The sequence below is a fragment of the Cnephaeus nilssonii genome (assembly GCF_951640355.1).
Source record: "Cnephaeus nilssonii genome assembly, chromosome: 21".
Lineage (NCBI taxonomy): Eukaryota > Metazoa > Chordata > Mammalia > Chiroptera > Vespertilionidae > Cnephaeus > Cnephaeus nilssonii.
Window position 1 is genome coordinate 41,706,797 of NC_137092.1, and position 140,701 is coordinate 41,847,497.

The 140,701-nt window shown below is 57.8% G+C and overlaps 1 protein-coding gene across 1 annotated transcript; it reads left to right on the forward strand.

Annotated features, from left to right (window-relative positions):
• Nucleotides 1-504: 504 nt before the first annotated feature.
• LMX1A (LIM homeobox transcription factor 1 alpha) lies at nt 505-115,348 on the forward strand (the record flags this gene model as incomplete). The annotated part of the gene is made up of 8 exons (XM_079761658.1): nt 505-580; nt 2,546-2,732; nt 82,207-82,439; nt 107,817-107,989; nt 109,265-109,342; nt 110,884-110,950; nt 113,376-113,546; nt 115,188-115,348. 8 exons carry the CDS (start codon nt 505-507, stop codon nt 115,346-115,348), a joined length of 1,146 nt encoding a protein of 381 aa, XP_079617784.1.
• Nucleotides 115,349-140,701: the final 25,353 nt, after the last annotated feature.

A 140,701-nucleotide genomic window follows, 5' to 3' on the forward strand; every position in this document is an offset into this window, starting at 1 on the left:
GCCCCGTGCCAGAGTGGGGACCGCTGCTTCGCCATCTCGGCTGGGGCAGGTGAGGGCGCCCCGGGTCGTCCAGACGCGGGCTGTGGTGGAGGTCGTGGTCCCGCGTGCCCGGGCCTTTCACCCCATCCCACCCGAGAGCTGGGTTTCGGGGGGACGCCCCCGGGGCCCACGCAGTGGAGGTGGGGCAGACTCGGGCGGCGCGGGAACCCCGGGCTGGGCCGGGACCGGGTGGGGACGGGGGCAGGGAGGAGGAAGCGCAGTTGGGGGCGGAGGCCTGAGTACATAACGCGTTGACTTCGAGTGAAGTCAGATCAGTTGGAGCAGCTCGCGGTGACTCGCCTCTCCGCCCACCCCGCGCCCCTCCTGGCGGCCTCTGCCCTGCGGCTCCTGCCCGCCCCGGCCACTCCCCCGGCCGTTCCCAGGAGTGCGCGGCGGGTCCCGGGGGCACGGACGCCCAGAGCGGCGTTTCCAATCCTCCGCAGGTCTCCGCGGCCCGGCCCGAACATGCTGGACGGCCTGAAGATGGAGGAAAACTTCCAGGGCGCGATGGAGACCTCGGCCTCCTTCTCCTCGCTGCTGGGTGAGTGCTCGGGCCTCGCGCCCTCGGCGCCCCGCTCTCCGCCAGGCCCCGGGCTGGAGCCCGCTCGCTGGGACGCGCTGCGCAACCGGGGAGCCAGTGCCCCGCTTCCTACACTCCGCTGAGCGCCCGTCAGTCCGCCGGCCCCTCGGGTCCCTCCGGCTCCAAACCGACCGGGGACTTGGCCTCGCGCGCGGGCACCGCAGTCCCCAAAGCCGCTGCTCGCAGGCGTTTGAGTGACAAGTGATTCAAAACAACCAGGGCCGGGTTTTTAATCTCGGAGCTGATCGACGTCTCTCAAATGCCGCCCTCTCGGCGGCCTGGAGGCGCCGAGGCCGAGGCCGAGGCCGGGCGCCCGGGTTCCAGGAGGCTACTCGCGCCCACCGACTCCAGCCCAGGCTGGGCCTCCCCCGGACCAGAGGCTTTCCGGGCCGGTGGGCAGCGCAGCGGGATTAGCCTGCGCGGCGGGGCCCTCGCCTCGGCTTTAATTAACTGGGGCCGCAGCTCGTTCCCGCTTCCCGGCTCCTTCGGAGGGACCGCGGGGGATGGCGCGCCCAGGGCCGCCCCGGGACCTCCCCCGCCCAGTCCGCCCCTTGCACCTTTCAGGTTTGGGGAGCGGGCGCTTCGTTTGTCTGTAAGGGAGGCGTTTTCGTTTTGTCCTGTACTTGGCGTCACTGGGAACCGCTAGCGCGGGGCGAAGGCGGAGAGGAGCAGTTCCGGGGAGAAGCCCTATGGAGGGGAGCCCCGCAGCTCCCCAGAGAAAACAGTCTCCCGCACCGCGTCCTTCCCTCCCAGGGCCCGTCCCGAAACTTCCCGACTGCGGGCGGCCGGGAGGGGTGCAGGGCTCGGCTGGCAGGTCCCGGCGCGGGGCGCGCGCCTCCGCCTGAAGCGGGCAGCGGGGTGCGCCCTGGGCTCCACGGGCACGTCCCCGCCAGGAGTCGGGCAGAAAGAGTAGAGAACGTCCGCCCTGAGAAGCGTCTGGCCGCTCCGCCCAGCCTGCCCGCCGGGGCCCGGGCGACCGCGGCTCTCCAGCCCGGCGGCCCGAAGGGGAAGCGCCGGGTGTGTGACTGGGAACCGGGAAGGCCGGTCCTAAGGGACATCAAGCCCACGGCTAGTTCCCCGGCCAGGCCTCCTCTCAACAACCGTGAAACGTGCCAACAAAGGCGACCCAGCCCCCCGCCCCCACCCCCAAACTAAAGGACCCAAACCGGAGTCCGAGGCGAAGGACCCAGAGGGCCGGGCGCTGAGTGGGTCCGGGTCGGATCGCTCTCCCGCGGCTGCTGAGCCCGCAGGCTTCCCGGATGCACGGCCTGGTGCGGGCAGCACCTCCGCCGCTTCTTCCTCGGTTTCCCTTCTCTTTACGTTGATGCCTCGTTAGGAAAGGCCTGTCTGCCATTTGCACAGCGGCCCGGACGCAGCCGTTTGGGGCTCATTGGTTTGAACACTGAGTTTGCCTGGCGTGAGAGGGCACTTTTCAGTACGCGGGACTTTTTGGGACGAAAAGAAAATAAAAAAAAGTAAAGTCTTCTCTCTCAAAAAAAAAAAAATCTAGAACTTCGTTTTAGCAAAAGTAAAACAAAAAAATTGTTTTTATACACGCAGTTTTAATAAGTCAGTGGAGACTCAGAGGGCGCGATTTCATGACCGATAACCCCGGAGCCCAGGGGCATTGCTAGTCCGTAGTTTCGCAGGACGCGCACACCCGGGGAGGTTTGATAATTAAAGCCACTTACAGATGTCCTCTCCCTCCGAGAGCACACTGTAAACCTTCCGAGTTTATTAGAGGTGTCGCTTGGTTTGGCTTTTCTGTCTCCAAACCTGGCTGCGAGGATCACACGGGGCTTCCCGTCCGTGGTGGGGACTCGGGGACCTCCGCGGTGTGAGCGCTGCGGCCGGGCGCAGCCCCGGAGGGGGTGGGGGGCCGTGGTCCCGCAGGAGGCTCACCGAGAACCTCTGTCGCTGCTGCAGGCCGAGCGGCGAGCCCCAGGTCGGTGTGCGAGGGCTGCCAGCGGGTCATCTCGGACCGGTTTCTGCTGCGGCTCAACGACAGCTTCTGGCACGAGCAGTGCGTGCAGTGCGCCTCCTGCAAAGAGCCCCTGGAGACCACCTGCTTCTACCGGGACCGCAAGCTCTACTGCAAGTACGACTACGAGAAGTAAGTGCGCGGCGCCCTGGCCGCGACGGGAGCCCCGGAGCGCCGAGCAGCTGGGTGCCCGCCCCATCCTGCACACTCCCGGGCGGTGGAGAAATGCGCGGCGACACCCCGCCGCCCCCGGACTCGCCGGGGAGGCTCCCCTTTGTGGTCGGCGGGCCCACTTTTCAGTCCTCTCGGAGCCCCTGCCCCAACTTGGGACGCCCATCAAGCTCCTTCCCTCCAACCCCCTTCCCTGGGGTGCCCTGCGGGCAGCCAGCGTCTCCTGGCCAGTTCCCAGCCCACCTTACCACCCTCTGCACTCCTCACACGCCGATGCCAGCGGCGAGGCTGCTGGATCCCGAGGCCCCAGTCCCCTGCGCGGTCTCCCCTGGCTTTGCCCACTGGGGTCCCGACGGACTGCGCTCAGGCGTGGCGCTGCGGCCCTCGGAGCGTCGGTGCACACCCGTTTGTCTTTTCCCTCACTCTGCCTTCCCCCTCCCTCCGCCGGTTCCCCAAACCCCTCCGCCGCGGGGCTGCTGGGCCACCCTTGGGCCTGACGCAGTCCTGTGTTCCATCCCGCCTCCTCCTGATCCCCCCGGGCGTGCGTTTGGGCCACGAAGCAGGGGAACTTCCCTCCTGCGTACGGAGCGCCCCGTGAGCTTTGAGGTGAAGTAGGAGACGGTATTTGAGAAAGCGGATTGCTGGGAATCTGGACTCCTTGCTGCCTGAAGCCTGGGTGAGGCTGGGAGTGCCTTCGGGTTGGCTTTGAGGAGCTAAGCGGAGGGGGCCTGCGCTCCTTGTCAAAATGGCTAATTTACAGGGACGCTGACTTCACAGCGCCCCAGAGGCAAACTCTGGCTGTGTCTGTGCTTGGGACCGGTCTGTGTGGCGTGGACGCGGGAGCCTGCGGGGGAATTCCACATTGGTCGCTGGTGAAGGAACGGGGCAGCGCTCTGAGGGTGGTGGAAGGGGCTCCTGTGCTGGAAAGCTGTGGGGTCCTGCTGCTAAAGACACAGTGAGGGGGTGCGCAGCAGTCTCCGTGGAACGAAAGCACCGGGAAAACGAATGTGTTCCTCTCCGTGTCGCCGTGTTTGGGTTTCACTGTGACAAAGCTGTGAAACCTGTGAGCCCACACCAAATACTCTTTCTGCCACTCAGTGCTGATACACTCAAGTTCACCCCATGTGGATAGAGTGCAGGGCATGGGATGTGTTTTGAAAAGATACCTTTACATTTTCAGCACTAAAAACACGTGTTTGTTTGGGGTGAGCTGGACGATGCAGAACAGCATAGAATGAACGCGCGTGTGTGCGTCGGTGTGTCGGTCATGGTTGGCACTGAAGACAGACAGGCCTGTGTCTCCCCGGCCGTCTGCTCGCTGCTGCAGTGTCTCAGCGGAGGCGCGATGTTTAGGTGATGGAGCAGATTTTGCCCACAGGAGTCTCACCTCCGGAGAAAGCTCCTGTTGCCTGGAGGGGGTGGGATTGTGCAGACCCAATCTTTATCTTTCTGCTTATCGACGATTACCGAAATGTCCACATCCTTGGGCAGAACACTAGCAGATTCAACAGCATTGGAGCTTAGGGAAGGGATTTGGGTTGTGAATTCCTATTCTGTTTGTTAAAAAAAAAAAATCAGACAAGGCTTGAGGGTCAACACAGCTGTGTGGCTGGTGGTCTCCTTTAAGAAGCCAGGCTGTGTCGAGAGGAAGCTGTTGTAGGCCCTTCACACAACCATGTCCTCCACCTCAGCCCCCAGGCTTGGCGGTTGGCTGATTAGCCCACTTAGGGTCCCTTCTCCCCTCGAAAACCGTTTCTGTGGAGAGAAAATTGCAGGGATCAGTTAGCCAGCTGTTGGCCAGAGCCAGGAGGGTTTGGAGAGGAGGGCGAGCAGCCACGCTGTTCAGAGAGACGGCGATGGTGCTGGGAGGGCTTCCATTTTAATTCCAACCAACGTTTCGGAAACGCAGACGTCCGAGCCGGGTGCTAGGACGCTGAGGCTCCTGCCTGTGCCCCGCCTGTCAGTTGCTTTTCTGGATTAATTTTATTCCCCCTGTCCCCCTCCTCCTCTATCCCCCACCCCACTCCCATTCTTCTCCCAACAAAACGGGGTTTTAATATATTTGACCATCTCCATGGTGTTAGTCTGCATGGTGGGAGAGAAGGGAGAGGATTGTTTCTTTGTTTTAAAATTGGTCTCAAGACAAACTCCTTTATTATTGCCCGGAGCTGCTTCTATGTGCAGGGCAGGGCTGGGGGGGGGGGGGGCGGGCTGCTGGGGACTAGCCTCAGTCTGCCCTCAGGGGCCGTGTAGCCAGACCCTTGCCCATCCTGCCCTGGCCACCAAGTATTTCTGGAAAGCCCTCCTCCTGAGAGTGCAGGCGGGAGCCGGGCGCAGTGTCCGGATGGCCAGGCACTTACCCTTGAGAGGAATACAGTCCAATTTTAGATCCGAGTCACGAAACCGAAAGCTCGTCTCCTCTCTAACACGAGCATTTGTAAACATCATTTTGCTTTTCTTTCACTGGATCTTTTAAAAAATTGAGGCCCGGCCAGGGCAAATGGAGAGGAAAATATGACAGAAGTTGAAGTGGTTGGACATGATGGTGGTGGATTGTGGGGCGCGTCATAGAAAATGAGCATCCGGGAGGTGTCCATGTCTCCAAACCCATGAACTCCAAATGCTCTTTCTAGACACCACAGTGACGAAGCAGACAGCTGCTGTGCATCCCGGGCGCCGTGCGCACCACGCTCACGTTCACCAGGCAAGCTTGTCACGTGTGTTTCAGCCACTCGTGTGTGCATTGCTGGCTGTTGGGCAGTTTTGCACTTGAATTATTAGCTGCCTGTTCCTGGTGTCAGGCAGCCAGTTAAAGAGTGAAATTTCTCCTCTATCAACTAGTCATCACACCTTCTCGATGTCTGATTAAAAAAAGGAACTGATAGAGGTACCTTAGGCATACGGCCACTCATTTGAAAGCTCCAGGATGCGTTGTTAGACATTCTGTCCTGCGCGAGGATGCCCCGAGGAACAATTCATCTCCTAGTCATCCAAAACAAATAGGCATCGCGAGCCCGGGCGGAGGGCGCAGACTTACACATGTCCAGAAATGAAGAACTGGGTGTGACCTTTGTTGTTCTTGACGAGTCACCGAGAAAAAAGACTGGCCCGGTGGGGATAACTCCCAGGATTGGAGAGGTCAGGTGGGCGGCACGTTCACAGGACGCTGCGGGTGCGGGTGGTTAAGGACTGGACCCAGCCGTCTTCCGGGTTCCCGAAGTGAGCAGACGACCAAATACTGCCCAGCCTCGGGACTTCTATTTCTAGAACTGCTGGTCCCTATGGAACTGAGTCCTGCGATGTGGGTAGTTGGGAGTTTTCCCTAAGTTTGTCCCAAACAAATACTGCAGCTGGACTGAAGTGGAAGCAGGAGAGGCTGCGGAGCAGGGGCGTGGGTCACCGTGGATCCCAGGCCTCCGGATGGGCTCCCGGTGCACTCAAGTGGACGCTGTGTCCACCCTGCGCCTGGCGGCTCAGCCGCATGCAGGGCATGTTCCCCTCACCTGTGCGGTTTATCATCCTCCCGAGATTGCGCCGGGCCGTCTGGGATGGAAGTGCTGTGGTCCGGGCTGCTCTCCCAGCAGCATAACGCCTCACGTGTCAGCAGATCGCAGGCCTGGGAGCCTCTCGGCCGACCCCGGGCCTCCCCTGCTTGTGGAGCAGACCGGCTCTGCGAAGACTGAATCGGGGCTCCGCACACATCCCTCTGAGAACCTCTGTAGCATCCTGTTTTGGACTTGCTGATTGGCAGCCCCTCGGCGAGGATGGCTGAGGGACTGGCCTCTGTTGGGACCTGAATGAACTGATTGTGAGTTTATTAAGGTCAACGAGGATGTGCAGGGAGGGCGGTTAGTTTGGTTTTGTTACTGGGACACTCCGTGGAGATCAAAATTGGGCCCACAGTTCCTCCTCAAAGGAGCCACCCGTGAAACGACAGAGGCCACTGTTGCATTTTTGCTGCACTTTCTCTGTGGCTGGCCCCCGTCCTGGCATAATAAAATGCAAGGGACACAACAATCAAACACAGCTAGGTCATAAATTGCCGTCTGTGTTAAATTGCTGGGGGCTTAGCCTGGAATATGCAGGGCCATCCCCAGGCTGTGTCCGTGTGTGTGTGTGTGTGTGTGTGTGTGTGTGTGTGTGTATGTGTATGGTGTGTGTGTATGTATGTGTGTGTGTATGGTGTGTGTGTATGTATGTGTGTATGTGTATGGTGTGTGTATGTATGTGTGTGTATGTGTGTGTGTATGTGTGTGTATGGTGTGTGTATGTGTGTGTGTGTATGGTGTGTGTGTATGTATGTGTGTATGTGTATGGTGTGTGTATGTATGTGTGTGTGTATGGTGTGTGTGTATGTATGTGTGTGTGTGTATGGTGTGTGTGTGTGTATGGTGTGTGTGTATGTGTGTGTGTGTGTGTGTGTGTGTGTGTGTAAGACGTCCTTCGTCTTTTATTTAGTGGGTGATTGGAAACAGTCCTCGCTCAGAGGTGTTTTCTTTTTTGTACATATTGGTCCCCGGGCAGGACTTTCTTGGAATCCAAGACTTAAAATTCTGAAATAGGATCAGAGAGCAGGCGGAGATATTCGTGGAGTTCTGGGACCTCGAGAGGAACGTCGCCTGTGAGGGGGGCTCGTGGGTTCCTCTGATTCTCGCGTAAGTGGTGCGCACTAGGAAGGGTGATGGACCGGGCGTGCGGTCGGGGACCTTGTCGTCCCCCTGGCTACGCTGTGCCTATTGCTCTTCTCCGTTCAGTGGCAGGGACTTTTCTGACAGTTCGCTGTTTGTCGGGCTTTTTAGTTTCATTTTTCCTATTTACGTTTTTGTATTCACCAAAATCCTGTTGGTAATTCTAGAGACGTGCCCTCACTGTTCCTTCTTAATTCTGGGAGGTTTTTGCAAATAATGAAGACGTGGTGTGTCTCCAGCGAGAACAATTCCATTTATTAAATTATCAGCTAATTATTGTTTCATGGTCAAAGAAATGTTTTGGGTCCTAGTATTTAGAAGTGAGAAAATAAACAAGGATTTAGAATACTCATGATATTACCAGAAATTTAGTAAGGCTTCTTAGACTAAATGCATACATAAAATGTCGTTATTGAATTATATCGTTTAAAATACCCCCTATCGAGTCACGTTAACTTGATTATTAAGCTCAGAGTTACAACACATGGCAATGCATTATGGGGGAAGTGCAGTCACAACCACCATAGAAAGAGTTAAAAACCAGTCCTGCCTTCACTCTGAGCTCGTACATAGCTCTCCTTGAATGCTTTTCAACCTTTTTTAAACATCTTCCTACCGTGGATTTTTAAGTGCCTTTCCCGTCTTCAGAGGGGACTCCTGGTGAGCAGGTGAGCTAAGGAGGTAGGGCTGCATGGGGCACTGGGCCTGTCCGCTGTGGAGCCCTCGTGTCCAGCACACCTGTCTCCCCCCCAGGAATACCCGTATGTTTTTCTGAAAGTATCTTAGCGACACGTGGAGCAGGGTTCCTGCCAGCAGCCTTCCGGACCTGGTTGGGAGGTTGGTAATTTCAGGAGCGAAGAGTAGAAACGTTCTGGAGGCGTCGTTAGAGGACAGAGAGACAAGGCGTGTCTGCTTCTGTGCTGCTTTCTGGGACCACAGAGACCGTGGCTGGTACCTCTGAGGTCTCACACTCTCTCCTTCTCGTCTTTGCCTAGTGTGCACCGGGGCGTCCCTATCACAGGTAGGACTAGCTATGTCTTTGCTGACCCGTGTCGCGGCAGCTCCGTGTCCCTGTCACGTATGAAGGGGAACCTCCCCAACCGCTCTGCTGAAATGAAGCGAACACCTTCCAAATGTCAAATTGTTATTTTAGTCAAGCACGCTCATCTGTGTCTATATTTTTAACCGAGATGAAATTAATAAAAACAGCTATGGGCCTGGCATTCATTAGCAGGAGGATTAGAGCTCCCTTGGCTGAAAAGGGGGTGCAAACACTTTAATCTTGCTACATGTTTGCTTTCTCACTCCTGGAAATAAATAAAACCCGACTTAGAACAGGGATCACGTTCCCTCCGGCTTAGCCCACAGGCGAAATGCCGCAGGAACCTGGAGCCTCGGGAGGAGGCTATGGAAGGAATCACACCGCGGTCCCACACCAGTGCCCGCCTGCGGTACACCTGGCCCCGTCACAAATAGTCTGGGTGTTACAAAAGGTTTTTTTTCTTCTTTGTTTTGGTTAATCCTCACCTAGGATATTTTTTCCATTGCTTATCAGAGAGAGTGGAAGGGAGGGGAAAGGCGAGAGGGAGGGAGAGAAACATCAATGTGAGACACGGATTGGTTGCCTCCCGCACGCACCCCGACCAGGGGTGGGGAGTGAACCCACAACCCAGATACACTCTTAAATGGGAATCAAACCCAAGACCTTTCAGTGTGCAGTCTGATGCTCTAACCACTGGGAACACCAGCCAGGGCACAAAAAGATTTTAAAAAATATATTTTTATTGATTTCAGAGAGGAAGGGAGCGGGAGAGAGATAGAAACATCAATGATGAGAGAGAATCATGGGATCAGCTGCCTCCTACATGCCCCCCACTGGAGATCGAGCTCACAACCCAGGCATGTGTGGGAATGGAACCATGTCCTCCTGGTTCATAGGTTGACGCTCAACCACTGAGCCACACCTGCCAGGCACCAAAGGGGTTTTAAAACCTGTGTCTGTGCAGTGCGTTGCCATGGTGACCCTCGGCAGCTGAGCCGAGCTAGAATGAATGAAACTGTGCCAGACCCCCTCAGTGCCCCATCACGACACGACTACAAATACGCCCCGCACCGAGCTTTTCCTGGCCCGCTAGCTGGAGTCACGTGAGGGAGCCGGGTCTCTTCCAGTCCTCCGAGATGCCAGTGGGGACCCTATTTTTGGGTAATAACTGCCTTTTCTGTTTCTCCTGTCTCTGCAGCCTCTTAGATTGGGGTTTCACCCTCATTACTACATAATGGACGAGCCCTGACCGATGCCTAGCCACTGTGGACTGGACTACCTGGCACACAGGCCCAATGAGGCTCTATAAAAACAGCCTTAGCGTCTGGCATCGCTGGGAGTGGGCCCCGTGCTGCACAGGGTGGACAGGAGCAGGCTCACGGTTGTTGGTACGGACAGTAACACGATAATTAAATGAGAACACATGAATATGCTCTGTGTGTGTCAGGCACTCGCACTGTAACCTGCTTCCCCGCCCCGTCTATCTGGAGGGCGTCTCTGGCCCCTCCCGTCAGCCCCCTCCCGTCTATGGAATTCTATTTACTTGACTCAACGCAGCCTGGGGTAGTCCTCAGACGCCGCCTCCTGCGCTGCCTCGCTTTCCCCAGCCTGCCTGTGGATGGCTAGTCCTCGACGTCCTCGCTTGGATGGAACAAATGAGTCTTCAATGCGCGAAACGATGGCCCTCCCTGTCCAGGACTCAGCTCAATAGTTGCTGAGGTGTTACTCTCAGGTTTGCAGGATCCCATGGCCGTGACTCGGGGTGACCTTTAGGGGCCCTGGATGCCCTTCTGAGTGTGCCGGTGCCTTAGCAGGTACGGGGTGATGTGCTGCCCCGTAGGGGTGATTTTTGGCGGGTTCGAGAAGTGCCTGTGTGAGGCCGTCACCGGAAACCAGGAGGCGCCGTCCTTCGGTGTGAAGCCTGGCTGGGCTCTGAGCGGGGGAGGCATCCCTACTCTCCCGCCTCCCTGCTCCTCCGGCTGGAGGACCAGCCCTGATCTCTGGAGCCCCGGGTTCCACGGCTGCAGTGAGAAGGGCGCCATGGAGCGGCCCACCTCCTTCCCCACCTCCTCCGGGATAGCAGTGACAATTCCCAGCCTCCCCTTCAAGCCTCAGGGGCCTTTAAAAGGATTTTCCAAAACACAACACCCACCCTCCCAGCCCCCCCCCCCGCCCCCCCCCCCCCCCCCCCGACTCTAGATTAGCCTCCTAAGCACCTGGAAGTTCCTTTAATACCCAAAGCTGGGCCCCTGGGGACTGTCCCCAGCCACGCTTCATTCCTCACATTGTTGTCACTCCCTGGGAGCAAAGGAAGGCCGCTCCCTGGCCCAGAATCGCCGCTCTCTCTGCAGGAGGACCTGAGTGGGAGCTGGTGCCTTGGCCTGGGCCCCAGCTCCAGGGGAGAAGAGGTGGGTGTCCTCGGGGCGGAGGCGGCCCAGAAAGGGCAGCAGGCAGTGAGGGGGGAGGTGTGGCGTGTACAGTTGGGGAGTGTGGTTGTCCCGGACCCTCTGCCAGGCTCTGGGGAGAACCCAGAGTAGCGGGGGCTCCGTTGGGTTTAAAGGTCAGTCCTTGCTCTGGGGAGGCCTATGGCTTTGGGGGCCCTTTTGTCTGGGACCCACAGAGACGCGGGAGGCCGGTTTCTGCTCACGCCCAGGCATCGCTGGCCCGCACGGTCTGGAGATGGATCCCTGTGGCCACACCTGCCTTCTGCCTGGTGTGCTGTCTGTATCCTGTCCTCCTGCATACATCCCACCCTCCGTCCTTTCCGCTTCCTGCCCCAATGCCGGCTCGGCTCCGGGCAGCCTTCTGGTTTCCACCTCAGAACAAATCCTGTTAGCCTAACGACCGAGAGTTCCCCCGGCTGCCGCGCTCCTCTCCCTTCCCCTCCTCCCTCACACGCTTCCTGGGACAGGCTTTCCTACTGTGCGCGCATCCCACCACCGTCATGGGGACACACTGGCCGTGCCCGGAGGCGGGCTTTGGAAATCCAGAGGGAGGGAGGCCCAGGGGACCCTCCCTGCTGTCTCTGGCTGAGTGTCCCTGGTCCCTGCTCCCATCTTGTCTCTGGGGCTCTCAGCCCCTGCACCCCTGGATTCAGCCTCAGCTTTCCAACCCCATGCTCAGGATCTCAGCCTCGCCTTCTGGCTTGCCTTATGCACGGAGCCCATTCTGTGACCTTGTAAATTTCAGGTCGCCCTGTGTGCAGGCCGGAGCCGGCCTCAGCCAGCTGCCGCACTGCGGAGACGCTATGAACTAATCCACTGGGACACACGTGATCATTTGCTTTTCTTCCAAAGATACTTTTTAACTGAGGGCTCCCAGGCTGTTCACTCAAAGGAATGACTCGCTCATGACAGAATGTAGGGCCCAGGATGGGCCGGTGAAGGAGATGATTTTGGGCAGAATGCAAATGTCACTTTGCAGGGCGCTCCCCTGATTGCGTCCCCGTGAGGCCGGCGGTTCCGCACGCTCGCCTCTTCTGGGCTTTATTTCTTGTGTGCTCTGTTGCTGGTTGGGATCTTCATTTCAAGAGTCACAGGTGGGAGGGGTTAGACGGGGCTGTGAATAATTTGGGATTGCACAGCTCTGCGCATTATTAGAAAAGTAATGTGAAATGCACGTCCAGAGATGTCCACACCACACTGTCCTCACCTCTACAAAGGAGTAGAATAACAACGCCCCCGTAGGGCTGTTGTGACCGTTACATAAGATAAAGCCTCTGTGGAAGATGGAGAACTGAACAGGGCTGGTGCTGGTGCTGGTTTGTTAATGCGAGCAGAAGAAGACTCTTCTCAGGAGCCACGTGCAATGGCAGTGCCGTGGTGGAGCGCGTGGGCTCCGTGTCTGTGACCCAGGCCCTGCTCTGGTTTACCAGCTGTGTGATCGTGGGCAAGGGTCCTACCTTCTCTGTGCCCGTTCTCTCTCTCTAAAATGGGGACAGCAACAGTCCTCCCATTGGGTAATTTTGGAGTAATACTTGTAAAGTGTATAGATCATTGCTCAGCTTGTAGAAAATGCCATAAAAGGATTTGCTAGGAAAATTATTCTATCTAATAAAAGAGTAATATGCAAACTGACCGAACCTCTGCTACACACACAAGCCACGCCCACCAGCCACACCCACCACCCAATCAAGAGCGAATATGCAAATAAACCCAACAAAGATGGCTGCGGCAACAGAGTGCAGGAGGGAGGCTTGGATTTCCCAGCAATGGAGGAAGCTAAGCTTTCCGCCTGCCCTTGCCGGCCTAGGCCTCCACTCAAGGCTACAAAGTTTCAATTATAGAAGATACATAAATCCCAACAGAAATGGCTGCCGCCACAGAGCAAGCAGGAGGCTTGGCTCTACTCCAGGCTACAAAGTTTCAATTGTAGAAGATAAATAAATCCCAGATACCAGGGCCTCCGCTTGGGTCGCCGGGGTGTGTGGCCGGCCTGCAAACCACCACAAGCCCCTCGCCCAGGCTGCCCCACGCCCCAAGTGAACCCACACTCTGATCCGGGACACCCTTCAGGGCAAACCAGCTGGCCCCCACCCATGCACCAGGCCTCTATCCTATCTAATATAACAGTAATATGCAGATTGACCATCACCCCAACACACAAGATGGCTGCCCCCATGTGGTCAAAGATCCTGCCCCCATGTGGACACAAGATGGCCACCACAAGATGGCCAGCAGGGGAGGGAAATTGGGAGGGACCAGGCCTGCAAGGGAGGGCAGTTGGGGGCGATCAAGCCTGAAGGGGAGGGCAGTTAGGGGTGACCATGCTGGCAGAGGAGGGAAGTTGGGGGTGACTGGGTCTGCAGGGAAGGGCAGTTGGGGGGTACCCAGGCCTGCAGTGGAGAGCAGTTGGGGGGGACCAGGCCTGCAGGGGAGGGCAGTTAGGGGTGACTAGGCCTTCAGGGGACGGCAGTTAGGGGCAAACAGGCTGGCAGGGGAGCAGTTAGGTATCAATCAGGCTGGCAGGGGAGTGGTTAAGGGGTGATCAGGCTGGCAGCGGAATGGTTAGGGGGTGATCAGGCTGGCAGGCAGAAGCGATTAGGGGCAATCAGGAAGGCAGGCAGGCGATCAGTTGGGACCCAGCAGTCCTGGATTGTGAGAGGGATGCCCGACTGCCCGTTTAGGCCCGATCCTACCGGGTCCCAGATTGGAGAGGGTGCAGGCTGGGCTGAGGGACACCCCCTGCACCCCGTGCACGAATTTCGTGCACCGGGCTTTTAGTCCTATCAGAGGGAATATGCTAATTGAACATCATACCCTCACAAAGATGGCGGTGCCCACAGCCAATAAGGAGGGAATATGCTAATTGACTGCCACACCCTCCAAGATGGCAGTGCCCACAGCCACAAGATGGTGGCACCCTATCCCCTCAGCCCCACCAGGGCAGCAGGTGCACAGCACAGCCAGGCCTGCCCCATGTGCCTGCCTCCAGAGTCCCCCAGTCCCCTCAGCCCCCACCTGCCCAGGGCTGGCCTGAGGCACAGGCAAGCCTCAGATGGTGGCTGCCCAGCCGCCCAGGGCTGCCCGAGGCTCAGGTAACCTGGGCCGGCTGAGGCTTGCGCTGCCGGCAGTGGCAGCAGCAGAGGTGTGATGGAGGCATCACCTTCCCCTGATCGCTGGGTCACCTCCTGCCCCTGAGGGCTCCCAGACTGTGAGAGGGGGCAGGCCTGGCTGAGGGACGCCCCCTCCAGTGCATGAATTTTCATGCACTGGGCCTCTAGTTTCCTTTATAATTTTCCAAAAGCCTCATACATATCATGTCCATGGGACCTCACACACATTTAACAGTTAGGTAAGCGTGCCATTTCCCTGCATTTTGTGGTTGAGGAAAGTGATGCTCAGAGAGGTCCCAGGTGCTGCGGGCCATCCCAGCCACCAGCTCAGGTCCAGTGCCTTTCCGCTCCTCTCCCATCTGCTGCGTGAATTCTGGTGCGCACAGCCCGAGAGGCACCGTTGCCAGTCTGTCCTGTTGAACCATCTCTCAGACAACTAGTCCCACCCACCAGGTACCTGCGTGGCCAGCTGCTCAGGCCTGCGGTGTTGGAGGAGGGCCGTGGCTGTGGGGTGCCTGTGTGTGTGTGTGTGTGTGACCGCTGCCATGCCCCCCATCGCTCCTGCCTGTCCTGCCCATTCGCCCCGTCCCCGCCGTCCCTCATCGTGGCCGCTCTGCCTGCCGGGAGAGTGACAGCAAGGTGGCGGCGTCCTTGGTCCTCCTCTGGGTTCCCAGCATTTGCCGTTGGCGACTTGCCCTGGAGCCCCTCTGCACACTTGGGGGAAGGGCTGTGTTGTATCAGATCTGGAATCTTTCAGAATAACTTCCCCGGGGACCCGGATGAGGCCTGTCCAGGCTCCCTGGGGACTGGGCTGGGTTGCAGACAGGCCCGCCCAGTGAGAAGGTCCCCTGTGCCCGGGGGACTCGTTCCAGGCTGTGGATTCCGTCTTGCTTATTGCTTGGCCTGGCTGGATTGGCAAAGGGACAGTGGGGCCTTGGTAGGTAAGGAAATTACGGTAAGTATTCCTGAATTGTGTTATTTCTCTCACCAGTACTGACACTTGGTTCTCTTAGTTCTGGTCAATTTCAGAGAGATGAAATGTCTAGATGATGAATTTAATCTCTGTAAACTGGCATTTAATGAAACCAGCGGCTTTGGATCATACTTCTGAAAACTGGGATGCACTTGACTAGTTGTATGTGGATTTCTCAAACTGAGACTTCCCTGGATGCTTAAACAGTTGGTTCATTTTTTTTAAAAAGTATATTTTATTGATTTTTTTACAGAGAGGAAGAGAGAGGGATAGAGAGTTAGAAACATCGATGAGAGAGAAACATCGATCAGCTGCCTCCTGCACACCCCCCATTGGGGATGTGCCCGCAACCAAGGTACATGCCCTTGACCGGAATCGAACCTGGGACCCTTGAGTCCGCAGGCCGACGCTCTATCCACTGAGCCAAACCGGTTTCGGCTAAACAGTTGGTTCATTAATGAGATCACCAACATCCTCATCAGACAGACCTGGTGGCTCCCTGCCGGGCCTGGTCTGTAGGAAAGACTAAACAGAGCACAGGTGTGCTCTGAGCCAGGAGACTGCGGAGGGACAAGAAACAGGTGCTCAAAAAGAGTAAAATGGCTTAAAGGGGGCGTGGCCAGGGGACCGAGACCAGCCCTTGATTGCAAACCCCTGGGCTCTGTCTTACTACGGGCTGCTCCCTCTCTTCCCTGTGCTCGCCGGGGTCTGAAATACATAATTATTTGTTGTTTGTTGCCTGTCGGTGTCACTAGATCAAAAGCTCTGAGTTCAGGGACTTTTCCTGCTTCTGTACCGTTTAGTTTTGTTTGACGCTCGTATCTCCAGCGTCTTCACGGTGCGTGGTGCATGGTAGGTATTAGACAAATGCATGTTGGTCCCGTGGGTAAGCCAATCACAGAGAGTTTGTTGTTGAGAAAGCTTCACAGAAGCGGTGACAGACAATGAACAACAAACACAGATGCATTTCAAACTGGGGCGGCGCTTCAGGTGAGGCCGTCCTGTGGACGTACGGAGGGCGCCCCAGGGTACCGCGCCGGCTGAGAAGAGGGCCGAGGGCGGGCAGCAGCAGCGCTCAGGGCCCCGGGACGGGCGATGGTCTGGGAGGGGGTGACGCAGGCAGGGGTCTGAAAGACGGCAGCGGCGGGGACTCTCAAGAAGCATGGCCAGCTCTTTGCCCTTGGACTTGGCAGTTAGTCATTGGCAACCTGATCCAGAGTCCTTGTCAGAGGCACGGAGGGGGCAGGATGGCGTTTTACTGGGCTGGAAAGTCCAGAGAACCAGGGAGCAGAGAGAGGCTGCATCCAGCTCTTCTGAGAAGTCGGGTTGGAGGAGGATGAGGCCGGGTGGGGAGATGTTTTAGAATGGAGTAGTGTGAGCTTGCTCGGTGGCTAAGGCGAGTCTGGCCAGGAAAGGGGGAGGGTGAAGACCCAGGAGTGAGGGGATGTCCACTTGCTAGAGGAGGAGCCTGGGCGGGTCAGGGACAGCTGGCACGGGCTCTGCCCTGCCTGGCCTTTCCCCACCAGGCGTTCCTCTGTTCTCTGCTCTCTGTGGACCCGCCGGAGCTGGTCACTGACGGGGCTGGCGGGGGTGGTCGGCTCTCCATGGCTCTACGGGGCCTCCCTGCTGGGGCCTCCTACCGGGGCCTCTGCAGCTTCCCACGGGGCTTCTCCCCAGGGTCGCCCTGGCTCCCGGGCGGCAGAGCGAGGCTCTGGCCTGAGTCCTTCAGACGCTAGTCTCTGGGTGAAGCTCACTCTCCACCCTCTTCCGTCCCTGCTCCTCCTCCGTGCAGAGCTCCGTGTGGTCGGAGCATGGTCCCAGGGTCCCTGAGTGGCGACTCCAGAGGACAGAGGTGCCAGCCCCCGCAGGCCAGGAGCTTGGCCACCAGCTCACCTGCATGCCTGCAAGCTGACAGGCTTTTGCTGGCTGTGACGCTCAGGAATTCTGGGAGAAGGGACTCCCGCGTGGGGACACGGTCCTGCTGCTCACCAGACCACAGTGGCTGCTGCCACTCATTTTGCAGTCTTGTCCACGCAGGAGGCTGGTGACCTGGCGGATAACCCAGCGTCAGTCCTGCCTCTTCCTTGGCTTAGCCGGCAGACCCAGGCGAACACCTACCCTCTGAGGTTGTCCCTGGCCTTGAGCCCTCACCACCCCCCCCTGCCCCCGGTGTGAAGCATGAGGGGATGAGGGGAGCAGTGTGTGGTTGGTGGGAACAGTCCCCTAGGTCGAGGGCTGTCATTTCCATGTGGCCCTAGGAAAGAAAAGGTGACAGGTCACAAGCACCAAACCTCTGAACTTAGAAGGGAGTGAACTCAAGATTGGTGTTACCAAGGACGCTGTGACCGCACATTCAGAGGGAAATGGGTCGATGATGGGTTATTTGACACCATAGACACCAGCTGATTCATGAAATGAATTTTTCTGCTTGTGGACCGGCAACAAGAGTTTCGATCGAGCTCCATGGCACAAGGAGGGAGACTGTAGTAGAGGCTGCAACACTTAATGCTGTATTACTTCTCAGTTTCCCTGCCGACAGTTAAAAGAGTAAGGGCAAATGGACTGCCCCCTTTTAAATGGCAGCACAGACATGGAGGGGCTGTCGGAGAGGCATCAGGAACGAAGCCTAGTTAACCTCAGCTCAGCCACATGGTCTCCATCCCGGGCCTGTGCCCCAGCTCAGTTACTAAGTGGTTAAAGGACTTCCCGGGAGCTCACTTAAAGTGCAACGGAGACCAGCCTGGCAGGGCCCAGCACTCAGCCCTCCCAATGGGCGCAGCGTGGCAGGGCCCAGCCCTCCCGATGGATACAGCGTGGCAGGGCCCAGCTCTCCCGATAGACACAGCGTGGCAGGGCTCAGCCCTCCCGATGGACACAGCGTGGCAGGGCCCAGCTCTCCCGATGGACACAGCCTGGCAGGGCCCAACTCTCCCGATGGACAAGCGTGGCAGGGCCCAGCTCTCCTGGTCCAGCGAGTCCAGCTTCTCTCTCACACTGCTGGTGCATCAGGAGGAAGGAAGTTCGAAGCTCACCTCACCTGCTATGTGGTAAGGCCCACCATCAGTAAAGTCACGTGCCATGGAATGCAGGGAGTTCCTGACTTTTTACCAGGTTGAGCTCTTTCCTGGGACGAGATGTGAGGAGAACATGCCCGGCCTGGGGCCCTCAGTCAGTTGTGGCCTCTGTCCTGACGGTACTTATTCTTTGTTATGACTGGACAGTGCTTGTAGGAGGCGCTAAAGGAGAGCCGGTATCCAGGGCCTTGGCTTGGTGTCTCGGGCCAGTGGGTCCTCATCAGGCACGTGCAGCCTTGAGCAGGAAGCATGGCGGCGAGTTGCCGCTTTTGGGAGTAGAAACACACACACACACACACACACACACACACACACACACACACGCGGACACTCTCCCTCAGTAACTGAGGGTATGTAAATGTGACATCATTGAGCAAGGTCAGAGGTGTAACCTGTCCCCAGAGAGCCGAATCCATGCTCCTGGTTTCCATGGGGACCAGTGGTGCCCTCAGACTCACCAGCACCGAGGAGGGGTAGGTAACTGCCAATCAGCCACAGCCAGCCCGGAGTCCAAGGCCAAGTGCCTGGGTGTGCAGGTCTGCACGGGGGCGCAGCACAGTGTGGGGCGTGGGGGTCATCGGTTTCATCAGATCCTGGAAGCTTGCCTGTGACCCCAAAGCGGCTGAGTTAATGACCCGGAAGAAAGGGACGGGATTAAGCACACATCGCATGGAGAGTGTAGCATTGCCAGGACGGAGGCAGAAGACAGACGGACAAGGGTTCAAAGCCCAGCTCTGCTCCTTGGCAGGTTAGCCTCCGAGGAGTCTGCCTCCTGACTTCGAAAGGCAGACGCCATCCCTGCACGTGCCGCAGGGGTGGGAGGTGACGTGAGTCGCACAGTGTCTAGTGAAGAGCCCGCAGATGGCAGCTAATTATACTAATAATTTACTCACCAATGCTTGGCGATGCTGCCAGTTGTAGATTGTGCCCACAGGGGCACTTTCCTCCTCATACCAGTGGTTTGTTTCTCTCATTACTTTTAAACCTCAGCATGACTTTTCTAAGAATTCGCAACGGATACACCTAATACGTTAAAAGGATATGAAAGCAGACAGATTGCCGTGAGGAGTACAAACACACATCCGAGGCACGGAGGAAACCCGGAGTCAGAAGCACTCTCTCTGCGAACAGGAGCTTTTAAAAAACCAGAGAATCTGCTCGGCATTGTGGTCTTATGGGAACGGACGGGTGGACTTAGCTGCTGACGTCCGGAACTGCTGGCTGCATTGATCCTGAACTGAAAGGCAATTAGCAAACTTGTTAAGTTGCCTCGCGTTTCCCCGTCTTTGCCAACAACTACGATCATTTGTTGGCATGATCATACAATTACACAAGCGGCCCTCTGAGTCCCTGACAGTGAACTGCGGTGGAGGACGGAAGCAGCGGTGATGGCTACGCCAACTTGGCAAACGGTCTCTTTTACGTTTGGGCAATGCACATTTGACCATAATAGCATCCTGAGCATAAACAACATTTACATGTTATATATGTGTTTGTGTCTATGTGCATATCCACATAGACATGTGGAATCATTAGATTTTTAAAGAAGGAAGGTACTTCATTGGTGTGGATATCATAGTAATTAAAAATGGGATAGATTGCCTGATTTCTACTTATTTTGAAGTATAACCCTTGTAAACAGCGTATAGATGAGTCTTGCTTTAAAAAAATCTTTCTGACAACCTCTTTTAATTGAAGTGTTTGGTCTATTAGCACTTAATGTAATTATTGGTATAGATGAATTTCAGACTACCATTTTGCTATTTTTATGCTAGTTTTCCTTTTTTCTTCCTATTTTTGTTCTCATATTTTCTTTTGCTACATGGATTGTATTTTTAGAATTTAATTTAATATATTATTGGCCTTTTAACTGTCTCTTACGTTATTATTAGTTATTATTAATTTTTATTGGTTGTTCTCAGCATTACCATATGCATATTTAACTGCTTGCAATGTACTTAGAGCTAATATTGTGCCACTGCATGGAGCATGTAGGAACCTTGGAGTCTATACATCTGTTTACTTTCTGCCTTTGTGTTTTTTTGTGTTTTTTTTTGATGGTGTTGGTCTTTGTTTTCTGTTCTTCAGATTGGATCATTTCTATTGATCTATCTTTAAGTTCATCAACACTTTCTTTGTCATTTCCAATCTGCTGTTCAGCTGGTCTTAGATATTGTACTGTTTAGTGCTAGAGCTGCTCTGCCCAGTACAGTAGCCACTAACCACGTGTGGCTATTTACATTGAAATTAGTTAAAATGGAGTGCAATCAGAAACTCAGTTCTTCAGTTGCATTAACCATGCTGTGAGCACGCTGTGGCCACGTGTGGCTAGTGGAAGGGCATTGGGCAGCAAAGAAGTGACAGTTCCTTCACTGCGGAACGTGGTATCAGATGGTGCTGTTCCAACTGCTCCAACAGTTTCAATTGGATTCCTTTTTACAGTTTAAATTTCTCTCGTGGCATTTCCCATCTTTTCATTCGTTTTGAGCATGTCTGTCTTTCCATCTTTGAGCATGGTTATAAGAGATGGCTTTACATTTTTGGTTGGCTGATTCCAACATTTGGGTGATTTGGGGGGTTATCTCTGTTGATTCTCTTTTCTCCTGAGTTTGGCTCATGTTAATGACTTTGCATTGTATCCTGGTCGTGATACATGGTAGATAACCTGGATTCTTGTGTTCCTTTAAAAAAACATTTGTGTATTAAGACATTTCGAGTAGGCAAGTCCACTTGGCTGAGCTCAAACTGTAAACTCTGTCTTCCCTGCCGTGGCAGCAGGTAGCGTCTCAGTTCCGTTCCCTGACCCCCTCGGGGCAGGCGGGGCCCACCCGGCACAGGTGCGGTCCAGGGGCCAGCGGAGAGCCGGGCAGACTGATGGGCAGATGTGGGCTCCTCCTCGCTGCGTCTTCCAGGTCTCGGCTCTCCTTTTTGGCTGGTGTGGTTGCCTTACATTCTGTCCTCCGGTCTTCTCAGCCAGGAAGACTGGTTTTTCCATCCGAGTCTCCTAGTTACTCTGAGGAAAAGCTGTAAAAACAGGAAAATCACCCATCTCTAGTCCTTTCTTCCCCGTGCTGACTCCCTTTCAATGTCTGCCTGCGTTTGGTCATTGTCTGGTGTCCTCACGTTGTTGTTTTCTGTGTTTTGTCTAGAGTTCCTAGTTTTCTGTGAGAGGGCTGGTCTGAAAGGAGCGACTGAGTCATTGCTGGAGGGGGGACCTTACTGCCAATCTTGCTGCTGCCTTTTGAGCCTCAGTTCCTTCCTCTGTACTTGGGAGTAGACCGCCTGCGCTCAGGGTTGTTGGGCGGGTGGCGTAAGTGCACGTAGACTTTTTCCTGGCAGGGTCACTGCGAGGCAGTAGGTGTTGTTAGCACTGTCTGAGATCATCTTCTCATTTTGCCTACGTGAGAGTCACATGGCTGGTTGGTGGCAGGGCCCGCACCGGGTCCCTAATCCCCCGCTGAGCTGCACGCGCGCACACACACACACAAGAAATACGCCTGTCTTAGAGACAGCCGCTGGTTAGTCGTAACAACATTCTGGTTATTTGATGTGACTGTAGTTACTGTGTTTCCAGGGGACCTTCTCCGTCAGTCTCCACCAGAATTCGTGTGTCCTCCGTGTGCTGTCCTTTCTTCACCTGCATCCCCGTCAGGCTCTGGGGGGTAATTTTGACAAGAGGGCGCTGGCCGCCTTCCTCGACGTTGCTGTTCTCTTTCCCACTTCGTGGGCTGTGCGGCCTCGCTCCCTGTCCTCTGGGCACGGGTTAGCCTCCGGACCCTGCAGCGCCGGCTGCTGCCCTTGACCGAGCGGCCTCTGCGGTCGCAGGGCTTGGGGACAGCGAGGCCCAGCCCCGCTGAGAGACCCAGCCAGGCCTCAGCTCGCTGCACCTCTGCAGAGGCCTGGGTGGGCGGCCCTGCAGGCCCAGCTCAGGCCTCTGTCTGGACCAGGTGTGCCCGGCGGCGCCGTGAGGAGTGTGCCCTGCGCACTGCCGGTGTTCTGAGATCTCTGCGCCCGAGAGGCGGGCTCTCTTCTCTCCTGACCCTGCATCCGGAGCCAGGGCTGCCGTAGGAAACCTCATTCTCTCCACGTGGGTGTGAGGGAGAATAGGAGCCTCAAGAGCGTGAGGGGATGGGGCACCCACCTCCCTCTGCTGTTCAGCGGGAAACCCGGGACTCTGGCAAGTGAAGGTCTGCTTGACTTGTCTCTGGGAGTGTGACAGGCCTGCATGGAGCCGGATCCCTCGCGGGTCCACTTCCGAGGCTCATGTGCACGGCTGTGCCCCCAGCGGGATGCTGGCCATCAGGGCACGGGCGCCAGCCGTGCCGGTGGCCCCGCGGGTGGGTCACCGGTCACAGGCTGGGCCGGCGCTGCCAGGTGCCGGGACAGATGTGCGCGGCGTGGGGGCTGCACAGGTCTAGCGGGGCTCCCATCGTGCTCACTTGCACCTGCCTGTTAACCCTGCGGCCTCAGAGGTGGCGCTGCGGGGGACGCCTCCGCCCAGGGACGGACGAGAAACGGCACCTGCGTGCCCTGCCTCCGCACGCACCGACAGGCAGGCTGGCGCTGGTGCTGGGACTGACTTCCACACGGTGAGGCCTCGGTCCCAGCGTCAGTCGCAGGAGAGACCCCCGGCCCAGGGGCCGCCGTCAGAACGCACCGGTTTCTGTGTGAAATGGTGAGGCCACAGGAGGGCACCGCGTGGTGTGTGGTTAATGAGCTTTGCTTTCTCCCGGCTCCTGGCGTAGTCTCCTCTCTTCCTCCACGCCCCCTCCCCCTCCCGGGTCTCCCTGGAGCCGCATGAATGAAGCGTGCAGGGTCCAGGCCTCCGCATTAGAGGGAACGATTTTCCCATTACGGCTCCTTGTTGGACTCCGTGATAGAGGTGCTGGCAGGGCAGCCCTGGGCTCCCCACCCCTGAGAATTCCCAGGAGAGGCCTCTTAGCGAGAAGGATTTACAGCCGAGACAATGCGGCTCTCACATCCTTAATTACACGGCCTCGCCCAGGAGCTGCCCCTGCAGGACTGCGTTGCCCTGAGCGGTGCAGGGGCTGCTCTGTCGTCCCCCCCCCCCGCCCCCCTGCCCCCGCCCCCCCCCCCCCCGTGCATCCAGACCCCAGCACTCCTGGGTCCAGCCCGGGCTCCCTGCTGGAGCCAGAGCTGCGGGGGCAGGAGCTGGAGCTGGGCCGTGGGGAGGGGGTCCTGCATGGAGTCAGCCCCAGGCCACGGCCGCCCGCGTGTCTGCAGTCTTGGTTGGTGCTGGGACAGGCTCGGGTTCAGCGCTCGGCCCGCATACCCAGAGGCCGGCGTGACGTCCACTGGCTCTTTCTCTGAAGTCAGGCTTGACTCTGGCGAGGTCAGGGTGACCGGCTCTTCCTGGGAACCCCCTCTGCAGCGGCCGCCCTGGAACACGGCGTGGCCTGTGCGTGGCTCTGATGGTGTGAAAGGTGGCATTGGCCGTGGTCTGGCTTGAGTGGGGTCTTCTCTCCTTGGGACTTCCTCTTCCTCCGGCTGGTCCCTCTGTGGTCGTTTCCCGTCGTCCTCTCCTTAGCTCTTGCCTGCCTCCTCCAACCAGTGAGGCACCCGCTCCCTGAAGTTCAGCTGCGTCCCTCGACCGTGGCTTTGGCCCCAACCCGCCAAGCCCACCTCTACCCTGGACTCCAGAGCCCTGCTTCAGCTGCTGGGCGAGGACAGAGGGTGCCTGGGTTTCTCCATCTCCAGGAGAACCACAGGGACTGAGCTGGTTGGGGAATGGATGAGTTAGGGTTTGGAGATTTGACACCAGGAAGCAGGGTGAGGGGGCCTGGGCAGAGCCGGGGAAGAAAATCCCTACAGAAAGCAGCGCGGGGACAGAGGCCAGGGCCCGCTCCAGTCCTCCTAACTCGCCGCCCCTCACGTGACTCAGTCAGGCCTCCGTTTCTTCATCCATAAGATGGGAAGCTGGCCAGGCCCTGCTGCCCGGGGACGCCTTCTCCACGCGTCCCAGCCCACCGACCAGCTCTGCAGGCTGCTGCCCTCCTGGTGGCACTGGCCCTTCAGGGAGAGGTGCCCGGGGTTAACCTCGCCCCGATGTGCAGCTCTTCCCAGCTGGTCCTGAGACAATGAGGGTGCAGAGAAGCCAGAGCTCAGAGGCCCTCATGGAAATCTGAGCCTCTGACCCCTTGGCTCCTCCCAAACCAGCACCCCCTGCCCCGCTCTCTGCCCCCCCCCCCCCCCCCCGCCCCGCCTTCATCAGCATTCCCAGCCTGCCTCCTGCCTGTTGGAGAGATGGAGGCCAGTGGCGGATCTGACTGAAGAGCGTGTAATATAAAAGGGCAGAGCTGAGCCCGCAGGGACTGGCGGCCGAGAGCTCCGATATTGCTTCCTCCGCCAGGGCAGTGCGGAGCCCGGGGATCACTCACAATATTGCTGCCCCGCTGGGAGGGGAGGCGCAGGCCTGGAGCCCGAGGAGGCTGCGTGGAGGCGAGCAGGACAACAGCAATATGGCGATACTGTAATCACAGTGGAAACAGTAATCACCGCGTGTTCCAGGGTTATTAACTTGGGGAAGCCGGGTTTATTAACTCTCCCGGCTTATTAACTGCGAATCTTTGCTCGTGGCAGCGTGTGCCCGAGGCTTGGGGCGGTTTGAGTGCATCAGTCTCAGGCCCTCCAGGAGGAAGGGGCATGGGAGAGAGGGAGCAGCGGTGATATTTGAAGTAATTAGAGAGGCTTTATTGAAATCACATGCACAAGACGTGGCAATTAACGGGGACGAGGCCGCCTGCCCTCCGAGGACCGCGGCTGTCACAGGCAGCCCTCGTCGGGGGCCGGGGCCGCGTGAGAGGCGCTAAGAGCACATGTCGGTTTCACCCGGACATCCGAGCTGAACCGTGCGGGAGCAAGCACACTTCTCCCCGGTACCACTGCTGCACCACACAGAAAATGAAACGTTAGACAGGGAAAGGCGGAGGTGGAACTGGAAGTTTGAGTTCCGTCCCTGAAGTTATTCGCAAGTACAGAGAATCCCAGACTCTCCACAGAGAGGACCTTGCTGGGGTGCGGAGGCCAGGCCAATCCGGGGAGGCGGGCGGCTGGAGGGGCCAGGCCAATAATTTTTTTTTAAATAAAGAAGACCCTGGCGAAAATATTCCAGGAAACACATTTTTTTAAAAAAATGTTTTTATTGATTTCAGAGAGAGGAAGGGAGAGGGAGAGAGAGAGAAATATCCATGATAAGAGAACCATTGTTCAGCTGCCTCCTGCACACCCGCTACTGGGGATCGAGCCCCAAACCTGGGAATGTGCCCAGACTGGGAATTGAACTGTGACCTCCTAGTTCATGGATCAACGCGCAACCACGGAGCCACACCAGCAGGCCAGGCTGAGACCGTGTGATGAGATTGGTGGTGAGGGGCAGGGTCGTGGGGGGATTGCAGCGTTTCAGAGGTAACCTGGTGGCATTGGGATGGGCATGTCTGGGTCCCTCGGGTCCCTGGGGCTGTGCAGTTGCCGGGGATGAGGGCCGGTGGCCTCCAGGCTGAGGATGGGACTCTGTGTGGAGGCTCCAGCTCCGCTAGCAGGTTTTCTAGCGACGCTTTTGAGCCTGGAGTGAATCCTTCATGTGACAATGGCACAGCAGAGGTTTAAATCCTCACGTCAAACACATGTTTGCTGTCTCTCGTGGTCCCGCACAAAGAAGAAAGCTGACTGAGATCAGAAGAGCATTGGATCTGGGAGCAGAAGCCCCAGGTTGCGGACACTTGAGCCTGGTTTTTATGTGACAAATGGGGTGTCAGGTCACGGACAGGCTGTATGAGGATGCGGGAGACGGACTCTGATGACGCTTGTGGACTGCAAAGACCGCACCTCGAAGGTTCCAGACAATCACCATGTTAACCTTCACTGTTGCCCGCTGAGCACGGGGCCCAGGGCCGCAGCTGCCAATGCTCTCTCCCCGGCATCTCGGCGCCTCTGCTTCCCCCTCTCCCGCAGGAGCGGACGATAAAGGGCCGCCCGTCAACACGGACCCAGGGATGGCTCAGTGTGCGATGTGCTCACTCAGCGTTGCACCCCAGCTTCTGTCGTCGGGGCTGAGACACGCACGGCCAGTTGCACGGTGGACACTTCCAATTAGGAGAGCATCACGCTGGGACCCGGGCGCTCGTCGGCAGAGCCTCCCTGGGCCTGGTCAGAGGAGGTGGGTCTGGAGCCCTGGGCGAGCTGTGTGGTCCCGGCTGCTCTGGAGCCGTGGGTCAGCCTCAGGTGGCCTTGGTCCTCCCCCACTGACCGTGCCGTCTGTGACCTGCAGGGGGTCTGCAGTCACACCTTCTGGGCAGTGTCCCACCTCAGCCCTCATTCCCCCAAACCTGTGGGCGCAGGCTGTGTGCCTGGCACAAGCTTCGCTCAACAAGCGTCCTGCTCACCGAGGGGAGGGTCTGAGTCACGCTGCGGATGGGCCACGGGGAAGACAGGGAGGTGACACAGGCGAATTTCTCTCCACCGTCAGGAGGGAGGTGACCAAAAGGTAACTGAGCATTTTGTGGGGGGCACCTTCCATTCCTGAAACGCTCACCCATCAGCACGTGCTTGCTGCACTGTAGCTGGGCCATGGAGGGAAGAAGAGGAGCGGGCGAGCCCCTGGCCCTGCATGGCTTAGGGTTCTGTGCAGGCGTTTGAAGCGCAGGTTGGAAAGTGTTGAGGGCGGTGAAACCAAGTGCAAAGTGGTGGAGGGTGAATTCAACATCCGGGCTTGTCTTGGAGCAAAATGTTCCGCAAAGGAAATCAGGGAATGCTTTCGAGGGGAGGCAAGCTTCCGGTCAGGCCCATATGAAGGCACGTGGCAGAGGTCAAAGGAGTGTGGCCAGGGGTGGAGCAGGAGGTGGTTTACCTGGCACGTAGGGGCACATGTGTTAGTGTGATATCGGCATCTTTACTTCTAACAGGTATCAGAAAGGGTAACACCAAAGCAGCAGGCATGGTAGCGATAGAACGTTTCTACTTTCAAATAAGCCTGTTTAAGCGAAACGAGTCCGTGGATACATGGAACAGGTTACCATTGTCCAGGTGGTGACACGCTTGGCGGAGAGCATGTCTGTGACGTGGAAATGTCTGGAGGTTAGGAAACGCTGGTGTAACGATATTCTCACCTTACATAGTTTGTGGTACTTCATAGTTTACAAAATATTTTCATATGTGTTTTGTGACTTATCACTATTACCACCCTCTGTGGTGGACTGGGTGGTATTAGTACCCTGGAGAAAATTATAATTTTAGCAGGTATATTTTTTCATTGAATTCTGACCAGCCCATTTTACATCTAAGAAAGTGTGGCCTGGAGAGGTTACCTTACTCAGGGTGAGCCATGGGCTGGGGTCAGGCCTGGGCCTCCTGATCGGAGAGGACCCCCCTGGGGGAGGAGCCGGAGAAGTTCCAGCGCAGGGCACAGCACTGAAGACATGGAGCTAGAATTAGGAAATTGGGTTCCAGTGTGAGAGGTACAGCTTAGGACATGGTTACATGTGGATTGAAGAGCCAGGAAAGACAAGGGTGGGGATCACTGGAAAAGGGCTTCCAAAGTCTCTGTGTTAAGGCAGTGGTCGGCAAACTGCGGCTCGCAAGCCACATGCGGCTCTTTGGCCCCTTGAGTGTGGCTCTTCCACAAAATACCACGGCCTGGGTGAGTCTATTTTGAAGAAGTGGCGTTAGAAGAAGTTTAAGTTTAAAAAATTTGGCTCTCAAAAGACATTTCAATCGTTGTCCTGTGGATACTTGGCTCTGCTGACTAAATGAGTTTGTCCGCCACTGTGTTATGGAAACATGTGGGTGATCATCATCATCATCATCAAGACCACATAACATGAAATTGACCATTTTAACCATTTTCAAGTGCACAGTCAATGGCTTTCAGTCCACTTACAGCGTCAGGCTGCCATCCCACCATCTCATTCCAGAACCTTTCCATCATCCCCAAAGGAAACCCTGGGCCCAGTAAGCAGACGCTCCTTTGCCCCTTCCCCCCACACCCTGGAAAACACTTCTCTGTGGATTTGCCTGTTCTGGGTATTCCATATAAATGGAGTTATACAGTATGTGAACTGTTATGTTGGCCTCTTTCACATAGAATATTTTCAAGGTTCATGCCTGCTGTGGTGTATATCAGTACTTCATCCCTTTTCATGGGTGAGTAATATTCCATTGTGTGGCTATCCCACATTTTGTTCCATTCATCAGAGGATGGACATGTGGGTTGTTCCCATCTTTTGGCTATTATGAATAAGTCTGCAGTGCACATTCACGTACACCTTTTGTTTGAACACTGGTTTTAATTTTCTTGGGTATATGCCTAGGGGTGGAATTGCTGGGTCATAGGGCGGTTTTGTGTTTAACTTTGAGGAACGGCCCAACTATTTTCCCCAGCTGCTCTGGCATTTTCATTCCCACCAGCAGTATGTGACGGTTCCAGTTTCTTCCATCCTCACTGACACTTATTTTCCACTTTCTTTTGACTGTATCCATCCTGGTGGGTGTGAAGAGGTATCTCATTGTGGTTTTGACTGATTCTCCTGAGAACTGACCATGCTGAGAATCTTTTCCTGTGCTTATTGGCCATTTGTCTGTCTTCTCTGGAGAAGTGTCTGTTCAAGTCCTCTGCCATCTTTTAACCGTGTGTTTCATTTTTTGGTGGTTGAATTGTAAGAGCCTTTATATATTTTGGACAGTAGACCTTGATCTATTTGAGTTACATGACTTGCAAATATTTTCTCCCATTCTATGGCTTGTCTTTTCATTTTCTGGCTCCCGCCTTTTGATGCACAGAAGTTTTTCATTTTGATGAAATCTAAGTATCTGTTTTTCTAACTTTAAAACAAGGGGCCCTCAGGACTGAGTGTTGAGATGCTGTCATGGTCAGAGACGTGCTTACCGGGGAACCTTTGTAAGGTCTTAAAAATATAAAGACAATAAAAATCATTCATGACCAAGGGTCACAGGTCACCCCTCAGTATTCTGCTGTCTTTCTAGGTATTTTCTTCCCTTTATTCATGTGTATTTCTGTGGGTCTGCCTTTTGTCTGTTTATTTATTCTTTTTTAAAATATATTTTTATTGATTTCAGAGAGGAAGGAAGAGGGAGAAAGAGATAGAAACATCAATGATGAGAGAGGATCATTGATCAGCTGCCTCCTGCAGGATTGGGAATTGAGCCTACAACCTGGGCCTATGCCCCGACCAGGAATCAAACCGTGACCTCCTGGTTGATAGGTCAATGCTCAACCACTGAGCCACTGTGGCTGGGCAACTATTTATTCTTATAAATATTTTCATTGACATTATGTTGTGAACATTTTTCCATATTAGTCTTTGGAAGTATGGTTTTATTGGTTATGAAAATTAATTATAGTGTAATTTGTTGAACCATTTATATTATTGTAATTACTTAGATGACCTTCCGGATAATACATGTTTTATTACCTCTTGGATTACTTCCTTCGATTACTGAAGGAAAGGATTATAGTATAAAACATACTAACATTGTTTAAAGTTCTCCAGGACTCTTTCTTTCCTCCTTTCTCTCTCGTTCTTTATTTTCCCCTTCCCCTCCCTCCCTCCCTCCCTCCCTCCCTCCCACCCTCCCTCCCTCCCTCCCTCCCTCCCCTTTCACCTTGAAAGGAGCCTTGGCAGGTTGATGTATCAGTGATTTCTGTTGGAAGCTGTGCTAAGCTGGGGCAGGGCCTCAACTGTGATTGGCGAGGGTTCAAGGACATCAAAAAGGGGACACTACTTTGACTACCTTCCCTGCCTGAGTCAGGTGTGGTCACAGAACAGTTCAGTGGCCTTGGCCTCTGTTCACCCTCATGGTTTACCGGCCCTTGAATAGGAGCTCTCTTTGGAGAACAGACCCGGGCAGGCCAGTCCCTTCTCTCCCGCGCACCTCTAGGTCTGAGTCACAGGATCAGGAAGGCGTTTTCTCCACCTGCCCGTGCCTCTCCCCTCACCGGGCATGTGTTAGTGACAGCTGCATACTGTAGGGCTGTTGTTGTTTGTTTCTTGCTGAAATGTTTCTTGGATTTGTTTCTGTTTTTTTCTGGAGAAATAGTTACTAAATTGCTGACCGTGCTCGTTGCTCCTTGCTGCTCTCTCTAGTCCTTCCCGAGCTTGACCGTTCTGACTAGTTACAGCAGTAAACTCAGTCCAGCCCACCCAGTCCAGCCCACCCAGTCCAGCCCACCCAGTTCAGAGCCCCGTCCTGCCTCTCTGCTTCCCACACGAGTCCCTTGTCCAGAGCAGGCGGGCAGGGCCTGGTTTCTGCCCGCACTTGAGGGAAAGGTTCTATGCTACGTATTTTCACCGTTAGGATGTCATGGATATTAAGTTACCTTACCGATTTAATGCAGCTTTTTCAAGGAGAAAGAATAAACAGAAAGGCAGGCTTGTTTTGTTTGTTGAAAAGGAGATCTGTCTCCGTGGTGTCTTCTGAAGATTCTCCCACCTGTGTGTGCCGAGGTGGTGTGGAGGTTTGCCTCCTGGCCTCATTCGCCATTTACAAATGGCTTTTGTTTTTAGAGCAGTTTTAGGTTCTCCGAACAGTTGAGAAGAAGGTACAGAGCTTTCCCATACACCTCCTGCCTGACACTATCAACACCCCCAGCCGAGGGGACCGTTAGAACTGATGAACCGACGTGGACACGTTGGGGTTCACTCTGTGTTGTGCATTCTCTGGGTCCAGACAGATGGGTATGGCAGGTGTCACCATTCTAGAAGGTTCACTGCCCTGACACTGTCTGTGCTCTGCCGCTCACCCCTCCCATTAGCCTCCGGCAGGCGCGGGCCTCTACTGTCCCCTTCCTGCCGCCTGTCCAGAGCGTCACAGACTCGGAATCACAGCGTGCCGGCTCTTCAGACGGGCTTCCTTCGCTCAGCGATGCGCAGTCCCGTTCCCTCTGTGTGTTTTCGTGGCTCGATAGCTCCCTTCTCCTTGGCATTGAACCCTCTCGCGCTGTCTGGATGGACCACAGTTTACCGTTCACCGGTGAAGGACCGCGTGCTTGCTTCCACGTTCTAGCGACCACGATAAAGCTGCTGAGAACATTTCTGCGTGGATTCAAGCCTTTCTGTCTCTCAGTGAGGTGGCCTTATCATCATCATCATTCAACATATTATTAAATTTTTTTAAAAAAATCCTTACCTGAGGATATATTTTCCATTGATATTTAGAGAGAATGAAAGGAAGGAGGGGGTGGGGGGAGAGAAAGAGAAAAACATTGATGTGAGAGAGACACACGGGTTGGTTGCCTCCTGCCTGGGGCCGGGTTTCTAACCTGCAGTGGAGGCTCATGCCCTGGACTGGGAATTGAACCCAAGACCCTTTGGTCTGTGGATTGATGCTCTAACCACTGAACAAACCAGCCAGGGACCACACATTACTTTTTTTTTTCTCTAAATATGGAATGCTTCACGAATTTGCATGTCATCCTTGTGCAGGGCCATGCTAATCTTCTCTGTATCGTTCCAATTTTAGTATATGTGCTGCCGAAGCGAGCACCCACACGTTACTTTTAAGGGTTATTCCTAGATATTGTCTGCAGTGAATAAAATCCCTCTTTGTACCATAAACTTTGTCACTAACATCATAGAGAAACTATCAATTTTTACACATGATCTTGTGTCTACATTTTACTGAATCTCTTAATTTTAAGAGTTTTTTGTTGTTCTCTTGGCTTTACTAATTTTCAAATGTGACTATTTGTCATTCTTCCCAGTAGGTTTATGTCTGTCTGTTTTTTGTTTTTTTTTCCAGATAGGACTCTTCAGTATTTAGGTAGTGGAGATAATAGGGAAAGTTCCTATCTTCTCCCTGGATTTTAAGGAGAAATGGTGCCTTTTGATTTTTTAAGTTTGATGTTGGCTGTAGGTTTAAGATTAATTTTTTTTCATGTTAAGCAATAGCTCTATTTCCTAATAAGAGATTGGTGGGCATTGGTGAGAGAGAGAGAGAGAGAGAGAGAGAGAGAGAGAGAGAGAGAGAGAGAGAGATCTCAGCTGCATTCACTCAGCGTCAGTTACAGAAAGCCGAGCTGCCCTGCCGGGAGCTGGTAAGCGAAGGGGTTTGTTTCTCCAAGTGATGTCTGGGTGGGAGAAGAAATGGGGCGGCTCCTCGATGCCAACCGCTTTCTGTGATCCTCGTCCCCATCCTCAGCACCAGGCCCGCGTCTCCCTCTTCTCCATCCTCAGCACCAGGCCCGCGTCTCCCTTCTCTCCATCCTCAGCACCAGGCCCGTGTCTCCCTTCTCTCCATCCTCAGCACCAGGCCCGCGTCTCCCTTCTCTCCATCCTCAGCACCAGGCCTGCATCTCCCTCATCTCCATCCTCAGCACCAGGCCCGCGTCTCCCTTCTCTCCATCCTCAGCACCAGGCCCGCGTCTCCCTTCTCTCCATCCTCAGCACCAGGCCCGTGTCTCCCTTCTCTCCATCCTCAGCACCAGGCCCGCGTCTCCCTTCTCTCCATCCTCAGCACCAGGCCTGCATCTCCCTCATCTCCATCCTCAGCACCAGGCCCGCGTCTCCCTTCTCTCCATCCTCAGCACCAGGCCCGCGTCTCCCTCGTCCCCATCCTCAGCACCAGGCCCGCGTCTCCCTTCTCTCCATCCTCAGCACCAGGCCCGCGTCTCCCTTCTCTCCATCCTCAGCACCTGGTCTGTGTCTCCCTCGTCCCCATCCTCAGCACCAGGCCCGAGTTCTCATGGCCAAGAGCAGTGGTCAGCAAACTGCGGCTCGCGAGCCACATGCGGCTCTTTGGTCCCTTGAGTTTTTAGCAAAGGCCAGCTTAGGAGTACCCTAATTAAGTTAATAACAATGTACCTACCTATATAGTTTAAGTTTAAAAAATTTGGCTCTTAAAAGAAATTTCAATCATTGTACTGTTGATATTTGGCTCTGTTGACTAATGAGTTTGCCGACCACTGGCCAAGAGGATGCCTCCCAACCCCATCCCAGCAGGAAGAAGGCGGCAGGAGCTCAGGTGAGGGGTAGAGGGCCCAGCAGCTGAGTGTGCTTCTCTTCAGGCGGCTCTCCAGGAACCACCAGGGCCTTCCACTCACATCTCCTTCAGGACGCACAGCCCTGGGGCGGCCGCGGTCTGAGAGCAGGGCCTGCAGATGTGGGTGGGTTAACCGCCTGCTGCCTCAGCCCCTGGCGGAGGCAAAGGGCTTGGACGCCTGGGGAAGGAGCTGACCTAACTCCTTAGCCGACCCTCTGCATAGAAAGCTGAGGGTGTCTGTGGTTTCAGATTTGCCTCTTGACCCTCGGTGCCCATGCGAGTCACTTAACCTCTCTGCTCTCGGGCTGCCTGGAGGGGCTTGTGGATGCAGATCCCGAGGGGGCTCCAGTCGCATTTCTGCGTTTGCAATGGGATGTTTTCTTGGTTAATGAGTAATTGCTCTTTGGCCTGATTTTTATGGGGCTGTTATTAAATTACTTCTGCTTGAACACAGCCGTCAGGTGAGCAGGATGTGGCAAAGGTGGCGCGTGGATGCTGTTAGCAACAGGAACGCTGCTTCTTCACAAGGAAGCGGGAACAGGCGGCGACGAGAAAGCCCGAAAGTCACCTCCACTCCCCAGCGGGCCGGGGGCGGGGACACGGAGCCTGCCATTCTGTGCACCCCGTCCGCCCGCTGAGCCTACCTCTCGCCTGCAGGAGAGGGCAGTGCCTTGCTTTGCATCTTGTTGGGAGAAGCACCCTCCCCCAGGCTGCTTTTGTGGCAACTATTAATTGCTTCCTGCGTTTATGCCACGGAAAGAAGGCAGTTGCCAGGGAGTGAATTACCCCTCGGATAAGTGGGGGGTCATTAATGCACTGTTGACCCTGAACCCGAGGATGACGTGCGGTCCGCACGAGCTCTCGGAAATTTACCAGAACCCACTTCAGCTGGAGGCGATGTGTTTTAAATCCCCCGTAATGCACCGAGGGAATCAAATTAGATAATAGTTTGCAGAAATCTCCGGGCCGGGAGCCCCGGGGTTGTCACCCTCAGGCTGCGGCCCTGCCTGTGTCCCGTGGGACCAGATGGCTGTTTCCCCCCCCCCCCTCCCCGAATGGTGGACGCCGACCCAGCGGGCCCCAGCGCGTGGCGTGCTGCATCCCCGTGTCCCGAGTCTTTATGGCTGTTTTGTATTAATAAGTAACTCCCGATTCTGCCGTGGCCTGAAGCGGTTTTAACTAGGCTAAGGGGTGGGTTCAGTGTGTAGGTGCGTTGATGCCGCGGCCTCCTAGTTCTCCTCCAGGAGAGCCCAGGTGCGCTCCGCAGGTGCCTGGCAGCTGGGGTGTGGGGTATGTGCTAGCTGTGTGGGGGTCACTTCTGTGGGTTTTGACAGTAAGAATGGGAACTGTTTGGGGTGCGTCTCTTCACAGCCCTCATCTGAGCGGGGTCCACAGTTCAGAGCACCTGTGGATGAGCAGAATCACTAACCAGTGGACGGCTTCCAGTGTGTGATGTGTGTGCGGATACTGTGTGTGTGTATACTATATGTGTGTGGGTACTGTGTGTATGTGTGTGTGTGGATACTATATGTGTGTGGGTCCTGTGTGTGTGTAGGGGGGTGTTCAGAAATATGTGAAAAAAATCACTTTTCTGGCATTTAAGTAAATTTCACAGATGCTCCTATGGGTCGTTTTGGTTTTGTTTGTTACAAACTCATGTTCGGGACCCTGCTCCTGACCAGGGTGTAGCCCGATCCTGTTGCCGGGGGCCCTGCGGGGTCACCCTGCCCCCAGGGAAGGTGCGGACGCTGGGCTGTGCTCACGCTCTCCTTCTGCGTTTCCTTCTTTCCTCGTGTTCGGGAAGGACCCCGACATGCGCTCTGCCGCCAGCTCCCCAAGTGGCGCAGGCGTCCCTGGCCCCGGTCCGCGGGCTCCCGCTGCGTGTGCGGCCGGCCAGGCACATGGACGCAGACCCGCCCGGCACCGCGCCGCCCGGATTGGCGGTGTGCACCCCTCCCAGCCCAGCTGCCTCTGGACGGCTCTGCCTCCACGTCGTCCAGTCTACACAGCGTTCCTGCCCTCTCTCCTTCCCAGCTCTTCCCGCCCTGCTCGCTGCTCCCGCGGCTGGAGGGAGAGCCGTGGCCCTCCTGCCTGGGGCCGCCGAGGCTGCCGGTGCCCAGGGGCAGGCCCGGCCTCAGGTGGCCAGGCCCAGAGCGCTGGTTCCGTGCGGGAGCTGGTTCTCATCTCCGCCCCTGGGCCCGAAGCAGCCTTTCCTCTCTGCCCTCGTCCGTGTCCGCCAGGTGCTCTCAGCAAGTTCTGGGCTGGGAGGGCCCTGCTCTGTGCAGTGTTTGCCTGCCTCTCTCAGACCCGTGTTCTCTCCCTCCCTTCAAACACACACACACACACACACACACACACACACACGCACGCATACACACGCACACACACACACGCACACACACACACACACACTCAAGATAAAAAAAACCATGGTGGCTAAGCTCCCCAACTGAGAAAGAAAACTGTCCTCCTATCAAGAAATGAAATGGCCTGGCCACCACGTCACCCAAATAATGGGCGAGGGTGTCTGTCTGCTGGCGGCCGGACTTTGACCCCAGCCCCCTGCTGTGGAGATGGCCAGTGGGTCCTCCCCGGACAGTGTCTGAGGCCGCCCCGCGGAGAGCCCGCCGGGGCCACGAGGACCTCGGGGTTCAGAGCCCTGGGCGCCCCAGGAGGCCTGTTTCAGGCAACACCTTGGTGAGGAGCGGCTCTCAGCCACTGGGCAAGGCTGTCCAGGGAGGGCAGGGTGTCCGGAGGGTGCCAGGCGTGTGGGCTCTCCTCCTGGGCCGTGGCTGAGTCCTGCCAGGGCCCTCCCGGCTGCAGGGCCCGACCGCGAGGCGTGGGTCTGGCTGAGGCAGGACTGTGTCGGACCAACGCGCCAGGGGGACAGGACTTAGCTCACGGTGCTGGATGAGGGGCCAAACGCGAGATGACGGGGCTAATTTCCTCTCGGCGGCCCTGAGCTGCGGCAATCTGTTCCAGCCTCCTCTGCGATGCCAGTTGCAGCTGCGCGCACACTTCAAAGCGCCCAGCGGCGGGGTTTCCGCGCGGTGTCCCTGGGCTTTGAGCCAAGGCTGGAGCCAGTGCCGACAGGGAAGTGGGCTTTCCCCGGGTGTTCTTGGCCAGTGTGGGTGCGGGGAGCTCGGGAGAGGCGAGGAGGTGGCCTCGGTGACATCGCCTCCACAGCACAGAGGCTGGGGGAGGGAGCGGCTCCGCTCGCTGACACGGCCTGTGGGCCTCACCACCAGGCACGAGCAGTGGGACCCCAGGATGTCTTTCTCGGGCAGGTGTCTGACCGTCCCCTAACCGGCGGGGAGACAGGACAGGGCGCTAAGGCGCCAGCCCGCGGGGAGCCCTGGGGCCCATCTCCAGGCGTCGCCGTGATCCCTGTCCTTCCAGCAGCGGAAAACGGCCCCATGGACCATCAGCTGCAGCGGCGCCCTGGGCTGGTCCAGTCATTGTCATGGTGACAGGGAGTCTGTGCGCGGACAGGCGACTGCTGGGCCGCTGGACGGGGTGGGAGCCGGCTCTGCTTCGGGCAGAAGCTCCTGGAAGTCTGGGTGGAAGCCGTGGCGTGCGCGCTGTCTTTTCAAGCAGAGACTAAAGCGAAGAGGGAGCGAGTCCTTAGACTGGGAGGAGAAAAATAAAGGTGTTGGAAGAAAATACCGTTTCTAAAAGGTAGAGGCAAAACAAGAAGAAACGAAATGAGGAGAAAGAGAAGCCGAGACACACAGCAGGTGAACAGGTGACAGAAGGGCAGTCTGTTCCCTAACACGGGGTCCCCGCCCCCGGCCCTCGTCTGGTCTTAAACCAGGAGAGGATGACCTGAGACGTCACTGCAGAGCTTCGTGCCCCCACGAAGCGCCGGCGTGAGAACAAGTCCTCCGAGATGTGGGAAGCCTCCTGACCGGAGAGGCGGGCTCCGTGAACGTCTGTCTCTCTTTCCACCTGCTGCCGTGGACTGCTCTGAGCTCAGAAACCCACCCGTGGCGACCCCCCTGCGAACTCCCCCACGCGGCTGAGCAGCCGTGGCAGCTTGTGGAGGTGCCGCCGCCTTGGGCGGACGCTGAGGCCGCGTCCCGCTCGCTGTCAGCCCCTCCTCGGAGGGACCAGGGCTGGCCGGGCTCTCACTGCCACTCCCTGCCTTGTCACTCGGCGGCCAGTGTGGCCCTGCTGTCTGAGGGCGGCTGGGGACAGGGCCACGGGGACCCTGCTGTGACGCGGGCTGTCTTCCAAGGTTTTCCAAGAGAGCTTTCCCAGGGCCTTCCTGTGGTGACCCGAGGCGGGCGGGGCGTGGGGCTGGGTGTCCACGCCCCTGGCTCCTTCCCTGTGTGGCCCCGTGGGGGCTTGGTCCTTTCACGACAGCCTGAGCTGCTGTCGGCTGTCATCTCTGCAGTAGCTGCTCCCGACCCCGTCTGCTCAGGCCTGGGTGGGACAGCGGCCCCCAGTCCCCAGCCCTGAGACCCTGTGCCATCTTTGGTGCTTTCTTCAAACCCCACCCACACTTCTGTAAATAGTAAAAAACTCAATGATCCAACACAACCACAGCCACAGCCACAGCCACAGCTACAACCCCAACCACAGCCACAACCACAACCACAGCCACAGCCACAGCTACAACCACAACCCCAATCACAGCCACAACCCCAGCCACAGCCACAGCCACAGCCACAGCTACAACCCCAATCACACTCACAACCACAACCACAACCCCAATCACACCCACAACCACAACCACAACCACAGCCACAGCTACAGCTACAACCACAACCCCAATCACAACCACAACCACAGCCACAGCCACAGCTACAACCACAACCCCAATCACAGCCACAACCCCAGCCACAGCTACAGCTACAACCCCAGCCACAGCTACAACCCCAGCCACAGCCACAGCCATAACCCCAGCCCTTAGCCACAGCCCCAACTACAGCCCTAGCCCCAACTATAGCCACAGTCCCAGCCACAGCCACAGCTACAACCCCAACCACAGCCACAACTCTAGCCACAGCCATAGCCACAGCCATAGCCATAGCCGCAGCCACAGCCACAAGCACAGGAGAGGGTACATGTGTGACTAAGTATGAAGTTGGTCATCGTTTCTACATGTCCATGGCGTGGGGCTGGTGTTCTGCCCATTGTGTCTGGTGTTCTCCAGTGCACACGGCAGGGTGGGTGGAGTGAGGAGCCGGGGAGGCGGCTCTGTAGGGTAGGGTGTGTGTGCCGGTGACGTGAGCCACCCGGCCGTCGGGCTGGTGCAGGGTGGCTTCCTGGGAGTGTGGTGTGTGGTCTCCCAGAGCCCTCTGCTCACAAGGGCTCCAGGGTTGGCTTAAGTTTCTGCTGCCCCATCTTCATAGTTCTTAAATTATTAATTAACAATTAGTTTAAGTCCGTGGTCGGCAAACTGCGGCTCGCGAGCCACATGCGGCTCTTTGGCCCCTTGAGAGCGTGGCTCTTCCACAAAATACCACGGCCTGGGCGAGTCTATTTTGAAGAAGTGGTGTTAGAAGAAGTTTAAGTTTAAAAAATTTGGCTCTCAAAAGAAATTTCAATCGTTGTCCTGTTGATATTTGGCTCTGTTGACTAATGAGTTTGCCGACCACTGGTTTAAGTGATTAAGAATGGAGTTTTTAATAATTTAATATCATTATTAAATTGTAATTCTTAATTTCAAGAAAGGATCCTGCATTTTCCCTTTCTCACTGGCCCCTTAGGTTCTGCTGGTCCTGCCGGGATGGACTTGCCGAGGACCATCTTATTCCCACCCGGCGTAAGCTGCGCCTGAGCAGCCTGGGGCCGTGAGGGCTAGATTCTAGCGCTAGAAGGTCATTGATGGGATGGCGCTCCTCAGGGAGTAGCTTTCTGGTGCGCAGCCTCTGAAAGAGCTAGCGAGCAGCAGTGGGAAGAGAACTCCGGTATTTGTTCAGTTCCCTGTTCTCCACCACGTCTGAACACAAGCTCCCAGCATGCCCTGCCCCCCCCCCCCCCCCCGCCCCCGGAGGCGGTGGCCGGAACCACAGCAGCTGTGTGTGTGCTGAGGCTCTGCAGTTGGCGGGGCTCGGCAGGGATAGCTGGTTGCTTCTGAAGCCCTGTCAGCCCGGTGGCTCAGCCTGGACAGAAGGTCTGTTTCCATGGTAACTCACACACGTGCCTGGCAAGTTGGTCCTGGCTCTGGCCTGGGGTCTCGGCTGGGCTGTGGCTGGGGGTTTGGGCCCCGTCCCTGTCGGCCTGTTCACGGGCTGCTTGAGCTTCCCTACGACATGGTGGCTGGCCCAGCACACGGGAAGGGGAAGCTGCCACTCTTAACACCTGGGCCCTGATACTGGCCCCGCCTGAACCTGGCCCTTCACCCTCGCACCCCCACCTCGGATCACGGTGAGGGACACAGTCAAAGACTGCGCTCAGACATCTTTAATCCGTCCCAGTACGCACACTGACGTATGTGGGAGAGGTACGGCAGGAACGCTGTGGAATCTCCGAACAACAGGTGCTGGGCTCGGTGCCTCCCCGGCCGCTCTGTCCAGCCTGGCACGCTGCCGTCCGCACAACTAACGCCGAGCAGCTCTTCTCCGTCCTTGGGGCCCGTCTCCCACTCAGAGCCTTCAGCACGGTCATAAGGCCGGTATCCCAGCCCTTTAGAACCCGCTGGACTGGAGTCTCGGATTTGGAAAACGGGAAAACAGCAGACCTAGCGAGAGAAGCGGCTCTCCTTTGTCGTGGGGGTTAGGGATGTGGGGACGTAGCAGTGCCGCCTCTTCTAGAGGGAAAGTGGGCAGCGCAGGGCCATCTGCTTGAGGGGCACGCTGGCACCAGGGGTCCCTCTGGGTCACTTTGAGGCTGTGAAGATTGGAGGCTCTGGGAGCTCTCGGCCCTCATGAACGGCAGGCCCCCCGTGCCCTCTGAGAAGCTCCTGGGGGCCTGGGTCTCACAGCGCCATCCTCTTCCCGGGAGCCTGCAGCGGTGTGCAGGGCGTGGTGGCCTCAGGGTAGCACCCCTCTGTCTGTCCCTCAGTCCAGCCCAGGGTGCGGCCTTGCCTTTTGGTACAGTCTGGGTAAGAGGTCAGAGATCTTCAAAATCGGGAGCATCGGGGCGCCCCATGGAGTCCCCGTCCTGTCTCCAGGCCTGTCTGTCAAGGGACACAGGCCGTGAGGGCCAGGCCGGGGGCGGGGCCTCCATGCCTGTCGGTGACCTCACCTGGGGCGGGTTTCTCCTGGGCTTGGGGATGTCCGGTGGTTCCAGAAGATTCTTCACAGGAGGCTTCTTATCACACACACCCGCTGGGAGCTGGGAACGCACCAAGGCGACTGGCCAGACCGTCCTTACACCAGGAGGTCATTTTCCACGGGGCCGTGAACCTCCAGCGAGGCGTGCCTCGCTCCGGGCCTGTGTGCCCCTCAGAGGCGCGGGGGACGTTGTTCCGACCACTCCGACTCCAGTGCCTTCCCCGGCAGCGGAGGGGGCCCCGGAGAAAGAAAAAGGTGGGTCCCGTTGACGGAAATGCTCGATCTTGGGATTCCGTTCCATCTGCGTGTGAGATTCCAGATCAGCCTTAAACTTCCTGGCTGTGAGAACTGAAAGAAGTGGGGAAGTCTGAATAGAAACAGACTCCAGGTTTGGGGGACCTCCCGGCAAGTGCCGTCCCCGTGCAGCTGCCCCGGGGACGTCAGTTACCCACGATGACTCTCGGAGGCGCTTCCTGAGCCGCCACAGAGCGCCCTCGGCACGCAGGTCCACAGCCCGTGAGGAACCGAGGGGCTGGGCTCCCATCCAGCAACAGCCATCTCACGAGGGACCTCAGGGAGCACCCACACACCCAGGGACCCTGACAGGGGACCTGCATAACTTCCCAAGTATTCACTGAGATAAGGCACAGAACCGGAGCAGGGAGCGGCGGGGGGGGGGGGGGGGGGGGGGGAAGGGGAGTGCGTGGCCACCTCGGCCCTGGGGTGCAGGACCCCGTGTGAACTCGTTCTGCACAGAGACCTGCCTTGTCCCCAGTCCCCGGGGGTGTGAGGACGTCCAGCCGCTGCTACCTCTCGGGTGCCCTGTGATTCGGGTGCAGCAGCTTTGCATTCTCATTCCCGTCATCAGCAAATCGGATGCGTTTCTGTGGAGTAGGAAACCAAGGGGCTGCATCTCGCTTGTTTTGTGGCTGATCGGAAGCACCCCGACCGGCCATCCGGGGCGAGCTGAGCGCAGGGAACAGAGTCTGGAAGGCGGGAGAGCCCAGCCTGGGCTGATGGCAATACCACGGTCCCATCCCCGATGAAGAGCTCGAGTTGATGCCGCACGAAGCCAGGACGCAGGGGCCAGTGTCTCCGCCTTCAGGGAAGGGACCGCACCCAGAGTGTCTGACTCACGGCCGCAGCGTGCCGCCTTCGGGCACCCGCCTGGGCTGGCACGAGGACTGCCCCTTACCCGCAGTGCCTCCCGACCGGGCTGAGGGAGCGGCGGGCTGGGGGGCCAGTTTCTCAGGGCGGCGGCCTCTGCAGAGGTGGCTCACGGGTCTCCTTGGGCACCTGGCGGTGTCAGGTCCCACTGGCTTGGGGTTCCTCTCCAGGGAAGCTGCAGAGAGCCATACCGGGTTCCTGTCACCCCAAGCTGAGCAGGAGCTGAACCTGCAGGAAGGATGGGCTGGGCTGGGCTGGGCTGGGGGGCCCTCCAGAAAGAGGGGCGAAGGCACCGGGCAGACAGTTGCTGCTGCTGTTAGATCCGAGGCAGAGGCCTGGGAGGGGGTCACGGGTGCCCGTGCATCTCGGGCGAGAGGTAACAAATGAGCTGACAGTCCGCCCGCAGCCCCCCACCAGGACGTCCTGGGTTTTGCCACTGGGGGCTCTTGCAAGACAGAGGTGCCTTCCCTGCCAGGTTTTTGTTATTAAAGTTGATCCCCTGCATCAGAAACAAGCCTTGGAAATCGGCATCCAAGTGGGACTCGAGGCGCTCGGCAGCAGCGTGTGCCGAGGCGGGGGGTGGGGCCGTGCGGCCAGCTCGCTCGCATCCAGGAGTGAGCCCTCAGCATCATTCACGCTGTCAGGGCATCTCCGCGGTAATCACTTCCAAATGGCGGCGGCGTGGGGAAGGGGCTCCCCTCCAGTCGCCCAAGGAATGTCTCGACGCAGGACGGAAAGGGAGGTTTTTCCATGAGCGGCTCCTCTTTCCAAAGGGGACCAGCCTAGAACATGAGACGCCGTGAGCCTCTCCAAGCATCATCTATAATAATATCCACGTCCACAGCACTGGAGAGGAGCCCCCTCCGGGCGGGCAGGTCCCACTGCTGCCGGGAGGTGCTTCCAGGATGCGGGCACCCCAGGAACGAGCCGTGTGTGCGTCTCCGAGGCCGAGGTTGCAGGGCTGTGTGCTTGGGCTGGGATTCCGTCTCCACAGGCCACAGCCACCCTCTCAGACACAGATCCCGCTGCGAGCACGGGGACCACACCATAGGCCACTTGCAAACCACGTGGCTTTCATCAGCCACTGAACCTTTCTGAGCCTCGGTGGTCTTACCTGTAAAATGGGGATGGCGGCGACCATTTTATAGAATTGTTGTGAGGACTAGACGTACAGCTTTTGGGAAAGTGTGAATCATAGTAGGTACTTAGCGTAGTTTTTAAAAACAACGCTGGAGAGACTCGGTGTCTTTCCTATTTGACCTTGGCGGGCGGTCTTGCTTCCTTCAGTTCTGACCAGACGCGTCGCAGTGACCCGTAGCCATTGCGCCAGGCGTGTCCGAGCCCTGCTGCCTGCGTGGCTGTGTCACCTGCCCCTCGCCGCCCCTTAGCTCCCTTCGCCGTCGCGGTGCCTGGACCGGGCTGTGGCCACGTGGCTGGTGTGCCAGGCGTCGTGGGGCCGGCTCCGCAGGGCGTCCCGTTCTCAGGTGCTGACTGCAGGTTCCGGATGCCCCTCTGTCCGCTCAGGCTCTGGAATCGGTCTGGGGTCGATGTCACAGGACCAGGGCGGAGCGGGAGCAGCATGGGTGACGTGGTTGGTGGCCTTCGCTGTCTTTTTGGAAGTTGAAGTGTGCTGGGCTTAGAGGCTGTTTTCACTGAAGACCTGAGTCCACGTGTTGTTCAGACACAGCTGGTGGGACGAGGTGCATGCTGGGACTGGTCAGGCCCCTTCTGGGTCCCGCGCCCAGCCAGGCTCGGTGGACGGGAGTGGAGGTGTGCGGTGCCCAGGCAGCTGCGGACGCGGGCGGATGGTTGTATGGGGTGGAGGGGCCTGGAGGTCCCGGGAAGCAGCTGGCGTCTGCCAGCATCTTCATTACGTGTGTACGTACTGCGCACCAGCCAGAGCTCCTTCTGCGGAGGGTGACCGGGGACGAGGTCTGATGGCTGGCAGTTTACCTAAGACGCGGGCACTGTGGCTAATAACTACCTCGGGTTGCACAGCGGCCGTGGGCCTGGCCGAGCCATCGCTCCTGTTTTCCTGTCTGGCACGGGGGCTCTCTGAGACTCTTGTGGACTGGCCATTCGTCTCTGGACAGCCAGGGTCTGTAAGATTTAAGCCTTGTTGGAACCGGGCTTGGTGAGGGTTGGACGGATGGAGTGAGGAGGCCCACTGTGGAGCTGGATGGGTTTTCACATGGAAGTTGGAGCTCCCCTCTCACTCCTCTGTCTCTCCCTCCCTGTGAGCTCTCCCGCTTTCTCTCCACACCCAGCGCCGCGCCTGGCTGGTCGGCAGGATGAATTTCCTGCCATTTGTCTCACGGTTGTTTCTGGAAGGAGGAGGGAAGGGTGGCCACAGGGAGTTCTCATGCCCTCTGCCGATGCGCAGACCAGTGGGGTTGCCGCAGCATCTTGGGCTGAGCCCTCTCCCTCGCTCACCGCCACTCGGTGTGCTGCCCGCGTCGGGCAGGGAGGAGGTGGGGGGCACAGCTTCCGCAGGACTGCAGTAGACATCCTGCTGATGGCGGGGGGTCGGGCAGAGGCAGCCAAACCACCAGCCATTTTCCATGAGGTGGGCCCCATTGCTGTTCCATTTCCCAGATGAGGACACCGAGGCCGGAGTGACCAGTTAGAAAGAGGAGCCTGGCTTCACCTCCATTCTGATCAGCCCCAGAACCACGCTTCAAACCAGAGTGTGGCCTGGGCCCCGCCCCCAGGTCTGCACCCCAGGACGGAGGGCGGGACCAGCTCTGCATTTTAAGAAAACGGCGGCTCACGCGATGGCACCCCTCCGCGTGGCTGGAGAGAGCCTTCCTGGCGCTGTCCTCTAAGGGTCGGGACTCACGGGGCGATTATCCTGGGCACCGGGCAGCTTAGTGGGCAGCGATGTTGCAAAAACGACGTTGCCAGAAATTCAGTCATGTTGTTACCCCATTCATCTCGGTACCCAGGTGAGAGCAAAAGCAGCCCACGGCCAGACCATAGTGTGGCGAAGGCCTGGGTGGGGGTGCAGGGTGGAGGGGGACAGGGGCATCTGTAATACTTTCAACAATAAAGATGAATGAAAAAAATAAAATAGAGCAACCAAAATAGAAGGGCGGTGGAGGACGGAGGTGAGGACATGGACCCTCACTGTCCAGGGGTCAGGGTCAGGGTTTGAGCAGGTCACGGGCACCTCAGAGCTCCCTCTCTGTCAAGTACAGCGTGGAGCTGGGGTGGGCGTCCGCGCCTGTGTCTCCGCTGTTTGGTCTGTGGTGTGGCCTCGGGAAGTCACCTCGCTGTGGCGGAGCCCGCGTGGGCCTCCAGCTTCGTCCGCGTGGAGGGGGATGAGGGGTGTTGGAGATCTCTGGGTGCCGCCTCCCCTCACTTGGTCCGGCCCCTCTTCCCCGAGAGCCATAACTGGATCTTCACCTTGAGAAAGCCAGTGGCTTCCGGGATGATTCCCCGGGCTGCTGCGGAGAACAAAGGAAGGAGGAGGAAGCCCTTGATGTGTCCTCACGCTCCTCCTGGCTGTGCCCCCCACTGCTCGGCCTGGCTGTCCTTCCTCTGAAGGACCCTCTTGGGCCCTGGCTGTCGTTTTTGACACTGGGGGTCCGTATTTAGCAGAGGGTTCTCACCTTTTTTTTTAACACGAATTCCATCAGCTTAGACGCTGCTTGTCTGTGTCAACAGGGAGGAGGGACTTAGCGGGGTGTTGAGTAAGCAGAGAAGTTAGCAGGCATGAGCCAGGGTCTCCCAGGTCTGGCAGGCTGCCGTGTATGTGTGGTGTGTGTGTGTGGTGTGTGTGTGTGTGTGTGTGTGGTGTGTGTGATATGTGTGGTGTGTGGTATGTGGTATGTGGTGTGGTGTGTGTGTGGTATGTGTGGTATGTGTGTGTGGTGTCTCTCTGTGTGTGTGGTGTGTGTGATATGTGTGGTGTGTGATATGTGGTATGTGGTGTGGTGTGTGTGTGTGGTATGTGTGGTATGTGTGTGTGGTGTGTGTGGTGTGTGGTGTGTGTGATATGTGGTATGTGGTGTGTGTGGTGTGTGTGGTGTGTGGTGTGTGTGGTGTGTGGTGTGTGTGTGTGGTGTGTGTGGTGTGTGTGGTGTGGTGTGTGTGGTGTGGTGTGTGGTGTGTGTGTGTGGTGTGTGTGGTGTGGTGTGTGTGGTGTGTGGTGTGTGGTGTGTGTGGTGTGTGTGGTGTGTGTGATGTGTGGTGTGTGGCGGTGCAGTATTCAAACACACAGGTGCCAGGTGGGCCCACAGGCAGGTGGTGGCGTGCCGGGGAGGCAGAGCTGCGGAGAATCCCTTGCAGGGGAAGGATATTAACACGCCCCCAAGGTGCCCGCAGATGGCACACGGGGCTGCTGGCCTCACGGCGGGGATTGTGTTAAGCTGGTCCTGAGATGGCGGTTTGTGAGATCCGCGCATGTTTGCACATGGGCAGCGAGGAGAGTCTTAGTCTGATTCCATTTTGAAGGAAAATAGAAATCTGGGCTACAGTTCCTTCTAGATCCGAACCCACTGCCCCAGCGACTCCCGTGCCTCGGATGCCACCCTGAGCTTCTCGGGTGAGCTGGCCGGTGCGACCTGCCTGCAGCCTGCCTGCCCGGGGGCGGCCTGGGGCTGATTCTGGGACCAGGAGGACCCGGGGCGGGGGGGCGGGGGTCTGGGCATTTCTACAACATTGGTGCTGTGCAAATAAAATGCAAATTATAACCGAGCAAAGGTGATGCCAGTTTGTTTTTAGGAGGCCAATGCCTTATCCATTAGGCTACTGGGGCTTCTGTGATGCCAGTTTGTTTTTAATTTCTCTTCCGCTCTGTTGCAGGCCCCACAGGCTCCGGGCGCTGCCGGGAGCGGGGAGGGGGTGATGGGGGGAGCGGAGGAGCGGCTGCCTGTGGTCTGCTGTGGACGTGAGCCTGGGCTTCCTGTCTGCTGCGTGAAGCAGGCTCTTCCGAAGGGCTGAGGACGGCTCCTCACTGGCAGGCTCTCTACAGTTGGAAACGAGGGCGTGAGGGGAGGGAGGCCAGGGCCTAGCCGGGTCAGGGCGAGGCTCTGATGGAGAAGAGGGACCGGGCACGCTCCTGAGTCTGGGGACTCTGTTGAGGAAGGCCCTGCACGCTGCCCCCATCCGAGGGGACACGAGCGAGGAGAAAGCCCTTGCCCTCGGTCAAGGGGAGAGCTAAGCGGACAGCCCTGCAGCAGGCCTGAGGCCCCGAGCACGTGGTCGTTGGCAGCAGGCTCTGGCCAGCTCTGAGATCAGAGTGGTTGGGCGAGAAGCAGGATGTGGCCCGAGCGTTGTATGGGTCCCAAAGATTGGACCGTGGGGAGCTGGCCTGCTCCCGACCGCCTGCGGGCCTCATGCTGAGCGAGAATCCCGGTGACCCAGACCCTCCATGCCTGCCTCTCCCCAGGGGTCTCCCCTCGAGGAGTCTCCGACGCAGCGGCCCTCGCCCCTCAGAAGGTTCTTGAGCAGCCAGTCTTAGTGCCTGACTCAGGTGACCGACAGCCATGCTGGGGCCAGGCCAGGCTCGAGCGGGCCTGGGGACAGGAAAGGATTGGGGAGGTGCAGTCAGGAGCTGGAGGGGCTGACTGCACCTCTTGGAAGTTGCTAATAGTATAGTTTCCAAAAATCCCTTCTTTTTCCCCAGTGTGCTTCTTGGTTGCCCGGTTATCAGTCCGACATGCAGAAGCTCCAAGGGAAATGCTTGAACTTCCTGACCGAATCACTAAGTGGGGGTCCGCTCCGTGTTGCCTTTTCTTCGTGGCCGATGTGCCGCGTGAACTGGGTTGACGGCACCTTTTGCTGAACCTGGTGGTTTTGGTCGGTCGCTCGTTGAGCCTTCGTGGAAGGCTTCACGCGGCTGTTACCTGTTGAGGCTTCGGTGCCCTTTTCCTGCCCCCCCCCCTTTTGTTCAATAATGAGATCTTCCAGGAAGAGGATTCCTTCCACCCGTGGCACTCAGGGCTTTCCGTGGTGGAGAACATGGTCCCGTGGCCGGCAGGCAGCTCGGCAGGGAGTGGGGGACTCTGGGGGTCTCCCTGCCCGATCCCCCCAGAGCCACGCAGCTGGGACCAGCTGTGAGGACGAGAGGCCACAGGCCCTGCGGAGCAGATGCCTCGTCGAGCTGCTCGTTGTGACCCCGTCCCCTTACCAAGGGAGCGCCCTCTCCTTTGGCGCTGAAACACCCGGCGGGACGTCCTGGTGTGCACTCAGGTGGGCGTGCCCGTGCCCAGCCACGTCCTCCCAGTGAGCAGTGGGGGAGGGATGTGGGGGGGCTGAGCTGCGCACAAGGACCCTGGCGGTGCTGACGTCACGCTCTGAGGACTGCCCTTGGGCACTGTTTCACGTGGAGAAGGACAGCTCCGCCCGGCGTTGCTGGGAGGAAGACACTGACGGTTCTGATCACCAGCTCAGCCTCTCAGCGGTGCCCGGTGTCCCTGCCTCCTGTGGCCGCGCTCCACGTGGCGCTGACGTCATCTCCATACCCGAGCCCGACGGGAGCCGCTCCTCTCGTCATTGCTGGCGGCTGCCCGGGACTCGGTGAGGCCACTGGCTGCACTTGTTACTGGGACGTCATGGGGACTCGGGGCAGGACGGCGGCCTTGCTTCCTTTGGAACATTGTGAAGAGGTGACCCAGGCCCAAGGCCACTTGGAATGTCACCCCCCGACCCCCCGTGGACCCGTGTCAGTGATGTCCTTGCAGCCAGGCCTCCCTACTCTTTGGCTCTGACCCTGGCTGGGTGCCCAGCCATTCTGACCTCCATCTAGAACCTTCCACTGATGGTGCTGAATTTCTCCTTTGACCCTGACAGCACCCTCCACCCCAGCCGTGCTGTCCCCCTGACCGGGCCACCAGCCTTTGGCTGAACGTCGCTCTTGGGCCTCCAGTCACTTCAGTCTTCCGGTGACAGAGGTCCTTGCGCATAAATCCGCTCTCGCTCCCCAGCTGGCTGCGTGAGCCCAGCCCCGCCTGGACGCTCGGCCGCGCTGAGACCTGCACCAGAGGACCGTCCCGCGCGCTGGAGCCTCCCGATTTCAGCTCCTCTTTTGAAGAGAAAGTGTCCAAGGACGGACAGATTTTGATGGGGGGGTCTGGGGGGAGCACTCAGCAAAGGGGGAGTTCTCACGGACTGGCCAGTCCCCAGCAGGGCTCCAGGCACGGCTTTGGTCGGGGGCGGGGGAGGTCGGGAGGAGGGGCTCAGCAGGCAAGGCTGGACTTGGGGCTCTGGTGGGTTTTTCAGCAGCGCAGCTGGCCCTCCGTGGCTTCCATATCCGTGGATTCAACCAACCACGGATCAAAAATACTAAAAAAAAAAGTTACATCGTTGCTGATGTGAGCTGGGCAGTGAGGCCCAGGAGGGTGTGTCTCTACTGAAGGCACCGATTTCCTCTTCGGTCACTCTTCCCTGAAAGCTCGGTGTAACCCGTTCACACAGCGTGGCACTCAGCATTGTAAGTAAAGTCAGGGATAAGCCCTGGCCGGGTGCTCGGTCGGTTGGAGCGTCGTCCCATACCCCAAAGGTTGTGAGTTTGATACCTGGTTGGGAGGCATACAGGAGGCAACTGATAGATGTTTCTTTCTCACACTGATGTTTCTCTCTCTCTTTCCCCTTCCTCTCCTCTAAAATCAATTAAAAAGCACCATATTCTGCCCGGCTGGCGTGGCTCAGTGGCTGAGTGTCGACCTATGAATCAGGAGGTCACGGTTTAATTCCCGGTCAGGGCCACATGCTTGGGTTGTAGGCTCGATCCTCAGTAGGGGGCGTGCAGGAGGCAGCCGATCCATGATTCTCTCTCATCACTGATGTTTCTGTCTCTCTCTCCTTCTCCCTTCCTCTCTGAAATCAATAAAAATATATTAAAAAACAAAACAACAACAACAACAAAAACCCACCATATGCTCAGGTGAGGATAAAAATGTATTAAAATATAGGGACGATGAGTGTGGGGCACATGCTAGGGCTACAGAACCAGCTGATAGGAGGGCTCTGAGCCCCTGGGCTTTTGGTGTCCACGGGGCTCTGCATCCCCTGTGGACACAGAGGACCGACTGTGAGAGAATCAAATCTGCTTTGGGAGGAAAATGCACTTTTGCTGGCCACGTGGACCACATGGCTGCTTCAACAGTTCTCTGTAGACTGCGAAGACATTTTGGCATTACTTTATAAGAGAAGAGAAGGGGCTGTGCCTTCCAAGTGTGTGTCCCTTATAAGTGTGTGTCTCTGTGTGTATTGGAGCAACTTAAAGGAACTCACAAGCAAATTAGTTGGATCAGTTTCCAGATGTGTCTTGAGTGGGATTGCTCACCTGGATCCTTAATCAGTTCTCTAAAGGTTACACCTGTTTCCAACCCACCTTTTCTGGCCGAAGAAACATTTTGAATGAGAGCAGAGTCGACAGAGTCCTGTAGGTCAGGACAGCGCCTGGACTGTGCCCAGTCCCACACTTTGCTTCGCCCCTGCCAGTGCCGTGAGCGAGTTCCTGCTGCCCACCTCATGCCCTCCTCGCCTCCCCTCGGGCATGCTTTCCTCCTGGGCGTGTGGCTGAGAACCGGCACTCGGAGGGCCTCTCCATCCAGGGCAGCGCCTTCTGGGAGGGGTCGATGCCGCCTCTTTCACACAAGGGTGTGGAATGTTAGGCGACATTGACATGATGCCCTGGTCTGGCAGGACCGGGCGCTTATATCTAGGAGCCCAGGGAAAAATGAAACTTCTAGCTTGTCGAGGTGATGTCATTAGGTTATTTCTCTTTAAAATATAATGATATCTATATTAATAAAAGAGTAATATGCAAATTGGTCACAATGCCCTCACAGTAACAACCGAACAGCAGGCTTCGTGGGATGACCAGGCTGGCAGGGGGGTTAACGAGGGATGACCAAACAACTGATCAGCAGGCTGCTTGGGGCAACCAGGCCAGCAGGAAGGTTAGTGAGGGGACACGCAGAGGTTGTTAGGGGTGATCAGGCTGGCAGGGGGGGCAGTTAGGGGTGAACAGGCAGGCAGGCAGGTGAGCAGTTAGGAGCCAGCGGTCCCAGATTGTGAGAGGGATGTCCAACTGCCGGTTTCAGCCCGATCCCTGGGATTGGGCCGAAATCGGCAGTCAGACATTCCCTGAGGGGTCCTGGATTGGAGAGGGTCCAGGCTGGGCTGAGGGTACATCCTCCCCCCGTGCACAAATTTCGTGCACCAGGCCTCCAGTCTGATTATAAAAGGGCTACATGTTTATTATAGAAAATTTGGAACACAGAAAAAGAACCGCAAGGAGGGAATGAGAATCGTCTGTCACCCACTCTCTGGAGGAATTGTTGGGTCAGGTCTCCCCTCCCATGGCTCTGTTCTGCTGATACGTTTTGTGGGGATCCTCTCACACACATTCCTTTATAATTGGCCTCTGCATTACTTTGAATTCAGGGGGACTCCTGGCCACACTGAGGGACATCGCCCACTCCACCCACCTACTTTTCTCCATGCACGAGGGGCCCAAAACATGGAATGAGGCGAGGCCGGCTGTGAGCCCTCTCCACCTCTAACCCAGGGGCAGACCTGCCACTTCACACACGTTCGGCCACTACTGCATCTGGTGGTCGCGCCTGGAAAGCAGGGTCTCTGGGTCATGTCCCTCAGTGTGCCCTCCAGGGCCCAGGCCTGCGCTGTGGACCCGAGGCCAGCGCCGCGCCACCAGCTGCTGAGCTGCTGAGCACAGGGTGCAGCTCGGAAGTGCCCGCGCAGAGTATTAGCGCGGCGTGGCCTGCAGTTTGCAGGGGACCCACCACAGCCCTACGTCTCATACTCAGATTGCAAGCATTCCTCGCTGTTCTAACTGGGAGCGATGGGTGGCAGGTGCACAAGCTGGAGGCGTTATGCAGAAGCTGGATATGAATTTAACAGATACGGGGTCAGGAGGGTAGAAGGAGGGAACTCCGTACCTCTGGTTTACATGCATGAGAATCACCCGTTAGAACCGGCTTGTGCTGTGGCCCTGTCCCCACCCTGAGCATGCAGTGACACCCAGCATTCATGGTCAGCTCTGAGGTCCGGGACACGGACCGTGAACATGACTGTATGTTGAGTCACCCTCAGGTGTGCTGGGGGAGTGGCAGGTGGCGTTTGAGGCCAGGTAGCCTTGGCGACATTTCAAAGAAGGAATGTCGGATCACCTCCACGTCAGTTCCAGGGCACTTTCCGCTGACTCGGAGGCCAGGCTTGGGTGACAAGGGGCCCGAAGCCCGCTAGAGTGCTCAGAGCACCCCGGCCCTCCTGGTCCCACTGTGTTGGTGCGTGTGTCCAGGCCGCTGGCTCCCATATTCATCAGCAGCCAGACGAGGGGCTGAGCTCACGTTTCGTTGGCTTTGGGTGGGGGTTTCAGGTGCATCAACAATACCCCACCCACTTCCGACTCCAGATGGACACCTGGCCACACCTTCCCACGGGACCACAAAAGACTGGTGAAGGCCCGGCGGAGGCTGGAGGGTGGTGCGGGGGTTTTAAAGATGCCCCGGGGCAGGGGGAGGGAGGGCAGACATATTTGCTCTGTCCACTCAGCCCAGCTGCTGGCTCCGGCGACTCACTCTGCCAACGGATATTACCTGGTGATTTTTATGGAGCTGAATCCAAAGGAAATTTGAGGAGGCGCTCACTTCCTCTATTTTATTAATTAGAGTCCTGAGACTGTTTGCCTCCATTGCCCAGCACACGCCTGCTCAGCCGGCTGCTGGGACACGGTAAGTCCCCGAGTGTTTGAGCGTTTGACGTGTCTGGGGAGGTTCCTGGAAGAGCTAGGTCATGCTTGCGGTGGCCGCTGAGCATGGACACACACACACACTCACACGCTCGCCTCATACAGATGTGTGAGCAGTCCCTGGAGAACATACCTTTTATGTTGTAATAAAGGAAACACCGTTGGAAGCTGTAACCTAGGAGACGCGGGGTCCCCCCAGAACTGGAATCTGTAACCATGTCTCGCTGCCTGCAGGCCGGCCCAGGGGCCCTGTCCGAGGCAGCCTCCCTCTGCCCTGTGGCTCCCGGTACAGCCCCTGTGAGGGGCCAGCTGCCTGCGGTTCTCACACGTCGGCCCCTGGGGAGAGATCAGAGCTAAGTGGCTGTTACACGGGCGGGCGACGGCTCGGCTCCCCGCTGGTCACAGGAACACAACACTTCTCGTCTCCAGACACCTTTCTGCCCCGAATCTCTGCGCGTGGTTTGGAATCACAGGGCTGGGAGGGGACTCTGGGGCCGCCTGCCTCACCTGCTCCCCACTGCTCTCAGCTCTTCCTCTGTGTCACCCCCTGGATGGCCATGAATTTCGTTATCTCCTTGTAATAATGCGGGGCCAGCCCGTGTTTGTTCCGGGGGAGGAGTGCGGCAGGCTAGCCCAGTGCCTGGGCGGTGGTGAACCCTCATCCGATGTGCCGAACACACTGCGGTTTATTGCTCGGTTTTCATACAGGAAGTTAATGAGTAACGCTGTCCCTCCAGCTGGGCCACCAAACCGGGACCCCGGGGTGCACGCCCTGGACAGGCTGCCGGGCTGCTCGGCAGCCCGGTCGGGGGGTGGTCTGCGGCTCAGCTTTCTGAAATGGAAGCAGTGTTAGAGGAATAGAGCCGTTCGCCCGTTTGTTGAAATTGTCGTTCGTTAGGGTTTTTTTTTTTTCTTTTTCTTTCTGGCAAAGCCATTTTGGAAGTGGATGATGTCCTCCCCATTGACTTCCCAGCCTGTGGGGGCCAGTGCATCTGCCAGCAAGGCTGCCCGAAGGCTGTGGATGGCTCCAGGGCAGGCGTGGGGCTCCTGGGGGTGCAGCCTGGGGGTTGACGAGGCAGTTCTAGGAGGCCCTGGAAGGCGGGGCCGGGGAGCTGGCCGAGGGCCTGCCCCCACCCTTGCTGGATGCAGAGCTGGAGCGCCCAGGCTCTGGGTGTGACCCAGGGACGCACAGGGTCTGCCTATCGGAAGCCCCACCCACCACTGGCTTTTGGGCAAACTCCTTTCTGAACCTGGGCTGCTTGCTTTAAGGAGGGGTGCCATCCAGGCTCCTGCCTGGAGCAGAGTGAGAGAGGCCATGCTCGGAGCCCCCGGAGAGACGGGCCCTCCTGTGCGAGGAGGATCTCCAGTCCCTGGTCGTGTTCTGCCCCAGAACCATCGTCAGGGTGCGGTGGATTGGGCTGATCCGGTGGCTTCTGTGGAGGGAAGCCCACCCCAGAGGCAGCAGACGAGGTGTGGACGAGACCACGCGTAGTTTGCATTTTTGAAGCTCCTATAGCTTCCTGTTAGCGGAACAAACACTGGGGCGGTCTTGGTTTACTTTTCCCATTAACCTAGTCCTATTGCCAATTTCCGTTGGGACTGTCTCCTGGGTTTTGACCAGCAGAGTGAAGGGCGGGCAGGGGTGTGAGGGCTGAAGGGGGTGCACTGGGACTCGGCAGGACTTACCAATCTTTGGTTCCTTCCGGCACCAAACGTCTTCTACCATGTGATGTTATCCCTGGCTCTTCTCTCATCATTTCTAGACACAACCTTGCCAATGCGCAGAACACCTCTTGGCGGTGCTAAAAAATGGGCTGGGGAGGCTGCACTTGAGTCCTGGAGCCTCGGGTCGTAAAAGGACCCAACAGCAGCACCCCTGCGGGCTCTCCACAGTCAAAGGAGAGCAGGTGCGGGAAGTGCTCATTTAGTGCTCGGTGATCGTGAGCACTTTCCCGCGGGGGGGTGGAGGGGTGGGACACGGAGGCACAGGGAGCGAAAGTAACCTGATTGGGGCAAAGCTGAGTGTGGAACCCTCGGATTCTGGTGTCGGACGCTGTGAGCCTGGTGTCCCAGGTTGGGGTGATTTAGACGGGCTGAGGGCCCATCCCGGAGTGAGTCAGAGGTCCCGGCACACAGCCCACTCAGCTCCCTGTTCTGGGCGAAATTCTGAGGCCCGTTGGCGCCGCCTGCACGGAATCAGGAGGGAAAGACGGACACTTGGGCCCTCACTGACCGTCTATACAACAGGTGCTGTTACAAGATACGAGAACCCTTCAATGTGGGAAGTATTGAACCCATTTTACTGATGAACACATTAAGGTTTAGGGGTTTAAAGTAGTTTGTCCACCATCAGAGAGGGAGAGGGAGAGGGGGAGGGGGAGGGGGAGAGAGAGAGAGAGAGATATGAATGCAGGAGGCAGCCTGAGTCCTGGACATCAGACCAGTCTCTCCCCCACCCCCCACCCCCCACCCCCCCGCACAACAGCTGGGGGCTCTGCCTCCTCTTCGATTTCAGACCTTGAGTCTGGATAAAACCCATGTTCTCCCTTCTGGCCAAGGAGAGGGGCTGCATTTTTCTAATTAGCTATTCCATCACCTGGCTGGCAAAAGTGGGGTGTCTTTGAGTCCCTGCCCTTCAAGCCCATACAGCTGAGCTCCCTCGGATAGTCCAGGGCCCATCCAGCTGACGGGGGAGTTTGGAAAAGGAGCTTACACTGCTCCTGTTAATAACCCGTGGCCATGTCAACCCGTCCTGGCTGGAAAGGTTCCCTACTTCCCGCCTAAGCCCTGGAACTTTCTCCTGGCGGGGATGGGACAGCTGGTCCTCGCGAGCTCCACGCTAATCCCCCGAGAGGAAGCCTGTACGCGTGCACTCACCTTGGAGACTGAGGCCTCTGGCTTCTGGGCAAGCGGATTGGGCTCCCAGGCCCCGGGGACGAGAGCAGCTCTCAGCCAGACTAGTCTGCACAGCTGTCCCAGTTCCCTCAGACGCTCCCTGGTTTTGTGGGCGTCGTGGGAAGAACAAGACTTACAGAATCAGCGTTTAGGACTGGGGGGGGTGGTGAAACCGGGATCATGCCATCTCGTTTTATAGATGAGCCGCCTCCCAGGGTCCACACGGCCCCGTCCTGGGAGGGGAAGTAGCGGCCAGAGTTCCCACAGGACTTTCTCCCAGGAGTCCTTCCAGGTGCATGATGGGCCCGTCCTGTGACGTGGAGGGGAGAATTCTCTCTCTCCTCGTGGGTCCCTGCGTCCAGGCTGGAGAGCCTGCGCCGGGGCCACATTCATTTAGATCAGGGAACCACATTTGATCTTTTAGGAACGGCACGGTGGGCACGTGGCTGAGGCATCAATGACATTCTTCCAAACCTCAAGCACTTCCTCTGTGCCAGAGCTTGCCAAGGTCAGCTTCCAGGTCTCCCATCACCCATTTCACAGATGGAGAAACTGAGGCACCATGGCCGTCCTGAAGCCAACAGCTGTCGGTGCTGTGGCTCCCATGCTGGTGGCCGCACAGGCTGGTCAGAAACCTGAAGACTCCCTGTGTCTCCGCCTGCCCGCCCCATGGGACAGGACACCCCGCCGTCCATCCGTGAGCCGGAACGAGGTGTTAGCAACCCTGCCTGTGCTCGGCAGACGCACCCATAAATCTTGATGAAGACCAATGCTCTAACTAGAGGAGGAGAGTTTAAGAGGCCCTGCTTTCCAATATCGCCAGCCCAGCCTCAGAGGGCAGCTCCCGTGGAGGGCTGTGCGCGCACCGGTGGCCAATGCTGCCGGCTGTAATCCACTCTGACCCGGGCCTCCTCCCAGGAGCCCTGGCTACCAGTGAGCCTTGTGTTTGCGGGGAAATGCGTCCTTTCAAGTTCCTCTTTAGCAGGCCTTCTCCATCCACCTCCTCGTCCAACCCCAGCACACACACACACACAACACACGCACACACATACACACGCACACAACACACACATGCACACACAAAACACACAACACAACACACACGACACACATACAACACACAACACACACACGCACACAACACACACATGCACACAACACACATGCACACAATGCACAACACACACAACACACACACCACACAACACCACACACACGACACACACACATGACACACACATATAACACACATGCACACAACACACACACACACACACGTGCACACACACGAGCCAGGCGATCAGATGTTATCAGTGAACTCGGGGACCAGGTAGGTTTCTGCAGTCGTCACAAATGCCCTTCGTCTCACCGATGCTGCCCACGGTGCTGCTCGCGGTGCCATCGTGCAGACGGCTCTCCTGTGCGTGTTCACATGCTGACAGGTGGGCAGGGCTGATGGGACGTTCACCCGCCAGCTGAGAAAAACACAGCTTGGTCCGGAGGCTGCTTGCTTGCATCCCTATGTAATATGTGGCTGAGACCCGGATACACACCCAGGACTTCCGATCTCAACCCTGCCTCTTTAATATTTGGGTGGACACAGCGACAGTTTGTAGTGATGGAGGTTGGGGGAGAGGGAGTGAATTCGGATCTTCTCTGTACTTCCTGCCGATGGATGTGATGATTATTCAACAACTAGAGGCCCGGTGCATGAATTTGTGCATGGGTGGGGTCCCTAGGCTTGGCCTATGATCAGGGTCATCTCGCCCAGTCCCTCTCAGGGCCGGGTCGATTGGGGCTGGGCCAATCTGCTGGCCAGGGGGAGGGACCACAGGAGGTTGGCTGGCCAGCCGAGGGGAGGGACCAGTGGGGGCGGGGAGGGAGGGGCCGTGGGAGGTTAGACAGCCACAGGAGGTTGGCTGTGGGAGCACACTGACCACCAGGGGGAAGCTCCTGCATTGAGCGTCTGCCCCCTGGTGGTCAGTGTGCGTCATAGTGACTGGTTGACAGGTCGTTCTGGTTGTTCGGGTCGCTTAGGCTTTTATACATATAGATGTCTTTCTCCTGCCTCCTGGCAACAAAGGGATGTTAGTTATATAGGTTGGTGGTACAGGGTGCTTCGTGGGAGGTGAGAATGATGAGGGAATCCTACCTGAATGTCTGCGGCTGTGTGTGTACTTTGTTGGTTGGAAGAGACATACATTTGAACAGTATTGGGAGCTACATTGGACTGGAGGAGACGAACCAGGGGTAGAGACACAGATCAGAGAAGCAGTGACCTATGGGTACTGCAGGGTGGGGGCAGGGGGCCCACTGGGGCTAGACCCGAGTGCCAGCAGAGGCCACCGCGTGATGGGGGGTAGGTGGCTGTTCCAGGCAGAAAACATGGCCCCGTGTTGGGAACAAGCGTGAGGCACAGAAGCCAGTGCGGCCAGAGCAGACGGCCAGACGCTGACTGTGGCGTGACCTGGGGTTGGACACAGAGGCGGGGATCGGGCTGGGAGTTTGGGTAAATTCAAGTAAGGATTGTGGATTTTGCTCTAAATCCGCTGGGGAAGCACTGGAGAGCTCGCCACCCGGGAGTGAGCTCCAATGGCGTTTCCAGATCACCTGCTGCTAAGTGTCAGCTGGACGGGCTGACAGGCGGTGGGGGTGAGGCACAGACAGGAACCACGGTGACTCCGCAGATGCAGACCCCCCTGGCGCACGCGGACGACTGGGCGGACAGATGGGGTGCGGCACAGAGTTCTGTTGGGCCACGTTACGTACGTGTGAGTTGTGTGTTGCATGTCCAGTGGAGATGTCGGAGGTTGGAGGTGTGGCCAGAGGCAGTGATTTGGGATCATCAGCTGGTGGATGTGGTTGAAACCATGGGGTTGAAGGGATGACATGGGTGGAATGTGTGGAGAGGGAACAGCAGAGGCCCAGGACCCAGGGCTCAGGATCCAGCAGGAAGCTTTGGGGCTGGGACGGGCCATGTGCTCCCTCCTGTCTGCTGCTTGAGGCACTGAAGCTTCTAAACCCGCGTCAGCCGGCTCACACCTGTGGGCCACTGACCACCAGGGGGCTGAGTAAGTGGCTGATCTGTCAGGGAAAACCCACCGCCATCCACGGGGGAAAACCGTGAAATTACGCAGACAATCTAAAAGCCAGTAGCCTTGCTGTCAGTCAGCAGGTAACTACTGCACATTTACGCCTGGTGAGCCCCGTGATTCTCAACCATGTGCTGCAAGGGTTTTCAAAACATGCAGTTTAGCCAGGGGCACTGACCTCTTTCCGCTTACACGGGCAAATAGAGAAACCACAGCAGCCAGCACGACAATAGCTATCCGGTGTGAATGAATTAAAATTATACCTGTTTTTTTTTTTTTTGTCAGATGGGCAAAAACATATTTTTTGGTGTGCCGCTGAAGTTTAATTAGTTTATGTGCCGTGAGATGGAAAAGATCGGAAATCCCTGGGTTAGGCAGGACTCTGGGCAGTGAGCTTCACCGCACACACATATGTGATGGACACTGCTCCTGTGGGTGCATGTGGCCGAGGGCACGCCCACCCCCCGCGCACAGTGCAGCCGTCATTCCTAAAGCCTGCTTTCTCGCTGTCTGAGGTCGGTCCGGGAGTTCCCATGTCCTCATCTCCAGCCACCCGGTCTCTTCTGTCTCCTGGGGGTGGACCTGCACTCCATTGTCAAGCTCTGGGGCCCCGTCATTCCTGGCCTCCATGCTCAGGTCTGTCAGACCTCCGTCCACGAGCAGTCAGCTTGTAGCTCCAAGTCCTGGTCCGTGGTTCGGGGCTGGGTGTGCCTTCTCGGCTGCAACTTCGCAGTGGAGACCAGGGTCTGGGCAGCCGCACTCACGCTTCTGTAAGAACCGGAGAGGCTTGGGGAATTTTTTCAGAAAACTGAGTAACTTGCATCTCTGCATCTTTTTTCTCACGGGCACCAAAAATGCTTTGTGCTTCTCACCCCTTCGCCCCTGAGGGCTCTGGGAGCTGCATGGGCGGAAAAGGTCCCTGACAGAGCCCCGTCCCTCAGGTTACAGAAGTCGCCAGGGGTGTGGGGCTCTGGCCACTGGGTCCGCTCTCATAGCCTGGAGTGGAGGGGCGCCTCCTGATGCTGGAAAGCGTTGACCTCAGTGCCTTTGCAGATGGTATCTGCATACGGGCCCCCGTCTAGTCCCCAGACCTCCAGCTCCACTCTCCACTGCGTGTTAGATGGGACGCCCCATCTGCAGGTTGTCTGGGGGTTGGTGAGGAGTAAGTGGCCACCACAGGGGTGTGCACATGTGGGAACGCCTTCGGCCGTTGCTGCCAGACCCTATACCTTCTGCGATCGAAAGGCAGACTGAACCCCAGAGGCCCCCCGCCGCCGGGTCACCCAGCTGCTTTTCTAGCAGATGCACCAATGCTGGCAGTGCTAACAGTGACCGTGGCTTTAAAACAATGAGCACCTCACGTTCGAACTTCCAGGATCTCGGTGAGCAGTCTAGGGCAGGGCCGAGAAAATAGGGTGTCCTCCGAGGTGGCATGGAGGAGAATCCAGAGCCCCACAGCCTCATCTTTAACTTCAGCCACGCGTTCCCTGAGGTCTGGGGGGTGGGGGGTGGCGCTGTTTTTAAGGGTTGGAACCAGGTTTAAAAGCACCAGCGCTTGCCTGGTTGCCAGGTCCCCTGAGCCTGAGGTGAGGAATTCTGATTGGCAGGACCTGTAGGAATTCAGACAAGGGGAGCAGCGCGGAAAAACGGGACGCTCAGGGTGGGACCCTGGCCGCAGAGCCGCTCGGGGCTGGTGAGCCCGAATCTGCTGAGAACACACTTTGCGAACACGCCGCTAGGTTGGCCGCCTTTGTTCGGGGTTTGTTCAGCATTATCCGAAGAATGCCACGGCCCAGCCTGCCCCGCGGGAAGCCTGATTCTCCCCCTTTCTGGAGCCACGGCCTGGTGTGTTCAATTTTTCTCTCTCCATAGGGCTGCGGGCTCTCTGGTACTCCAGCCAAAAACACACTCATATTTTAGCAAGCTTAGTCCCAGCCTGGTTGCCAGGCAGTAAAACGAGCACTTGCCCGCCCCGGGGAGAGGGGACCGCGGGATGGAAGGGTCATTGAACGGCTCGCTCGCGCCCCCCTCCCGCCCAGGTCTGCACGGAGAGTCTCGGGGGCAGTTGATGTGTTTATTGTTGTGCAGTGAGGCTGCTGCACAGACCAAACTCGGTCATTTGTTGGAACTAATAGCACACATTATTCTTATTATCGCAGAGGCGCTGTTGGTAGGATAAGTTTTCCCTATGCTGCTTCTGGAGGGCATTCAATACACTCATTCGACGGATGCACAGCGGCACTGACCCGATTCCCCAAAGGGGAAACTGAGGCACGCAGCAGCCGAGCTCCCTGTGCTGAGAGAGCAGGGGAGCTGGGCATCGGGAGGGCCGCTTGGAGGTGGAGTTAACTCGGGTTCCCGGGGGAGGACAGCTGTGGCTGTGGTGTTGGGCAGGGGCGCTGAGCTGGGCACGCAGGGCCGCTGGACGGGCCGTAGGCTGGCGTCCCTCAGGCCCCGGAGCCACTTGGACACGGTTGGTGAGTTTGCATTCAGAGCAAGCAGCTCTGAGTCTGCTGTGGGAGCCACTGAGTGCCCACGGGGCCCTCAGATTCGGGTGGCTCCTGGCTGTGTCCTCCGGGGCTGCGTGTCCCTGTGGCCTCACAGAGCAAGGCCCACCCTCGGCCCGGCCGCTGCCCTCAGTGCCGATGCAGGGCTGACGCCGATGCCACCCCGCTGGCCTCTGCCCAGACCAGGCTTCCGGTGTGCTGTCCCGAGGGCCTGTGCGTGAACCTCGTCCCGTCCCGCCCCCTGCCCACCGCCAGCCACGCCGGGAGCTGGTCCTAAAGCGGGTGGAGTGGGTGCCTGGGCTCATGAGGCCGTGAGGTTGGGAGATCAAGTGGAGGGTGGGCTGGTGGGACAGAGAAGACACTGAGCCTGCGCAGTGGCCGGCAGAGCGAAAAACACCTGTGGCAGCGACAATCCGTGTTTGATGGAGGACGCGGTGTCCAGAGGTGCCAGGAGGAAGGGAGGGGTTATGCTGAAGAAGAGGAAGCTGCTGAAGCGAGAGCCCGGGTCACCCTTCATTCTTTCTCGGAGTAGCTGTGAGGGTCCCCGGGTGCCAGGGGCATGTCTAGGTCCCTGGGCATGAACCTGAGTAAGCCATAGCCATGTGTCAGAGGTCGGAGGTGGTGGACAGGAGGACGCGACAGGAGCGGGGGCAGCACAGTGGGCGCTGGAACGGGCTCGGAGTCAGGGGTTGGGTGAAGATGCCCACTGGTGAGCTCGGTGACCTTGGCACGTCACTCCGCCTCTTGCGCCTCCGTTTACCCGTCCGCAGGGTGGACACAGCTTGAATCTCCGGGCTAAGGGCTGCGTTAGCGGGCGTGTCCAGCCCATGGATTTGACGATTGTAGGTAACTGACATCATCAGCTACTAGTTACTCCCAGAAATTCACTGCGCACTGACGGACGGGTCGTACACTCGCTGGGGTTCGTAGACCCCTGGGGAACCCCACTTTAGTTCCTCATTGACCCCAGCCAGTCGGAAGGGCTGCATTCTCACCCACATGCCCCTTCCTCTGCCACGCTGGCAGGAAGCATTTCAAGTGCTGCCGTGCCCGGGGTGGAGGATGGGGCCTGCCGGCAGCACGGCGGGTAGAGCAGGGGTTCCAGGGCCTGAGGCCAGAGGGGCTGTGGCCATAGGAGGCAGGGGCGCCTGGCGGCCAGTGCTCCGCAGGCTGCCCATGGGGCAGGGACAGCCCGGGGCCCATCTGCTCAGAGAGGAACACGCATCCCCCGCGTGAGAGGGAGTCTGAGGAGGAAGACGCAGCGAGCGATGCCGCCCTGGGCTGCAGAGCCTGTCGGTGGCACCCCAACAGCGTCCCAGATGCTGGCACGGCCCCGGAACGCCCCTTCCGGGCGGAGGGCTTGGCAGAGAGGCCTATCGAAGTCGAAGCTGGTGCTCCTGGGAGTGAGCCCTGGCTGAGGGGGGAGAGGCGGGCAGATGCCAAGACAACTTCATTGCGGAGACGTGCCACCCACAGAGCCTTTCTGACCCGAGCCCCTCCCGTCTCCAGGGTCCCTCCATGCTGGCCTGCGGTCACCATCCACCCCCTCGCCAGCTGGCCACGCTTCCCTGTCTGCCGCTCCCCATGGGCCCAGGTGGACCCCTCCCCGGCATCACCTTTCCCGTCCCGAACAGTCAGACCGAAGCCCCCAGAGCTGTCCCCCTGCTCCCTGCTTCCAGCTCCTCACGCATTCAGACGCTGCCCACATTGCTGATGGTCACTGACACGCGGGGGCTGGCCTGGGAGGCTCAGCGCCCCGCAGCCAGGCCCTCCCCTGCCTCTGTGCCTCCTCACCGCATGGGGCCTCCTCACTGCCCGGGGCCTCCTCACTGCCCGGGGCCTCCTCACTGCCTCTGTACCTCCTCACTGCCCGGGGCCTCCTCACTGCCTCTGTACCTCCTCACTGCCTCTGTGCCTCCTCACTGCCTCTGCACCTCCTCACTGCCTCTGTGCCTCCTCACCGCATGGGGCCTCCTCACTGCCCGTGGCCTCCTCACTGCCCGGGGCCTCCTCACTGCCTCTGCACCTCCTCACTGCCTCTGTGCCTCCTCACTGCCCAGGGCCTCCTCACTGCCTCTGTGCCTCCTCACTGCCTCTGTACCTCCTCACTGCCCGGGGCCTCCTCACTGCCCGGGGCCTCCTCACTGCCTCTGTGCCTCCTCACTGCCCGGGGCCTCCTCACTGCCTCTGCACCTCCTCACTGCCTCTGTGCCTCCTCACTGCCCAGGGCCTCCTCACTGCCTCTGTGCCTCCTCACTGTCTCTGTACCTCCTCACTGCCTCTGTGCCTCCTCACTGCCCGGGGCCTCCTCACTGCCCGGGGCCTCCTCACTGCCCGGGACCTCCTCACTGCCTCTGTACCTCCTCACTGCCCGGGGCCTCCTCACTGCCTCTGTGCCTCCTCACTGCCCAGGGCCTCCTCACTGCCTCTGTGCCTCCTCACTGCCCGGGGCCTCCTCACTGCCTCTGTGCCTCCTCACTGCCTCTGTGCCTCCTCACTGCCCAGGGCCTCCTCACTGCCTCTGTACCTCCTCACTGCCCAGGGCCTCCTCACTGCCTCTGTGCCTCCTCACTGCCCGGGGCCTCCTCACTGCCTCTGTGCCTCCTCACTGCCCGGGGCCTCCTCACTGCCTCTGTGCCTCCTCACTGCCCGGGGCCTCCTCACTGCCTCTGTACCTCCTCACTGCCTCTGTGCCTCCTCACTGCCTCTGTGCCTCCTCACTGCCCAGGGCCTCCTCACTGCCTCTGTGCCTCCTCACTGCCTCTGTACCTCCTCACTGCCCGGGGCCTCCTCACTGCCTCTGTGCCTCCTCACTGCCCGGGGCCTCCTCACTGCCTCTGTGCCTCCTCACTGCCCGGGGCCTCCTCACTGCCTCTGTGCCTCCTCACTGCCTCTGTGCCTCCTCACTGCCTCTGTGCCTCCTCACTGCCCGGGACCTCCTCACTGCCCGGGGCCTCCTCACTGCCTCTGTGCCTCCTCACTGCCTCTGTGCCTCCTCACTGCCCGGGGCCTCCTCACTGCCCAGGGCCTCCTCACTGCCTCTGTGCCTCCTCACTGCCTCTGTACCTCCTCACTGCCCGGGGCCTCCTCACTGCCCAGGGCCTCCTCAATGCCCGGGGCCTCCTCACTGCCCAGGGCCTCCTCACTGCCTCTGTACCTCCTCACTGCCTCTGTGCCTCCTCACTGCCTCTGTACCTCCTCACTGCCCGGGGCCTCCTCACTGCCCAGGGCCTCCTCACTGCCCGGGGCCTCCTCACTGCCTCTGCGCCTCCTCACTGCCTCTGCGCCTCCTCACTGCCTCTGCGCCTCCTCACTGCCTCTGTGCCTCCTCACTACCCGGGGCCTCCTCACTGCCCGGGGCCTCCTCACTGCCCGGGGCCTCCTCACTGCCTCTGCGCCTCCTCACTGCCTCTGCGCCTCCTCACTGCCTCTGCGCCTCCTCACTGCCCGGGGCCTCCTCAATGCCCGGGGCCTCCTCACTGCCCGGGGCCTCCTCACTGCCTCTGCGCCTCCTCACTGCCTCTGCGCCTCCTCACTGCCTCTGTGCCTCCTCACTGCCTCTGTGCCTCCTCACTGCCCGGGGCCTCCTCAATGCCCGGGGCCTCCTCACTGCCCGGGGCCTCCTCACTGCCTCTGCGCCTCCTCACTGCCTCTGCGCCTCCTCACTGCCTCTGTGCCTCCTCACTGCCTCTGTGCCTCCTCACTGCCTCTGTGCCTCCTCACTGCCCGGGGCCTCCTCAATGCCCGGGGCCTCCTCACTGCCCGGGGCCTCCTCACTGCCTCTGTGCCTCCTCACTGCCTCTGCGCCTCCTCACTGCCTCTGCGCCTCCTCACTGCCTCTGCGCCTCCTCACTGCCTCTGTGCCTCCTCACTGCCTCTGCGCCTCCTCACTGCCTCTGTGCCTCCTCACTGCCTCTGTGCCTCCTCACTGCCCGGGGCCTCCTCACTGCCCGGGGCCTCCTCACTGCCTCTGCGCCTCCTCACTGCCTCTGCGCCTCCTCACTGCCTCTGCGCCTCCTCACTGCCTCTGCGCCTCCTCACTGCCTCTGCGCCTCCTCACTGCCTCTGCGCCTCCTCACTGTCTCTGTGCCTCCTCACTGTCTCTGTGCCTCCTCACTGCCCGGGGCCTCCTCACTGTCTCTGTGCCTCCTCACTGCCCGGTGCCTCCTCACTGCCTCTGTACCTCCTCACTGCCCAGGGCCTCCTCACTGCCCGGGGCCTCCTCACTGCCTGGGGCCTCCTCACTGCCCGGGGCCTCCTCACTGCCCGGGGCCTCCTCACTGTCTCTGTGCCTCCTCACTGCCCGGGGCCTCCTCACTGCCCAGGGCCTCCTCACTGCCCGGGGCCTCCTCACTGCCCAGGGCCTCCTCACTGCCTGGGGCCTCCTCACTGCCTCTGCGCCTCCTCACTGTCTCTGTGCCTCCTCACTGTCTCTGTGCCTCCTCACTGCCCGGGGCCTCCTCACTGCCCGGGGCCTCCTCACTGCCCGGGGCCTCCTCACTGTCTCTGTGCCTCCTCACTGCCCGGGGCCTCCTCACTGCCCAGGGCCTCCTCACTGCCTGGGGCCTCCTCACTGCCTGGGGCCTCCTCACTGCCCAGGGCCTCCTCACTGCCCGGGGCCTCCTCACTGCCTCTGTGCCTCCTCACTGCCCGGGGCCTCCTCACTGCCCAGGGCCTCCTCACTGCCTGGGGCCTCCTCACTGCCCGGGGCCTCCTCACTGCCTGGGGCCTCCTCACTGCCCGGGGCCTCCTCACTGCCCAGGGCCTCCTCACTGCCCGGGGCCTCCTCACTGCCCGGGGCCTCCTCACTGCCCAGGGCCTCCTCACTGCCTGGGGCCTCCTCACTGCCCGGGGCCTCCTCACTGCCCGGGGCCTCCTCACTGCCCAGGGCCTCCTCACTGCCTGGGGCCTCCTCACTGCCCGGGGCCTCCTCACTGCCTGGCCCCTGGTTCTCCTCCGGAAGTTGGAGTGACCGGCAGGGATGATGGACGAGCACTCGCAGGTGTGCAGGTCCGTGCGCCCCGTGAAGGGTCTCGTGTGGGTGACCCAGCAGCATGGCCTCCTCCCAGCGCCTCCGGTTTCCCCAGCTCCCGCTGAAGAGCTGAGGAGCTTATCCAGCCGGGAGATGGCCGTCAGTCACTCTTTAAACAAGTAGCCGCTCCTGACCAATACCTCATGGTGTAGAGTAACGTTGTCCAAGATGGTTTTCGTGGCCAAGTCAGGACAGTGATTCTGACCCACGCTCTGGGTCCTGCGTTCACCCTGGGTTAGAGCGTGAGCTTGCGGGCCCCCTGGCTGCTCACGCTTGTATGTCACCATCAGTCGCATGTGTGGGGTCCTCCTGGGACCCTTGGGCGGCTGCAGTGGGGGGGGGGGGGCTGGGCTATGCCAGAGCCTGCAGGGCAAGGCGAGGGCCGCTCTCTGGGGCTGGCTGTCTGGCTGGAATATTTTTATGATTAAAGAGCTCTTCATCGGCAAGGGCCCAACTTTAAAGTCCCAGCAGGCTCTTGCTGTCAGAAAAGGAGGGGTTCGCGTAGCTTTCAAGGCCTCCTAACGGGCACGAGGGGCAGCGAGGGTTTCGGAAACGCGCGGCCGCGAGTTTCTGTTGGGCAGAGGCCCGAGCATGCATTCTCGGGGCTGGTGGATGGCTCGCTCTAGGGAGAGTCCTTCCGGTTTTCCTCATCTCCCCCCTCCCGACCCTTCCCCCCCAGCCTCTCTGCGCAAGTCCCATCACTCACGCTCCCTGCCTTTGTGAAACCTCAGCGTCGGTCCCAACACAGTTGTGGTTATCTCGTTGCCTAGCCCCGTCTGCTCTTGTTCTCGGAGTTGGCCGGTGTTCAAACTCATGGGGCGGAAGACACACACACACACACACACACACACACACATGCACATACACACGCACATGCACATGCACATGCACACACACGCACACACACACGCACACGACACCAGGAATGCTCAGACCAGAGGGGCAGGAGCATAGCTGCTCAGGGTCCCCCCACCCCCCACCCGGGCCCAGCCAGGAGCACAGCCCTTCCTTCCTGCTGGTTAACTGATCGTCCAAAATAGGTCAGGAACTGCTATCAGTTACTGAGGGCCTACTATGCTCCCATACTCTCCTCTCCTGCTGCTGCTGTGTTTAATCCCCCCATGACATCATGAGACAAGCGTTATCTTCACGTTACAGGTGGGGAAACTGAGGCTCAGAGAGGTGGAGTAACTCACTCTTGGATGGGTTCCCACCAGAGTCTTGCCTCCAGGCGTTTTCAGCTTTCGCCTCCACGGTGCGTTACTCTGTGACCTCCATGGCAACAGGGCCATAAAGTTTCAGGGGACTTCGCAGCCCTGAGGCTGTGGCTGGAGACCATCCCACGGGCTCCCCGGGGGTGGCGGCGTCTCAGCCAGCTGCCTCTTCTGATGTCCGCCGTCAGGACTCACCCCTGGAGTCTGGCGCAGGGAAGGTGGGTCATTCCTCACTGTTCAGACTCGGCAGTCAGCCCTGACATCCACGCCCCGACCTACACTCCAAATTAGTTCAAGTCATTCCAGCTTCATTCAGTCTGACGGACAGGATCCGCGCGCGCTAGGCTAGTGCTGTGCGCTGTGTGCCGGGGACACAGAGTGAGCGTTCCCTGGGGACAGTGCGGTGAGAGGGCAAGTAGAAGCCCATAGGCATAAATCGGTGACACGAACCCACGTAGACGTGTAGAGGGCTCTTAGGCCACGTGGCCGCAAGTGCAGAGTCCTGACGTGGGGACGGGGGGGTGGGGGACGAAACTGGCCTGAACAGTGAAGGGGACGGTCACTCCAGCCCCAGCAGGTGTGCGCTCCCGGGACCCGGGGCCGACACGCACAGGCAAGTTAGGAGGAGGTGCTGGGGTGGGACCTCTCCAGCTCCCCCAGCCTGGGAAGTGGGGTGCTGACTGTGTCTGACTCAGGGTGGTGATGAGGAGCCCATGACCCATCTAACACCCGGAGGAGTGCCTTGGGCATAAGGGTTCGGCGAGCGTGACGATGCCAGTCTGTGTCTCGCCTTCCTTGGGCGCTGCCCTGCGGCATCTCCCTGCGGTCCCGTGTGCTGGCCCCTGGCCCCTCACCATGAAGCCTCGTCCACTCCTGCTGTCGCTCGGCTTCTCACGCCCGTGCTGGGCCTGAGACCCTGCGGTAGGGCCGTCTGGTGTCCTCGCATGAGCGACTCAGGATGCGTGCGCGTAACAACACTTGTTCATTACAGACGAGCCGTCATTTAACCATGTGCTGCAGGGTGTGCGGGGGCACATTCACAGCAGAGACAGAACAAGGGAGTTGGGAGGAGCGTCCATTGTAACGGAGCCCAGACAGGGCCCTGACCGGCCGGGGGCCCTGACTTTCTGGGCAGGTCTCTCCCCTTCGCGGTGGTTCCATGTGGCATCTGTCGGGAGAATGGGCTTTGTGTGCATAGACTTGCCTGGCTCGTGACTGGCTGTTAGGAGGTGCCCGCTGAGGGGGTCCCCGTGAAGCTACCCATGCAGGCTGCACTCTTTAGACCACCCACGTGGCTCCCCTTTGCAAGGGCCCAGGGATGAGTCCCCACACATGGCAGGTCGCTGCCGGATGGCGATGGCTTCACACAGCCCTCCTCCCGAGCTGGAGTGACAGCGGGAGGACCTGCCCCAGGGCAGTGCGGGAGCCCAGGCCTCACAGCCGAGGTCCTCGCCGCCCGCCCGCGGGGCCTCACCCGCCTCCAGCTGGGCTGGTGCAAATCCAAACCGTGGAATGCAGCCCAGGGGACTGGGGGGATGTGGGTGCGACGCAGGGCTGGGCCACGAAAGTCCTCCGTTTCCTCCTCATGCCGCCGGCGCTGTGCTGACAAATGCCTGTCTGTGGCCCGTAGAAGAATGTTCGCGAAGATCTAAGTCCCACCTCCTTCCCAGCCCCTCATGCTGCTTGGGGACCTCCCCAGGCAGCACTGTGAGCCCAGGGCCTTGTCAGCCCCCGGTTTACCCTCCCTGGCCTCTTCCTAAACCACACCATCAATAACTATCGCTCAGAGACCCCATACGGACCCGGCCTGACTGCTCCGGGCCTCCTGGGGCCTCTGGGTTTCTCTGTGCCTCTTACTTCAGCACCGGACCATGGAACACGGCCAGCAGCTCCCAGCCCACCCCACCCTCCCCCTTCTCGCCCCCACCCCGCCCGTCGTTCCCCTCCCCGTGGTTTTGGTCTGTGTCGATGGAGGCATGCACGCTCTCGGACCTGGGGCATGCACGGGTCTGAGCCAGTGGACGCGGGGACAGACGGCATGACGGTGGGAGGAGGGAGTGCGGGCCCTTCCAGTATTGGTGGCACCTCACATCGGCCCTGCTGCTTTCCACGAGCAAAGGGAGCTGGTTGGTGCTTCGGCCACTGGCGTAACCAGATCTCTGTGGGCTCTTGAAAAATGGGGTTCTCCACAGCAGCAAATGTTTGCAATTAACTTGAACATGTGGTGGAATTTGCTTTCGCATCCGTACAGCATGCTAGGCGGCGAGGGTCTGGGGAAGCATCGCTGGTCACGCCCGGGGCCTCGCCGGGGCGGATCCTCCACGCCGTGGCCTTCGCGGGTCAGCCAGGGCCCGCGCCCGCTCTCTGCTCGGCACGCCCTCTGCCTTCCAGGTGCTTGTACCCGCCCAGCGGCGGGGAAAGCGGGTTCTCGTCCCTTCAGGGTGGGGCTCAGCAGCCTGTGGGCCTCGGGGGCCCTGGCCTCTCAGGTTGAGCCGCTGCCAGCCCCGATCTGGGGGTAGCTGCTCCCACCCAAGGTCTGTCCCGTGGGAGCCTTGTGCTGTGATGGCCGCTGCACAGGACACGGAGGCGGGCCTGCGGCCAGAGCCCAGGTGAGCGCTGAGGCTCATAGGTTCTAGGGCGCAAGGAGCAACATGGAGGGAGCAGGGCCTTCGGGCCACAGCATTGGGAGCAGGGGTCACTGTTGGTTTGGCAGTTCAACCAGGTCCTCAGAATCCAGCCTCTGTCCTGACCCCACCCTCCCTGCTGGCCAGCGCGCCTGCGGGGCGGCTCCCACCCTCCCGGACGCGCTCTGCAGCTGGGCGGCCTGAGGTGCAAAGAGCTGGGCTATGGCTTCTTCGATGTTGGCTTCTCACTCATAGAGTTTCCTCTTTCTCAAGACCCCCCCCCCACCCCGACTTTACCTCTTATCTCTTTGGCTGTGGCTGGGCCATGTGCCCGCCCAGGGCTGGGCACTGGCAAAGGGGAAGAGATGGGTCACCCGGCTGAGATGAATTGTGACTCGTCCTGGGATGGGGCACTGCTGCCCAGCCAAGTCAGCGTTCTCTTAGCAAGAACAGGGGGCTCCAGAGGTGGCAGTGGTGTCTGCTGTGGTGACCCTGCACTGTCCGAAGGCCGCGGCCACTGGGATGCTGGAAGGGGAGGAGGGAATCTGGGAGTTGGGCGGGGGGGTCCATGCCTGTCCAGGCTCCTTCCGCATCAACTCTGTGTGCTGGCCGCCCCTCATGCCTCAGCTCAAAGGTGTGTCTAGATCCCCCATTTCCTATGAAAGAGGCCGAAGCCAGCTTAGCAACCCTCCGCCATCGGGCCCAGAACAAGCTCGCATCTGGCAGGAAGCACACATTTCCCGCGTTATCTCCCGACGCTCCTCTGTGTCGGCAGGTAGCAGGCAAGCTGGTCGCCTTCCCACCTGCTGAACTCGCCGTGGGCTTCTTGTCGGGACACCCTGGCTCGCTCTGGAGTCTCCACGCAGCATGTCTGCCCCGTCACTCACGCTGCTCAGATTCCAGTTATTACTTAAGGTTCTTGTTTAGGGCTTCGTTCCCTTCATCACTCCACCTGGAAGCTTCCTGTCTTTGAGTTTCTATAGCCCTTGTCACCAGTGAGCCCACACGAGCCACAGAGACAGCCGATGGGCAGAGACGCCCTAACCGGGAGGGTGGGAGGCTCAGCTGCCTCCTGAAGGCTGGGGAGGATTTGGGGAGGTGGAGAGGACAGAGGCCCGGCCAGATCCTGAGGACAGGGTGAGCCCATCTCTAAGACCAACCAGGTCTTCATTCTCCCGCTCTCCCCTCACCTTCAAGCATCTTAATACTCTGTCCCCAGGAGCATTGGCTCATGGGTGCCATGTTGGACAGCACGATTGAGGATGTCTGTGTCATCACAGAAAGTTCTACGGAATGGTGACACCCAGGAGGGCCACCGGGTGGTGTCCACTCACATCTCACACATAACTCGTGGCTGCGATTTCCGGCCGGGAATCCTGTTTCACAGAGATCTCCGTGGTCCTTTCGCTCCTCCTGCCTGGCCCTGTCCTCCAGGCCCCTGGATGGAGCTGGATGGGGAAGGTGCAGAGCATGTGGGAGGCACCGAGATGGAAACTCTACCCCAGGCTTGCGCCTGAGGCGGCCGTTCCGCTGGCTGGCTCTGCACACCTGCCACCATCCCTGCTGGTTTTGCCATCTCGTCCCAGTGCTACTTGCCTCCACACAAGTTCCAAGGCTGGCACTCTCCTGGGCTAGACCTGGCCTCGGTCATGGGTCTCAGAGTCACTGTGATTCAGGAGGTTGGGGGGCAACCTCTGGGCCTTTCCTTTCTGGGAAAATATTTCGGTGTAATTGATAACCTCTCTCATCCAGTTCTGCCTTCTCAGGCGCTTAGGCTGACAATGGTGAGAGTGTTGCCGGTGGTCACACAGAGCCTTTCCGGTGCAAAGCAGCGCTTCGTGGTTTTGTTGGAATGGCCTCCGGCTACGTTAGGCAGTGGTGGAATGGAGCTTTGGTGGGTTTGGGCCTTAACAGACAGGATGTGAGTCCTGGCATCTCCAGTTGCTAGCTGTGCAAAGCTGAACCAATTACTTAAACTTCCATGTGCTCTATTTGTCCCATCTGTGAGGCGGGCGATAGGTGAGTGACATGACTCAGTTGAGCTCTCAGTGGGATCCTCTGGCTTCAGGTTGGCGGTGAACGGGTCAGGAGGCAGGAAGGAGCAGGCGTGCAGCGGGAAGCTGTGAGGGTCCGGGCAGGGTGCGGGGAGAGCAGGCGGAGGTGGTGAGTGGTCAGGTCTGTTATCCCTGGAAGGTGGAGCAGAAATGGCTGGTGGACAGTGTGCATGGGATTGTGGGCAGGAGTCAGGAATGGTTCTGAAACGTTTGTCTCGAGTGACAGGAAAGTTGTAGGTGCTGTTTATCAACAGAGGAGTGGCAGCTGTGGTTGGTTGGAGCCGGTTTGAGTTGGGGTGTGAGGTGGGTGGGATGCAATCAGGAATTCTGCTTTGGTGTTAAGTTGGGGATTTCGATGAGAAGTCCAAGTGACAACATTGAGTAGGTGGGTGGATATACAAGTTAGGTTTAGGAGAGAGATCTGAGGTGGAGAGAGACATTTCAAAGCCATTGAAAGTAATTTAGGCGAGACTGGATAAATCACCAAGGACAGTGAGTTTAGATAGAAAAGAGGATGATGAGAGGGACTAGCAAGGAGACCAAGAAGGTGACTGGTGAGCTAGGGGAGTGAGGGGTCCTGAAGCCAAGTGACCGCATGCCAGGTCATCATGAGTGGATATCATTAGTGGCCTTCGCAAGGAAGTTTTGTTAGGAAGAGTAAGACAAGTGCCTGATGGGATTGGCTTTAAAAGAGAGTGGAAGCAGAGGAGCTGGAGATAGGAAATACAAATAATTTGTTTTTGAAATTTTCTACAAAGGCTATCAAATCAAGAGAAGGATATCCCCCCCCCCCCCCCAATTTGGGAGAAATATATAAATGTAAAGATATTTACAAAAACATATGATGTAGCCTTTGAGTGAACTTGAAGTGGTGAAGGCTAGTGCCTACGTGGAGGAGTTGCCCTGGAGAGGAGTTCAGGGCCCACTAGACCTTGCATGGAAACGGCAAGTCCTTCTGAGAACACTTGGCTTCATATACCTGCATCCTGACTACGGGGGTTAATGCAAAGGAGGTCTTATTTTTCTCACTGAAAGGGAGTCAAGAAGCAGGAAGTCCAAGGATGGTGCAACTGCTCAGGAAGCTTCTGAGGATCCAGGATTCTCTCCTCTTGCTCTGCATCCTTAACAGGTGGCTTTTATTCTCGTAGTGCCAAGATGGCTGATTCAACCCCAGGTGTTATATTTTAATCCCAGGCACAGAAATAAGGGAAAAGGTGAAGAGTGAAGGCGAAATGTGTGTACCAGCTGAGCCTTTCTCATCTCATAAAGAGAATGATAGTTTTTCAAAAACATCCCACTTCCCATCCCTCCATCCCCCTCGGCTCCCTGTCCTGCAAGGGAGTCTGGGCAGGTGAGATTTTTCAACTGGGAACACAGTCACTGAGATTTTTGGTCACAGGAGGTAGAGTATGAAAGATCATTGTTTTCCAGTTATTTTTTTTAATTTTTAAAAATTATGGTAATGTTGACCATCAAATTTATAACACAAAAGTTATCATCTCAACCATGTTTAACAGTTCAGTGGCATTAAGTACGTTCACATTGTTGTGCTATGATCACCACCATCCATCTCCAGAACGCTTTTCATCTTGCAAAACTGAAACTCCACACCCATTAAACAGTAACTCCCCATTCCCACCTCCCCCAAACCCTGGCACCCACCATTCTACTTTCTGTCTCTATGAACTTCACTACTCAAATTATCCTATATAATAAAAGGCTAATATGCAGATCGACTGAACGGCGGAATGACTGGTCGCTATATGACGCGCACTGACCACCAGGGGGTAGATGCTCAACACAGGAGCTGCCCCCTGGTGGTCAGTGTGCTCCTACAGTGGGGGATGCCGCTCAGCCTGAAGCCGGGCTCATGGCTGGCAAGTGCAGCGGCAGTGGCGGGAGCTTCTCCTGCCTCTGCGGCAGCGCTAAGGATGTCCGACTGCTGGCTTAGGCCCGCTCCCACATAAGCTGTCAGTTGGACATCCCCCGAGGGCTCCCAGACCGTGAGAGGGCACAGGCCGGGCTGAAGGACCCCCTGTGAGTGCACAAATCTCATGCACCAGGCCTCTAGTCTCCTATAAGTGGAATCATACAGTGCTTGTCCTTTTGTGACTGGTTTAGTTCATTTAACATAATGTTCTCATTATGTTGCACATGTGTCAGAATTTCCTTCCTTCTTAAGGCTGAATAATATTCCATTACAATACATTCCTGTGGTATCTTCCTCATTTGGTTTATCATTCACCTGTGGCTTCCGCCCTCTGGCTGTTGTAAATAGTGCTGCTGTGAAGACGTGTGTACAAACATCTCTTTGAGCCCCTGCTTTCAATTATTTTGGGTATTTACCTAGAAGTAGAGCCGCTGGGTCATATGGGCAATTCTATTTTTAATTTTTTGAGGACCTGAGGTATCATTTTCTATATCAGCCGCACCATTTGCAGACAATAGTGCACATGGGTTCTAAGTTCTCTATATCCTCCCCAGATTTTCTTTTTATAGTAGCCATCCTGATGGGTGTGGTGTCTTTCAGTTTTTCATGGGCGAGGAGAGAGTTGAAGGATAAAAAGAGTAAAAAAATGAAGGGGAAAAATAAAGAGAACAAGAGCTGGAACCTCCCTGAGCTCTCAGGACACCTGGAGTCTAGCCAGACAGGAGGGGACACAGTCTCATGGGAAAGCGGCTGTGTGGGCGGTGCAGGACACCTGGCTTTTTGGGCTGGATTTTGGGATTGTGCAGAGCCTGTGTGATGAGGCTAATAGATTCAGATAACAGAGTCTACCCTGCCCGCCCCCATTCAGAGCTCAGAGGTTTCACAGCATCCCGCCGGCTTTGAGATCTTTGAACTAAAGGCATTCTGGAGACAGAGATCATCCAGAGAGATTGTGCCCCTGCACGTGGGAAGGGCAGACCCACGTGGCTGCTCCCTGTGGCTTTGCTGCCACGGTGGCAGGAGGTCTTGACGCAGATTGTCCGACTGCGATTGTCTTTTCTTGTCACCCCTAGAAGACTGGGTGATCCTACGAACAGGTGTTATGTATAGGATGTCCCCAAAAATGTGCACACACACTTTGGATAATTACAAAGGGAGTGTATATCAACATACATTTCATTTTCAAAATTGAGCTGTCAGCTATTACAGTGTGTATACATTTTGGGGGACATCCTGTATATACAGTCACGGGCAAATTAGGTTTACAGTTGTCAGTTCATGAAACAGAGTTTATTCTTGTATTACTTAATAATTAGTTACTGTGTTGTTTATTATTATTATTAACCTACTTTTCCACCTCCTGTGTGAGGAGAAGGGAAAACGGCAGCACTCCCAGGGTTTTGAGCGTGATCGTGGACTGGCCACTGGAGCACCAGCACATTGGGAACAAGCCCGTGACTCTGAGAATTCGTCTGGTTCCTAACACGGTGCTGCTTGTATCAGCTGAGTCTCTAAGGAGCTCTTGGGTTGAGACAATAGGGCGTTTTCGCCCTGCAGAGCACAATGGTAAAAAGGAGAAGCGATGGCAACAAAAGCGATCAGGATTCACGGAGAGCTCGGTGTTGCCCCCTGCTGGGCTCTCAGAATCCTTCCCATCAAAACATCATCAATAAAGCCCTGTCCGCCCACTATTGTCACACACACACACACACACACACACACACACACACACACACACGCAGCCAGGACATGCATTCTTTGTAAGAGTATACATTGTATTGGCCACGTGCCATCCAGCCAAGCCAAAAATCGTGAAACAATAGGAATCTGTGCCCAGAATATCAGCTAAAAATACCTCATCCCTGGCTCTGTGTGTGCTGGGTATGCTTACGAGGGTCCCAGGAGGCTAATGAGGATGAAGGGAAAGGAATACTGACATTTTCAAAGGAAACCAAACCTTTAACTCCCTAAAAAGGAAACATATATTTTCCGTGCGCCTGCCTTATGTTTCTTGCCATGTTTGCATGTCTGCGTGACACTATGGGAAGCCTATGATCTACGCCGTGCCACCTTGGCCCGGGTCGTGGAATCCACGCTTTCACCGCAGTCTTTTGCTCTGCAGCCTGACTCCTAGACAGCTTTCTAGGTTTCGGCAAAAAAAGAAGGCGGGGGCGGGGAGAGGGGAGGAGGGGACTGAGAGAGCAGGAGCGACTCACTGTCTCACACACTAGCCACTTACTCAGCTGGTTAGGGTGACAGCCCAGGGGCCCAGGGACATCTTTCCATCCCCAGTTGGGTCATATTGAGCCTCTTTTATTTCTGACCATGGACTGAGCCCCAAGCTCTGCCTGGCTCTCTCATGACCTTCATGTTCTCTGTGGTCGGGGTAGGTTCCTGCTCCTTCTCAGCATTGGTTTCTTTCCAGTTATAACATGAGGGCGAGGCTGACTGATCTTGAGGGGGCCTGACAGCCAGGGAAGCGAGAGAAGAAGAGACGTCTCAGCGCAGGCCCACAGCCTGCGAGCAGCCTCACCCGAGCCCTGAGGTGACACGGGAAGGAGTCTCCCAACTATTTGCCAGAGAGGGTCAGCGCTGGCCAAGTAGCAACTGTCGGCTCTGGTCGGCTCAACACACAGCGCTGCCGACTTCCTGAATGGATGCTGGCGTCAAGCAGTGGCCGGGGTGCTGGCCACCACCCGTTGGCTAATGTCAGCACTGACCTCGGGTGAGGGGAGCCCAGAGCCATGGTGGCCTGAATGAGATGCACCTGCCGTCTCCTCAAGCACGTGTCCTCTCATTGTGCCTGCCGGTCTCCTCCAGTAACGTCTGAAAGGCTTATTGGCGTTTGGTTTAATTTGTTATAACAACGAGAGTCACAGCCTTGAGAAACGCATGAAGTTCTAATTTCGGCTCAGTCTTGAAATAAATGATCTCATACCAGTATTGACGTGGGCAGATACGTCCAATTGATTTCTGCGAGTGTCAGATACTTCCAACACGCCATCTCATCAATCTCCAAGGCGTCTCGTGAGGTCGTTATGACTCATTCATTGATGGAGCAGCAGGCGCTCCGGGAGGGTGACCACTGGTCCGCATTCTCAGAGGTGGAAGGAACCGAGACTTACCCAGGTTCTATCGGACTGGAAAACCATGCTGTCCCCACTCTGTCTGGCTCACCCTTGACCAGATGCTGTATGAGAACGAGGGAGGGACTCAGCCACCCTTTTGCGATGGACGCCGAGCCAACGCGTTACCCTGCGCTTCTCAGCGAGGTGCTCTGGGCGGTGCAGACACCACGCTCCCCATTCCCATCCCTTTCTAAGGCCCTCGCTGCTCCCCAGGACCCCAGGGACACGGGGCCTCTGATTGGCTCTGCCAGACACTATTGTTTCCCCTTTTCTCCCCACCGCAGAGCCTCGAGACTGTCTCCTATAGAAGATGCTGCCACGTCTATTGTCCCTGCAGACTTTCCCACCGCCCCAGGCCCACGGGCTCCGTCGCTTATTGTGATGGTGTTGGCTCAGCCTCAAGGACAGAGACCTGGAGCCAGCTGACAAGGTTGCTTGTGTCACTACTTCTAAGGCCACAAGCCATGCTTTTGGTTCCCGATACTTTTGAATACTCCCCATGTTCAGCCACATGGTCTCCCAGGCTCCCGGCTGCAGAGTCTCCCGACAGACAGTCTTGGCTTATGGCCAATGCCTGTCTTGGTGCCTGGATGACCTCAGTTACCAAGTCAACATGGCATTAGTGAATGCTGCTGTACTGCCCCCTGGTGGAGAGGGTGGAAACGGAGCCTGCTTTGCAGAGGGACACAAAGACCTTCTCCCACATTCCTAAACCCAGGACTTAGACATACACCTGCTGGCCAGGAGCTCCGTTGGTTGGATGGTCGTCCTGATAGGCCAAGGTTGTGGTTTTGATCCCTGGTCAGGGCACATACAAGAATCAATCACTGAATGCACATACAAGTGGAACAACAAATGGATGTTTCTCTCTCTCCTTCCACCCCTCCCCCTTTCCTCTCTTTCTAAACCAATTAAGAAATGAAATAGCCCGATGGGAGGGGGCTGGGCAGTGCTGGTGGAACGGTGCCTCGCCGGCAGCTCTTGCTGTCCGAGGCTGACAGCAGTTCTCTGTGCATTTTGGCGGAGTGAGACCAGGACACGACCAGCTGCTCAAGTTGGAAGTTGTGTGATTCTGGTCTCCATCCTTCCACTTAATTTTCCATGGCGCGGAGGCTTGGAGGAGCCCCTTTTGATGTCTTCAGGATTCAGGGTTCAGGTTAATGAAGAGCTCAGCCTTGCAAACCTACCTGGGGTGTCATGATGGGGGTCCCCTTATATTCCTGCTCGGTCCTCCTGGGTCTCCAAGCCCTTGCCCTGGCGTGGCGCTGGGTGTTGATGAGGCTGCCCTGTTCTGCAGTCTCCCTGTGCTCGGCTGCTGCGCATCAGCCCGCAGGGCAGATATGGGGATGACACGGCTTCTAGTGTCTGCATCTAGAAGACAAGGGGCAGGTGGGTGGAGAGTGGAGGAAGGCGTGGGCATTCATGGGTGAAAAAGTCAGAAGTAGTGATACTGAGGAGAAAATGAAGGCTCAATCAGCCAACCGCTTGGTTGTTACGTTGATAGAGCAAGAAGGCATTTCATGGAAGCATGCTAGAATGCTTAGCTGGGTAAAGCCAGACAAATCCCTAGCCCGAGGCCACTGTCGCAGGTGGGATCTGGTCCCCAAGTCCACAGCCAGCACAACCGAAAAGCTGGCCTCGACATCCTTGCATCGCTCATGACCTTGGTCCTGACCTACCTGCCCAGTTCCTCTCTCTCCATCTCCTTTACTAATCCTGATTCTCCCAGTCTCTTCACCACTACCGCATGGTTCCCATTTTGTTGAGGGCTTACATGTGCCAAGCACTGTGCTAGGTGGTTTTAAGGCGTTTGATCCTTACCGGGGCTCTGTGAGGCGGGTTCTTTCATTGGCCCAGTTATTGGAGAGTGAACACCACCATAGCAGACCAAGGTCACAGAGCTGAGTGGTGGAGTGTGTGTGGGTGGGGGACCTGGATCTAAGGTGACTTGACTCCATGCTGCCTCCGGTCCTGCTGTTTCCACAGCTCCGTGTCTGGCTGAGCGTCCTGGGCTCCTGGCCCAACCCGCTGGCCTGCGTTTCTGCCTGCACCTCGGGAACAGTGCCCGCCACGCTCCCAGCGGACGGGGTCCCAGCAGGAACTGTCTTGGTACCTAGCGTGTGGGGGTAGCGTAGCCTCCTCACGGTGGTGTTGAGTTGGGGGGCCTCCCAGGCACTGTGTTTTCTTAACCTAAATCCACAGCAGAGAGGCCTCTCAGGGGTCCCTTCGGGTACTTTGGGGCCCAGGAGCTGAGAGCCCGACGGGGTCAGCTTGGTCCTGACTCCTGCCCGTCCCCCCAGGGGCAGCAGTCTCAGGACGCCCTGCAGAGCCAGGAGCCCCTCCAGAAACCCTTGCACGAGCCGCGGCCGCATCCCACTTGCCTGATCTTTGTACTTAGTTCTGCTGAGAAAACAGTGCCCGCCGGACAGGGCGCAGGAGAGAAGCGGGGGAAGAGCCTGTGAGCCGGCCCCCCGAGGCCCAGTCCCGGGGAGACAGAGCTGACATAGGGGTTCTCGTCCAGCTCTTCCCCCACGGAGTGGGCGTGGCCATGGCTGTAGAAATGCCTCAGTTCCCGGCACCACGCGGGTGTTCAATAAAGATGAATTCCCCCGTTTCTGTCTTCCACGAGCTTCTTTTCCTCCAAAGTAAAGTGATTTGGGGGCTGAGCTATGTTGCAATGACAAGGACCCGAGATGCAGGTGGAGTGACTCTGCCTAGACTGCACACGGGCAGCGAAAGCCACGTGTCCACCTGGCCTCGCGGGCCGTCGGCTATTCCTGCTGCCTGAGCACAGCCCTCCTGTCCTCCTCAAGGTCCCCTCTTCCTCGATCGCCTTAGACTTGTCCCCGAGGAGTCCCTCAGGTGCCAGCCTTCATCCCTGCTTTGGAAACCTTGTCTCCATGGCTACAGAGCAGGGTTCCAAACCTGTATGAAAAGCGTGAAGCATGAAATGGAGCAAATTAAGGACTTTTCCAGCCTGGGGAGTTTCAGACATGCTTAGGAGCAACCGCTTAAAGATTTCTTCAAGTGACATCTTCTCTAGAAATCAATCATCAATCAATCAATGGATCAATTCTTTTTAGAAATGTGTTTCCCACAGTCCCACGGGCTTGCATCTCACCCCTGACCCTCTCCCAATCAGGGTAGTTCCTTCCTCCTCCATGTTCCCCAAAAAGATATATATAATACACACACACACACACACACACACACACACACACACTTATACATACATACATACAGAGAGAGCTGGCGTGTGTGTGCATGTGTGTTTGCACACAATCTCTTTGGCCTTTGCTGTGTTGTGTTTATGAAGATGTAGCTGTGAATGATACAGTTCTGGAAAGATTTTGTTTGGAGAACTGCATGGCAAGGCGGGTCATGCCGAAACCGTCTGGGGGCCTGAGATGAGGTGCTGGCCGATTGGGTGTCTCTGGTTAACAGGTATGGAGTGAGGGGACCCCTGGATTGAACGCCGAGTCTGCCCAGGCTCTAAGTTTTTTTATGTCACTCTGGCCCATCGAAGGTCCGAGCTGAGTTCTCTGGGTAAAGGATGGACCGGGAGCCCAGTCTTCCTGCTCCACCCCCTGTGCTCTGGTCCCAAATTGGCCCCTCCTCTTCCCTGCCGTCCTCCAGGGCACCCGGGACAGGCGGGGAGGCTGCGGGGTGGCGTCGTGCTGGCCCTGTGGGAAGGATGCGATTGTCCGAGGGACTGCCTCCCGCTGCCCCGCGAGCTGGCCTGTCCTCTGTCCCTCTCATCTGGGTACTTCCTCCTCCACGCCTCAGACTCACGCCACGGCGGCCTTAGTGGAGCTGAGGACAGGCTCCCCCTGGTCCTGCCTGGTGCCTGCCCACCAGCCACATGCCGTTCCCCTGCGCGGTGAGGGGGGACTGCCACGTTCCCAGGAGAATGTGATGAGGGAGCCAGGGCTGCCTGATGCCCAGAAGAGCTGGCCGTGTGACACCTGCCTGCTCTCGGCACAGCCAGGGCAGGCTCTGCCCCAGCGAGGCCTCAGTAGCGTTCAGAGGGGGACGGGCCCTGGGAAATGGGGGAGAGACAGCTGTGTTTTAATTGTGACCTAGACTTGTGACCTGGACTTGCTCTGAGCCTTCAAGAAAAGTGGAAGGTGTGTGTCAGCAGCTGCGTGCTCCGTGGCGCCGGGAGCTGTGCACACATGTGGCACACGTGACGGGCTGTGTGACGGGCTGTGTGCACAATGCTCCTTGAGTTGCTCAGGGGGAGTGAGGGCGACAAGAGTTGAGGTGAGGGCGACCTGGTTTTTCCTAGAGGGGACCTGGTGGAGGGAGAGACAGGACCGCACGTCGGTCCCCATCTCTAATCCCCACTGACCTGGCCTGGGATTTGAGCCCAGACAATTCCCGCCCCTTCCCCAGCTGCTGGGGAGCCCACCCCGACCCCCCTCCCGGTGGGGGCGAATGTTGTAGTGGGGGCGACCCTAAGGAGGAGGAGAAGGAGGCGCTGACTCACAGGGTGGAAGGAAGCTAACCAGCACAGGTGTTGCCACCTGCGGCTGCAGATGCCTGGGCCTTGCTGCCTCCTGAGTGTCAGCCGGGGAGGGGCCGGGGGGGCTTGGGATGACGGGCCTAGGAGGGGCTCCGGAAGGGACTGACGGGCGGCTCAGGTTGGCCGACAGGGATGAAGTGGTGGCTCTTCTGATGCGCAGCACCCAGCATAGGGGAAGAGATCAAGGCGACTTGTCAGGGGACGGGTACGCCCGGAGGTCCAGACCCGACAGCACCCCACACGGGCAGCGGAGGAGGAGGGCTGCTGGCCCTGGGCCTGTGTTTGGGGCCACACAGCCCGGGGGGCTGTCCACCAGCCTCACCCCCTTTAAGTTTCCAGGAAGAGGGAGGCAGCCAGGTGCTCCTGGTGCGAGCAGGGAGGGCTGTGTGGTGGCCCAGGCTGTGCTTCTGACCCGGGCCGTGCAGGACACGCCTGCCGGCTGGCCCTGTCCTTCAAGCAGTCCTGGGAGGTGGCCGTTCCTTCTCCAGCCCGGCTGCCTCCACTCCGGGAGAGCGGCGGGTGTGGAGTGGTGCGTTCTCACTCGGGCAGTTCCACCTGCCTTGCCGTGTCCTCTCCCGTCAGCCAGTGACCTTACCACGCCCTTGACCCTCTGGCGTCACAGAGAGGCTTTCTTCCCCAGTTGCTTAAAAAAGAAAACAACTCGTTGTTTTGGAAATAGAGACATGGATGCCATCGGGAATGAACCAGAGGTATTTTTAGGGCACATTATCTCTTGCTTCTGCCACAGGCTTTGACACAGAACCAGGTTGTCCTGAGGTCGTTTGGAGAAGAGAGCGCCCCTCCCAGGCCACCCTGCAGTGTGACGAGGACAGGAGTGGCCTTGGTGGGAGCCCGCCGTGTGTCGTCTGGGTGCCAAGCCTCCTCGGCCGGTTCTCCAGGTTCCTTTTGCTGCTGACGTGAGGGAGACGGGGCCCGCGGACCTTTGTCACAGACCTCCCCCCTTTGTCCCCCTCCCAGGCTGTTTGCTGTCAAATGTGGGGGCTGCTTTGAGGCCATCGCACCCAACGAGTTTGTGATGCGGGCCCAGAAGAGCGTGTACCACCTGGGCTGCTTCTGCTGCTGCGTGTGCGAGCGGCAGCTCCAGAAGGGGGACGAGTTCGTGCTGAAGGAGGGCCAGCTGCTCTGCAAAGGCGACTACGAGAAGGAGCGGGAGCTGCTCAGCCTGGTGAGCCCGGCGGCGTCCGACTCGGGTGAGTGCTGCCAGTGGGCCCCGAGGGGCGGGGGGCAGTGAGGGGGCGACTGTCTGCAGTGCCGTCCTGGAGGGCCAGCCAACAGGCGGCCTGGCCCGCGGAAGGCAGCTCTGTGCTTCCCGGGAGCTTCCTCTGTAGCTGGGAGCAATCTCTCTACAGTCAGGATGGCCACGATGTGCCAGGTAACAAATGACCCCGATCCCATGGGGCCCCGTGGACACTCATGCACGTGCTCACAGGCTCTGGGCTGGTGCAGTGACTGCTCCCGCTGGCGGTCCCCGGAGCCTGCACTCAGCTGGCTCAGCTCAGGCCGCAGCCCCGGCTCACTCACGTCCCCCCGGGTGCACCCTCCGGGGTCCAGGGCAGGCTCTTGCCCTGGGAGTGGCACGCGCACAGAAGGCATGCCCAGCCCTACCAGCTCCTTTCATGTCTGCCAAGGCAACTTAAAAGCTCGGACCCCAAATCCAGAAGACGGAGCCCCCGGGCACCAGGGGCCCTGCCTGGTGTGGGCACAGGATGCTCTTCAGGGAGGGATGAGCGGGGCCATGGTCCGTCGGCTTCATTTCCATCTCTGCTCAGCCTGTCTGCTCATCTAAACCGAGCTCTGTGGCCCCCACCCGGCGGCAGGAGGCCCGCACACCTGTCTTTCCCTCTGGGCACCTTGCTGAGCCCTCCCACTTGGGCCTCCTCCCCAGAATATTGCAAAATCTTTGAATTCCCCAAAGCTTAGAAAGATGTGCACACCCAGGGTCACCACCCTTTCTCACACGGAAATAGATGCCGGGGTCCGAGCTGGCACACAGGTGTGGGGCCTTGCTCACCGAGTCATCCAATTGCAGGTTTTAATTGGCTACAAACTCAGTGGGAGGCATTCCTGTATGCCTGCCGCCCACCCCCATGCGCAAAGAGAGGAGAAGCTGGATGCAAGCGGCCCCGAGGCGTGGGCGCCCCAGGGGGGCGGCAGCAGGGCGCCTTCCTGCCACGGGTCCAGCCGCGCCCGCCTCTGCACGTCTCTTCTTGAGGCCGCTACGGACACGCTGGCGCTTCCGGACACTCACGCAGTCAGCAGCCACACCTGAGTGCCGCTGAGGCCGGGGCGGGGCAGGACACGAATGACAAGAATGGTGTGGGGTGGGAGGTCTCCAAACACATCCACGAAGGAGTTACAGATACTGTATTCCGGCTAGAAAAGTAAGGACTAAATGAGGACATCGTTGCCTTCCAAAGGTTGGATCAGACTCATTTTTCTTCTAATTTCGTAAGCAGAACAAGCTATCACTCTCTCAAGGCATCTGGCCAGCGTAGCTCTGTTCCCAGCTGCAGAACTAGAAACCACTTGTTCACTTATTTAAGCCACCGAGTGCTTACACTGCAGGTAAAAGCAAGGGAGAGCAGTGGGGCTCCACGTGGGGAACGTCCAGAAGTCCTTCTAGTGATCGGGGCTGATAGAGTGGCTCCTCAGGAGACGGACCCCCTGTGGAAACCACTGCTGGCGAGGCGGGGGTGGGGTGGGGGGAGGCTGGTTCTAGAAGAGTCCCAGGTCCCTTTCAGCTCTAAATCTCTGATTGTTGGTGCATCTTTAAATGGAGACATTAAAGTCTCAACCAAAATCAAATATATTGTCTGTTGCCCTTGCTTTGTCACTTATATACATCTTACCTGTCTTGCATTAAGCCCACCTCACTGATAGCGGGCGGCTCTGGAGCAGTGCTGAGCTCCCTTCCTTTGCCCTTCCAGGAGCCCAGGCAGAGAGGTCACAGGTGGAGAGGGTGTGAGCAGGAGGAGAGGGCGTGAGCGGGTGGAGTGGGCATGAGCAGGAGGAGAGGGCGTGAGCAGGAGGAGAGGGCATGAGCAGGAGGAGAGGGCGTGAGCAGGAGGAGAGGGTGTGAGCAGGAGGAGAGGGTGTGAACGGGTGGAGAGGGTGTGAGCAGGAGGAGAGGGCGTGAGCAGGAGGAGAGGGTGTGAGCAGGAGGAGAGGGCGTGAACGGGTGGAGTGGGCATGAGCAGGAGGAGAGGGCGTGAGCAGGAGGAGAGGGCGTGAGCAGGAGGAGAGGGCGTGAGCAGGAGGAGAGGGTGTGAGCAGAAGAGGGTGTGAGCAGGAGGAGAGGGTGTGAGCAGGAGGAGAGGGTGTGAGCAGGTGGAGAGGGTGTGAGCAGGAGGAGAGGGTGTGAGCAGGAGGAGAGGGCGTGAGCAGGTGGAGAAGGTGTGAGCAGGAGGAGAGGGTGTGAGCAGGAGGAGAGGGTGTGAGCAGGTGGAGAGGGTGTGAGCAGCAAGTTCCTAATGCGTCAATGAAATCTTCTAGGAGATGTCCACCTGATCTTAAGGGGTAACAATTTGGAGCTCTGTCCCAGTCCACACACAATTTTTCCTCTCACTCCTGTCCTGAGTGCCTCTCCTATGGTAGGTGCTCGACAAATACTTGTGGAGGGAATGATTGAATGACCTGTCATCTTTAACATTTAAAAAATGTATTTTTCTTGATTTCAGAGAGGAAGGAAGGGGGATAGAAACATCAGTGATGAGAATCCTGGATTGGCTGCCTCCTGCACACCCCCTACTGGGGATCGAGCCTGCAACGGGGCATGTGCCCTGACCGGGAATCAAACCATGTCCTCCGGGTTCATAGGTCGAGGCTCAACCACTGAGCCACGCTGGCCGGGCCATCTTTAACATTTTTATTGGTAACTTGGATGAAGAGGCAGAAAGTGGGATTATTCACTTCATAGGTGACACACACCTGGCAGGGAATGCTGGGTGCCAGCGGACAGCTCAGTGTTCACAAAGACGCTGGCAGCCAACAAACGTTGGCAGGATGGAATCTGACCCCCGGGTTCCAGCATTCAGGGGTAACTACATGGAAGGGGCAGCTTGGTGGAATTTCGCTGGGGCTTTAGCGGACCACACGTCCACAGGAACCAACGGGAACGTGGCAACGGTAGAGCTGTCATCGTTAGCAGTGGGACTGGAGCTCCTGAGGCCCCCGGGAGGATGGGGCTTCATGGAAAGCTTTAGTGATGATGTAAATCAGGGGGCTCCCCTCCCAGGTCCTATTTGGGTCCTTCCCGCCATGGAGGAAGTCCAGGCTTGTCCTCCGCAGGGCCAGAGGGAAGGTCCCTGCCCAGGCTTCTGGCCACGCTACGGTACAGCCCAGGTCAGCACCTGGCGAGCCTGGCTTTGTTCCCAGTCCATTGCATGTGGGGGCCACACGGCCATGCGCCCCGCAGCTGCTTAAGGCCACATGGCTATGGAGAGTGAACAGGCGAGCGCAGGCGTGAGTGTGGGTCATGGAGCAAGCGAGGGAGCTCTTTGTCTGGGGACTTTGACTTTCCAAGATTTCTCATGTTTGCAGTGGCTCCACCCTCCTAGCCAGACCATGGCTCCCCAGGTCAGGCTGACAGGCAAGCGCCTTCTCTACGTCACCCCAGCTTCACTGGGCATGCGCCCATCTCCCCCTTTGTTCCATGCCTTCCCTCAGGGATCTGCAGGGAATGGAGCGGGGGTTCCCTGGGGAGCAGGAAACTGCCCAGATGACCGTGCTTATGATGGCTGACCTCCCCTTTGCTCTCTTCCTTTATTAATATCAATAAACCAGCTATTCATGATGATAACATCCCCCCCCCCCCTCCAGAGAACATGGGCCTTTGTAATCATTACAAAGGTACGTGGGTGAAGGTCTCATCTGATTGCAGCTCCATTATTTTTTTGAGTTGCTCAGAGCACATTCAGGATATTTGGCCTAATTTTACATGATTCCTTTTACGGGGTCACTGACAAGCAGAGAGAGCCTTGAGCGAGGCATTAGCTTGTTAAATGACAGGTAGCTAAAGAGACGCAGTGTGCTCACCGGTGTAAAAATAAGGCGGGTGGGCTCTGAGAGTCACACCGAGGGCGCAGACCCACGCACAGGGCGCAGCTCAGACCTCGGTTCCAGGCGGGTCAGAACTGTGTCCAGCAAGGGCAGACCAGCTGCCTGGGGGACGAGAACCTGCTGCCACTAACACTTTTAATGACAGGTGTGGAAGGCGGGTCAGTGACCTGCAGGCCGCTTCCCAATCGGGTTCTGGAGCCTGTAGTTTTATGGCGCTGACTGTCCCCACGAACAGAGCATGTGACATTTGCAGCTCCATGGACACCACACTCAGGAGACATTCAGCTGCCGGGTCTCCTCACTGCTCCCCTTGTCCTGGTCCCCGCTGTGCCGGGGCCTTGCAGGTGCCACCCAAACAGATGACTCTGTGGCCGGAAGGAGATTATTTTCTTTGGGCTTGTGGGCCCCTTGGAGCCCAGGGCCTCTAGGACACACCTACCAACGCTCATGCCCTGGCCTCCCCCGGCAGCCAGCACGGGCTCTGTGATTGGTGGGCACATTAGAGGTTGTCCAGGCCAAACACCCGCCAGTGCTCATCCAGCCTCTACTTGGTCAGCACTGGGGAGCTCCTGACCTCACATTCTTTTATGTATGTTTTATTGATTTCAGAGAGGAAGGGAGAGAGAGAGAGAGAGAAAGATCAGTGTCTCTCTCATCCATGAGAGAGAATCATGGATCGCTGCCTCCTGCATGCCCCCCACTAGGGATCAAGCTCACAACCTGGGCATGTGCCCTGTCCGGGAATCGAACCGCGACTTCCTGGCTCATAGGTCGCCACTCACCCACGGAGCCACGCCGGTGGGCGTGGCCTCACATTCTAAGTGTGGATTGTCTGCTTATTACATTGTCTGTCTCTGTGTGTGACCTCAACCTTGGCCGTGGCTCTGCTGCAGGGCCTCACAAAACCAGTCAGCGTCCTGACGTGGCCATCTTTCAGCCGAGACAGATCCACGTGCTCCCTGTGTCTTCTCTCTGCCTCCGGCTCCCCATCCTCCCAGCTACCCCTCCAAAGAGGCTGTGTGCTCGGCCTGTAAACATGCTGCAATCTCTTTAGAATGTACCTCCCAGAGGGGCTAAACCCTTCCATATGCGGCCTGAGCTGCCCGTGTGGTTGTTACTACGTGCCATCCCGTGATGGCCCCGTGACTTCTGTAGCTTTCTTGGCCGTCAGTGGGGTGGGAGCTGGGGGGCAACCATGGCTCCTGCCTGGTCCATGTCGCACTTCTTGATCAGCTATCCCCTCCTCTGCACTTGTTTATACGCTTCAGAGGTTATCTGAGAATGTCTCATGCAGCCATTTTTAAAAACTTTATTTAGAAATGAAATTTTAGATTTACAGAGCAATTTCAAAGCGGGCAGGAGTTCCCACGCTCCCTCCATCCGGCTGCTCCTAAGGTTGACATTTAAGTGTACATTTTGATACCTGGGCCGTGTCAACCATAAAATCAACCTCAGCTCAGCACTGCTGACTCAGCGATAGACTATTCGTTTCCAAGGGACTTTTCGCTAACGTCTGCATCCACCCCAGGGTCCCATCTAGGGTTCCACATTGCATTTTGTTTTATGTTACATTTATGTTAAATTGCCTCTTCCCCTTCATTTTTGCAATCATTAGGAACGTGTGGTCAGGATTTCCCTGTTGGTCTCTCCCTCTGACAACATCGTTATGTAGTGTTTCCCAGCATGGGATCAAACTGTTGTTTGCTTGTTTGGGGGTTTGTTTGCCACTTGGAGGTTGTCTGACCTCAAGAAGAGAGTGCACGTTAGATTACACCCCGGATTCATTCTTGCGTTACTTTCCCCAAGGCCAAACCATGACACCTCCTGGTTTGCTGGCTCTTCCTGGGTCAGACCCGCCTCCAAGAGCCGCTGCCGGCGTCCCTTGCTTTGTCCTCGAGAGTCCACTGTCAGCCTGGAGGACGGCTCCTTCCAAGGCCCTGCTTTTGTGAGGGGCTCCCCGCTGAGGCGTGGGCCTGTCGGTGGGGGTGGCCCGGGTCCCCCAGAGGCCGCTCCGTCCGCATGGTCTGTGCTCACCTGGTCCTAGCACAGGGCCTGGCGCGCAGCAGGCGCTCGGTAACCTGTGCTGCTGTCCTGCCGACGGTGGCCTCTGTCCTCAGCGCAGAAGCACCTCCGTGCAGGGTGGCTCTTCCTTCTGGAGCTGCAGTGAAGGTCCCCACACAGTGGAGTTTGTCAGCGCTCTGCCTACTGGGTCTTCCTTGGGGTGTGAGGTCGCAGCTTTGGAGGGTCCAGGCAGCCCCCTGGTGCGGTCTCTGTGACGTACCCCTTTCTCCTCCCCGCCAGGCAGCGTCATCCGAGGTATTTAGAAGCTGGCTTTCACCGCCTTCTACAATCTTGGAACTGATTTTTTTATTCATTATAGAAGTATCTCAACCTATCTTGGAACTCTTCTTGTTCTCCAATAAATTAGATTCGAGAGGCAGCTGTGACCTCACGCATTCTGAAAAATGCCTAGCTCTCCCGTGGGATTATCTTGTCAGTTCATCGTCATTAATTTTAAAACACAAGACAGGAAAGGAGAAGACAGCAGGAGGTACGGGATCTCGTTCTCGGTGGCAGTGCCAGGGCTCGGGGTCTAAAGCGAAACGGGTCTGAGTTGGGTCTTGCCTTGTACTCGCCGCGTTGCCCTGGGGAACATTGTGTCCTTTCTCCAGGACCATGTTTCCTACTCAGTGAGGGGGGTGACATACTTCCGCGTGGCTTGCAGCAAGAACACCAAGAGGCCACGTACAGTGGCCTTGGTTCATACCCAGTAAATGGCAGGTGTCATTTTTATTAATCCTCACCTCACCTGAGGATATGTTTTTGTTGACTTTTAAGAGAGAGGAAGGGAGGGAGCCAGGGATTGAACCCACAGCCTAGGTATGTGCCCTGATGGAGAATTGAACCCACAACCTTTTGGCGCACAGGATGATGCTCCAACCAACTGAGCCACCCGGCCAGGGCTAATGTAAAGCAGTTTTTCAAGACTCTTCTCTCCAACACCATTTCCCAGAAAATCTTAGCTGCAGCTCAGTACAAATATTTCTTATAATGACTTAATGTACACATTCGTATGTGTATGCATGAAATAAAGTTTTAATACTTAGATTTACTCACAGCTTGTCCCTCGTGCTAATAGTTTCTGTTCTATTTATTTTTTAACGGTTGTCTTAGCCGCCTCGTTATTTTTATAACCCACTGACATATTGAGGCCAGAAGTACGAACACTACTATTTCAAAGGGCAGTTTCCTACAAACCTAGCCCCAGGCTCTGGAATAGGTGGGAATTCCTCAAATTTCAAGCAATAAATATGTTTCAGTCTTTTTAAAAAATATATATTTTATTGATTTTTTACAGAGAGGAAGGGAGAGGGATAGAGAGTTAGAAACATCGATGAGAGAGAAACATTGATCAGCTGTGTCCTGCATATACTGGGGATGTGCCCACAACCAAGCTACATGCCCTTGACTGGAATCGAACCTGGGACCCTTCAGTCCATAGGCTGATGTTCTACCCACTGAGCCAAACTGGTCAGGGCTGTTTCAGTCTTCTACATGTATGTGTGCTGTGTCGGGTGTCCAGATAAAGACCAAAGACCTGGACTATACCACTGGCCACAGGGCCTTGGCAGAGCCCGCACACAGTAAACACGCCATGACTGCTGTCTCTGCAGCGTTGCTGGTACGGGTACGGAGACACAAGGAGCATGCGTGTCTATCTCGTGCTCGCACAGAGGGCTGGGTGGGCGTGTCTGAGTGGTTCGAAGGCCTCCTTGGGGAGCAGGCAGGAGGGAGGCAGTGCTTTCGTCTCTCGTTTGCATCGCTGCCGTGAAACTGACAGAGCCGTGTGGCCTCCGCCGGCGGCTGAGCACCTCTCTGCTCCGAGCCTGTGGCTTCTGGTGGATTTACTCGTCTTCCTCTGATAGGCGGGGAAACGGGGCGCAGGGCCCTCGAGTCAGGGCTAAGCCTGGATAAGAACTTAATTCTACCAATTACGGAGTCAGGACACTGGACACTCCGCCTTAGCTGTCACTGGGTGTCGGGAGAGTTTGTCTTTGGTGCTTGAAATGTCATAGGCAGGGTACAGCTTCAGACAGGTGCCATCTCTTCTCTAGCGACGATGATTTAATTCCGATGTGGGCTCACAATTAGTGACTTTGATAAAAACCATAATTGAAGTGCACGCAATCGCTTCAGAGGCCTTTCAGCCATTACGTGTGTGCTACGTGCGTCCATGTCTCTCACACACAGTCCCTGCAAGAAAAAATCTGGACACGTGGACACATGGCCTTGGGTATTGCTGCATGATTCTGACAATGTTCAGCAATGATTGGTAAACAGTGATTATGAAGGGATCAGCTCCTGAACGCTTCCTGGGCACAAGCAGGGCCTGACGCGGTTGACCAGAGTCGCTAACTTACCCGTCAGGTCCAGCTGATGGGAGGGCAGTGTTAGGATGACCCCGGTCTCCAGGTCAGGGGGATGAGCATGGACAAATGTGCTTAAGGTCCTGCAGTGAGTCATGGAAAGCGCCGGAGTCCAAACCCAGGCAGTCCGGCTGCAGAGCCGGCTTCCCGAGGCCCTGGGCTGCGATGCCTGTGGCTGGAACGTCCGTGTCCATTAACACAGACCTCACGCGTGGTGCTGGATAGGCTGGCAGCCTGCCCGCAGGTGGTGGCGCTGCTCCAGGCGCTCAGTAGGATGTCCTACCTCGGACACCCAAACGAAGGACCTTTTCACAGATCATTAGAGCAATGGAGACAAGGTGATTGGAGCTGAGCTCACCCCCTCTCGCAAGTCAGTCACGCGTTCGCCTTCTGCTCCGACGTCCGGCTCCCCCTCTCCTCGGTAATTAATCACTGTCACCACACTTCTCGTGGGCACCTCCCGCCAGGAAGCAGGAGGCTGCGGAGCGTCCGAGGATGGTGGAGGTGGTACAGGGCAGACGCTCTTTCCAAGTGCGTGCAACGTACTGGCATTGATTGTTTCTTTGTTTTGTTTTGCTTTTGCAATCACTCAGCAAGTGTCTGTTCTGCCCCTGTGGCTTATTTGATGGTAGCAGGAAGAACATGGACCTTTCTGTCCAGATGGGCAGCGTCAGCCATGCCAGCGGCAGCCCCGTTAGCTAAATGAATGAACGCAACAGTGGGAAGTCGGTGCGCATCAGAGCTTCTCCTGCGGCTCCTGTGGGCTGGCCTGGGAGGACCCGCCACCCGCCCCAGCCCACGCTCGGGAGAAGTGCGCTCAGGTGTGTGTTTCCGGGGCAGGACTCGGCGTGTGACTGATGAGTGTCCGAGTGCCGTCCCTGCCACGCCGAGCCGATTCCCGACTCCAGCCTTCGCTCCCCGAGCTCAGGGACCGGAGCCTCCCTTCGCTCTGTGTCGTAAAGGAGTGGAGGGGGTAGGGCAGACGCTGGTGGTGGTGCTCAGACCGTCAGCCACGCCCGTCAATGTTTAGATTTCCGACCGAGAGGTTCCACGTGGATCTGAGGTGCTTTAGAGCAGACAGTTCACTGAGCAGGAGGAGGAGTAACCGGCCGTGTTGCCCTGGCCCTGGGAGCGGTGACCTAAGAAAACCTGAATCCAGTTTCCTAGGGATTGGGGCAGGCGGGCTTAGGGCTTCCTCTGAGTCTTTGCTATGTTGTGCGTGGAGGCGTCTGGAAAACCGTGTCATTTAAGAGCCGTTGATTTCTTAGTGGTGCCAGTCAGGTGTGCATGCTGGAGCCAGAGGCATGCTCGTTTTCTCTTGGCGATTCTGAGAGGGCTTGGCGCTGCGTGTGCACGTGGGCACTCGGTGGGAGCAGGGGGCCAAGCTGGCATTTGAGGTGAGTGTGTAGGCTCACCTTCTTAGGAATCCGTAAGCATGGGGAGCAGTGGGCGCCCACTCATCCTCCGTCCCATCCGTGGAGTCTGCAGGGCACACGTAGAAGTGTATGAGGCTTGATTGATAAGCAAATGTTGTTGAGCACTGACCATGTCATAGGCCTGTTGTGGGTGCTGGGGTGAGAACGCTGCCTGTTGTGGGGTGAGAACACTGCCAGTTGTGGGTGCTGTGGTGAGAACTCTGCCTGTTGTGGGTGCTGGGGTGAGAACTCTGCCTGTTGTGGGTGCTGGGGTGAGAACTCTGCCTGTTGTGGGGTGAGAACTCTGCCTGTTGTGGGTGCTGGGGTGAGAACTCTGCCTGTTGTGGGGTGAGAACACTGCCTGTTGTGGGGTGAGAACACTGCCTGTTGTGGGGTGAGAACACTGCCTGTTGTGGGTGCTGGGGTGAGAACTCTGCCTGTTGTGGGGTGAGAACACTGCCTGTTGTGGGGTGAGAACACTGCCTGTTGTGGGGTGAGAACACTGCCTGTTGTGGGGTGAGAACACTGCCTGTTGTGGGGTGAGAACTCTGCCTGTTGTGGGGTGAGAACACTGCCTGTTGTGGGGTGAGAACACTGCCTGTTGTGGGGTGAGAACACTGCCTGTTGTGGGTGCTGGGGTGAGAACTCTGCCTGTTGTGGGGTGAGAACACTGCCCGTTGTGGGGTGAGAACACTGCCTGTTGTGGGTGCTGGGGCAAGAACACTGCTCCCCTGAAGGGCTATTGGAGAGAGGCAGTCCATATAGCCAGGTAAATCTATAATAATAAAAGCGTAATATGCTAATTAGACCAGATGTCCTTCCAGACATCCTTCTGGACGACCTTCTGGACGAAGCTGGGGCTGCGAGGGAAGCCAGGGTCCCTGGTGCCAGAGGGAAGCTGGTGCCGGCAGCTGGGAGAAGGAAGGCCTACTCTTGCACAAATTTTGTGCATCGGGCCTCTAGTAGATAAATAAGGTTATATGCTCAAGAGAGGGTTACTCTTCAAAGAGGCAACCCTTTAAATTTGCTCTACTTGTGTATTTCAAAAGTGACTTTGGAATGTGACTAGAGGGTTACTGGGCCTGAGGGGCAGCTGGGCTGCTGGCTGTTGGTAAAGCTCCCTAGGTGGGCATCCCTAGGGGGGCAGGGGGCATCCCTAGGTGGGCATCCCTAGGGGGGCAGGGGGGCATCCCTAGGTGGGCCTGAGGGGGCAGGGGGGCATCCCTAGGTGGGCCTGAGGGGGGCATCCCTAGGCGGGCCTGAGGGGGCAGGGGGCATCCCTAGGGGGGCAGGGGGGCATCCCTAGGTGGGCATCCCTAGGGGGGCAGGGGGGCATCCCTAGGTGGGCCTGAGGGGGCAGGGGGGCATCCCTAGGTGGGCCTGAGGGGGGCATCCCTAGGCGGGCCTGAGGGGGCAGGGGGCAGGGGGCATCCCTGGGTGGGCCTGAGGGGGCAGGGGGGCATCCCTAGGTGGGCCTGAGGGGGGCATCCCTAGGCGGGCCTGAGGGGGCAGGGGGCATCCCTAGGTGGGCCTGAGGGGGGCATCCCTAGGCGGGCCTGAGGGGGCAGGGGGCAGGGGGCATCCCTGGGTGGGCCTGAGGGGGCAGGGGGGCATCCCTAGGTGGGCCTGAGGGGGCAGGGGGCATCCCTGGGTGGGCCTGAGGGGGCAGGGGGGCATCCCTGGATGGGCCTGAGGGGGCAGGGGGCATCCCTAGGTGGGCCTGAGGGGGCAGGGGGCATCCCTAGGCGGGCCTGAGGGGGCAGGGGGGCATCCCTGGATGGGCCTGAGGGGGCAGGGGGCATCCCTAGGTGGGCCTGAGGGGGCAGGGGGCATCCCTAGGCGGGCCTGAGGGGGCAGGGGGCATCCCTGGATGGGCCTGAGGGGGCAGGGGGCATCCCTAGGTGGGCCTGAGGGGGCAGGGGGCATCCCTAGGCGGGCCTGAGGGGGCAGGGGGCATCTCTGGATGGGCCTGAGGGGGCAGGGGGCATCCCTAGGCGGGCCTGAGGGGGCAGGGGGGCATCCCTGGATGGGCCTGAGGGGGCAGGGGGGCATCCCTAGGTGGGCCTGAGGGGGCAGGGGGAATCCCTAGGCGGGCCTGAGGGGGCAGGGGGCATCCCTGGGTGGGCCTGAGGGGGCAGGGGGGCATCCCTGGATGGGCCTGAGGGGGCAGGGGGCATCCCTAGGTGGGCCTGAGGGGGCAGGGGGCATCCCTAGGCGGGCCTGAGGGGGCAGGGGGGCATCCCTGGATGGGCCTGAGGGGGCAGGGGGCATCCCTAGGTGGGCCTGAGGGGGCAGGGGGCATCCCTAGGCGGGCCTGAGGGGGCAGGGGGCATCCCTGGATGGGCCTGAGGGGGCAGGGGGCATCCCTAGGTGGGCCTGAGGGGGCAGGGGGCATCCCTAGGCGGGCCTGAGGGGGCAGGGGGCATCTCTGGATGGGCCTGAGGGGGCAGGGGGCATCCCTAGGCGGGCCTGAGGGGGCAGGGGGGCATCCCTGGATGGGCCTGAGGGGGCAGGGGGGCATCCCTGGATGGGCCTGAGGGGGCAGGGGGGTGGGCAGCTGGCTCCTGTCAGGAGAGCTTCAGGGGCAGACTCGGGCCCTTGCCAGCTGTCTGTCACAACTGCAGAGCTTTGGTGCGGAATCAGGAAGACTCTGGAATGAAAATACAGGGTTGCTTTTTTCTAAGAGTGAGCTGGGCGGTGAGATTTAGCCAATGAAAATCCAGTTAAATTTGAATTAATATCTGTGTGTGTGTCTCATGCAATATAAATTTAACTGTGTGTTTTGTATTTAACCTGGCAGCTCTAGATAGGAGAATCCCGTGGGGGCGGGGAGAGCACAGGGTGGTGATGGGTGCCGGAGTCTGCAAGGAGGTGCAGATAGATAATGATGGATGATGGATGGATGGATGGATGGATGGATGGTAGACAGGGGGAAATGTGGTTTTGTCCCAGAACACCTGGGTTCCCAATTCCCTCCTGTGCCCTGCCTTGGCCTCCACCAAGCACATGGAGGCTCTCCCTCTGGGCCTTAGAGGAAGGTGGGGAGTGTGACTTCCTCCCCCGTTACCTTGGCGACTCCCTCCCGCCTTTGCCTCACAATTCCACCTCAGCGAGGCGCTCTCCGGTCCCATTTCTTTTCCTTCTCAGCTCTTTCCCCTCTCAGGGCCCAGCCAGCGGGACACCCTGTGACATGGAGTCTGAGGGAGCCTCTGGGCCAGGCCAGGTGTGCCCCGAGGGGGATGCCACGGGCGTAAGTTGGCCGGTGGGTGTGTGAGGTGGAGGGGTGCCAGGCGGTGGGTGTGAGGTGCTCCAGGCGGCGGGAGCAGGGTGTGCAAGGCGGTGAGCGCCAAGGGCATGCACTGTCATAGGTGCCACGAGTGCGGGAGGTGGTGCATGCGGGGCGAGCGCGGCAAGGTGGTGGGCACCCGAGTGCAGCGTGCAGGTCCCCCCCCCCCACTCCCCCCCCCCCCCCCCGCCCACACAGTCTGCCCGCTCTTCGGAGGCCTTCGGAAGTGAGGAGAGCAGCGCAGAAACACACGGGGCAGTTTTATGAGAAAATGCAGATAAAGAGCCGGGTGTTGCGGCCAGATGTTCACCATAATCTCCAAAGCCGTCCCTTCAATTAGAGCTCCCCGGAGCCGCCGGCCTGAGTAAACACCCTCTGAAAGCGGGACTCGGTTTCCAATTAAAAGTGTGCTCGCATCTCTCCGGCTCCTAATTCCCCGGGCGCGGGGCCGGGTCGCGGCGGGGTCGTCCTGTCCCCGGTCCTCGGCCAGGCCAGTGCTGTTCCCAAGTGACGTCAGGCGGCGGGATTAGGGCCCACCTCGCGGCCCCCGAGCGGCTGCAGAGTTAATTAAAGAAATGCCACGCAAATCCGCCTGCTGGCCCGGGAGCCTCTCGGGCCGGCTCCGAGGGGCTTTCTGAAGCAGGTGCTGGGGATTTGTGTGTGTGAGTGTGTGTGTGTATGTGTGTGTGGTGTGTGAGTGTGTGTGTGAGTGTGTGAGAGTGTGTGAGAGTGTGTGAGTGTGTGTGAGTGTGTCTGTGAGTGTGAGTGTGTGTGTGTTTGTGTCTGTGAGTGTGAGTGTGTGTGTGTGTGTGTGTGTGTGTGTGTGTGTGTACTGAGATTACCTTTCTCCATCCCCAGCCATCCACCCCTGCGCATGCTCAGGAAGGGACAGTCACACAGGCCACTGGACCGGGCTCTTCTGGGCCCCAGCCCTGCGTCTGGCGGGTTGCTCCCTGCCTGGTGGTGGCACTGAGCTCTGGGTGAAGCTGCTCACGCCTCTCCATGCCCAGCCGTGAGGATGCTCAGGCATCCGTGAGAGGCAGGCGGACGAGAGGTTGTTTAAGACGAAGGGCAGCAACCTCAGGCCTCCGGGCTCCTGGGAGCTGAGCCCGAGTGGCAGGCCCTTCAGGCCACATCGCTGCCTGGCACTGGGCACTTGGCTTCTGGTGGCGGGTTGTCTGGTCTCAGATGGCGGGGTGGGGGGGGGTGAAGGGGGGGATTGGGTAGATTAACTTTCTGGCCCCACTCCACACCAAAAAGAATTAAAGAATAGAAGCCTTTCTCTGAAAAATCCCAGAAACATCAACCAGCAGAAAATCCCACAAGATCATTCAGATGCAAATGGCTCTCCTGCCCGGGGAGGGTCTGCCCCGTAATTACTTGAGGCTTCAGTGGCCTGTGGGGAGGGCTCAGAGCCCGTCTCCTGGAGTCTGCGCTGCACACTGTTCCTTCCTCTCGAGCGATGCTCACGAAATCAAATTGAGGCCAGTTCAGCAAACAACTCGAGGGCCATCTCTCTGTCAGACGCGGGTCAGACAGTAGTGATCACAAGAGGATCGGAAACAACTTGTGTTAGAAGCGCTCGGTCTTCAGTGGGTGAGAACTCCTGTAACAGTGCTGGCAGTGAAATGCGGGATGCACGCTTGTTACTAGAGTGCAGAGTGCTGAGTCATGAGGTGGGGCCACAGTCCCCTGGGGGCAGAGGGGTCAGGGGGCTGTTTGGAAAACACTTCACAATGGACGTGGCATTGTCCCTGAGTCTGGACAGGTAGTCATTTTGGATGGTGAGAGGTATACGAGTATGCTGTTAGAAGGAAGGGTGACAGAAGGAAGCCCTGAAGTGTTACCCACTGATTCCCAACTTTTTTAAAATCTAGAATAATCCTGTGATGTTGTGGGCAGCTGCAAAGCCGGGCCGTGGCGGGCATGGGGAGGGCTGGGATGTGGGCTCCTCCGGGGCGTGGAGAGCCTGGGTGGGGTTGGTGGTGGCGAGGTTGCTGCCTGGATGTGCAGGGTTTTGTGTGTCTTACTTGGATATGTTCCGGTGGTCGTGGGGAGTCCGATCAGAAGTCTGTACAGGCAGCTGTGAGGTCACTCAGTCTGTCCTCCCGCAGAGAAGGAGGGAGCTGGGTCGGAGGGGGCGTTGCCAGCGGGGAGGCGGGGAGGAAGGCTGCGTCTTCCGGGTGAGCAGTGAAGGCTCAAACGTAGAGAGAGGTTTCACAAAATCCATCCCCCACGCACTCACTCAATGCGCGGAGGATTCCTGCTCCATGCCAGGCGCCATGCTAGGGGCTGGGGACACAAAGTGAACAGACCAGGCCACGCAGCCGCCGGGGGAGCAGGAAGCCCGGAACCGAATGGCGCCGGCTGTGGGAGAAAAGCTAAAGTCCAGGACGGCTTTGAGGTCTCTAAGTTGGGAGAATGGTGAGGTCCGGGCAGGTAGGAAGTTCGGGAAAGGATCTCGGTAATGAATTCAGGGCCATGTGAGTTCAAAGGTGTTTGTGGACCACGTGCGTTGAGTCTGTGGGCAGGTGGACACTGCCGGGGTCCAAGGGCGAGGCCGGCTGTGGATCTAGACAGAACAGCTGAGGGGTGAGACTAGATGCCCGTCACGTGCCTCCCGTGTGCCGTTTCGGAGCTCGCACAGCTTAGGGAGAGAAACGCGGAACAGGAACACCAAGTGCCAAGTAGGTGCTGCTCCCAGCAGGCCTGGCGGCAGCCCCTGGGAACTGGGGCTGCGATCGATTCTCAGGCTGCTCAGACCCACTGCCTCGGGCCCTGGGGGACGGGGGGTGGGGGGGCGACATCCGTGAGGCTGTCACCTGTACCATGGGAGACGGACTAGACGGGAGCCGCCCACGGAGCCGTCAGATGCTGGTCTGCGTGCAGCCCCGGGAGGCTACGGTCAGCCTGAGTCCACCAGTGAACATGCGGACACAGACACTGGCTAAGCCCTAAGTGTTACCCACTGATCCCCACCTTTAAAACTTTTTTTTTAATCTAGAATAATCCTGTGATATTGTGGGGCTTCTGTTCTACCCTGTCCCATCCATCCGGTTCTGACTAATGCGGTCTTCTGTCTACACATACGTTGTCATGTCCTTGAACATGCTATGAATGGGTGACTATGAGCAGACTTAGGACCCAGATAAGGCTTGGGGAAAACAGCTTCTAAATTCCTTTAGTTCTGAGTCTGTGGTATACTAGTAAATCCCTCTCTCTCTCTCTCTCTCTCACACACACACACACACTCCCCATTGTTACTGCCACCTCCAGTGTTATACATTCAGACAGCACTTGGACCCGAATTCTGTGGGCAGCCTCTGAGACATCCTGTCTGGGACCCGGTGGCGATGGTTTCATGCACACTCCGAGTGTTTACATGCTTTTAGGGAAGAGAGGAATAGATGAGGACAGGACTTGTCAGTGACTCAGTTAATAATTTTTTAAAAGAAAGACTGTGGGGTTTTGGATGCTGGGTTTTACTATCAGTTCTTCTCTCTGGTAGCTGGTGACCTTGGGTGACCTCGGAGCTTCCCTCTCCTGACTTGTCAAATGGGCTGCTGTGAGGCTTGTCTAGGATAGCATAGGCAATGTGCTCATCACGGACCCGGAGCAAAGTAAATGCTCAATGAAGAGAGAGTGTGACACGTATGCACTCGGCCTGGTCTCCATCGACATCCGTCACACCCTGCAAGGACAGTGAGGACGCGAGGAGTGGCAGCTCTCAGGATGTCTGCCTGCCTCCGGTGCCCTTGGCTGTGGCGGGAAGCTGTGTGTTCGGCTGCTTGACAGACACGCAAGGCACCGCAGCTGGCGTGGCTTCTCCAGCAGCTGGGCTGTGACGAGAGGGAATTTGGGTTCTTGAAGGAGGGACAGAGGACGCCACAGTCTCTGTGAAGTGGAATGTGCAGACGGAAGGTGGCCTTGGCGCCAGCACTTGCCCAAGACTCCACAGATTGACGGGCCTGGGCAGCCAGCTTACTCCGAATTGCGTTGATTTTCTTGGTCCACGATGACCTTGAGAAGCTCGTCATGTTTGCAGATGCCTGACCCTCTTCCCGTCCCCCCACCAGCAAAGCAGATGAGGCAGGGGTGCCAGACGCCTCCTCCCGTGGACAAAGCAGACTTTCCACCCCCACCGCTCCTTCCTCCTGGTGACTCGTGGCTCTTGAGACAGCGCCATGCCGCAGGCCTGCTCCGGTGGTGGGTGAGCGAGGTCCATGGAGACCGGGCTTTCCCGTCAGCAGGCTGGCCGAACCACGGGCTGGTGTTTCCCAGTCCTTCCCTGAGGCCTGAGGAAGGAATGGAATCACCTCCTTCTCTGATGAACCCAGGGTCTCTGCCCAGACTCAGTAACCCCCAGTGGGAAGGGCTCAGCAGGGCTGCACCTCTTCCCCAAATGTCACGGGCCTCTCCCCAGCATGGGCACCCCTCCCCCGCTTCCTACACTGTGGAGCAGGGGGCAGGTCCGGCAGAGCCCGCCCCCAGCCAGTTCACTGTCTTTGACCCTGGATGTGCCGAGGAGCAGGGGTGGCAGAAGGAGGACTTCCCTTCGTCTGAGAGACCCCCCGAGAGTGCTTTGCCAGGTGCCTGGGGCACACCTGACCTTGATGTATGTGGTTCGTCCGTGAAGGCGAATTTCTAGGAATAGCAGGCTCGTGATCAAAGGTCCCTGGGAGTTGGGAGAAACTCATATCAGAGTATCTTGAAGGCTAGAATCCTCAAGTTACAGCCTTTAGAACAGAATTCTCAGAACAAGTAAAAGTACCTATTATATCAACTTAAGAAGGAAAGACTATTCAGCTATAATAGCACACCTGTAATTTGCATCAATCATGGATTCATGGAACCCGACCAACCAGCGCTCTCGATTAAGCAGCCTGTGGCATTGAAGTCCTCCTATTGTATGAGAAGGAACTAACCAGGAAATAAGCCAATGTCAACGATGTGTTTCAAGCAACAACCGTGAGAAGGTGTTTCCAGGGTTCGGGCCCCTCAGCCCAGTCGCCTGTGCTCTGCCTCTGGGCAGTGTCCAAAAGACAAGAACCAGGGCGTGCCGGAGGCAGCCACCCATGATTCTCTCATCACTGATGTGCCTTTCTCTCTCCCTCCTCCTTCCTCTCTGAAGTCAATAAAAATAGGTTATAAAAATAATGGAAAACAAGAACCTTAAAAAACACACACTAATTATGCCCACCAACTCTAATCAGTGAACTGGTCACGTTTTCTTTCTCGGTGGTCCCTAGAGGAGCCACCCGCCGTGCAGTGAAAGGAAGCCCAGGCGTGGTGAGATGTGGTGGGATTTCCAGGACGGCTTGTGGGATCGCCTCAGCGTCAGCTCTCCTCGGCGTGGCAGCGCGCGGCGGGCCTCTTTGTCACAGCTTGGCCTGTGTATGGCACAGCAGCGCAGATATTGGGGATACATTAAGAGGGGCCTCCTCTAGCAAAAATGGTCAGCTGTCCAGTTTCTCTCCAGTCCCTGGAATGAATTCCCTTGAAAGTGCTTTCCGGCCCCAGGTTTTGTCTGCTGCTTTTGGGATCTGGCCATGGTGCTGACCACGCATGGGCCCTGCGTCCCTGTTTCCTGTGACTTCTGCACCTGGAGTCCGATTCCTGGGGTAAAGGACCACGTGTCTCCTCACCTGACCACTGCTCGGGAGGGAGCCTTGTGAAGGCAGCTCCGCAGAGTAAGAGAGGAAGGAGGAGGGGACTGGAGCTGACGTGGGTGTCAGGATGTCAGCGAACAGCGTGTCTGGAGATGCTTACCTAGTGAATGGAGGGACATTGCCTCACCTGTGAAGTCCCTTGTCACCCTCAAGAACTGTACCAGCCAGGGCCAACCAGGAGGGCAGAAACAGCTGTCGGCATTCAAAATAGAAAGAGGTCGATACCAAGAGTTGGTCACACGGCTGATGAGATTGTTGAGATGCAAACAGCTCGGGATGGTGAGGCCTGTCACAAATTTGCAACAGAGGAAGCTGCAGAAGGACAGGTGACGTAACCGCTGGGACTTCTGGGGGACGCTGAAACGGCAGTGGGCTTTGCAGGTGTGACTTGAAGACACGGAGGAGAGGCAACCACAGCCAGAGGCTCCTCCCATGGCCGGGGAAGGTCGAGGAAAACCTTTGTTTCTAACTCTCCTCTGACGTCCTTGTAAATGCCTCCCATTGGCTGAACCAGACCGATGCACCTTCTCCTGACACAGAGGAGACCAGGATGGAATCTGAGTGCAAGGAACAGCACTAACCCATCAACTTGGGACACTGGAGGAAGAAAATTGGAGGCTTCTAAAGTGGTGGGTACAGCCCTGGCTGGTGTGGCTCAGTGGATAGAGTGTCAGCCTGTGGACTGAAATGTCCCAGGTTCGATTCCAGTCAAGGGCACATGCCCGGGTTTTGGGCCACATCCCCAGTCAGGAGGCAGACGATCAATGTTTCTCTCTCATCATTGATGTTTCTATCTCTCTCTCCCTCTCCCTTCCTCTCCAATATCAAAATAGTGTCCTGAGCCACAGATTTCTGCATCACAGTCACTGTGGGTTCAATCTCTGCTTATCACTCTTCACTGTTTAAATTACAAAATGATCTAGTTGGTTCTTATTTGATAAGTTTCCCCCAAAGAAAGGAGAGTTCCACAAGAGTAAGGCCAAGGTTCTCAAAGTGTGGGTCCTGAGCCAGCAGCACCAGCCTCCCCTGGGAAATTGTCGGAGGGGTGACGTCCCCGATCCCATCCCACACCTGCTGTGTCGGAGCCCTGGGAGCCGTGGGCCGGCTCTGGGCCCAGCCCAGGTGGTTCCTCCAAGCACAGCTGCGAGCCGCCTGCTGGACTGCCTCCCCAAAGCCGCCATGACGGGATTTGTATCAGTTCAGTGCGGTATCTTTGAACGTTCACACTTAGAGCTTGTGATGCATGATGCTGTTCCTGCCTGAGTGGTTAGAGAATAAGACAACATGAAATTGTCTTCCAGTCTGAATGTCCTGAGTAACTGAAGTATGTGCAGCAGCCGCACGTGCTCTGGGTATTTGGGAAGGGAGACGGGCATGGACAGGAGCTGACGGGGCGACGGGGAAGGTAGGCTTGGACCTTGGTGTTGATGCAGAATTGCGGACCCGAAGGAGGCTGGCCTCACTCCCCGTCTTCCTTGGCTCACGGCTCCATTTTATTGTGTTCTTAGCATTCAGCCTTGTCAGAGACTAAGTTAGGTTTTCATTTTACTCATCGTCTGTCTTCTCCCCTTAGACGCAGGACTTTGTTGATCTTGTCTGCTCCTCCTTGTCCTGTAGGTTTCATAGCCACTGGGGATCTCTAGTAAGTTTATCGGGCACAATAAAAATATTTAAAATATCTTACATTTTTATAGAGTTTTAGAATTTTTCCTCAAAGTGCTTTTACCTACTCCCACTATTTGTGTTAACAATACTATCAGGCTAGCCTGTCAGGTCTTTAGACTACTGATTTTACAAATTGGGAAGGTAGAGCACAGAGAGGTCAGGTCATTTGCCTTAGATCACACAGCTGGTGAGTGGTGGCAGTAAGAACAGAGGCTGAGTGTCTGTTCTCAACTTTCCCTGATCTTTTGAGCCTGCCAGTGGTTTGTGGAACAGACTAGAATCTGAAGGCACAGACTGGCTGGGTGTTGGCCTCAGCTTGCCTGGGTCAAAACCAGGCGTCTCTGCCAAGGGCACAGGCAGGCAGGCCCGCCGTGGTGGTCACCTGGGCAGCGTCTTTCTGGGATTAAGTCCACAGTGACTGTCCAGGCAGGAGTCACTCTGCAGTGGGAACATTTAGATGTTCACCAGCTCCCCCCAACTCCGCAGTCACCTTGAGGAGTCCTTTTCAATTTGGGGAAATAATTAACTCCTTGGCTTCTAACCCTGCCTACACACAATTTCATTTCCTCGAATAATTTGATCCTCCTGAACACATAATTAGTGCAGCAAGATTGGACTCTTCCAAAGAGACTTGGTGTTCGATCCACTGAAGTCGGTCCTGGGAGCAGACCGCAGACCTTATGGATATAAACCGAACGCAGTGTCGTGTATTGTGGGTCACACCCCACGCCCGTGAACTACCGGCGGCCAGCTCTGAGCTTTTACTGAGACTGAGCGCCAAGCCCCAAATATCTGATTCGGCTTGTTTTGAGTGCCCTGGGTTCCCGCTCAGAGGCTGGCCAAGTCAGGATGGTAAAAGGAATGGTTTTTATTTAGTGCATCTCCCCAGGCTCGATTTGAACGCAGTGACGTGGGTGTGGAGAGATTTCTGATGTCCTGATGATCAATATGTCATCGTACATATGCAGATGTGCCAGGGACACTCAGCATTCGCACAGTGCTAGTCAGTTTGAGTTGCATGTGGCCAGGTTCTCATTACAGAGGGGGAGGAGGAAGTGATAGAAAAACTCAAAGAAGAAAAGATACAGAGTGTGTGAGTTTGTGGGTGTGTACGCATGTGTGTACGTGTGCATGCGAGTGTGTATGTGTGTGCATGTGTATATGTGTGCATGTGTGTGCACGCACATGTATGTGAGTATGCATGCGAGCGAGTATGAGTGTGTGCATATATGAATGCATGGGCGTGCATGTGTGAGTGCACGTGTATGCATGTGTGTGACTGAATGTGTGTGCATGTGTACTACTGTACATGTATGTGTGCGTGTATATGCATGTGTGACTATGCATGTGTGTGACTGTATGCATGTGTGAGTGTGTGCATGCATGTGAGTGTGTGCATGAGCACGAGTGTGCATGTGTGCAAATACGTACATGCATGCATGCATGTGCATGCATTTGAGTGAGTGCGTGCACGTGTGTGTACATGTGTGCATGTACGTGGATGTGTACGTGCGCATCCATGTGTATGCATTTGCATGTGTGACTGTGTGCATGTGTGTGTGCATAAAGCCCATTTGCACGCGGAAAGGCCGGGTCTGATCCAGATCCACAGTAATTGCACCATCACTGTCCTGTTTCCTGTAAACCTCTGGAGCACAAGGTTCCCCTTCCTGGGCAGCAGCCAAGCTGGGGAGAGGGGCGTCCAGGCCGTGGCGGGCGGCCAGCACTCCCGAGTGGAGCCCAGCTCCCCTGGGGCCTGTGGGATGGCTGAGCTGGCATGCCCTGGTTCTGACCCAGCACCCGCCCCCAGCCTGGCACAGAATCCCCATCCAAAGTGGTCATGGCTGAACAAAGGTGTCTTTCTTGGGACACTACCTCGGGCCTGACTCGGGAGTGCAGCGTGGCCTCTGTGTGCTGTGGCTGGTGCGCCGGGGCAGAGACCTTCCCTGGGTGGGGCTGGCAGTGGGGGCTGTGCTCAGGAGGGAGGGGACTAGTGGGGGACCTGGACTTAAAGTAGGCTCTGTCCCTTTGGGGCTGAAAGAGTGGCTCTTCCAGGAGGCACTCAGGTGCACGATCAGGCCCCTGAACGCCTGCCCCGTGAGCCCTTCTGTCCTCACCCTGTAATAACTGTGACCCGGCCCAGCTGGGCAGCTCCTGATAATCGGATCTCCACGGGCCGGTCAGGTGGGCGGGGGAGGGGAGTCAGCGCTCCCAGCTGTGTGCCTCTGGGCCAGAGGCCACCCCTCCCCTGGCCTCAGTTTACTCATCTGTGAACAAAGGCTAATACCCATTTCCTGCCGTAATGAAACAATGCGTTGTAAAGGCTGCCGCGTCTGATTCAGGCCAGCGTGGGAGTTTCCGTATTGCCTCTCGGGTGAACAAGGGCTTCCCGGCCCTTGAAGGTGCGCTCTGGACATACAGTGCCCCCTTCTCCTGTGACCTGGGTTGTGTCAGTCATTTGTCATTCGAGTGACACCTGCACCATGTCCCCTTCCCCAACGCCCTCCCGTGGGCGATTATTCGGGTGCGGGGTCTCTTTCCTCTGAAGCTGGGACTCTGAGAGCAGGGGCGGGTGTGGCACCGTCTCTGTCCCAGGAGTCCTTGTGCCGAGCCCCCATACTGGCTTACTGAGCAAATGACAAAAGGAACGGGTCCCGGTGCGGTCTCGGGCCGGCTTTGGGTCTCAGGGGAGACCCCGTGGGGAATCGTGGGGAAGGCAGTTTCCACACAGTAGCTGCTGGGACTGCCCTTCTCGGGACCCTCGCTGGTCGCCTGCGGGATTTTAACTGCTGCCTCGTCCCGCTGGAGCACAGCTGTGCCTGGGAGATGGGGCCCAGCCTCATAGCTTCCCTGCCTCCTGTCTTGGCAAATTCTTCCTGCCCCCCCCCCCCCCCACAAGCCCAGCCTTCCCCCACTCGGCCAGGCTCACCTGAGGCCCGCTCCCGCCTCTCCCTGCCGCGGCAGGCGGGGCTCTGGCCTCCCTCCCCTCGCCTCCTGTGCCGAGCTCAATCTCTCTGGCCCAGGTTATGGGCGCTGGGGTTTTTCCAGCCACCCGAGATGAACCTTCCAGGCCCCACAGGTAGCCTTTCATCTGTGGCTGTTCATGTCATAAACGGTGGGAGGCTGGCCAGGGGAAGCAACAGCCCTGAGCCGTTCCAGACTTTTTCTTTATGAGAAAAGGGGAGAGAAAGGCCCTGGGATGTGTGTTTCAAAGTTTGTGCCAAGCAAATCCATTTCCCTCGGCCCGCTGTGCGGAGACCTCATGTCTGCACGCCCCACGAGGGTCAGGGGGTGCTGCGTGTGTCCAAGTGGCTTCCCCGGGGCCGACATTAGTCGTGGGAGATGCTATGGTGCTTTCATCTCTGCGGGGGGCGGGGGGGGCGGGCGGGGAGGTCAGCTTAAACGACAAGGGGTCGCTGGGCTGCATTGGGGTGGGAGGCCTCTGGCACTGAGAGGGGCCCCCCTGCCCCGCTCCCGCTCCTGCAGGCGTTTCTTCTTGTAGTGGGCAAATCGATTTGTGTGTATTGCAGGCACGGCCCGTTTTCCTGGAGAAGCGGGGGTCAGAGTCAGGCTGAGAGAGGCCAGAGCCTCGGTGACATCAGGCAGCCTGGGACTTCCCGGGACAGTCGGGGCACTTCTGTGCCCATAATATGGACAGGAGCCAGGTGCTGGGAACTGGGGCCTGTCTTCCCCTGGCAGCTGGGTTGTGCCCTCTGCCTGCACGTTGGGAGGTGCCAGGGGCCCTCCAGCTCTCCCCCGGGGGGACCTCTCGCTGGGAATGGCCAGGACACCTGCCACTCCGTGGCGACTGGTGGGTGGAGGCCTTTCTGTTACGTGTGTCACTGGCTGTGGAGAGAACACAGCAGCCTCCGGCACTGTCTCCTCCGTGTCGAATGACCAGTGCTTGCTGCCCAGTGCCGAGCCCGGAAGGGTGGGCCAGGAGGTCAGGAGGGCCTAGAGTAGGGCCCTGGTGGCACACAGTGGCCCACAGCGGTGCCCACTCGTGTCTGCGGCTGCCTTCGCGAGATGACAGCGAAGTCGGCAGCTGCAATGGAGACCGTGGACCTGCGAGAGTAAAACCGTTGCTCTGGCTGTTTACAGAGAAGGCCGCACACCCTCGTCTAGAGCGTGACGTGATTCCTGGAGGGCACGGGGGGCTGGGCAGAGAGAGGAGAGGTGGGGCGGCGAGAGGAGGCCGCAGAGGGAGAAATGTACCCCAAAACAACAGCACTGGCAGAGCACCAACCCGAGCCTCGTCCCTCTCTCCCTGCCCCCTCCTCCTGCCCCTCCCAGCCTTCCTCTTCCCACCTTCCCATCCTGAGAACCAGTGTTCTCACCCGTCTCTTCTTCGGGAGGCGAAGAGAATGCGTGAGCTGCCACCTGTGGTCTCCCCAGAGAAAAGGGAGCGTCTCTCCCACACGGGCCCCAGACCCTAGAAGCAGCCCCCCAGGGAGCGTGAGGCCAGTGGGCTGGGCAGGGGCCAGGGAAGAGCGTGCCCCGTGCCGGGGGCTCATCCCTTCAGAAGTTCTCGTGTGTGGCTCACTGCTTCGGGAGTTGAAGGGATTCCCAGAAATGTGAGTAATGCAGTTGTCTGTCCATCCGCAGTTAGCTGTGTACGCGGGTGATCTCCTCAGGTCCTGGGGGTCCTCTCTCCAGGTCTAGATTGAGCAGTGACACCTACACAGTAATGACAGCAGACTGGCATTTATTTTACGCCAAGCAGCATTCTGCGTGCCTTACCTGTCAGCTCTCTGAATCCTCTCAACACCCCAAAGAAGGAGGTTCTCTTACACCCGGTTTTGCAGTAAGGAAACGGAGTTGTAGAGCGCTAAGCCACTCCCCCTCCCGTGGTCCCGGTGAGGACACACACGGGGAGGACCGTCTCGCTGAGGGTGCCTCTCAGCCCTGCCAGGGGCCGCCCCATCGGCACACCGAGCACCAGCGTGGCACTCCAGCGTAAGCCTCGGAGGCGTGGGCCGAGCGCCTCTCAGGGAATCGCAGCTCCAGGCAGTGGCTGCGAGGGACACCCCCTTTCTGCTTCTTTCAGGCAAAAGTGACGATGAAGACAGTCTCTGCAAGGCTGCCCACGGGGCAGGGAAAGGAGCCGCCGAGGACGGCAAGGACCATAAGCGCCCCAAACGGCCCCGGACCATCCTGACCACCCAGCAGAGGAGGGCGTTCAAGGCCTCGTTTGAGGTGTCGTCCAAGCCGTGCAGAAAGGTACAGGAGGGAAGAGGAGGGAAGAAGGGCCCCGCCCGCTTTTACATGGTCGCCCCACTCCTCTGGCGTGGTCACGGGCACCTGGGGTCAGGGCAGCGGGAGGCTGCTCGGTCTGGGCAGTGGCCTTGAGCCTGGTGGGGGACTCCGGGGTCTGAGGCTGTGGCCAGGCCTCTAGCAGAACCGCCCGAGCTTTTGTGTGAGCGTGCCACTCCGCTGGCCGCATGCTCACACCCGTCACTCCGGGAGATCAGTGGGAATAACACGGTGCCACTTGGGGTGACCACGGTGCTGTGACCGAGAGCCACGCTGCAGGGCTGGTGGTCTGCTCTGGTTTTGCTCCCGTTTGTTCCTCTTGGGGAGGTGACCTGGGGAGTCTGTGTGTCATTTCCTCGACTTTGGCTGTTGAATGGCATTCCGCCATCCGGATGGGCCATCGTTTGTTCGTTCACTCACTTGTTATGGATCAGGCGGCTGTGAATTTTCATGAAAAGCAAAAAACAAAACACAGCAGAGGTTGAATGAGAGACACTTACTTCTCTCAGGCGTCACGGTCTGGAGGTGACAGTCCTAGGCTGCTGGGCCGCCCTGCTGATGTGCTCACTCAGGGAGCTCCTCCCGAATCCAAGCAGCAGGCTGTGCCGCTCCGGCCCCTCGACGTGCGTCTGCACAGAGGGCAGATATTTAAACCAGCTCTTCAGGGTGGGGGTCCCCATCGCCCCGCTCTGCAGGGCCCCAGGGCGTGTGCCTGCCCCAGAGTGTCTGCTCTTCTGGAATCTGGAAGGCCCGTCTCAGTCTTTTTGGGCCAGGCTCACGTGGGGTAACTGAATATGAGTGTTCGTGAAACACATAGTCACCCAGAGCTATAGGGGACAGAACCGAAAACTTAGGTGAGTGAATTAGGACAGGAGAAGAGGGCAAGCGAGAACCGCTTGTGTTTTGCTTGGTGGCCTTCACCCCAAGTTCTCCTTGAGTGGGTCAGTGCGCACGCGTTGTGGTCGGCTGGGCACAAGCTTTGCGAAGGTCCGAGAGCCATCTGAAGGCCTGCTTTCCAGAGTCGGAGACGCCCCAAAGACCTCTCGTTCACCTCCAAGTGGACACTTATTCCTCCCTGTTTGCCTGGGGAGACCCTCTCTGTTCTCGTGCTTCGATCTGGCTGCACGTCGGGCAGTGGCTGGTGCCGGTACCAGACCCCTCAGGCCGCCTGCGCTCTGCATAGAGTTCCCACCTTTCCCCAGACACCATGCTTCGTGTTTCTAATGCTCTGTTTTTTTCCAGGTGAGGGAGACGCTGGCTGCAGAGACAGGGCTGAGCGTCCGTGTGGTCCAGGTGTGGTTCCAGAACCAACGAGCCAAGGTAGCTGGCACTTCAGCCTGCCTGTTGGGGGGGGGGGGGGTTCCTGGGACGGGAGAGGGGGACCGTGTCCTGGCCGACAGCGTTCCGACCAGCTCATTCATGGAGCGTTCCCTCGACTTCGAGATTCTGCTCTCAACAGTCATCTCAGGCCCAGCCGCGTGCGGCTGCGGAGTGGTGGGCATTTGTCCTGGTGAAATGGCCTTTGTTTTTCTAGTGGCCAGGACTGTGGGCCTGGCCAGCCGTGTGCGTGAATAAGTGTCTTCCTGTGCCTTTTGGGAAAAGCAGGTTCTTTAAGTCACATTAGTTTAACCCAGACCCAAAGTTCTTTTCAGATGTCAGAGAGAAACCTACAGGGCACACGTATGACTGTTCTACCTCGACATGATGGCCTGTGGACGCCTTCCCGCCTCTCCCAGGGCAACAGCCCCCCCCCCCCCCCCCCCCCCCCCCCCCCCGTGTAGGCCACGTCTTCATAGTGCCGGCTGCATTCTCCTGGGCAGGCCTTTACTGTAAATGTTTTTATTGATTTGAGAGAGAGAGGAGGAAGGGAGGATAGAGATAGAAACATCATCAACCAGCCACCTCCTACACCTGCCCCCCACCAGGGATCAGGCCTGCAACCTGGGCTTGTGCAATGACCAGGAATCGAACCGGTGACCTCTTGGTGCATGGGTTGACTCTTAATCACTGAGCCACACTGGCCGAGCACACAGTCTTTTACTTTAGACCTGAATTCACGTGTCCTGTGGCCCATTGCTTGAGAGCCCTGAGCATCAGGGGGCGACGGACTACAGCTCGCTATCTGACATAACGGTTTAAGGAGCATGTGCCTCCCTGAATTTCTCGGAGCACGCCGTTAGGGTGCCTTCCGTGGTCCTTCCCGTGGAAGGATTTCATGGCTCGGGTGTGAAGGGCCGGCAGCCTGTGGAGTCACGTGGCATGGAGCACATGCGGAGCTCTGGGAAATCTTGTAGTGGAGAATTATTTTGTAACCTAGTGTCTCCACGCACACACTCCAGGTGGATATTAGTATCTCATGGAACCCTCGCCGTTCACGGAACATAGTTTGAGAAACACTGGGTCACAGTGTTCCTTCAGGAGGTGTGTGCCCTCTTGGTCTTTGGGGTGAGCTCCTTGCCTGGAGGCCTGACCCTCCCAGTGGGTCCGCAGACCCGAGGGCCAGCAGGTCGGGGAGTGATGCGGACAGCCTCTGGGCTCACCCCAGCTCCCACCCTGTGGGCAGCCCCTGCCAGGCTGCAGGCCCCCTCCCCGCACGCAGACCTCACATAAAACTCAAAACATCAGCAGCAAGTTTTGTTTGTGGGGAGGGACTCGCTGCTCCTGCTGAGACACCATTGCTGCCCAGCCGCTGCCATTCCACAACGGCAAAGCACCGACGCCTAACTCCAGGCGCTGCTCCTCAAACGTGGCTCCGTTCGAGTCACCTCTGGGGGCGTGTTCCTGCCGTGCATGTGGCCCGTCCACGAGGCCTGAGCCCCTGCAGGTCCCCTGCCGTCTAACTGGGGTTCTCTCTGCATCAGATGAAGAAGCTGGCCCGGCGGCAGCAGCAGCAGCAGGACCAGCAGAACACGCAGCGGCTGAGCTCGGGTAAGGGCCCTAACGCCGTCCACGCCGGGGCCGGACTCCCCTGCCCCAGCCTCCAGCCGCCCCGCTTCCGGACGGCCCCTGTGGGCTCCCAGACGCCCTGGCCTCGCCGTGTGGGTGGGGCCTTGCATGGGAACTGAGCCCGAGGAGCTGTGACCGGTCGGCACCGCTGCAGCCCGGACCTGCCTGCGGGAGGTGGCGCTAGGCTTGCCCAAGCCCCTGCCCTGGCCCTGCCCAGTGTCGGGACCGTGAGGACGGCCTGCAGCGCCTCGTCCTCCCAGTCCTCCGTCCTCCGGGCAGATCAGCCCCATGGAAGCGCGGCTGTGACTCCGCCTTTGCCAAAATTACGTAAAAGGGGGGAGATGATGACAGTAAACGAATAATTGCCTGCTTTGCGGAGCAAGTTTCTAGTTCACAGCCCGGCTCCCACCTGCTGGCCTGACGCTCACAGCAGCCACCCCGAGGCCAGCGGCGACGGTACTAAAGGGTCCACAGGGCTGACCGAGGCCCCACGTGAGGAAGGGGCCCATCGGGGACCGAGACCCCTCTCTCTGATTCGAAGTTCCTGCATGAATCTCATTTTTTTAAACTATATTTTTTAATTGATTTCAGAGAGGAAGGGAGAGGGAGAGAGAGATAGAAACATCAATGATGAGAGAGAATCATTGATTGGCTGCCTTCTGCACGGGGATTGAGCCTGCAACCCAGGCATGTGCCCGAACTGGGAATCGAACCCTGACCTCCTGGTTCATAGGTCAGTGCTCAGCCACTGAGCCACGCGGCCGGGCTGAACCTCCTTTTTAAATGAGGACTGGGGAGGGAGTGGAGGACAGGTGTGGGAGTCCTCAAGGAAGCTCAAAGCACTAAATCAAGAAGGACGATTTTAGAACAACGTCACTGTGGAAGCGATATGGCCCAACTCAGCCATCCGTTCGGCAGATCCCCAAATGGCCTGCGTGCTCCTGAGACGGGTTCTCACACGGCCCGTCACCTGCACGTGGGCCACCTGCACCTGGTGCAGCACAGACTGGCTGCTAAGGCCCGGGGCGGGGCCTGGGAACCTGCATGTTTAGCAGCTCCGGCTGCTGCTGGTCTGCGGCCACACTCGGAAGGCGTCGGGGGGGCGGGGTTCTGGTTCTCAGGCCCTGAGCAACGCTCCTTGTCCCTGGGCGGACCCGGCCTTGCCTTGTACTGGGCTCAGCCCAGGACGCCACTTGGCGGCCCAGAGTTCCCTAGCTCCTCACGGCGGCTCTCGGGAAGGGTCAGGAAACCGCAGGTGCCGGGGAGGTGGAGCCCACCTGACGCCCGCGCAGCTCCACGCTGTGCTGCTGGCGCTGGGACAGCCCCGCCCCCACGTGCTCGGGCTGTGTGGCCCTGGGGTGGGGAGTGGGGAATGAAGCCTGAGGGCCCTAGTGCTCAGGACCCTGGGAAGGTCAGAGGGTCGCGGACATGAGGGCTTTAGGGGGCCCGGCAGGTGGACTCCACATGGACCGCCAGGCCCAGGGGAGAAGAACTGAAGCTCCTGTGCTGACCTGGGGGACGTTTAGGCAGCACTCAGGGCCCCAAGGCAGGCTCTGCGAGCTCACGGGGCCGTGACCAGGACCCACAGCAGGCGTGCAGGTGGCGGGGCTGCATCGTCCTGTCTCACAGGGTTCTGCGCGCAGACGGCAGCTTGATGTCCCAAAGCACAAGCACATGGTCTCACGGGACCTTCATATCAGCCCGGCGAGGTCGCTGGCCAGTGTCACGACCCCGCCTGACTTAGGGGCTCCTGTGGGTGATGCCGGAAGGGTCTTTAGAGGTGCCCCCTCCAGGGCTGTGCACCTGAGTGGACCCTCAGATGCCTTTGTTTCAATGGCATAGTCCAGGACGCTCTCCAAGGGACGCTGATGCCCTTGTAAGGCACAGGCTGGGACCCGCCGGTCAGTTCACGTCTGTCCCCTCGGTGAATGGGAAACCCGGACCCGGGAAGTCAGAAATGACGTAGCCGTGGTCGCACAGCTTGTGTGGTCACACCCTCCTTGACGAGATGCTCGTCCCCTGGTGGCCACAGCCTGCAGTCCCCTTGGTCACTGAATGGGCTGACCCGGGTGTGACCCCGAGGCTAGGTCTTACAGGATGTGGCGGTTTCTGCTCCCTGCTCTCTGGAATCACCAGCTCTGGGGAAGCCAGCTGCCACATTGTGAGGCCACGTAGGCAGCCCTGTGTGGTCCACGGGGTCAGGCTACGGGGTTCCCAGGGCCAGCCCAGACTCCTGGGCTGCCCCCGCCTGCCCTTCACTCTCTTCTCTGTCTGGAGCCACAGCAAAGGCCGGTGCCGGGCGGGGCACTGGAATGGGGGCCGTGATGTTCGGAAGATGCTCTGTGTCCCCCGCCCGGCGGGAGATGCGGGCTGCCTGTGAGGGTGACCTGGCTTCTTTGTCCCGCAGCTCCGACGAACGGCGGCGGGAGCACTGGGCTGGAAGGCATCATGAGCCCCTACACGGCCCTGCCCACCCCGCAGCAGCTGCTGGCCATGGAGCAGGGCGTGTACAGCGCGGACCCCTTCCGGCAGGGCCTCACCCCGCCCCAGATGCCTGGAGACCACATGCACCCCTATGGTAAGAGGCCTCAGCCCCGCCCCTCAGTAAGTGAGGAAACAGGACCTCCCTGCGGTCACAGGTGCATGTGGTCCTACCTCTAGGATGACCCTCCGCAATGCTCACCTTTGGTTTAATGATATTTTCCAAGGAAGCACTCAGTTCAACTGGCCCCAGCCCCACCCTCCGAGTGGCCCCTGCTGGCCCACAGGCCGCCACCCCACAGGGGCCATCACAACTTGCTTGTGTGCGTGTCTTTCCTGCCCAAACACATCCGCCCGTTCCCAGCTGCCCCCTGAAGCTGCAAAGCCCAACGAGGCCCAGGAAGTACTGCTGGGTCAGCCACACGCAGGGGCCACCGCAGAACGCCCGGCACTCAGTTCACCAGCGCTGTCTCCGTTCATTCCCCCTCAGCGCCGCTTAGCTGTCAGTTTTAAGTAGGAGGTGGTGCTTCCCGCCTGCGTGGTTGAACGTCACGACCTTCCTCCCTGAGAGGGACCGGCGTCTGTCAGCCCGTCAGCATGATCTAGGCAGGAGGCCCGAGGACAGCGAACTTTCACGGGAAGAAAATCGATAAAAGCAGAGAAAACGCTGTTCTCCTTGGACCACATGGACACCTGTTCGCTTCTCCTGGAATTCCTGAAGCAGAAGCTGACCTGTGACGTGAAAAGAACCCCAATTCCCACGCCCACCCACCAGCACTGGGGTTTAAATGCTGGTGTGTGGAGAGCTGAGCCCCTGTACTCGCCAGTGGCTGGGCGAGCTCTGGCTGGATGGCTGGAGTTGGACCTCAGGGCCAGATACCGGGCAGCAGTTTACGCGAGGTCAGCGGCCTGGGCAGCAGCCACCTCCCGGTGAGATCTGCACACGGAGCCCCGAGAGCTGAGAACAAAGTCTGATTGGCAAGCCTTCAAAACAGAGCATCTGAGACGTGCCGCAGCTCCCACGTGTGGTCAAACAAGTTCTTGTTTGCCTCCATTTTAAAAGACCCCCCTACTCTTCACATAGGCCCTGTCTGCCCTCAACGCGTCCGATAAACCCCAGTGCAGGCCGGGCCCTCTGCGGTCCTCGCTGACCCACCGCGATCGTGGCGTTGGCTTCCGTAGGGGACCCGTCGTCACTCCACGGCTGTGGAAAACAGGGCAAATAAATGCCTTTTTGCAGATTCTTAAATTTCCTTTCCCAGGGGTCTTATTACATACAGGCCCATGAGGAACCCTTTAGTAAAATGAATCATTAAAGCCGCGTGACAAGCCCAGTAAACTGGTTTTCCCTGCCCCGTTGACTTGGAGTGGAGGCGAAGGGCATGCGCCTCTGGTTGTCACGTGGCCTCCAGCCGGCCCGTCGGGGGTCACCTTCCGCTTGCCTGCATACAGATGCGGGAGGCAGTGCCCGCGCACCTGAGTGCGCTGTCACGGAGGGGAGGTGATTGACCGTCTGCCCTCTGTTTTGCCTGTGCTCAGCTTGGTGTTCTGGCGTGTTTTCAGTTGTTGCACTTCAGACATGAGCCCCGGGAGACTAGAGGCCTGTGGACAGGGACTCTGTCCGTGTAGCCTCCCCTCGGCACCCCCACCCCAGAATGCTGGATGCTGGTGCGTTTCTCAGCACCCAGGGGAGTCCCTGCTTTCAGACCCTCACGCCTGTGTTTCATCTTCATTTCAGGTGCCGAGCCCCTTTTCCACGACCTGGATAGTGACGACACCTCCCTCAGTAACCTGGGTGACTGTTTCCTAGCAACCTCGGAAGCCGGGCCCCTGCAGTCCAGAGTGGGGAACCCCATTGACCACCTGTACTCCATGCAGAATTCTTACTTCACCTCTTGAGCCTCCCCCAGAGCTCGGTGGCTGGGCTCCGTATGGAACACCACACGTGGGAGGGCCGCTGGCTGCAGGGCCGGAGGCCAGGACGAGGCGGCGGGGGAGGGTGTCTTGTCGGAGATGCTGCCGAACGGGGTGGTTGGCATTTCCAAAGACTGGATGCATAACAGATCGCATAGTTTAATGTTCCTAATAAGAGTCTTAGCGTTAGGTTTGCAGGCGTGTTTGTCGCTAAGGACAGGGATGTTTAATGTAGACATTGTCATGCAGGCTAGATAGTAGAGACCCTAACAGCTTCCCACCTCCTGGGGAAGCGCTTGTCAAGAGGTGCATATGTCTATTCATCCGTACAACCCGCAGCCAGGCAGGCGGGCAGGCAGGTGTGTGTGAGTGACCTTTCATACGTCATCTGCAGATCTATGCCCGTGATGGCAGACACCCCCGGGCAGCAGAGGTGTGGTTATTTTCAGTGTGAGCTCTATTTAAGGAAACGCTTGATGCACTTAAGTTATAAATGAGAGGAATTACTTTTATAAACTTTATTTCTCGTTGGAAGAGACCCGTGGCAGGCAGGGAGGGCTGCTCCCGCGGCCCCAGCTCGGGGCTCTGTCGTCAGCGCCCCGGGGTGTGGGCAGCGGCTCGGCCTGGCGCGCAGGTCCTCTCCTGGGTTGGGCCCTCTCTGGGGCCATCACTGGCCGGGACAGGACAGTTCCTGGTTATGTCCCTGGAAAGGGTGAACCCCAGTCCTCGTTTCTTCAAAATGGTGACGTGTGGTTGTTGGTGGCGCCAGGCAGTCCGTTCTGCTCTTGACGGGCATCATTTGCAGGTGGGGGTGAGGCCGATAGTCCGTACCTACCTTACGGGGGACCCAAGGCCTGATCACCCCCAGGACACATGAGCAGGGCTGACCCGAATATCTGAGGTTTGTTTAAAACACAACCAGACCCGTCCCGGGGCGAAGGCGGACCCTGGGGCTGCAGAGTCGGGGGCTCCTGTGCCCTCAGGGCCACGGTGCCCGGAGCCCCTTCTGGGAAGCCAGGCTCAGACACCAGGCAGGACAGCGGGGGCACCAGAGTCCCGGGGAGGGGGCTGTGGCTGCGGGGCACAGGAGGGTGTCGTGGGGTTCCAGATCAGGGGCAAGCCGCAGCTAAGAAGGGTTTCTCGGTTTTAAAGGTTGTTAAAAAACAATAGTAAAAGGGAAGGAGACCACCACGGAGTGTATGTGGCCCGGAAAGGCTGAAATACTGTCTGTACTTTTCACGTGACGTGTGCTGGCCTGTCCTGGGCTCTGTTCCTGGGGCTCACGGGGTCCAGGTGGAAGCCAGGGCCCCCCCCCCCCTTAGGCTCACTTTGCTGACTTGACCCGGAGGACCCCGCTGCCATCACACACGGGGTCAGCTGCCCGCCGTCCTCCGGGTGCTGCTAAGATGGGCTGCTTCTGTGCCCCAGAAAGGAGCGAGGTGCCGGGGAAGGCGGGTCAGCTGGGCTCTGCGAGGTCCGGTACAGGCCCGGCCGCCTCCCGGGACAACGCCGCTCATCACAGCCTTGGACCCAGCGCTCACCCATCACCAGGAGCCAGGCCGGAGGGAGCACGCCCGGGCGGTAGCGTCGTGGTCATGTGATATTTGTGCTCTAGTTAATAATTTATGCAACAAGCGTCAGCCAGCCTGGCGAGCGGACAGCAGGCGGCGCGGTGGGGCCGCAGGCCTCGGGGGGAGGTCCCCTGGACAAGGTAGCCGGTCCCCTGTGAGTGACCCGAACAGAGGCCCTGTTCACTCCTTCGCCTTGCAAACCAAGATGAAATTAAAAACCTCTTACAAACGAGCTGCTGTTTATTTGGGGCGTGGGTGGGGGGTGGGGGTGGGGACCAGGGGGCTGGTGTGTTGTCAACAGGGACGTGGGCGGAGCTGATGGCGAGCTTCCCATGAAGGGAAAGGGTGACTCCCGAAAAACAGGGAGAAAGGGGGCCCCCTCCTGCTGAGATGGAGCCAGCGACCCCCCAGGAGGAGGGCCTGCACGTTCCGCCCTCAGTCAGGGTCTCGGAGGCAGAGGCTGTGAGGGGCTCCTTCATTTCATAGACGAGAAGCCGGTAGGTCGGGGACACTCGGCCAGGTCTCAGCGTTCTCATTTGTCTGACTTCCGAGGGCAGGTGTGGGGCGTCGAGCGAACACCTGCCCAGGTGCGGCTGGGAGGGCACAGAGAAGGCACGCCGCCTTTCCGCCCAGGGGAGCTTGCGATGGATGGCAGTAAAGGACGCGCAGGAACTCCCCTGTAGGCCCAGCGTCTGCTGCTGGCGTAGGCACCGTGTGCTCCGGGCTTCCCCGGGAGGAGGGCCTGGCTGAGCCTTCAGAGCAGGCAGGACTGATGCTCAGAGAGGAGGGAGGGCCTCCACACAGCAGGACCAGCGCGGGCAGAACCCCGAGGACGGGAGGCCGGCCGCACGGGCCAGTGCGCGGGGCCCGCTGGTGGGAGGGGAGCACTGCCCCGTGGTGCGTCAGAGGCTTCGAGTGGGGCTGATGGAGAAGGTGCTGGTGACAGGGGTGTCCCCACTGATTGCTGAAGAGACAGGTAAGGCCAGGGCTGCTCGTCGTTCCCTTAGTTCTATTCTCTTCTCAAACGATACCATCCAGGTTTGTGGTTGAGGTTGCTCGGAATAAAGCCTCTGTCCCTCCAAGGCCAGCTCTGCTGAGCCGCTCCTCCCACCACGCCACGCCCAGGGGGCATCAGGAGCATCACGGGCAGCATCACGGGCAGCGCCTCGGTGCCACGTCCTCCTGGCTGGAGCGCAGGTGCAATAGCTGGAGGGGAGCAGCTATCTTAGACCAGGACGTGAACTTGTGAACGGAGGGCACACGTCGCGGGACAAGGCAGGAGGAGCCCGGATTCCTGAGGATTCCTGGGAGCCACGCTATGTTCCCGCCCTGACTGTCCAGGTCCTAACTCTTTTGAGAGAAATAAACTTGTGTTTTAAAGCTGCTGCTGCTGTGTGTTTATGTGACTCACAGCAGACTGGATCCTGACACACAAAGCTGGCGGGTTAGGGAGAAATCCAAGCCCCACAGACCACGAAGGTAAATAGTGACAGGTGCAGACAGCACGCTCATGGGCGGGAGCCGGTGGGGGCAGGACAGACAGGGTGGGAGGGTCCCTGTGACTGTAGGACATGTGGATGGTCTGAGGCCACAGGTGCTCGAGCTGGGCCTCTCATCCCTCAGAGAAGCGGGCCGTGTGAGCTGTGCTGGGCCGCCGCGGTTGGACACGTGGCCGTTTCTCTGGCTGTTCTCAGCCTCACCAGGAGCGTGAGGCCTCTCCCTCCGCTTCCTCCAGGCAAGCCAGAATCTCTGTTGAATCTGGGGAGAAGCTTTTCCTCCTTTTGCTTCTGATGGCCTTTGGCCTGAACCCTGAACCCTCACGCTTCGGCCTCCAGTTCTCCCGTGACAAATGAAATAAACAGTGCAGTGGGGCGCTCTCCAGCCACTGCATTCTGGAAACAGTCACCTTCCCCAGAGGACAGGCCTCCCGGGGAGAAGAGGATGTGGACACATGGTGAGGGTGCGCCAGGGCCTCGACAAAGGTGGGTGGGGCTTCCCAGCGGCCAAGTGGGGGGGGCGGTGGCACCCTGGGGAAGTGATGTTTACGCTGGGCCTTGGGAGGTGGGACCACAGGTGGGGCGTACAGTCCAGAAAGAAGGAATATTAGAGGAGGAGCAGGGGATGATGTGTTGTGGCCAGAACGTCGGAGCGTAGGGAGCAGGGGTGCAGGGTGTTGAGTGGCAACACAGGCTGTGAAGTCAGACGGGGGCCGGGGGGCCGGGAGGGTCTCACAGGCCTCCAAGACTGTGCTTACCCACTGTGGGCAGCAATGGGTCATTCCACAAACCTGTCCCGAGCGTCACCGAGAGGGAGGCATGCTTGGGGGTGTGATCAAGATAAGGACACGCATGGCCGGTGTGGCTCAGTGGTTGAGTGTCGACCTATGAAGCAGGAGATCACGGTTCGATTCCTGCTCAGGGCACGTGCCCGGATTGCGGGCTTGGTTCCCAGTAGGGGATGTGCAGGAGGCAGCTGATCCATGATTCTCTCTCATCATTGATGTTTCTATCTCCCTCTCCCTTCCTCTCTGAAATCAATAAAAATATATTTTTTAAAAAGATAAGGACACAGCTTCCATCCTTACAAAGTTTAAGGTAAGTATAGACTCCAGCAAGTCAGGACTCGGATGCCCAGACCCCCAAGAGTCAGATGTTGAACCCCTGGGGTACGGATTGGACTTGTCACTTTTTGCCTGGACATCGGCCAGTGGGAGACGGATGCAGCTTAGATGGAAACGGATCAGTCCTCTGGGACGGGGAAACCAGCGTGGCCTCACGTGCCACTTCATTCCGCCGTTCCCTGCCGCCCCTCAGACGCCCCTCTCCCCCTCAGGAGCCGGGGCTAAGGCGCCGCTTGCCCGCGGGGACCGGGGTGGAAGGGCAGGTGAGTGGCTGCCTGAGCCAGGTGGCACTCCCTGTGGTCACTTGGTGCAAAGCAGTGCCTGGCTAAGGGGAGGGGGAGGCGGGCACTAACATGGGGCGTCGCTTGGTGGCAGAAGTCACAGGACTTGGTCACTAGTCAGGGAAGAAGAGGAGGGAGTTAGAGACTTTTGGGCTCAAGGAACTGGGCACACGGTGGTGCCTTTAAAACTAGGGAACCCGAGCAATCCTGCCACGTCCAGCCCTCCTCTGCCCCGGGAGATCCCCGCCGACAAAGGCAAACATAGAACCTGGCAATGGGGTTGAACCTGCCCTTGTGGGACCTCAGGGCTGTGTCTGGGATGCAGTCTGCCCGGGTGAGCACTTGGCGGGGGGGAGGGGGAGGCTGCTGGCCGGTGAGCACTTGGGGGGGTGGGCTGTGGGGAGGGCTGCTGGCTGGTGAGCACTTGCGGGGGGCTGTGGGGAGGCTGCTGGTTGGTGAGCACTCGGGGGGCTGTGGGGAGGGTGCTGGCTGGTGAGCATGGGGGGAGGGGGGCTGTGGGGAGGCTGCTCAGTGCCCCCGTTGCTGCTGGACTGCTGCGGACTCCCGCCTAGCAGGGAGGTGCAGGGCTCAGAGGAGGGGTCTTTGAGGAACTTTGCCAGAAAATGAAGGTCTCAGGTGCAGGAGGGCGCGGAGAGGAGAAAGGAGGGATTGGGATTGACCTTCGTGTAGGGACGGGGACATTCCATCAACAGCCCCTCTTTGTCCTCAGATCTCGCCCGATGGCCTGAGATTTGCCGGGAGATCACGTTTCAGGCAGGATTTCCCTGATGTTATCAGCAGAGGGCAAGGGCCAGTTGTGAGTGATGCCACGTCAATGACCTCGCTCTGCAAAGGCGGGCAGGGAGCGTGGCTTGGAGTTAAACGGCGGGGCTTCTGGGCAAGAGAAGCGTCAGCGTGGACAGGGGGACGGGGCCCAGCCTGCTGATCTGACCCTGAGGCGCAGGGAGGTGCTCTCCATAGACACACATGCTGCCGTTTGAATCACTCACTGGCCACGGCAGGACGTCGGAAGCAATGTATGACATTAATTTAATAATACATTTTCTAAACCCAGCATATCCCAAATTTTATTGTTCAGCATGTCCCGCTGGCTGCATTTCAAGGGCTCAGCAGCCACGTGCCATGGGGTCTGCTTCATCAGAATCCAGAGAACGTGGGCTCAACACGAGTTTCAAACACGGACGGGGGAGAGGCAGGAGGAGGCTGGTTCTGAGCTGGAGGAATCTGGGCGGTGGCTGCATTGCAGCGGAAACTCACTCGCCTTTGGCTGCGTGAGTCTGGTCAGGGGTCCCGGGGGGTGATCCCTCTTCCTTTCTTTCTTTTAAAAAAATATGTTTTTATTGATTTCAGAGAAGAAGGGAGAGGGAGAGAGAGATAGAAACATCAATGATGAGAATCACTGATCGGCTGCCTCCTGCACGATCGAGTATCAAGCCACAACGCGGGCCTGTGCCCTGACTGGGAATCGAACTGTGACCTCCAGGTTCACAGGTCGATGCTCAACCACTGAGCCACGCTGGCTGGGCTCCTCTTTCTTTCTTCCATTAGCTCCCTCTTTTCCGCTTTCTACCTCTGTTTACCCCGATACTCACCAGACAGGAAATACCGAAGGAGCCGGAGAGCAAGGGCGCGCCAGGCCTGCATGGCCAGGGGAGGGATCGTGACCGCTGGCTGTTGAATTGGCCACGCCAGCCTGCACACAGTGTGTCCTGCGTTTCATTACCAGAGGAGCTGGCTGTAACTTTGTGATTCACTGAAAATTGCTTTTCCCTTGGCCTGTTTATGGCCCAGGATCAGGGCACCGCGGCTGCTGAGCGCGGCGGACAGGTCCTGGAGGCCCGAAACCTGGGAGGCAGGGGAGAGGCAAGCCTGAGGTGAGCGGTGTGTCCTGTGGACAGACTCTCCAGCACCCAGCACAGCGCCTGGCAGATAACAGACGCTGGGGAGCTATTCGCTGAGTGAATGAAACACCCAGAAGGCCAAACACCCACCCACACCGGCCTTGGCCCTGTCAAATGGGGAGACGGGTATTTCATTCGGACATAAAGCGGGCAGGATGGCCTGGTCGGCCTGGAAAGATGGGTGCCCCGGGGCGGGCTGCTCACCTACTCCTTCACCAAATGCAGCGCGAGCAGTGTTCCGTGCCTGGCGACACACTCCGCACCAGTGCAGTGATGGGTCCCACAGGCGCTGCCCCAGGACTGAAGCAGACGCACAATTACAGCCGCAACGCCACACACATCAAAGCAACACCTGGGCCCAGTGGCCTGGGCAAATGCAGAGGGCAAGGGTAGACCTGCTCGGGGAGGTGAGCTGGCTCTGCAGGGGACACCGCGCTTGCTGTCTTGGAGTGAAAGGGAGTCGCCTGGAGACCGGGGTGTGCTGGGGGAGGGTGCCCTGGCCTCAGCACCAGCATGGCCCTGGGACACCGTGGCCATCCCTGTGTTACTGACTCCCTCCCGCACTGCCTCTGTGGCCCTCCGGTGTGGTCGTGCTGACGGCGCCCGCTACGTGGCTCTGCGTCCCCACGTCCTGGGACTGTGGCTACAGCTGTTGCTGATGCCACCGCCCGGCAGCCTAGGTCCCATGGATCCTAGAAGCCGCTCAGCGGTGTCCCAACTCCTGGCCCTTTGGGTCTAAAGCCCACACGCTGACTGGGGCGGGCACTGGCTGGTGGAGGGGAAGTGGGGGGGCGGGGCCCCAGCAGTGTCCAGGTGACCTTCTCCCACAGGTGTGACTCCGGGAGGGCTCTGCCTCATGGATGGGCAGACAGGAGCCACACAATGCTTCCTCCTGCTCCCTGGTCCCCAGGGCCCCATGACCCCCACCTGCTGCCAGGCTCACCTGGAAGGCAGTCCTCAGCCTCCTACATTAGGGGGGCTCCATGAGCTCCGGGGAAGGAGGGAGGGGTGGATCCCTGACGGCCCGGCCCCAGGGCCCTCTCCATTTCTTGACCTGGGCCCACAGGTGACCTGGCTCTGCCCCGGGGTGAGCAGGTGTCTCCGCTCCATCACCATCTTCATTCACACTCACTCACCAGCCCAGGGCCTGCCTGCTCCCGCGAGGCGAGGCCGGTGACACTCACTGTCAGCACCTTCCCTTGCCCTTATCTTGATTGGCAGGAAGACTGTCTGCCATGCAGGGGGTTCAGACAGCAGCCAGCAGGCCTGGGAGGGGGCTAGAGCCCCAGAGGCCTCCGGAGGCAAAAGACCCAGAAACCTGTTTACCGGGAGGTCTAGGACCTTGCGGCAAAGCCCCGGGGCCAAGGAGCATCTGCATGAAGCTTAAGAGGTGACCAGCCGTCCTCGCCCCGCTGCCCTTGACACACCTTCGCCACCGCTGCCTGGCCTGGGCGCAGTCTCAGAGCGCGCGCCTCTGCAGGCTACACAGTAGAGTCAAGGCCCTAAACACGATGACACCTGGGGCACAGTCTGTGCTCTGTGTCCTTCCTCCTCCTTCCTCCCTTCCCTTCCCTCCCCTCTCCTTCTCTCCCCTTCCCTTCCCTCTTCTTCCCTCCCCTCCCCTTCCCTTCCCTCTTCTTCCCTCCCCTCCCCTTCCCTTCCCTCTTCTTCCCTCCCCTCCCCTTCCCTCTTCTTCCCTCCCCTCCCCTTCCCTTCCCTTTTCTTCCCTCCCCTCCCCTTCCCTCCCCTCCCCTCCCCTGCCCTTCCCTTCCCTCTCCTCCCCTCCCTTCCCTTACTTCCCCTCTCCTTCTCTCCCCTTCCCTTTCCTCTTCTTCCCTCCCCTCCCCTCTCCTTCCCTCCCCTTCCCTCCCTTCCCTCCCTTCCCCTCCTCTTTTCTTCCCTTCCTCTCCCTTGCCTTCGTGTTTAATGAGCTGAGTACCTGCATGGTAGGTGCCTAGAATATCACAGGAGAAAAATTCTGTCCCTCTCAGGAGAGTGACCTGCCAGGTTCTCGTGTGGCCAGGGGACCCTCGCGATTTCAAAGGTCAGCATGCTGAGGTTCGTGTGATTCAGGCCCCTTTCCCAGTGCAGTTCATGCCATCGGATAGTCATCGAGAGCAGTGTAGACAGGGAGGGAGATGGATTACACAGAGCGACTGGTGTGCGTCTGCATCCCAGGCAAGACACATAGTGGTTACAATGCCCGGAGGCTGCTTAGGAACATTTATAAGTGACTTGTACCAGTTAGTGCATTTTAAACGAATTGATGGGTATCAATCCAGCCCCGGCAGCTGACTGCCTGCCTCAATCGGTAAGAAATAAGACGCAGTCACATGGACACTCAGGAACGCAGTCAGAAGTCCGTCAAACATCCGGGTCCCCAACAGCACACGGCTTTTATTTTATTCCTCACTTGTATCCGAATAATTAGGCGTCACGTTGGGCCCACTGCAGTAAGGCTCTGAGCTCTTCCGTGGTGTTTGGCCACATTCCCAATTCAGCAGCTTTTGCACGTGTTTTTTCACTTTTCCAGCCAAATGCGACAGGGCGTCCGTGTGGGACAGTGGGTGTGAGCTTTGGAATCAGCCCCCACTGGGTCCAAATCCCAGCTCCAATCTGCAGTGTCCATGTGCTGTGTGGCCTTTAGGAAGTTACTTGCTGTCTCTGGGCCTCAGCTTTCTTATCTGTAAAATGGGTAATAATAATAGTACCCGCCTCAGAGCTGTTCGTGCCCTTAAGACACTGTAAATAGTAGAGGGAACATGAAGAACCCTCCCCAAAAGTAGTTACTGAGCTTGAAATGTGTAGCGTTCTGAGGCACTCCGCCAGCAAAATAGATTACACAAAGCTCAATAGAAAACCAGCAGGCAATCTGCAGCCTGCCTTAGACGAGTGACGTCAGAGATTTCCAGCCACTGATGGTGATGGGAGTCTTTTCTTCTTCCCAATGCGGCGGTGCCGCAGCTCCAAGTACACGTTTGCCGGTCGGTGCACCCCAAACACGGTGCTTCGTACACCCACTACACTAAAGGTCAATCCTGGCGAACCATCAGCCGCCTTTGAAGCTTCATCTCCCTGAAAGACGCTAAGGGCAGCATGTGCTCCGGTCTCTCAGCCCGATCTGTGGAATCAGAGGATCAGAACCGCCTCCTTCCACCTTCTCACCAGGCTCCATCCCATCCGTCCGTCCCCAGAGGGAGGCTGGCGGCCGGGATCACTGCTGTTCTTATTTATGTCCAAAGACAGCACACGTCAGGTGATGCGTCTCCCTCTGGCCCCCGGAAAGCAGAGCCGAGTGAAGATTTAACAGGAGAAGGGCGTGGAGAGCAGGAGTCAGGCACACGTGGAGCGAAGCCTGGAGGACCGAGCTGGGCACCTGGACAGGGGGCTGCTGCCTGACCCCCCAGTCCCGGGATCCCCAGGAAGGCATCCCGAGATCTTCCACGGGAGGTCAAGGGGAGCATTTGCCCTCTGGCTCCTGTCCGCCATTGGTCAAACCCGCCCCTGGGTGTTAGCCCCTGAGACTTGTGGGTTGTGCAGGTTGGGGCTCCAGGTGGGCTTCTGAGGGGCTCGCAGGCGCAGCGTCAGCACAGGTGGGGACGTGAGGGGTCTGAGATGCGGGCTGTCTAGTCCCATCCATGAGGCGCTGCCGCAGCAATTAACCAGGGACCTGAAGATGTGCGGAGGGCTCGGCCTTCGGCATCCGACGCCCGCCCTCCCCTGATGTTGTCATTGTGCCCAGTACACCCCCCTGCGCAAAAGGCTGAAACGCTTCTTCTCGCCCCTGATTTGACACTGCACCGGGGGCTCTGGGGAAAGGGATGCACCTAATGTGGTGAATTTGCATTTTCCCACGAGTGGACTTCGTTTTGAAACTAAACCCAACTCCTCAAGGCAGTGCTTGCCTCCACGGCCCGGATCCTGTGCCTGTTGTGTTAAGTAGCTACACGCAGTGCGGTACCAGCTGACAGGAGCTTGGTTTCAAGCTGGGCTCGTATTAGCGGTCTCCTCTTTTGATGGGGCCAGATCCCCACCTTCTCATTCCAGTACCCTGTGCCCTGGGCCTCTGGGTCCCGCTTGATGGACACTTGTGAGTGCCCCAGCCCCCATCCCATCTGGTCGGTGGCTGGAGGCATCCAGACCACTCCCATGCTCCCGGCCAACCGCTCAGGGTCGGGACTGATGGGCCCAGCCCGGCCCTGGCTCCAGGTGCTCCGGCCCGCGACGCCCGCCCCCGTGCTCTCCCCCGACTCATTCCCACGGCGCTGCCCTGCGCTGCGAGGACCCTTCCTTCTCTCCGAACTCTGTGATACCGGGACATGCCGGTCTCCATGTCCAGGGCTGTGGGTTAAACAGAAACCGGACTGGTAGTGTCTGCCAGTTCCCACGGGGTCTCCTCCACCGTGGACCGTGGCCTAGTCCAAACTGCCCCTGGTCTAACGAGCCTAGCAAAAGTGCATGAATAAATCTGTCTCGTACAAATATGTTAAATAATATTTCACCAATATAAGCAACTTGGCAAAATTGAGGCCCAGATTGGTGAAGTGATGGCACTGGGTCCCTGACGAGGTCGGATGGCCACCAGGTGACCAGCGCATGTTCTGTCTCGCCCTATCTCGCTCCCGGCAGACGCTGACCTGGAATTGTCTTCTCCGTGTTGCATCCGGTGAGACGCTCAGCGGCATCAGGGCGAGGGGGACGGTCTCTGCCTCGGTGTCTCCCGAGGCACCTGGCATAATGCGGGGCCAACAAGGGCAGGTGGGTGAACTGTACTCACGTGACATCGTGGGAGCAATCTGACCACGTGACCAGCTGTGTGCCCAAGACACACTCTCCCCTCCCTACTTCCCACACGCACAGAGCTCATTCGTAGGGAAAGAGATGACTTACAGCAGACAGGCGCGAGGCACTTTCCAGGCAGGATGCCCAGCTTATACTTTTTGCATAACGTCAGGTCCAGAGATGTTGTAAGAATTATTCTTAAAGAATACTGGTCACTCGCCTCATTTCTACTCAGCCCTTTTCCCTGATTTATTGAATTCCATAATCCTGTCCATCATCTAATATGCTATTTAACTTTTATTTTGTTTGCGGTGTCTCCCTGCTAAGATGTAAGGAAGGCATTCCTGTGTGTTTTGTTCCCTGCTGAATCCCAGTTCCCGGAACAGTGCCTGGCACACAGTAGGTGCTCAATAAACTCTTCCTGCGTGGAGAATGCGATGGGTGTGGGGAGGGCTGGGATGAGGCAGGTTCCACAGGGTTCTTTCCTTCTGAATCGCCATCGCCTTGGTTATAAGAATGTGCGTGTCTTCCCTGCTCGCCAGAACACAGTGCATGAAGCACTACATTTCCTATCTGATTTTTCCAACGAGGAAACAGGGCCCGCAGGATGAGTGGCCTACCCAGGGTTCCACAGCCGTTCTCGGGGCTGAAACCTCGAACCTGCTGACATCCAGACCCCTGCTCTTTCAACTTCCCTCTTCCTGGTGCACCATTAAATTAATTTCTCCACCAGGCAATAGCTAATGTTTTAAATGAGTGCCCGGGTCCAGAAATCTTTTATCGGGTTAGGAGCATGGAACTTGATATAACAGCTCCCAATATAAGGAAGCATGTAAGACACTTAAGTGGGCACATAGATCAAATCTCAGTCCTAAGAAGACATGTCAGTAGTCATCTAAATTCCTTCCCCATAATGGAATTTAATTATGATTGTACTTTCAGGAATTTAAAAAGAACGTATCAGGCATCTAACCTCCATGGTGAATTTTAAAATAAGAAAAAATAATAATGAACACAGGCAGGAAAAGAGGGAGCTCTCCCTCTCTCTTTCTCTCTCTCTCTCTCTCTCTCTCTCTCTCTCTCTCTCACACACACACACACACACACACACACACACACACACACATTTTTTAATATTTTCCTGCAGAATCTGAGGCTTTTCTGGGCCCTCTGTTAAGTAGGCTCTTTGTCTGAAAGGATTGAGGGTAGTTGGAGGGTCAGACCTTTACTGGGAAGGGACCAGGACCGAGGCAGGTCTGCCCCAGCATGGTCTGGAATGTGTGGGTTCTTGACTTTGCGCAGGGAAGCTTTCATGACACGAGTCCAGGTGATGTGGAGAGGAGCTCTATTAAAGCTGGGGCAGTGCAACCAAGGAAGGGCTTGGGACAGAAGAGGCAAGATCACAGTGCAGGAGTGAGCCAGCTGGGCTGCCTGGCCGTGGGGAAGGCAGTCACAGCGGCAGGAGAAGTGAGCCCGCTGGGCTGCGTGGCCGCGGGGAAGGCAGTCACAGAGGCAGGAGAAGTGAGCCCGCTGGGCTGCGTGGACGCAGGAAACAGTTACAGAGGCCAAAGGAGAGCCCTGGGGAATGGGTTCCTGGGGTTAGCCACGGAAGAGCTGCTGCTGCCTACTGCTCACTTGGTTGCAAGTCTCATCAGAACCTTCAGAGCTGAGGAGAAAGAAAGCAGAGACACACTCCCGAGGAAAGAGGTGGGGGAAGTGCCCAGGAGAGAGCATGGACTGGGTCCTTGGTCTTAAGGGTTTTTATCTGTTTTCTAAAGGTCAGAATTTTAGGGAGGTCTCAATCAGAATATTTACCAGTTTTCCCAGTGTGTTTTTTGATTTGCTGCTGCATTAAAATGACCACATAGAGAGATCAGGGTCATTCGCTGGTCAGTTTGACCTTCAAAGATTGTCACCAGAGAGGGACTGGAACCCAGGTAGGGTCTGCCCGGCACAGTCTGGAATGTGGAAACCGTTTGCTCCTAAGGGTCCTTGGTTGGGAAGATAAGATCTTGCACTGTATTAGCTGGTTGTACATTGCTCAGCCAACCGTTTAGCTCTTTCTCAGTCTCCCCATTCCACTTGCCAATAAATTTTTCTAGTTTCTTACTAACCTGCCTCAGGGCAGCATGGTGCAGAGGAGCATTGAACTTGGATTACCCCTGTGTCTGTCAGTAGACAGCTGTGAGCATCCAGGCCCATTATTTCCTTGGGGCTCAGTGGCCAGTGGAAAAGGTGGTCTTGCTGCCATGACTAGCCAGAAGGGTGGACAAACGCTTTCCCATGCTTCGTTGCAATAGTCGGTATAAATACTAAGTGTAGAGTGTCGGACAACAGCCCCCAGGCTTCGAGTACGTGAGAATCACCTGCCAGGCAAACATGGGGTTCCAGGCCACATTCCCAGGGGTGTCAGTATAGGAGGTTGGGGCAGGCTGGGAGTCCGCGGTTTAGCACACACCTGAAGATTCGGGTGCGGCTGGATGGGTCAGCCCTCTCTGGGGAGCACTGGGGACTTCCGTTCTAGTGGCTCAGAAAAGGCACCCATCTTCTCAGGACCCGGCCGCCATGTGGCCAGCTCACCAGGACAGCATGGTAGGAGAGAGACTAAAGTCAGGGAAAGGAAACACCACCAGGCGGGGCCATGGGGAGGGTGCATGGTCTCCAGGCTGCGAGCTGAGCAATGCCCGCGGATTCCATGGGCTCTCATGTCAGGGCCAGAGGGAGGTGGAGGGGAGAGAAAGGGCCTGCTGCACCTTCACAGCTCCCCGCTGGGAGGAGGTAACTTATTGCCCGCTAGCCCCAGGGGCTAAGACCAGTGCATTGGCCACAGTCACGCAGCTGCTGAGCGGAAGCCCAATGGGAAGCCAGGCCTCTGGCCTCCAAGCCTTTGTGCTGTTCATCGTGTGAACTCCACCCCCATCAAAGAACGCCCCGGGAGAGAGGCAGAACACGCAGGGGAAGCAGAAATAAAGCGGTATCCACCGTGAAGCGCATCACAGGGCTGCTAATTTTTAACATGGGGCAGGGCCAGATCACTTGGGAAAGCTGAGAAGGAGGCGCCAGTAGCTTGGGGCTTGAACTCCTCTTCTGAGAGCTCCCAGCGCCCCCAGCTCAGGGAGCAGCTCCTAAGGCAGGAGTGGGTCCTCTGCGGTCCTGGAGCGTGTGACGGACGGACACGGTTTTACAGGGAAGGGAATACTAAGCCAAAGGAATGCAGATCTCACTGTGGAATTTCAGATCCTAACGGACAATTAGGAGTGGGCAAAGAGGCCCCATTGCACCTGGAAGGAGCAGCTGTGACAGGAGGGGCTCCCCGCTCTGCTCCCGCCTGCTGCGGGGAGGGGCCTTCTGCCAGCCCAGGCGGGACGCTGTTCCAGAAGGAGCGCTGATGTGTGGGCGGCAGCCCGGGCCTTGGAGACGGGTGCTGCGGGTGACAGGAGGCCGACCGCAGGCAGCGTTCTGACCGATGACCGTTCTTCTCCACGTCTGTCCCTGGGCTCCGCGGCCAGCAGGGTCCTGGCTCCTGCTCAGAGTAGGGCTGGCCGTACAGGGAGCATCACCCCTCCTAGAGCCCCCCGCCATTGCACGTGGCCCGCCCCGAGCACAGGGAGGCCTGTGCGACCAGGGCCGTGGCCCCTGACCTGTACCAGGGCCCTTCAACGGTCCGGCCGCCTTGGCAAACCTTGTGAGGCCCGGGTCAGTGACCCCAGCAATGGTGTCCAAGCTCCCTGCCGAGGTGCCTTTAGGGGGAGCCTTTCCCCCTCTGTCACCCGATAGGGCACGCTCACTCCCTTTGGAGCGGCGCACCTTCCTGAAGACCAGCTCCAGGGGGTTCCCGGCCTGGCTCCCCTCCCAGCTTTGCTGTCACCCCGTGCCCGGACAGCTAGTTGCCGAACACCTGTGTTTGCCCTCAGACCACCTGACCTGCTCTCGCCGGGGCCACCGTGGCCGGAGAGCTGCCAACGCTTTGGCCAGAAGGCGCTGTCTGAGCTGGGCTGGGCTGAGGGACGGCATTTTCTAAGCATTTCTGAGCTAAGAGAACATTTTATGGGATCCTCAGCGATCCAGCAGCAAGCAGGAGCTACACACCCAGGAGGTGCCAAGAGCCGCGAGGAGAGGCGGCTGTGCCCAGCTGCCATCACTCAGGATGGAGCCACCTGCCCCTCATCTCTGTCCGCAGGGCGTTTAGTTCTGACCTAAACGGGAAGGTGGCCTGAAGCTCACCTGAAGTGAAGCCCGAATCCGAACCAGCACGGGACCCCCTTCCCTGACCACGGGCGCTCCCCATTTGGCGAAGCACCCAGCGTGGCACGCGATATGTGCTCGGTGACCATCTGCTGGTAGGACTCAGTGTCTGTAGCTCCATTGTCCCGCCTGTCGGGGGGTTGCTGGGGCTGCCCGGAGAGCTGACCACCAGAACGAGGGAGCGCCCAGCACGTGCTGCATGCGGCAGGCGATGCGTGGACGTCACTTCCTGGCCGTTTCCAGCTTCTACTCCGCATTCAAGCTTTTCGTTGGCCTCATTCTTCTCTCCAAGGTGGACAGAGGGCTGGTTAGGGAGCACTCTGCCCCTGCCTGTCCAGCACGGTCAGTGGTGCTACAAGTTGGGTCTCACCCCCAATTGTGTCCTGCGGTGGCCTCTCTCCCCTTTCTAGTGCAATTCCACCACCAAAGTCGTTTATTTAGCAAATATTTATTGAGCCCAGTAGACTGGGCCCTTTGCATTCTCACACCTACTCGGCATGTTACTGATAAGGGCCCGGTGGGCGGCGTTCACAGTCCTGGCCTCAGTCCCAGCTTGCAGGCAGCAAAGCCAGGGAGGGGACAGGGTCGTCTCTTCCCAGCTGAGCCCCTTCCCCCGTGTTGTCTTGCCTGTCCTCACTCCAAGTCAAACTGGACTCGCTGAGGGCTGGATGGTGACCTGTGCATCCCGTCCTCCAGCAGACCTTGTCCTAGGAGGTGAGCTGCCAACGTGAGCTGTCAATTGCATTGGAGGTGGGGGCTTGGAACTCCAGACACCAAACCCTCTGGTTTCCACATGGCAGCGTTCTCCCAGCCCCGCCTGTGGATGGGGGGTAGTTTATGTCATTAAAAGGGTTATGAGCCTGGCCAGTGTGGCTCAGTGGTTGAGTGTGGACCTATGAACCAGGAGGTCACGGTTGTATTCCCAGTCAAGGCACATGCCTGGTTTGTGGGCTTGATCCCCAGTGTGGGGCGTGCAGGAGCCATTTGATCAATGATTTTCTCTCATCATTTGATGTTTCTGTCTCTCTCCCTTCCTCTCTGAAATCAGTAAGAACATATTTTAGAAAAGAGGTGTTGGCATTCAAAGTTATTGGTTTTATTTGCTGGTTTTCTGCCAGTTTGTGCCAATATCCACACTGTGTTCATGGTGTGATGAGGCGCGCAGACCCACTCTAACGGCTCTGCAGTTGGGGTAGGAACCCTTTCGATGCTGACGCTGCTGCTTTTTGAGCATCTGCCCCAGGCCGGTTGGTCTGAATGTGCTGTCTGCATTCATCACAGTGACTCTGCCAAGTGGGCACAAGTGTCTTCATTTGACAGACGGGGAAACTGAGGCTCGGAGAGGTCAAGAGACATGTCCTGAGCCACCGAGCTGGCGTGTGTTGGGGTGCACGTATTCACCCGTTCATCAGAGGTTACGTGGTCCCCCATCAAAGACACTGCGTTCCTCTCTGACGGCCAGGCTTCCCCTGGTCTAACCTGCTCCCAAGCTCTGGAGCAGAGCTAGAGCCGGCCACAGGCTTGTCTGCGTTATGCATCATGATGTGCTCAGAGTTCTGTGGCCCCAAGACTGGAGCTGAGGGGAGACATGCAGCCCCCTCCCCACCCCCGCACCGGCCGCCCGGCCGCCTCAGGGCTGACCCGCTGCCGCAGCGCCTGGCGCTGGAAGTGGGGAGGAAACGCTGCTGGGACCTCAGCACGAACAAGGGCTGAGCCCAGATATGGCTCCCTCACAAAGGCACTCTGTCCTCCGCGCAGGAGTCCTGTTTCAGCCCTGGGCGGCCACCCTGGCTCGGCTGTCTCACGGGGAGCAGGCCAGGCCCCTGATAACATCACGGTGGCACAGTGGGGCTTTGTGCCCCTGGGGGCTCCGGTTACCTGGGGCAGGTAGGAGGCGGGCCCCAGGCCAGGAGGAAGGCAGTGACTAAGGAGAAACAAGCATGAGGGGGGTGTTTGGGAAACCCCAAAGGAAGCTTTCCCTCCTCCCCCCGCCCATGTCCGTAAGGTGTTTCCCGAGGAGCCCGCTTCATCACCGCCTCAAACGGCAAAGACAGGGACTGGGTTCCCACTCACAGGGGACGCTGCCCGCCAGTGCCGCACTTCTCCTCCCGGGCCTCTCCTCCTCCCGGGCCTCTCCTCCTCCTCCTCCCGGGCCTCTCCTCCTCCCGGGCCTCTCCTCCTCCCGGGCCTCTCCAGGTGACGTCACACAGCTGGCTCCCAAACCTTGGGTGCCTTCACCCGAAGCTGGCGGCTGCGATCTGCCTTTGAGCACCGGCGGGAGGCTCCTGGGCCAGCGCCCAGAGAAAGGTACCCCAGGAAGCCCACAAACCCTCCTGCCAAGCCCAGAGCCTTCACAAGGACACAGCTGGATCGTGGCTCCTGCGGGAGCCAGCGTCCTCGCTGGGAGCCCAGCGGCGGGCCGTCACGCGTCCCACGAGGGAGTGTGGAAGGGGGCTGACTTAGGTCAGGGAGGGGAGACGGGCTGGGTGGGCTGCCAGGTCTAGTTCCGGCCCCCAAACATCAGCGATGCCCATGAGCATCCCTGGACCTCCGTGTCCTTCTTTTCAAGGTCGCTGAACGCACGTGGCTCTGTCTCTCTGGGATTCCGGACGGCCCTTGCCGGCTCTCACAAACAGAAGCCGGGAGACACTCTAGATGTCCTGGGCAAGGTCTGCGGCATTGGCACAGATGTGAGTGGACGTTCGGCTCATGAGTGGGGCTCCCCTGTCAGGCCGACGCGGGTGACGCACGGGGACAAGGACTTTCCGCCTCAGACTCCATCCACCTCTGGACGCCCTCCATTACCTAGCTTGTTGGGGATTAAAGGAGATTCGTAACAAGTAACAATAGGGTGTTTCCTGACGGCCGGCTGAGGTCCTGGACCTGAAACTCAGGCTCATTGTCTGTGAGTCACATGTCTGGATGAGGGACTGTAAGAAGGGCCCTGTGGACTGGAAGGTTAGCATGGGTCTGTCTGGACCCAAACCCTACATTTAGGACCATGACGCCGCTGGATCCTTCCCTGGGAGTTGGTTGTAAACTTATATAAAAGGAAAATAAAGGCATTCCTCTCTCTGACTATAGAAGTAATACACGAATTTCCCCAAAACAGGCAAGGAGACAGGAACACAGCATGAGCGTGGAATTTCTAGTTATAACTGTAACTGTTTGACTGGAATGAGCACTCTTAGGGGAATGTGCTCATTTGCATATTCAACAACAATTACTGGAACAGCGTCTGAGTGTCAGGTGTTGAATTAAGAGCTGAGGAGATACCTGGCCGGTGTGGCTCAGTGGTTGAGTGTCAACCTATGAACCAGGAGGTCGCGGTCAGGGCACATGCCCGGGTTGTGGGCCCAATCCACAGTGTGGCATGTAGGAGGCAGCTGATCAATGATTCTCTCTCATTATTGATGTTTTTATCTCTCCCTCCCTCTCCCTTCCTCTCTGAAATCAATAAAATATTTTTAAAAAAGAACTGAGGAGACGAAGGTGAGTGGTATGTTGCTCTCTTGAAGAACTCTGAGACCAACAGGAGACACGGACGGATGGAGCAGAGAAATTCCAACGCCAGGCGCTCCGGAGGAGGGAGAGCCGCTAGTCCGGGAGTGGTCTGCTGGGGGAGCTGGGAGAAGCTGGAGCGAGCAGATGCCATCTGATCGGGGTCTTGAAGGATGCGCAGGAGTCTGCTGTTGAGTGGCATAGAGTTCCTTATCACTGGGCGTGCAGGGCCAGAGGCTGAGTGGCCAGCTGTCACAGGTGTTGCAGAAGGACGGCTGGGCGGTGGGAGACAGGCCTGTGACCTCTGAGGCCCTCCCAAACCCGAGATTCTGTAAAAGGGCCCAGCCGGGGTGTTACTGCGCTAGCACATACGTTACAATCCATCACCACGTCCTTCCCAGGCCTTAGCCTCGTGGGGCTCGAGGGGGCCGCTGTCAGCCTGCGGGGGTTTGAGAGGGGACCAGGGAGGGGAAACTCACCTCTTCTCTGTCCTAAGGGCACGCATCTCCTTACCCTGCTCGGCTGTGTGTGGAAATGGTGGGAGCACGTGGAGAGCTGGGCGGAGAGGAACGCTTTGCTCCCTGCACACCTAGCAGAGCTGGGGTCCCTGTGCCCGGGTGGGCCCATGCTGCCCCGGGCCGTACAGACCACGGAGGCCGCCGCCTCGGCTGCAGCTGCGCCCTGAGCCCAGGCAGCCACCTGAGGCTCTTCACCTGCCGTCCCCAGGGACCGTGTCCTGCCAAGAAAAGCAGCGGGAACAAAGGAGCAAAGTGCACCCAGCGTGTCCCAGGCGACGCAGCTGAGTTCTCGGCTGGAGACACTCGAATCGCTCACATTCCTGACTCGCTCAGGTGAGCGCAGGTGCACCCAGGTGGAGCCACCGTCCTCCTTCCTCACTGCGGGCCGGCCGGCCCCGGGACAGCCACGGCGCAGACAGACCTGCCATTGTCACCCGCGGGTGGCATATCAAATGCCTCTTAAGAAGGGATTGGGGCTTGAGGCTCTGGGGTCTCCTGAGCACAGACTTATGGGGACGAAACCCTAGAAATGGAGGCGTATCTTCGGGCCCGGGGTCGGGGGAGAACATGCAGGCAAGTGAGGCCGGTCGCTGTCTTGGTGGCTTCTCACGGTCAGTCAAACGTGGAAATAAAGCACTTTTACTTCCAGCCTCCGAAACACAAACGTTGGCTTTCGCACTCGTTAAACTCTGGAACTCGTTAGCACTTCAAGTTTCTCCTGGGACGTCTGTCAGGAAGGATTAGCAGCCAGTTGATGGATGTGGGCTCAGACCGCAGTGAACTTGTAACATCCACTCAGCTCCGAGCTGGCTCCGTGTCCCTCGCTGACCCTCCGGCCCTCCGAGTCAGCGGAGGGGCAGCCTGATGGGGGGTGTATGTGTGTGGAGGGCGGGACGGTGCCTCTCTCTACGCCAGGAAGAATCCTGATACTGACTGTTATAAAGAAATACACACCCATCTGCTGCTTTTTGCCAAAATAAATACAGGAAGGATAAACCCCAAACGAGCAAGACCGGCTCTTTCCAAGGGGTGGTGAGGATGGAGCGGCGAGCTGGGCGGACGTGACACTTCTTTAAAAATATCTTTTGGTACAATCTTTAACTGTTGGAACCATGTCCATGTTTTACTGCTCAACAAAGTCCAATCACCACGGATGGGGAAAGACCATAAAGCGGAACACAAGCAGAAACACACGGAGCCACTTGCACTTCCTGTGAAAAGCACAACCACGCTGACCGGGCCACACCGCGGCCCCACGGGACGTTGGTCACCGCGCTGCCACCGTGCTCCCTCGATCTGAAGTCAGAACGAGCCACGAACCCTCCTGAACTCGACGCCGGAGGTTTGTCTTTCCTAGGAGGATGGGTTAGCAATTTTGAAACTACGGTGTGGGTGTTCTGTTCCAGATTTGGGCAAATTAATATTTGGGGACGGGAGCCAGGTCCCTCGCTGTCATGGAGGGAGTCCCACACGTGGGAGGCTGGGCTGAGTGAACTGGTGTAGAGGGGAGTGGCGGTGGGAACGCACGTGTGCTGTGCGTGTGGCGGGTGATATGCGAGGCCTCCACGCAGTGTGTGGAGTCGGTATGTGTGCGCGTGAGCTGCCTGAGGGCAGTGAGGTTACTGAAAAGCCTTATTTTTTGTTGTGAGAGGATCCCCCATCTAGTTAATTCACACATCCCTCACCTCACTTATTTATCTCTTATTTTTAGTGGGAACATTCAAGTTGTCCTCCCCTGGCAAGTTTCAATTACATAAATACAGTGCTGCCAGCTACACCCACCATGCTGTGCCCTCAGTCCTCAGACCCTGTCATCTTGTAGCTGACAGACACACGCTTCCCCCAACCTCTATGTCCCCCACTCCCAGACCCCCTCCAACCCCCTTTCTATGCTGCTTCTACGAGTTTGACTTTTTCTTTTTGCTTCCACATGTGAGTGATGCTCTGCTGGACTTGTTCTCTGTCTGACTCATTTCACTTCGCACCTATTCCATCTGCCCTCCAGGTCCCTCCACCCATCACTCTGTCGCAAATGGCAGGCTTTCCTTCTTTCTCATGGCTGAGTAATATTCCAGTGTGTGTGTGTGTGTGTGTGTGTGTGTGTGAGAGAGAGAGAGAGAGAGAGAGAGAGAGAGCGCTCACATCTTCTTTGTCCATTCATCCATCTGTGGACACAAGTTATTTCTATGCCTCGACTACTGTGGATATTGCTGTGGCGAAGTGGGGGTACAGATGCCTCTCTGGGATCCTGTTCTCATTTCCTTTGGATAAGTATCCAGAAGTGGGATTGCTGGACCCTTTGAAACTTTGACATTTTTAATTTTTGAGGAACCCCTTGGCCTATATATCTAACATTCATCAACTATTTAGAAAACCTTTTAAAATGACGTGTTTCCTGAGAGGGCCTAGAAGCAATGACACTCAGGAGCAGCAAGCACACCTAGAGGCCCCGGTCCTGAGTTCTAACGACCATTTCCCACGGAAGGAACCAGAGAGATGGAGAAGCAAAGACTCAGACGCTCCAGGAACAGCTGTTGTGTCCGAAATGAAGGACGTGCTAAAAACTAGTGATAGCAGTATGCCCGAACGACCTGAATTCGCTTGGAAAGGCTCCCACTGTCAAATCGGGGACATCTGAGTATCAAAACAAATAACGACCTAGTTCGTTAAACCCTCTCAAGTAAAATCAGAGCCCACGTGTCCTCGCTGATGCGGCTCAATCAGTGAACAAATTAAGACATGGGGGAGGAATAGTTAGGGTTCCAGCCAAAAAAAGTAGAAGAAACAATGGAGTTAAATTCCCATCTCACAGCCACCAGAGTCTTCATTCCTTCAACCAAGAATCACCAACCGAGGCTCAGTTAGTAGGTGTGAGTTTTACCAGGAGCAGAATGACAAGGCGGAAGGGGTGGCCTCCTGGTGGAGAAACGCCCCTTGTCCAGGCGAGCTGGGTTTCTGCTCCGAGAGCAAGGCCACCTGACACCGTGCTTCCTACGGGGAAGCACTGAGGGCCTCTCTCCTGCGGGATTTCCTTCGAACTCGCGCTCCCGCGTTCCGGAGCAGACCCCAGACTAACCCAAGCCCAAGGTGAGGGTTCTACCAGGTAGCTGCCTGCACTGCTCAGAAAATGCAGCCTGGAAGGAGGAGAGACGGAGAGCGGAGCCAGAGGAGAGGAGACTAACCCCTCAGGACCCTGAGCATGAGCCGCGTCCTGGGCTGGGTCCTGAATGAGGAAAAAGAGCTTCGCAGGATGGAGACAACTGGCCGAATGTGAACAGGGACGCTGGCTAAGTGGGGTCACAGCAATGCTATGCGTGCTGATCTTGGCAATGGCACTGGGGCAACCGATGAGAACGTTCTCATTCTTGGGAGATATTTGCTGAGGGATTTAGAGATAGAGGGACTTGGGGCTGCATGGGAGATAGATAGATGATAGATAGATAGATAGATAGATAGATACTAGTAGGTAGATAGATAATAGAGAGAGATATCTAGGTAAGTAACATATGGGCTTTTTTTGTACTTTTTAATAACTTCTCTGTAATCATGCCAAATGAAAAGTTATAAGAGAAAAGAGAATCCATTTAACTGTTACTATGATCACTCGTGCCCTGTTTGGGGGAGAATGAAATGCCAGTTCTATGAAGATAACTGTGCAGACGAGTTCAGAGCATGCGACTTGCTTTCAGTTTGCGCTCACTGCGTCCTCACTCAGCCTGTTGAAGGGAGCAGGATGGGCATTTCATTGCCCCGACTTCCTGGAAGCCCCACGGGAGGCATGTCGTGTGCGTTTCTCAACGTCACAGAGCTGAGGGCCGGCAGCGCCTTTGAGCTTCCCCACCGCACTGCCGCGCCTGTGACCTCCGGGCCTGAGCGCTCCCCCAGCAGGCGCTGAGGTCCATGGGATGGTGAGGTGGGGACAACGTCGCCGCCCGAGTCTCTGCGCTTGCCTTGGACTTGGCCCTCCACACGTGTCATTCTTCTTGCAAAGTGGGCGAGGCCTTGTGCTATTAACATTGCGATGGCTGGTCACCCCTCTCAGAGCCCAGGCCTTCGTACACACACTGCAGGCCTCTGCCCCTCACACGGGCTGACTTTACTAAGTAAATAAAATGCCAGCAGCGTGGGCACATTCAGCATCGTCGATTGTACATATTCAGCTTAGTAAGTTTCTCATAAATTTCCCTTTGTGATCCCTCCGGCCGCCACAACCCAGGCGGAGTCTGGCTTCGTCCACTTTCCTGGAGCCGGGAACACTGAGGCTGTCAGTCTGGAGACACAGGCTGGGATACAGAGACAGAGTGGGGAGGGAAGGAGGCTGGGGGAGAGGCAGGAAGGCCACATTCCTGTCCCTGGGACAGGACAGCCGGACAGGTGGCATTTCCTCCTCGTCCTCAGGGCCGGAGACTCACTCCTCCAGACCCAGTGGCCTGTGCATTTCCATTTCTAACCCGAACATTTCCAAATTCGGGAAAGGGGATGTCGCTCGGTTTCCCGAGTGCCCAGCGGTAAAGGCGACCGACGCACCCGGACAGGGCAGCTGTGAGGTCACAGCAAGGGTCCCCCGGCTGAGATGCTCAGAATGATGGAGGCCGGGGCCCGGCTCTGCCAATGGTTAGAGTCGATTTCAGCAGCTCGAGGGAGGATCCAGTGGCCACGGTGGCAGTGGCATAGGAACCCTCACCCGGCTACCGTCCCGGAATGATGCCTGTCACACAGCGTCCTTGTTCCTGGAACAGTTCCCATCCCAGAAGCGGACAATTCGTTCCCCACAGGCCTGAGCCTTGATCAGGGTCGCCGCCCTGCACGGCCGTGAGCAGCACGAGGGGTGGCGTCTCCGCCGCGGGGATTCGGCTTCCGCATCTGCGTGTCTGTACTTGCACACGCTTCTCTGCCTGTGTGTGCCTGCGTGTGCCTGCGTGTGCCTGCGTGTGTCTGCACCTCTTACTCTCACGGATATCAGTCACACTCACCAAATCCACCCTGGAATGAGGTCCAGTAGGCCCGAAGGGAAGTTCCCCAGGTTACGGACGATTCCCGAGTATGGATGGAGCGCTCACGGGGACCTGCCCATGGGGGTTTGATTTCCCTGCTCCTGCTGCCCCAGTTCAGCTCTGGGTGCTAAAAATACCTCTGTCCTGGCCAACTTCCCAGTGTGTGTTCTCTGGGTGTGCGAGCGCCCTCTGCTGGGCGTGTGCTGGAAGCGTTGACCCAGGAGGCTCTCTGCTCTGCAACAGAGGACAGAGGATGGTGGGCATGGCTTCTGCGAAGGGCAGGGGCCAAAGGGAATGGGACCCCCTCTCCCCAGTCCTCCTCCCGCGGTAGTCAGACACCGCACATCACCTAAATCAGCCCTGCCGCTAGAACTTCCCACGGCGAGGGGAAGGCTGCCCAGCTGTGCTCCCACTAGCTTCACGTGGCTGTGGCGGTGAGGACTGGCCTATCTGTTAACTGAGGGAAAATTCACAAACATAAAGTGGAAGACTAAATGGTGCCGCCCGGGGCAGGTAGTGATTCCCACGGCTGTGCACCAGCACCTCCCTCCAGCTCTCAAATGTGTTCACCTCCCCGTGCCCACTAATCAGGACTTCCACCTGCACCCCACCCCACCCCGCCAATCACGGATGTGCTGTCTGTCTCCGTGGAGGGTCTCGTCTGGCTGTTTCATGCAGGTGGAGCCTACAATGTGTGGCCCCGGGGGCCCGGCGTGTTTCTCTGAGCGCAGTGTTTTCTGTGCTCATCCACTCTGCGGTCTGTGGTCGGTGCTTCATGCCTTCCCGTGGCTGAGGAATGTTCCACGGGGTGTGTACGCCAGAAGCTCACCCATTCACTCCGCGGTGGACACGTGCACCGCTCCAACCTTTGGCTGCTGTGAGCAGTGCTTCTACCTGCAGTCGT